The following is a 143178-nucleotide window of genomic DNA, read 5'->3' on the forward strand; positions in this document are numbered from 1 at the left end:
AAAGAGAACACGATATGACAGCCACCATTATCAAGTGCAAGTCCACATGTTGTGAATAGCTAGCTAGCCTCGCAGAATCTTTGTACAACCCTAAATATGTTGTCGGCATGTTGCAGCTGGCGGAACAATTGTATTTTAATATAAAAGAAAAAAATTTAGTTATTAATTAAATTGATAATTTAAATATTTATAAAAAAATTCAATAAAGTAAATAAATCGATAAAAAACAATGAAAAAAAAAACCACCTCCAAGCCTATTCGAATTATCAAATAACCTAATGCTAAACTAATTAAAGAAAAATCAAGAAAAAAAAGAGAGCCAAGCTTAAAAAAAAAAATAGAAAACATCAGCCTTAAAAAAAAAAAAGAAAAACCAAGCAAATTTAGGTGAATCTCCTAAACTTAGTCCAATCTAAATAAATATAACTTGTTAAATCATGGACTTGAGTTCAATTAAAAAGTATAAATATCTTCCAATTTAATTTTGAATGATTAAAATATTGAAAAAAATATTAATAAAAAAACTTGCAAAAGAAAACGAAACAACAAAAAAAACAGGGTTAAAATCTGAAAGGAAAAAATCTAATGAGGATGAAATCCAAAAACAATTATCGCAATTTACAATTAAAAGAATTGAGACCAAACTTGAAAGATTAAAAAATCATAAGGGGTGGAATTAAAAATTATTTGTAATTTAATAGATTATTTATAGATTAAAAAATGGTGGGGTGAAATAGAAAATAATTGTTGAGGGCTAAGCCAATATAATCAAACAAAAAAAATAAGAAAAAAAGTTACAAAAAGAGAATTAAAACAAAAAAATTAACAAAACAAAAGCAAAAAAAAAAAAGGATAAAAAACGAGACATTATCAATTTAGTAAAAGGGAAAAAAACAGGTAAACCTCTTAAACTTTGTTTAATTTTTAAAAGTTGTATCTTGCAAAATTTTTTATCTAGATTCAATCAAGAAGTATAATTCTCAACCAATTTAATTTTAAATGATGAGATCGGTAAAAAAATATTAATAAAAAAACTTGCAAAAACAACAAAAAGAACAAGGATAAAATTTGATAGGAAAAACCCAAGGAGGTTTCAATTTAATGAAGAAATAAAAAAATAATCTCAAATAAAATAAATATAAATTAAAAGAATAAGAATAAAATTTTAAAGATTGAAAAAATCATAATAGGTGAAATTAAAAATATTTGTAAAAACCAAGTAAACCCAGACAAATTCTAAACAATACCAAATCTTAAAAAGATTGCAACCTAGGAAATCCTGGATCTAGGTCCTATTAAGAAGTTTATTATAAGCTAATTTAAAAATATGCATTATAAAAACTTATCAAAGAAAACAAAGATAACAAAAAAGTCTCGAGCAAACCCGACAACTAACCCGGCAGCCAACCCGGGTCAACAAATCAAACACGTGAAATAGGGATGTCCCTATAAATAGAAAAAAAAAACATTAGCAAAAACAATATTAAAAAATACTTTAAAAACAGACAATAGTCGACTCAGGCTAATCTTTTAGATTTATTAACTAGGTTATGAGATTGTGGTGGCCCAATTAAAGGCAAACCTGAAAAAACAAAGAAGCAAGATTCTTAATCAAACAAACATTTAGGGATGAAATTGAGAGAGAAAAAAAACAATGCAAGAAAAAAATAGCAATTAAAAGAATTAGTACTAAATTTGACATAAAAATTAAATGAATTTAAATGTCTAGGAAAAACTCAAATGAATTAAATGTCCAGTGATGAAATTGTATAAAAATCCATTAAGAAAATGATTAAAAAAATAGCAATTAAAAGAATTAGGATTAAATTTGACTTAAAAATCAAATGAAAATAAATGCCTAGGAGTGGAATTGGAAAAAAAAAAATCAATCAAGAAAATGATTCAAAACAAATCAAATAGAAATTAAAAGAATGAGGACCAAATTTAAAAATAAATTAAAAAAGTCAATGATCAGGGATGAAATCAAAAATAAAATCCAATTAGAAACAATCAATGTAAATAAAACAATTGCAAATAAGAGAAGAGGGATTGAATCAAAAGAAAAAATAAATTGCAGGGCTGGTATGAATTTTTGCATTGCTAGCACGCAATCCGAGGAAGAAAAAGAAGGAAAAGAAAGAAAGAAAAGCAAAGCAATTTCGGGCTAAACCATGCCGAACCACCATACACGCATGACCCATAGAGGAAGAGGACGTCGAGACGAATCAAATGATGCGGCACAATCACTGTTACAATCACTGGAGTCAGCCGTACGCACCACCAATAGGTGGCGTGACAGTTGACGCAATGACGCGTGTGAGACATGTATCAACAACTTTTTCAAATTTTTTGGGTGCAAAAACCAAAAATGCCTTTAGGACTAAATAATATTAAAAAACAAACCATGGTGAAATTACAACCAAGCCCCTGAGGTCAAGGCTAAAAAAATCAAATTGTAAGTGTAATGTAGTAATTCAATTGTTCTATAAAAATTGAAAATACAAAAACATTCTTGTGTAGAAGGCATTGTATTATTTTATTAAAGGTTTACATTAGTAATTTTACTATGCATTTAAATTTCAATTACCAAAATAACCCCCGCACAACCCTTAAAAGACATTTATGCCATGGTGAAAAGACCATCTTACCCCTGAAGCCAAGGCTAATAATAAAATAACCAAGGGACAAAAATGTTATGACACTATTGTAATTAATAGTGTTCTGTGCCATGGAACATAGTAAAACCCGTAGGAGAATTATTGTTTTGGATAATTATAGATATATATATTTTGGATTTGTCTTTTACACCTGGGTACAATAGGAGGGCCTGTTTGAGAGTGTGTTAGAAGTTGTTGTTCAAAGTGTTTTTCACTTGAGAATGCATCAAAATAATATTTTTTCAATTTATTTTTGATATTAGCACATCAAAATAATCCAAAAACACTAAAAAAAATTAATTTGAAGCAAAAAAAATTTACAAATATCTTGGTAAATACTAAGATAAACATAGAATTAAGGGATTTAAGAGATCAAAACCACTAAAACAATTTTAGGGATGGAAGAGAAAATAGGTTGTAAGTGAGGGCTTTAGAAGAAATGAAAAGAGAAAAAAGAAAGTGAAGACAACTTAGTTTATCCTTGCATTTGTCTCTTGATTCATATTCCATTGAGGGTAAGAACTTCATCCAAGTTGCTTAGATTAAATAAAGATGTGTTATGAGATTATGAACATTAGTCGTGTGTTTTAATGTTGTTATAGTGGAATGGTATTATTTACTATGTGTAGTCATTAAATCATGGTTTGATTGAGAGAGTTTTTATCTATGTAAAATTCATGTTTAATGGAATTATAAAGGATATTAAAAGGAAATGGGTGCCTTGAATGATGAAGAGTTACATTAAAACACCTAGTTGCTTGTTAAAGTGATATGCTAAAAACATGATAGATTTATCACCAGATTTCCAACTATAATTTCACTCTGAAAATGATAAAATTTGAAATACCTATCTTCATGAAAGTTATAGGTATAGGTGTTAGATTTCAAATGCAACTGGTTTTGTGTAATTAAGAACTATAAAACTCCAGATATGGGCTAAAAACTGATAAAAGGTCTAACTTGAAACCTATTAGACAATCCCACACGTTACTATCATGAGAAATGTTCAATATATAAATGGCAGATCTGGGTTTGTCATCCTCATAAAAGTTGTAACCTTATATCTGAGCTTTCAAATGAAACAAACCACGCTTAAAACCGAGTTCTACAACTTCAGTTATGATTGAAATACAAAACAGTGTTCAGAGGGGCTTAGGCTGTAGTGACAAAAATAATTAATTGCTAACCTTTGTTGGGAACTCGGCACTATAGAAATCATGACAAATGAAACATTGTGTAAATGTGTGAAACTTTAAGGATTTGTCCTACTCAGTGAGTTAGAATTTGGATTGGATAAGAATTAAAATGACACTTTTGTTGTTCGTGGAACTTGTCAGCGATGTTTGTCTTTATTGGTACATGAGAGGCTGCACTAACAAGGTTTCGTATCTAGAGGTTGGACACCAGGTAGGTCTTTTTGCACCTTAGTCTTTTTAATTTTATACATTACTCTTGCAATTTCTTACACTTGATAAACCTTGGTAAATGTGACAAAAGTATATTGAAAAAAAGGTTTATGGAAAACCAATGGTTATGTTGCTTTCATTATTGAATGGAAGCCAATGTTTGTTGCTTCTATTATTGAAGGGATGCCAATGATTATGTTGATTTCATATTGAATAAAGCCAATATGTGGTTGTTTTCTTGGAAAAGAAAAAGGAAGAAGTTATTGTTATGTTGCTTTCATCGTTAGATGTAAGCCAATGTTTGTAGGTTCCATCATTGAATGGAAGTGAAATGTTGCTTACTTCTATTGATGAACGAGAGTCATTGTTATGTTGCTTTCATTATTGGATGGAAGTCAATGTTTGTAGCTTCCATTATTGAATGAAAGCCAATGATATGTTGCTTTTTTCCATTGATGAATGCGAGTCATTGTTATGTTGCTTTCATAACTGGATGAAAGCCAATGTCTGTAGTTTTCATTGTTGAGTGGAAGCCACTGCTTGTTGCTTTCATGGTTAAATGAAAGTCAATAATATATCGTTTTCATTGTTAAAAGAAAACAAATAAGATGAAGTGTTGTGAATAATGAATATGACTTTTGGGGTGGAAATGAGGTTATGATCGTAAAGCAATGAAAATTTTGGATTGAAAGCAAAAATATGTTATATTAAGGAAACGATAATTAGTGTGTCAAGAATTATCAAAATTTATTTAAATACTTGTGTGCACTTGTTAATTTCTTTATTAAATTGTTTATTATTTTGTTGTTGTCATTGGCAGGATTCTCGCACATTGCAGGGCAGAGTTGATATATAAGGGTTTTATTTTGTTGTGTTAGGTATGTTTTGTACTCACGCACATCTTATGTATAATTAGTAGAATCCTTAACTTTATTCCGTACATTAATCATTTTATAAACTCTTTAGATGTAGTACTATGTATTTACTTTTCTTGTTACATATTTTATATGTTTGTCTTTGATTTTTAAGCTTTATTATTCATATTTTATGGAAGAAGATTAATTGTATACCAATCTTGAGTTGCGTTGATGTGGGGTAAGGTCTAGAATGGTTATACCATAATTGTCGTGTTATTTGGGTTGTGATTGAAGATATTAATAACTTATTATCCTCCAAGTACATGGAAAACTCTATTGAAATCTTGGTAGGATTTTTAATACCGTAAGATTTTGCTTAACCACTTATATAGATGAATTATATATATAAAAAATTGACCATAATATTGCATATAAGCATATTATCCGGACACAACATGCGTTAAAAATTGAGATGTTACACAGGTAGACTCAAGGCATTTTGTATTTGGACTGCATATATTTTATAATTGATTTTCTTTTTTAATTTCATTCTTTAACATTGAGTTAGTTGAAAATTCAGCTTCATAATTTTTTTGATTTATTTTTTACATGATTATCCTGATTTTATGATTTAGATTGTAAATTTGATAAATTGATCCGAATTAATTTTTTTTTAATTGAATTATCTCTAAACACGGCGAGATAGGGAATCCACTTAGGTAGCCTGGTCCAATGTGAAAGCTTACATTTATGACTCAATATGCGTTATATTTTAAAAGGACACAAGTCAAAGATGCATGGCGTTTCATACAGAACACAAGTGCACTTCGCGTATCCGTTTACAACTTGGTAGCCCAACAAGCATGCAGTGTGGTGATTTCTTCCCATGCCATATCTTACTACTTCGAGCTAGTAGCATAGAAAATACCGAGTCTCTCTGTGTTTGTATAAGGAAATGGAAAGGTAGATAAGCTCTTCGATAGGAAATATTGCGTCCCCGTGCACTCTTTCTTACTGTAGTTACAATTATATATTGTTGGAGCAGCAGAAATTAACTTGTAGTACAAAGATAATGTATATTTAGTACACGAAGCTAGACTAGTTTTTATATTTGGTTGCGGAAATGCTTGAATGAATTTAACAAAAAAACAAAAAAGGTGGGAAAGCTTGTGAGTGGAAATATATAGGACCCCCACAAATACAGGAATGGTGCAGAAACCCTAAATTAAGAAGTGAGTGCCCACCTACCACCTTATAATAACTTGAACCCTTTTTTGACTATCTCAGTATACAGTACTAAAAAGAGCCTTTTGAACATTGGTTTTGGTTGGTTCTTCGAATGAGACTCATTGGTTCAGAATTGACATTTTGATGTGTGGGTTAGATTGTGTGTACATGTTCTAGTGCTATCATTATATATTTTATCGGTGTCTTGTAACATAAAAAAACAAATACAGAAAAATCAGAAATATATCCGATTAAAGGATATAGATACGAGGATATAAAATAAATTTATCTCTTCTTCGACACATGAAATACATAGAGACATATTCCTCGTACATAAACCAAGTATTAAAGGTCCGACATGACACATGTCCCATACATGCTTGCTGAAAATTCAAGTGGGGACAAGTTTGTGCTCTTCATTTTCAGCACATTATCAAAACTATGAAGGCTAAAGACCTCAAATATTGGACAACATATGGCACAAAGTGTTCTTCGCCCACATTTGGTGATGGATGAGCTTGGAGCTTTCACTATCTTAATGGGCTTAATTATGACGTTAGAAATATCTTATGTTCAGCTATAGAATCTTGTTAATGTTTGGATAGGATCTCGACACTAATGATGGAAAATGGAAAGGATCTCTCGTTCATCACAATTTGTTTCAAGTGAAAGATGACATCTGCTAGTTTATTAATTTTCCAAGCTTTAATTTATGCTCTTGGCAAGCTATATATAGTTATATATCGGCTATATATTTAATTTTATCACACAAACCCATACTCATTGCCAAAGGATCTGCCACCATTAATTGAAGATTACATGATCAGCTCCACCTTATTGGTACCCTAATGAAAGATTCTTGTCAGATTCAAATGTCGATTGTTTTTTAATTTTTTTTAATAATAAAAGGTTATTTAAGTACCCTAGTTGATTATATCATTTCCAAATTTCAAGTGCATAGCTCGTTAGTGATGTCATAATTACATGTGTGTATGTATACGTTAATAATTTAAATTTTTAAATTTAAATTATTCTTTCAATACTACATTTTTATAACCCTTTGAAGGTGGGCTCGAGTGGTTAAGATGCTTGTTCATCCTCGACGAGGTCTTGAGTTCGAATCATCTCCACTAGCGTTTGATGAGGTGATGTATCTACGTCCCAAAGCCCCGCTCGTGGAGATACTCTTAGCTTCGGCCTCGACATATAGGTGTGGTGTATGAGGCTGCTTAGATAAATTTTTATTAATCAAATAGTTACGGGTTCAAATAAAAAAAAATATAAAGGAGCAATAAAAAATTAGTTTTTTAAAAAATTAAACTAATAGTTTAAGTTTTTTTAATTAAGATGAGTTAGGCATGTGCCTTTTATATACATTATACATACATATTATTCTTTGATCAATAAAAAACTTTATACTATATCAAATAAAAATGTCTTTGATTTAACAAGTCTTGAACTGAGATAAATTTCATAGCCGATCAACAACTCCTCTCTCTCTCTCTATATATATACAGAGAGAGAACAAATTAATAATCCTTCAATATTGGATATAGGTTTCAGGTTGACTTGTGTCATAAGATAACAGTGTTTCGAGGGTACATGTTCTTCCTCCTGGCCATAGAAGATCGAAGAAAAGGGAAAGAAAAGTTGAACAATGGGGTTGTTCTGTGAGAGATTTTTGTTGTTGAATCCAAAATTTAGTCACAAAGACGTAAGTTTTATGTTTATGGGATCCAGTTAGGATTCAAATGCCTTGTCTCCACTTTGTCTCCCTCTTCGTCTTCTCAAAACTATACATGTACACAACAAAGATCGTGTTCCTTGTTTAGGTTGCTTTGCACTTTGCATATGTTGACTTCTTTTGCTGACCAACCAATTGGTAGCCGCCATGTGTTGAAAACGAAACATATCATCATGATTTTTTAATTGGTAATAATATAAATTTATTTGTTATTGTATGCAAATTTCCATTTCAAATGTTATCGTATTATATTTTTCATGCTTGAATTCTGTGATTGGATTCCAAAACTCAACCTAGCCTTGCTAGTTGACCTAACCCCTTGTCTAAGTAGGTCTTGACTTCTTTTAAAAAAAAATGATGTTGTTTTAATTTTTTAATTTTTTAAAATTAATCTATTTAATTTATAATCCGGATGTTGTACCAAGTCAACGTTTGATGTAAAACCTATGACTTGTTTATCGCATGATATGTGTTTGATAATTTGATGCAATGATGTTTTTTGAAAGTAATTTTTAATTAAACATACATTAAAATAATTTCTTTTATATTTTTTATATTAACTTATTAAATCATAAAAAATATCAATTTAATATAATTTTAAATAAAAAATATTTAAAAAAGTAACTCAAATCTCACAAATAATAAATCAAGATGCAAGTGGCCAATATACATGAGAGTGAGAGAGAGTAAGGTGCCCTTCTTTCTCCTTCTCATCCTCCCACCTCATCCCTCCACCTTCAACTTGCATAATGTCATATTTGTCTAGGTTTTTGGAGAACACATATACAACCATGAAGGAGATATTGTATAATATTATTTTCATATTCTAATAGATGATGCATTAATTATAATGTATTTGGCTTGCATGAAACGTCTGCTTGGTAACACGGTAAAATATTTTTAATTAAAAATATATTAAAATAAATTTTTAATTTTTATATTAGAACGTTAAAATCATAAAAAATACTTAAAAATATTAATTTAATATTTTTTTAAAATAAAAAAATACTTTAAAAAACAGGTTATAACCACATTACATTAAAACCCAACTATTGAAAGAAAAGACTTGATTAATCCAATGAAAACATAAATTAATTTGAGCCCCTCATGTCAAAAAGTTCAAAACCATTTCCTTTCGTTGCTCATTAGAACAGACAACCTTTTTGACTTGGTTTCCCTTTTTCCTGCTCCCTCCAACATTCATATTATAATAAAATAATTAGTATCATCAACAGTATGTTGCACCATGCAAAATTAATTCAAAGTTCCATAATTCTTAATCACTAATTAGCTAGAGGATTTGTAGCCTAATTACCTACCCCTTCACCACTTTCTCTGTCTCTTTCACTATGGTCGGCATAGCCTCGTTAAGTACTGTGTAGTTTGCAGGCCATTTAGTGAACATAATTTAAAATCTATTTTATTGGTTAATGTATAAATATCAGTACCATACATTCACTTTGTTGCATTGTTTCAAAACCTCTCTATAGGTAGATTCAGTATCAGAGTTATCTGGGATCTGGATTGATTCAAGTTGACTTCCAATCAAAATTTAATTACAAATCTGTTGATTTTTTTTCTTAAATATTTTTTATCAAAACACCATCATTTTAATTTTTCTAAAAAATAATTTGGATTGATCGTTCCAATTCCTGATCTAGATCTTGTCTCGGATCAGATTTTATTAAGGCATATTTCATTTCTTCTCAAAACATATATATTTTTTAAAATGGGAAAAGAAGGCAAATTAAATATGTGAATTAGTTAAACTTATTCTTATTTTATGTCTAGTTTTTAATATGTTTTTATTAAGTCAAGTCTTCATTTGCGAAAAACCTATTATAACTTTTTGTATAAAAAAAACTTGAAAATTATTAACTATAACTAAAACTTATTAATGTTTAACTGTAGCGCAGACTATTGTGCACTTTGAGTGTATTCACTGTGGATTGCACTGTAGCGACCCTATGAGTGCTTACACTGTGGACTGCGAGTGCTTTTACTATGGACTGCACTGTTTGGTTTCACTGTAGCGTGGACTACTATGCAATGTGAGTACTTTCATTGTAGATTGCACTGTTCTGCACTGTAGTGGCCATGTGAGTGCTTTCATTGTGGATTACATTGTTTGGTGGAGGCATGTGTGAGGCTGGAGCTAGCAGGCCCCAAGTGCCAGGCTGGAGGTGTGCCCGCCGGGGCTGCAGACACCTGGCGCTTGGCTACCATGCCTGGGCGCTGGGCAGGCCACACCCCAGGCTGCAGCCACCTGGCGCTCGATCTGCCCGACCTTGGGCTGCTGCTTGTGTGCTGAGCATACCCCAGAGCACATGTGGCGCTTGCACCCTAGTTTGGGACACCTAACGCTTGGGTCATAGCGTTGGACCTAAGGGAAATGGGTCCGGCGTCAGGACTCAAGATTAATGGGTCTTGCGTAAGGACCCAAGGTTCCTATGTCCTAAGATTCTAAATATTATTGTTTTTGTTTTTATAATTCAACGTATTAATATCAAAGATATTATTATTTGTGTTATAATATTATTATTTTTATAATAATTCAAAGTTTTAATATAAAAAATATTATTATTTGTGTTCTAAATATTCTTGGAATTAAAAATAGTATTATTTATGTTATGAATATTATTATTTTTACTATAAAAAAATTATTAATATTAAAAATATTATCTTTTGTGTTAAAAATATTATTATTTTTATAATAATGAATATTATTAATAAAATAATTATTAAATTAGAAAAAAATTATTAATAATATTAAAAAACAACCATAGATTTGATTTGAAAGGTAAAATTAAAAATCATCATCATCATCATCATTAAACAAATTTAAAAAATTGTTATCACTATAGAAAAAAAACCACGTAAGGACACATGACGCTTGGACTGTCTACCTGTGTGTCAGCAGACCAATTGCACAGGTGGCACTTGGGTTGCCTGCTATGTGCTGGGTAGACCTCAGTGCAAACATGACGCTTGAGTTGTGCCAAGACCCAATTGTTCTTGTTCTTGAGTCTTGCAGCTGCAGAACCCAAAATAGCATTGGGTCATTGACTATACATGACCCAAACTAGCCATGAATCCTGCTAGCGTCAAGATCCAAATTTTTTATGAAAATAAAAAGTGAGTTCGCGTTGTAGCATAGGCCACCTAACTAGCAATAATACTAATAATGACAGGAAAAAAAAAAGAACTCTGTTCCCTTCAAATAAGAAAAAAAAACTAAAAAAAATTAAATTAACCAAGGATAATATTTATTTTCCTAAAAGACTTTTCTTAATCACAAACCCACCTAATTTATTATATAAAAAAGGAAAATTTGAAAAAGAAAAGAATTCTCATATTCTGTTAAAAATTACTTTTTCATGGCTTTTTTTTTTAAAAAAAATAAATTAGATTATGTTTGAGCTTCTCACATGAGAGTATTTTTATCATTTTAAAGAAGAATAGATGACGTTAAGATAGATTGAAAAACAATCCAATATGTAAGAACAAGTTAAAAACCATTAAACTTATATAAAAATAGATTAAAAACTATATATAAAATATAAGAATAAGCTAACTATCGGTGTTATGTACTGTACACTGAGCATATGACCAAGAAATGGCAGCATCCATCACACTTTCTGTACAGTGTTGTTTTGCATCCTCCACTAATTTCGACAGGCCATGTTAGCATATACATTTGTATTCAGAAACATTTAATCTCTAGATTTTCCAAGGAGGCTTGCTTTAAGGTTTCTCTTCTTCTTTTCTCCTCGACAAGGAAGGTCTCTTGTAGTAGAATTAACCCAAACCTTGTCGAATAATTTAAGAAGCACAAAACAAAATTCAATTAAGATTTTTAAAATAGTGTGGTAGACAAATTAAATCATTAAACACAAAGCTAAATTCATTTAAAATTTAGACAATAATTTCTTTTTTTATATACATATGGAAGGCTGGAATATGAACAAACATCTATTATTGAATTACCCGACCTTGATAGTTGTTAAAAAATCCACCTCAATCTAAAAGTTTAAACTGTTAGATAAGGTTTTAAGATATAATTTATATTATTTTCTAACACATCTCATCGAGTGAAAGTCTTTTGAACTTGAAACTTGCACAATTCCACATTATCTTGTGCTTAATTTTTATCAAATAAATAGAGGTGGTGAGATTCGAACTCATGACTACTTGATCATCAAGACTGACACCATGTTAAAAAACTATCTCAACCTAAAAACTTAAGCTATTAAATAAAATTTCAATATACGATTTATATTATTCTTATTCACCGACAGGGCCACTTAATTGATAAGTTCATGGATCTTTAAAATGGATTGTGTAACAAAAGAATCCCAGTTTCATTAAAAAAGAAAAGAAAAGAAAAGTAAAACACATTCAACATGCTAATTTTATTTTATCTTGCTGCACTTAGTGGCAAAAAAACGTGAAGGAGGCAGGTGATATACAGGGAGGGACACTAAGTTTTCGATTAACGAGATCTAATGTGTTGATTCTTATGTTGTGATTGCATTAAAAAAATGAAAATGGATGGAAAAAAAGTATGAGGATAGATCAAGGAGAGTGAGAGAAAAATAAATAAATTAAAAAACTTAGAACTCTGTCCAACAACACAACACACTTTCTTACCATAAGATTAGTTAAAATAGAAGGTGGACCACCAAACATACATTAATGCAAGGCCAGAAGGCCACTCTTCTACTCTGTCCAACAACACAACACACTTTCTTCGAAGTTCCAAGTGCGCAAGCTAATCGAGTATTTGTCTAAGTGATTAAAATCACGTTTTACTGATAACAAAAATATATTAAATTGACGTTTTGACGACTTAGCCAGGCCAATAATCATACCAAGCAACACCACTTTTTTGGTTTTTTTTCCCTTCTTGGTAGAGGTGTTAACCACGTTTGTTAGGCTGCGTGTGGGTTTAGAAGTTTCAAGGAGGGCTTGAACCTTCTATATTTAGGACAATACTCCTGCCTCAGTTTCAGCATAGGAGTAAAGACAACACTTGTTTCTTACATTTTTCTGTCAGAGGAGAAAGAGCTAAGAGGTGCAAGAAAAATGGACATGGAGGCAAGGAGACATGATACCAAGGGAGAGAGCGTGTGTGTGGTGAGTGAAGAGGTTACAGTTGATTGGAGAGGCAAGCCCTCCAATCCCAACAAGCATGGTGGCATGAGAGCAGCGGCATTTGTTCTTGGTATGTCTTATTTCTTCCCCAGCAGATCTTGCTGTTTCATGGTTTCCCTTTTCTTGGATATTAACTTTGCCAAGTGAAAGCAATAAGTTTTTTTGGCATAAAGTAAGGATATGACTTGATTCTCTCTATGATAAGTCATGATATTGTCTACCCTTTTCTGCAAACACTTGATGTATTTTCTGGCATGGAATCTCAGGGCTTCAAGCATTTGAAATAATGGCAATAGCTGCTGTCGGGAACAACCTCATAACATATGTGATAAATGAGATGCACTTCTCTTTGTCAAAGTCTGCAAACATAGTGACAAACTTTGTTGGAACTATCTTTATCCTGGCCCTCCTTGGTGGTTACCTCTCAGACTCTTATCTTGGGTGCTTCTGGACCATGCTCATCTTTGGTTTCGTGGAACTTTCTGTAAGGGCTCCTTTTAAGCTTTGCATACGTATTCTCCCTTCTATAGTTTAGCACAAGACAAACTTGTATGTATGTATGCAAAGGACAAATGAAGAATTATGAGGAAGAAATTGTCTGTGTGTAAGTAATGAAGATTCCTTCTGATAAACACTCTCTCTTTTGTTCATTGAATTCGTAGGGTTTCATATTACTATCAGTTCAAGCTCATCTTCCCCAACTAAAGCCACCCCAGTGTAACATGTTAACTGGTGGAGAAAACTGTATAGAAGCTAAAGGATTCAAGACCTTGATCTTTTTTGTAGCCCTGTACATGGTGGCATTGGGGAGTGGGTGCGTTAAACCCAACATGATTGCTCATGGGGGTGATCAGTTCAATCAAAGTAATCCAAAGCAATCCAAGAAGCTCTCTACCTACTTCAATGCTGCCTATTTTGCTTTCTCCATGGGTGAACTTTTTGCTCTAACACTTCTAGTATGGGTTCAAACAAATTCTGGCATGGATGTTGGCTTCGGAGTCTCTGCAGCTGTCATGGCAATGGGATTGATCAGCTTGGTTTCCGGTACTCTATATTACAGGAACAAAGCCCCTCAAGGAAGCATTTTCACCCCCATAGCTCAGGTAATATACCTTAACCTTTTCTTTCGTGCATTATCTCTGGCTACATATTGCATGCAATTCAAATCCTAACTCCTCCTGCTTTGCAAGAGCACCAAAATGAGCTACCTTAGTTCGAAATGTATGCACTCTTTTAGATTAAAATCATGGTTTTCTCTCTAAATTCTAACAGAGAAAGAGAGACAGTGCACTTGCATATTGTTTAGTGCCTCTTTTGGTCTCCATCAAGAATTGGAAGTTAGTGGTTGTTCAGATTTTTTATGTTGTGGACTCAACTGTTTGATGTTGCTGCTTGTGTCCGCAATTTTGTCTTGCTTAATTATGCTATCAGATAAATAAATACATGAGTTGATGCTTTGGCTACACGGTCATCTTGGGATAGACAAAAATAGAAAACCAGAGCTACTTGCGGCTTAATTTCTTGCCTAACATAAGATTATATAGACAATAGCAGAAAGGGTGTCTGCTGACTCATGGTCATGGAAAAAGTTGTTCCAGCCATTTTTATCCTACTTTCTATAGAATAATTATGAAAGAATGCTGGACCTTTCATTTTTCTAATAGTCTAATTGGGCTCTATTTATGGTCTGTCTGGGGTTTCTCAGGTTTTTGTGGCTGCCATGTTCAAGAGAAAGCAAACCTGTCCCGCTAATCCGCAGATGCTTCATGGAAGCCAAAACAGCGTGCCGAGTAATGGCCTGGTAGACCCATCTTCTGACCCTTGCAGGCTAGTTCATACACAAAGGTTCAGGTAATTCAGAATTTTTCTGAATTAATTAAGCAGAAACAAGTGCCAAATTAACTTGTATTTTCGCTTCTTTTAATTAATCCTTTTAAATATTACATTAATCTCTCTTGAACTAAATTCCAGGTTCTTGGACAAGGCGTGCATCAAAGTTGAAGATGGAAGCAATAGGAAGGAGAGTCCATGGAGATTATGCAGTGTCACTCAAGTGGAGCAAGTGAAGATACTGATCTCAGCCATTCCCATTTTTGCTTGCACCATAGTTTTCAACACCATCTTAGCTCAACTCCAGACATTCTCAGTCCAACAAGGGAGTGCCATGGACACCCAACTTACCAAATCCTTCCACATCCCTCCAGCTTCACTTCAATCCATCCCTTACATCATACTCATCTTTGTAGTCCCTCTATATGAAACTTTCTTTGTACCTTTTGCAAGAAAAATCACTGGTCATGAATCAGGAATATCGCCTTTGCAAAGGATAGGAGCTGGCCTCTTTTTTGTTACCTTTTCCATGGTTTCTGCTGCCATTATGGAGAAGAAGAGAAGGGATGCGGCTGTAGATTCAAACAAGATATTGTCCATCTTTTGGATCACCCCACAGTTTCTAATATTTGGATTGTCAGAAATGCTCACTGCTGTTGGTCTCATCGAGTTCTTTTACAAACAGTCTTTAAAAGGGATGCAAGCATTCTTAACAGCTATCACATATTGCTCCTACTCGTTTGGTTTTTACTTGAGCTCCTTGCTAGTTTCTTTGGTGAACAAGGTCACCTCCTCAAGCTCTACAAATAAAGGCTGGCTTAGTGACAATGATCTCAACAAAGACAGGCTAGATCTTTTCTACTGGATGCTAGCAGTCCTTGGCTTCCTCAACTTCCTCAACTATCTATTCTGGGCTAGATGGTATTCTTACAGTCCAACATCTGTATCCATCACAACACAACAAGGTACCCATGGTGACGACTATGGCTTCACCAACTCTTCAAAACATGTTGGGGATGAGAGCATCCCTTAGCTGATTTTTATACCACTCCTTGATCAAAAGAATATGCTTTCATCGCACTACATATTATATAGGCTTGTAATATAGGCACAGGAATATAAAAATGTTAAGGGATCATCTCCCTTTATCATTAGCCCTTCTGTTTTTTACCTTCTCCTTTCTTTCCTTCCAGCCTCGCTGCAGGAAGTAGGCTCCCTCTAGAGGGAGTTTTGTAAAATGAAGTGAAAAAATAGGGAACCAATCTATAATTAGAATAATGCTATAAAGGCAGCTTGTGTTGAGCATCAAGCAATCCCAAGCTCAAATCAATTTTTAAGTTTCTAATGATATGGTCAATTAAGAAGCAAATTTCAAGGGTCCCAAAGAAGATCCATTGCATGCATCCTCCTCAATTTAGCACTTTCCTTGATCATGGGGAGCTCATCACTTAATTTGCTGGAGCTCTTGAAGAAGAGATCGAGGTGTTTCCTAGCTAGCAATCTAACTTCTATGAAGTGATGAGTGCATCAGGAACATAATCAAAGGCTCTATCAGGAAAGTCCACGGGCAAAAACCTGTTACAAAATGTAAAGGAGAAGCTGTTCCCATCAGGAAATGTCCGAAAAAAAACATGTCTCAGACATGTCTTGGTATTGGAGCTAGGTCCCTCCAAGCACAAACCTTTTTTCCCATCTGTTTTTATCTAAACACTAATACTCATCAAGATGTTGGCTAAAAACAGGCATAGACAGGGCCCCCCCTTCAAGAATATTGGAGCTCCTACCTTATGGTCAAGGATCATATAATAGCTGGCTTGACTACATAGAAGCCAAAAAAAATACAGTGATGGTAGATTGAAGAGATACATAGAAAAGACAAAATCATACTTGTAAAATCTGGGGTTAATCCCTATTTTAAAAAAAAAATCTAAGAGATATTTTAATTAAAAAAAATCAACACGTTAGGGTTGATTTTAACCGGCTTAACCATGCTTTTTCTTTTATTTTTTTTAATTCGGATCGGTTTAAATTTTTGTTGGCTAGTTTAAATTTTATGATAAAACATTAAAAAAATTGACTAAAATGTTAACATAAATCAGTTCCGTATTATAAAGGTCAATTATTTTAAATTACATTATAATAAAAAATATCTAAAAAAATATTTCTAATTAAAATTATATTTACTAATCTAACCTGTAAAAAAAATTAAAAAGTTTTCAAAAAAAGTACATTGTCTGAGTGACACGTGTCCTCAACGGTCAAAATCTATTTCGACACTAAATTGAAGAGGATGGTGGACAAAGGGATGGAAAAGGCCGCCAAAATCAAATACAGGGACTCAATTGTCTCTTATCAAACCACAGGCATGCATTGACCCAATTCCTAAACCATACCCTACGTGTGCAATTCAAGTTCCAATGAATCTCCTAACACATGACATGGGCATGGGGTATATCATTCGACAAATCACGGTATCTTGTGGATAAGATTTTAAATTAATTTTTAATATAAAAAAATATATAGATATCATAAACATGTTTTTTGATTTAATAAAATTTTTTAATTCAAAATTGAAAAGTTAATTAAGATATGTGTTAAATAAAATAAAATAAAAATTATATGAACCAATAAATTGTAAAAAAGCTAGGAATGTTAACTAAAAACCAAATTGCAAAGTTGAAAAATAGATATATATTAATAAATTTCATCTCGTGCCATTGGGCTAATTATATGACAATTAAATTAGATTTTTATAAGAAAAGTTATAATTTATATTTCGTTAAAAAAATGTAATTTTTATGTTTAAATTCTCCTTCTCTTAGTAATGTATTTTTTTAATAAAAAATATTTTTTTATCTATGTTCTTACTGCATAAAAACTTAAAGCAATTAAAATAAATATTCAAAAAGATTTTAGCAATAAAATAGGTATCTATTTAATCAAAACCCCTTTTCCTTTATTAATTAATGCCTCTTTTTTACAATTTTTTTATTAAAATATTATTTTTTAAATAAAAACTTATCATAATCTAAGTTTTGATAAATAAAAATAACGAATCAATAATTTTGACATAAATATATTAAAAAATAATAAACTTGAGAAAAATTATATAAAAAATTCAAAATAAAAAAGTGAAAAATAGATATTTCATCCGCATTGAGTATTCAAGGTTCATATATAATTATTTGAAAAGCAATTGTTAATATTACCATAAAATATGCTAATATTATTTGAAAATAATGGCATAATTAAATAATTATTTAAACATCATTTGAATAAATTTATTTTAAGAAAAATCTAATTATAAAAAAGCACTATGGTTTTGTGATAGGCCTTAGTTTATAGATTTTTCACTTCTCCATGTCACCAGAGTTGGCTTTTCTAATTGCTTGTTTGTGGGGATTGTACAAAAAATCACACAACCAGGTATCAGAATTTATCAAACAAAAATTAGATATGAAAATAAAATAAACAAGTTTACAATAATATACCATAAGTTGATTTAAACTTATCTAGTTGCACTATGGTTTTTCCACACTCTTTTGATAAGTGTTTCGTTGCTCTTGTCCTCCATAATTTTTTCTTAATTGATTTCATACATCAACTAGTTTTGAAAATTTTATAAAACTAGTAACTCTAATTAAAGATTATTTATTTAACTTTAAACTTTTCCCACCAAGCATTTACAATATACATCTATTCAGGATGCTTTTCAAATTGACTCTATTTAAACAATGATTCTTTAAATGACCATTTCATCATGAAGGTAATGGAACTAGCAGCTTCAATATAGATGAACTTGAAAATCAATTTAAGCAAGTTATTTTTATATAATTATAAAACTTAAAATAACTCAACACAAATAAATAATATCATGACATAAAATATTGATTACATAGATAGGTCGTCCTTGTATTCTATTATAATTTTATCTGAAATGAGCTCTATTGAAGAAAGGATGCCTTGCTTTGTTGTTCTCATTGATTGAACCTTGGTTAATAACTTCTATATTATATCTCTTCATAATTATCACCTAAATTCATGCCATAATCATTGACACAACTACTTGGACGTGTTTTTTCTTGAATGCATAATACCTAAAAGAAAACAATTAACATAATGATAATAAACCAGAAGATGACAAATACTTCTAGACATTCATAAAATTAGATTTTTTGCTTTGTATATTCAGCATATGTCTATTTCTTAAAGTCTATACTTGCACATGGCAAAGAAAAATAATATGATTTCACTATAATAATAATAAAGAAAAGATACAATAAAAAAAGCAACACTCAAACTTTGAACACAATTAACAAAAAAACAATACAAAGAATACCTAAATATCAAAATAGGATTACAAGAATCACAAGCTGATATTTTACTGATATTTTATAAAGAGAGAAACATTTAAAATTCTAAAAGACCAATAATATCTAAAGATATATTATAAAGCTTAAACAACAAAAGAGAACCACACTTTGGCATAACGACTTGCAATCCACAAACAAAAAATGAATATTAAAAATACTTAAAACACTTAAAAAATCCTATTACATGGAAAGATCCATCTCAAAATGAATACATCATTGCTATGAAACTCCTATATAAAACATATGGTTAACAACCTTAAATATTTTCCTTCAAATTATCTTAAGCTTAAAACAAAAAAAAAACTATTATTGTAAACCCTTGATCCAAAATTATAAACCAGTGTTAAATAAAATAATCTTTAATTAAAAAATAATAAATGTAAAAGGAAAAAATTACGATTAGAGGTGAAGGCCTATAGTAAATTATCTTAAATATTGGATGACATAAAATAATAAATTGCAAGACAAAATGTCAACCCATGATAAATCGTGTAAATCCCCAACTGGAAAATAAAAAAAAAGTTCAAATTAAAATTAAAATATAAATATAAATTTTGTGTCACTATTGGTGAAAATTCTTGGTTATTTAGCGAAAAACCTTGAATGCAATAAAGAATATTTTTTATGGAAAAACATTGACGGTCGATGTGAACCTCGTGCATAACAATGTATTTTCCAACAAAAAAAAAATTCAAGGTAAATTTTATTATGATAATTGATGGAAAATTTTGAGATAGCTATGATAAAATTGAATGAAATAATAAAAGATTTGATGCATGAAAAATACTGACGGGAGGGATTTGATGGGAAAAAAAAATACAAGGGAATTAAATAAGTGGCAATTTTTAAAATAAGGAAAAATTTTCCCTTCCCATTAAAGAGAGAAGGTGACGGGATTGAGGAGGAAAAAATTGCCATGAACAATCTTTCTTCTCTATTTTTCTTCATTTCTCAAAGATTAAAGCTAAGAAAAATTTTCTTGAGTGGATTTTTATCAAGGAGAGCAATTAAATTAGAAAACCTAGAGTGAGAGAGAGGGGTTTGAAGCTTGGGAAATAAAAGTGAGGAGTAAATTTTTGAAGAAAAAGGTTAATTAGTGGAAGAACTTACATGGAACTCATTAAATAGAGTTTAATTATTACTGGATAAGATGATTTTGTGAGTTTATTGCATTTAATTGAATTGTATTTGAAAGTAAAAGAAAACCCTCAAATTTGGTGTGTTATATTTTGTTGAATTTGCATGAATTAATTGTTATTGGTTAGAATTGTGGTGATTTAATATTTAAAATTATTGAATTAGGAAATAAATTGAAATTGAAGTAGAATTTTGGATTTCTAACCCTAAGAGAGTGGACGGACATGGTGAGGGTTTAAGGATAATTTAGGAATTTATGTTGAATTAAATGAGTTAATTTAGGAATTCTGAATAAGTGAACTTGATTCTTGGTTAAGTTATGTCTTTGTGATCATGTGAGATGTGTTTAGTTTGATATAAAATGCAATCTATCAACCTCAATAACTAAAGGATCCATGGAACTTTGTTCTGTTTATATATGTAATGCACTGCTTGATTTGAAGATGTTGAGCTGACCCTTTCCATTTCCTTTTAATTTAGAAAAGAAGAAACATGTGGCTTGATTTGTTTATGGTATATCTTATAACTTGGTGCAGTATTTTGTAACCCCATCAGAACTCGTTTATACTGCATGCATTTATGGACCTATTTTGTTCCTTTATCCGGGTTAATCTTTTTTATGAGATATAACCATGCCAAGAAATGAAAAGGACTCTGATTCCTTCTATTTAAGAACTTTGTATTTCGTGCTCTTTTATATCTTTCCTTCGCTTTTGCACATTCCTTCTATTTAAGAACTTATGTGCATTTATGCTTTCTTCTTATCTGGCTAACACCATTGAACTTCGATGCCTTGTTCAGATACCCAGGAAAATGATGCTGCAAATGTATAACCTTCTGCATACCATGCCAAGAAATGAAAAGGACTCTGATTCCTATCATCAGCATGGAATACATTGATTGGTTCAGTTATCTTTGTCTGTCCTACAAACGGGCTATTTATTGAGAAAACTGGGGTTGATGCTTCTCTTGTGTGTTCTCAGTATCACTAGGGTAGCAACACGATTTAGTCGGTCAGTGATAAAAGATAATGAATTTTAAGGACAAGCCCTTTTAGCTCGTTTCTCAATATGCAATTTGCAGATTAGGATCTCACAAAATGAAACTTGACTTCTGTCTAAGCATTTTGTGCTTGGATGAGGATATCTTCTTTGTTTATGCTAGAAAATTTAGATATTAAAGTTTTGTAATATGTTATGTTTGTTTTCGGTGGATTTAGAGTTTCTATGCCATGTCAATAATTGTGATAAAGTTATCCATGCAAAACTCAAAATGTCTAGTTTTGATTGAGTTAGGATTTTGCAAGAACCAAGGAATATAATTTGTAAGTTTAGCCAATATAATCACTCTTAGATCTGTTTAGCATGTTGGAGGCCAATAAGACAACCTGACACTTGTAATAACAGAAACGAACTCAGGGGTAACAAACTTTACCTTGAATTCAAAAGCTACCCATAATATTAAAAATGATAAGTTCAATAAACCTACTAAATCAGTTGTAGTACTAACAAAGCCACAATATGAATGGTCAAAGTGGTTCTAAATTGATTTTGAGCTTCATTTCTAGAGTTTTGGTCCCTACTTGCTCCTTTTAAAATAGACTTTCTATAATTGCATCACTCGCACTTTGTTTTAGATTTTGTTTGCCGAGCCACCATAAGCACATTAAAGTAATGTCAAATGATTTACCATCTCTTATGTATAGTGCTATGCTTTTATATGTTAAAATTTGAATGATTGCTTGTCTTAGAAATCAAGGACAACCATTTTTTTCCTCACCTGGTCAAGGTTTGATAACTACCGTGTAACTTTATGGATTACATGGCATATTATTTTCCCATTATAATCATCTCTTTATCATTGAAAATCCATGTTGACTGCTCTTATAAATAAAAGTGGATGAAGTTACTAGTCCCTTCAAATATACTAATAACTAGTACAATAAGAGATAGAACTGGAATTTCTTCAATGACATTTCAATTAACAACATCAAAAATAAACTAAGTTAAGATAATATTATTAACTACAAAATCAAAGGATGTAACTTAATAACAAAATATTCAATAACATTTTATTTGAATTTCTTCATAATTCAATCTTCATCTCTTAAAGATCTAAATTAAGATAGGGTGGAGGAGTCGATTATTTACATTCACCTATAAACCTTGTAATTAAATAAGAGCTTGCAGACTTGTAATTATGCAGCAACATACCGAAATCTATATAAATATCGGCATTTGTTTGTTTGAAATGTTCTTCTACAGCCTCACCTTGCTCTTTTAAGTATTCTAGTCTTCTAGTATATGAATGTAATGAGCAAGGTTGTTTTCTTTCATGATCAATTCAGGACATAGTTTTTCAAACCTGACCATCAAATCAAACAATTTTTTGTAAAATAAAATTGTAAATAAATACGGAATATAAAAATAAACATAATTAATTATAGAAATTACTTAATCGTAGAATCAAATTTTACAAAGTTAGTATCAATAAAAAAATTTAAAAATTCTAACGTAGAATGCATCACAAACAGTATAGAAATTCATTTTTTTTTTCAAACCCCATCTCCACTGCAAAATCTAATCCCATTTTCTCGACCATAACCTCAGCTTTTGATATGACATCTGTTTGTAGAATTTCTGACCTATTATAAGTTTTTCAAGTTTTCTCATTCTAGTACAGGATAAAAGCTCCTAATGCATATTTGATAGATACAACAGATAAATCAAATGCATTGGTAAACAATAACAAATCATAAGGATCTTTCCAGTTCTGGAGCGAAATGGGTTGTATTTTGTAAATAAGGTTGATTAGTCTGTGTTTGTAAGAAATATAATGTACTTTGATGTTTAAGAAAATCAACAACAGACTAATGCATATTTGATAGATAAAGCAGATAAACTAGATACATTGATGAACAGTAACAAATCATAAAGATCTTCCAGGTTTTGGGGCGAAAAGGGCTGTAGTTTGTAAATAAAACTGATTAGTCTGTGTTTGTAAGAAAAATAATGTACTTTGATGTTTTGATTTTTAAGAAAATCAACAATACTCTTCCAAATATGTAGGAGTTTGTTTTAAAATACCATACAAATCTACCTTGAAAATATTAAAACTTTTTTCATAGTTATAAAATATAGATGGTAACAAAATTTTTTTTATCTATATAACTATTAATCCTCTATTTAATCTGGAAAAAAAAACACAATAATTGATTATTTTAAAATGAAAAAATAAAACGATAAAACTCAAACACAAAATAAACTTAAAAACTCACTTGACCAGCTGTAAATTCATGGGATTTGTACTTAGATTTACTTTTGCTAAAATACCTAAGATATAATATGGGTTGTTTAAAACATAAAAATATTTTTTAAAATAATATGTTCATGGTTTTTTTTGTTTTCTAAAAATGAAAGAGATATTTTTGGAGAGGAAAACAAACTATAAGAAGAAAAACGAGCAAAGAATAGGAAACAAGTAAAGAAAGAAGTTGGTCTCTTTTAGTACAAATCATATTAGTTTACTGCTGATCAAGTGAGTTTTTAAGTTTATTTTGTGTTCAGGTGTGTTTTATCATTTTATTTTTTTATTGTAAAATAATTAACTATTGTGTTTTTTTTATAAATTAAACAAATAATTAATAGTTATATAGATAAAAGTTTTTTTTATACCACCTATATTTCACAACTACGAAAAAAATTATTATATTTCCAAAGTAAATTTGTATGGTATTATAAAACAAACTCCTACAAATTTAAAAGAGTCTGTTGTTGATTTTCTTAAAAACCAAAACATCAAAGTAGATTATCTTTCTTACAAACACAGACTAATCAACCATATTTACAAATTACAGCCCCCTTCACCTAGAACCTGAAAGATCCTTATGATTTGTTATTGTCCACTAGTGCATTTGGTTTATCTACTATATCTATCAAATATGTATTAGGATTTTTTATATAGATTTTTAAACGTTGCTGCATAATTACAAATCTGCAAGCGCTTATTTAGTTATGAAGTTTATAGGTAAACATAAAGAATCGACTCCTCCATCCTATCTTAATTTAGATCTTCAAGAGATGAAGATGAAAATTATGAAGAAATTCAAATAGAATATTATTGAATATTTTGTAATTAAGTTATATCCTTTGATTTTGTAATTAAAAATATTATCTTAACTTAGTTTACTTTTAATGTTGTTAATTGAAATTGAAATGTCATTGAAGAAATTCTAGTTCCATTTCTTAGTATACTTATCATAGTTACTAGTATCTTTAAAGGGACTAGCAAGCTCATTTACTTTTATTTAAATGAACAGCCAACATAAATTTTCAATGATAAATGATAAAGAGAAGATTATAATAGGAAAACAATATACCATGTAATCCATAGAATTATACAGTGGTTATCAAGCCTTGACCAGATGAGAAAAAGAATGGTTGTTCTTGATTTCTAAGACAACCAAACATTCAAATTTTAACATATAAAAGCAGAGTACTATAAGTAAGAGGTGGTAAACCATTTGACATTACTTTAATGTGCTCATGATGGCTCAACAAACAAAATCTAAAATAAAATGTGATTGATGCAATTACATAAAGTCTACTATAAAAGGAGTAAATAGGAGTCAAAACTCTCGAAATGAAACTCAAAATCAATTTGTAATCACTTTGATCATTCATATTGTGGCTTTATTAGTTATACAACTGACTTAATAGGTTTATTGAACTCATCATTTTCAATATCATGGGTAGCTTTGAATTTCAAATTCAAGATTCAAGGTAAAGATTGCTAGCCATGAGTTCTTTTCTGTTATTACAAGTGTTAGGTTGTCTTATTGGCCTCCAACATCCTAAGCAAATTCAAGAATGATCATATTAGTCAAACTTACAAATTATATTTCTTATTACTTGCTAAATCCTAACTCAATCAAAACTAGACATTTTAAGTTATGTATGGATAACTTTATCATAGTTATTGACATAAAAACTCTAAATCCACTAAAAGCAAACAGAACATGTTACAAAACTTTTATATCTAAATTTGGTTGTCATAAAGTTTCTTCAGTAGATAGAACAAAATCACAAATATGCATACACAATGTACTTTCAACTTTCAAGAAACTGGAGATGTTAAACCATCAAGATTATCAAATTTCCTTTGCAGTTCTAGCATAAACAGAGAAGATATCCCCATTTCCATTCCCATCCAAGCACAGCATGCTTAAATAGAAATCAAGTTTCATTCTACGAGATCCTAATCTGCAAATTGCATTGCATGTTGAGAAACGAAATGAAATGATTTACAGTAAAAACCAATCTCTTTTAGTTTTTTTTTTTTTTTTGTTAATAATTAATAATACATGTATTCAATGTCCTAAAACGAGGCTCCATATAACTAGTGGTAAAGACAATCAACACCAAACGAACCTGAGAGAAGATTTTAGACTGAAATTAATGCCAGAGCAGGGAAATCTGATAAGGGTAAGATCCATTACATTACAACAATTCATGGATACTCCTTTGAAAGATAAAAAAAAAAAAAGGAATTTGCTATTCCTCCGGGAAAAAACTTCTTCTAATAATTATGAACCTAATCTCAATGCATTCAGTACTTATGTGTTTACAAGCCAAAGTTTTAACACAGTCACTAAATTCTAGCTTCAATACAAATGAAGCATTTTGGTCTTATTTTTTTAGCCCATTTAAAAAAATACACGATGAAGAAATCAAAAGAATTAATTCAAATTAACCCCATATTTTATTGATATATTATCATATAAATATATTTTGATTTTCAATATTCCTATCTATGCTTGTGCTGTTGATTAAATGGCACCCAATTAACCTTCCATTTCACTTATAAAATTAAACGTCACCTGTTTAATCATTCAATCATGCAGTCTTCGCAGCCATTCCTTGGTATTATATTATCAGCAAGGCATCTTGTTGCAGAAGAAGAACAGAAGAAGTCCATTTTGGACCTCTGCCAAATTGCAACTGTTTGTTGCTTTGTAAAGGACTCAACTCTGCTGCGTTAACTGAGGACCATACCAGTTCAGGTATCTGAGAAAAAAAAAAAGAAGAAGCTTTTTGACTAGGAGAGACATTTGCTCAATCAAATGCTGCCTTTGAAAGCTTAGGATACGCATTTCCCTGGTAAGACAGCGTAAAACGAGCAACACGCAGTTGCGAAGAAAGTTTATACATACATACATATACATATACATTCATACATATATATATATATATATATATATATATATATATATATATATATGTATGTATGTATATGATTTATCATCCAGAATTGCAGGTGCAAATATATATTACTTGTTGTAAGGAATTATATATGTCGAGCATGAAAACAAGATACTATATATTGAATGTGTAATTTAGCATCCCTTCAACTTGACTGCCAGTCATTGCCATCTATCCCATCTGTGTATAGTGGAATTCTACTAGTTCAGAAAATAAAATCTATTTGGATCAGAAACAGTTGCAACCTCCATTCTAATTCAAAACTCGTATACTTTTAGGTTCACTTTGATGCACATGAGACTCGTCTAGGGCGCTAGCAAAACTACCAGGTTTAAAATAATGTATAAATCAACCCCTTTGGATGGTTAGCAGTTACTATACAAACACCAGAAAAGCCCCCAAATCAACCCCTTCTACCTTACGCAAAAAAGAAAAAAGAAAAAAAAACCCATTTTCTCTCGATATTTTAAAACCTTGCCCACTCATTGTGATCACCAAATATACAATCTAACTTCGAGACAGTCCTATATCATTCTTTATCTAAGGCCATGATGAATGGTAACAATAATAAAATTGCATTATTTCTTTTCTTGTAATTGATTTCCAAAACCATGAGACATAAAAAGAGAAGGGAATGATAACAATTTTTAATAATAATCATAATTTACATGAGGTTAATGAGATATTCCATGTAATTAATCAATTTCAGGCGTCTTATTTTCATCTGGAAATTTTTTTGTAGAACTCTGTGAATGGTTAAGCAAAAAGTAGCAATTACCGGGGAAAGAGTTGTAGGGTACTTTAAGTTGGATCAAACCCCTTCCTCGACATCTCATCCACCCACAGCCTACCCTGTACTTGTCTTCCATGCTTAAAATGGCCATGTGCCATGATGTCAAAAGTCCATCGATTAGGTTCAAATCCTTTGTCACGTAGTCTATTGAAGTACTTCTGAGCACGGTCCAAATCCCTCATGCATAGCATCCTCAACAACATGTTGCAAGTGTAGATGTCAGGGGGGAAGCACTGTTCAATCAGTCCTTCCAAGTATTCGAGGCTCACTTCAAGATGACCAGAAAATGCACTAATTAGGAGTCCAAGGTTTGAAAGATCAGAAGATGTATCATTCTGCACATCTCTTGATCGAACCCAAGACTCATATAGCTCATTACTCTTCAGGGAATGCAACAGAAGTACATTACCAATAAGGGATGTTAGCTTACGCTGGCATTTCTTCAAGTCATTAATAATTTTTACCACCATATCATAGTTTTTGGTTGAGCAAAGCAACCTTACAACAGCCTCGTAGCATTCCATGCTTGGAACCAATTCCTTACTCTGCATTGCCTTCAGAAAATCCAGAGCAAGATCGGTTCTTTTGACTTCACAGAGCCCAACAACCATGGCACGGTACAGCTTTTCATCCATCTTGCTATCATGCGTTGCTTTAAGGAAATTTAGAGCATCAGAAATTCTTCCATTCCTCAGAAAAGCCTTCAAGATAAAAACATGTGAGCCAACGTTGGGCTCGATTCCATTTCTCTGCATCATCTCAAATACTTCTCTGGCTAGTTCAGGTTTCTTGCTACGCCCAGCTTCATCAATGAAGAAGTTATAAACCTTAGTGTTGAATTTGTGACGGTACAATTGCATCTCCAGCAATTTGAAGAAATGCATTTCTGGATTTTCCATATCACATAGACAGCGAAAGACAGCTCTGAACATTTTCCGAGTTGGCTGGTGACCCTTATCCTGCATTTCAATAAGAAGCCTAGAAGCAACATGTCCCCTATTGGACTTGCTAAAACCATGAATCAACTGCCTGTAAGTAGCTACTGTAGCAACTCTATTCCTTCTGTTAAATTCCCCATGCATCACATAACCATCTTCAAACCTCCCAGCCCTGCACAATGCTGATATGACTCTTTCGTATGTGGAATCACTGAGCCTAAAATTCTTTGATAGAGCAAGAAGAACCAATTCCATCACCATGTCAAGCTTCCCTTGTCTACACAAAGCATCAGCAAGTACAGAAAATGCTCTTGTACTAGGGAAATAACCTTGTTTAATAGAATTCTTCAGTAGAGAATAAGCTTCACCAGAGGACCCTACTCCACATAGAGAATTGATAAGATAATTATACGCCATGGTATTAGGCGAGAATCCAAACTCCAACTTCGACTTGTACAACTTGTGTGCAACCTCTACCATTCCAACTTTGCAAAAGAAACACAATGCAGCGTTCATGGTGACGGTGTTAGCAGATATCTGATTCTCCTTCATCTCAATCAGCAAATCACAAGCATCCTCAAGACGGTTATCCTTCAAAAGCCTGAAAAGCAATGAATTACACCAAAAAATGTCTGGAACATACCCTTCTAAGGACTTCTTGCTCTTCATGAACTTGAAAGCTGCATCGATCTCTCCAGCATGGACAAGGTTCTTCAACCAAAGCCCATAAGCAGACTCCATTGGCACCAACTCCAACTTGCTAATTTCCTCAATCAACTCCCCGGCCTTGACAAACAAACCATTTTGACAAAACCCATCAACAAGAACACTCAAAGCATGTGCATATCCAAACATTTCACCTCTTCTACACTTGTCAACCTTACCCTCATTGACCAGCCCACGAAAATACGCCTCCGCCTCATCCAACAATTTCTGCTTACATAAATACTTCATCTTCAAAACCCGGGTCACCACACCCTCAAAACCCCTCAACGAAATCTGTTTAAAGATAGCCTCAAAACCCTCAAAAAAAAACCCTTCAATCAAAGAATTGAGAAGCACATGATAAGAGAAAGTATCCAAATCAAGACCTTGAAAGCGCATTCTACCAAGCATTTGGAGTGCAACATCAGGCTTGCCCGCAACAGCATAACCCATAACCAAAACGGTCTGGAATCTCATATTATGATGAACATAAACATCTCCTGTCCCTTTACAAACCTCTAAGAAATCAAGCATCACACTCATCCCTTTTGATTCTGTCAAGATCTTAAAAAAAGCATGAAAAGTAACACGAGTATGAAAGAAACCGCCTTTATGACCAGCCCAATCAAAGAATTTAACACAAGAATAAATCTCGTTTCTATTTTTACCATAAGCAAGCACATCCAACACAAATGACTCATTCAAAGGAAGACGCAATTGCGAAAGAGCAAGCCCAAGAGCTTCTTTGTCTTCACCATGTTTCTGAATTGTGACAAAAATTCGATTCAACAACTCGTTGTTTCCTTTCTTGAACCATTCTTTGAAGGATGTGGCTATGTCCTTTGCACTTGTAACTCTATCACGAGTGCCTCCTCCTCTTGCTGCTGCTGCTGCAGCAGCAGCAGCTACAGCTGTTGAGTAATCATAGTAAAAGCAACAGTACAGAGATGGGGATGTGGTGGAGATAAGAGGGTTGTTGTTCTTTAAGTTGAAGAGAAAAAGGGAAGAGAGGAAAACCCTTGAAGATTTTGCTACTTGTTTGGGTGCTAGCATTTCTTTTTGGATTTGGCCTTCTCCTTCCTTTTCTTCCTTCCAACCCAACACAACTCTTCCCAGCTTCAAGTCTTCGACCTGTTCGGTTTCGTTTATTAGTGAGCAAACCTCAAAACATACCCCCAAACTATTTTCCTAGAATCAATTTTGTCACCAAGTAGGTTTTTTTTTGTGTCAATCTTACGCTCAAACTCCGAGACAAGAATACGGGTGGTAAACCGACTCAAACAGTAGGAAATTATTAAACCCAATCAATCTCGAGTAAAGCTTGATGGCAAAATATCATGTTTTAGGTTGGGTATAGATATTAGTTTGTTTGGCCTTAGATAACCTTAAAATTTTAAAAAATTACATATATGATAAGTTAATTATATACAAGATGGTTCTAAATTATACCATTCGAATTTGGAGTTCTGGTTCAGTTCGAGTTATAAATATCTGATAAATATCTAAAAATAGATCAAGACAGATTAAGGTATAAAAAATTCATACATGTTCGGATTGAGTTTGAATTCTTTTTATAGGTTCATGTTTAGATATGAATAATACAAAACTCGATCCGTGAATATTCATTATTATTCATAATCATAAATTTTCATTTATTTAAAAAAAAAATCCCTGTTTTTATTTAAAATCTATGTCAATTGATAAAAAATCTTGAACTTAGTATTTTAAAAAAAATCTTAATAATATCACCTAGCTATATAGGTATTCTCAATATTATCACTAAATAATTTTCAATATCAATGCTATCATTAAACTCATAAAAACTCATAAAGTTTCAATTAAAAAGTTTTTTTAATTTTTAAAGCTTTGCATTCATATTTTTAACTAAATTATACTATTTTCTATACGAAATGACATCATTTTGTAAGGACTTGAATGTTTTTTAATTGATTTTAATAGAAATATTTAATTGAGAAATTAAAATAATTTAGTAGTAAAATTGATATAAAATATAATTTGTTTTTAGTTATGTGACTCTAGCAGAAATCATGGTTTTTTTGGTAAATTACAAACTGGTACTTCTTATCTGGGGCGAGTTTCAATTAGGCTCTTCCTTTTTCTATTTTATATTTTATGAACCAATAAACTTAAAAAGAAAAACAATTTTTATCACTAAAATGATTGGTACGTAAATTGTTCAAAACCCAATCAAATCCAAAGATACAGAAGTTTAGCTTTTAACTTTCTCTTGAAGCATTCGAGAATTTGGACACGTCAATTAATATATTGAAAAAAATAAAAAAAAAATTAACCTAAATTAAAGGGACATTTTTCAACTCTTTTTTTTTAAATTGAAATTTTAATATCCACTCAATCATGATATTAGCCTTGTAATTATTGTTTTTTTTTAAAAAAGGCAATGTAATGCGTTCATAATGCTTGCAAAAATACTTTACAATTAAAAATATATTAAAATAATATTTTATTTTATATATAATTTTTTAAAATTTTTATATTTACACATTAAAATTTAAAAAAAAAAACACACAAAATAACATCAAATTTAATTCTTTCACACAAAAAAGCAACTTCAAAAACATTTTAAAAAACAAACCCTAATCTTCCTCCAACAACCAGCCGAATCAACTAAGAAAATGTATATGCTTTTCTATTTTTGCATTCGGCAGCTGACGAGTTATAAATGATTCTTCTTTTCGTTTTCTGCACCCAATTGAAAAGGTTCTCAAGAACGACAGATACTTGCAAGAGGAAGAAAATGAAAGAGCAGGCACCCACCTAATCGGCGAAAAATAAATCCGTAGAAGAGGTTTTCTAAAAGCAAGACCTACAAGCACAGATACTAACAAGCTCACCACATCATCGAGACTCCTCGGCAGTACATTGCCTAAGCAGCAGTCCAGTATCTTGGCCACTGGATCAGTTTGTGCAAAAGCCTATAGAGTAAGGTTACAAGGTAGGAAAAAAAAAAAAAAACAATGTAACTGTAGCATCTAATGTGATGTAACTCTAATCTAATCATCGATCTCAACGCTTCCATCCTTGAGATGCAAGTGCTTTTCCCTCTTCTGGAACTCTGTCAAGCCCTTCCCACTTCCAGTCACACCAACCTTGCCATTGGGATCATCAGGAGATTTGAAAATGCTCTCTCTCTTGCGCCCTGAGAAGAAACCAACCTGAAAGAATAAACGAAAAGGGCATCTTATAAGTGCAGATGGTATAGTAGAAAGGCGAATTCTAAAAGTTACTTTTGTGATGTTTAGTCCCCCAGGGAAGAACCTGATGATAAGAATTTAGAATTCAACCTTGAAAATCCAGAGGTTCAATCCCATTGGGAGAGGGAAGTGGGGGTTTAATGGAATGGGGAAAGAGTGCCCTTTTATGTAGCTTGCAGTTTCCCAAGTATCAAATTACTACAAACATGTGCGTTCTCCATTTTGCAAGTATTTACCTTCTTAGTCTTGCCTTTAGTTGTCTGGAACTGCTGCCATGCATTCTGTCGCTTATTCTGTGCGACTTCAAGTTGCTCAAAACGCATCTTTGACTTGAAAGAATGTATCTTCTTACGCTTGGCAGCTTTCTGTAGAAAAAACAAAAATTAAATCAAAACGCTTGTGGAGGAAAAGTAATAAAATAGCAAAAACTTTGAGGTGGAAGAGGAATAAGAGATAGAGAAATGTCATATAAACCATTTTGCTTAGGAAAAAACTATCAATACACCAACACATGTTACACACGAAAGAGCAAGTTGCAGAAAAGCTAATCCTTGAAGGCTCAAATTAGAGATAGAAAGTATTTACAGGTGGCCCAGACATAGGTAACATTTTGAATCCAGCCAAGCCAGAACCAGGTATCCTCATTCATTTTTAAATGAAACTAACCAATACGGAAAGCAACTAAGATTTCAGAATGAGAAAAATGAGATTAATCAATGTCATTTTATTGCTACAGACACCAGTAACATGCATGCATTGTAAAAGTAGTATATGTAAGCACTACTTACCACATCCTCTGAGTCGTCAGGTTCTATCCGAAGCTTTGCTGGTAAAGTTCGTGATTGAAAGTCAACAGATGCCGCTTGGGCAATCTTTCTTTTGATAGCTTGTTTTGTAGCTTCAGCTACTTTTTCTGCTTCCAGTAAGGCATTGAATTCAACTGGCCTTACATTGTCAGGGTCCACCTGGGTTTAGCAACAGTCAGTCACGATCCACAATCCAATTAAGAAAAAAAAGAGAGAGACATCATAATTGAATGCGTAGGATGAGGCAAGCAAGGCACAAGAATGAGTAAGTAATACATAGCAAAGAGAAAACAATCCATGTAATAGTATGAAATAAGCCCACTGTTATGACAGAATAGTGAGACGGTTGCTTTTGTTCAAAATAACTACCAGAAAATAGTTAAGAAGAAAGAAAAAACAAGTGAATATTCTACAACTTTTCAAGATTTGACAGTAAAGATAGATGCAATATGGCTACAAGCCTAGATCAGAAGGATATGCATGCACAAAGTTATAGCCATGATGATGATGATGATGATGATGATGAATTTGAAAATTTTGAAAATGGGGCCACAGAAACCATACCTCTTCCCTGTTTCCCCATCCATCAAAGGTTACATAATATCCATTAGGAGTAAGATCCTCAACCGTTGCATCATACCTGACCATTTAACTAATCAAACACAGCAAAGATAAAAGACAAAACAAATGAAAAATACAAAATAAAGCAGAATGATAATTTTTGGAATCTCTTTGAGCTTATCACATACCATTCCCCATCTTCACTCCATACAGCTTGAACTTTTGAACCGATGGGGAACTTCTCATGTTGATCAGCCTCCTGTTTAGGGGAAAAGGAGGAGTTGTGTCAATGCCTCACATATATCTGTAAGATATCTGTAACTGTGTAATACTTAAATATGGTATTTATATATACTTTTTTTCCTCCATTCTAAAGCACAGCCTCCCTGCATGAAAGCATAGAACAAGCTTCCCAACAAATGCAAAATGAAAGCAAAGAAGTGTAATTTACTGTTCTATTCACCTGAGGTTCAGCGTAACCAGGAGATGCGCTAGCTCCTGTTCCAAGATGTGATCCAGAAATCTCATTCTGCTTTGCAGTTTCAAGGAGTTCTTCTGTCAGAGCAATGACCTGCATCTTGACTATGTTAGCCTAGTCTAATAATATACAAAAGAAATATATAACATCACAATACATAAATGGCTATCTTCATTAAAATTCAAACTTAATATCTCAGTGTGAACATCACAAATCAGGTGACGAAGGGAAGCAGGCTGGCCATCACGACACATAGCACACCTGCAAATGAACCAAGATAGAAGTGATGGGCATCTTGATGAAGTTCTAAGCTTTTAGAAAGAGCTCCAATATTTTAACTCCACACAGTTCCAATTTCCGGAGTGTCTGAACTAGAGTTAGCACAAAAACCACCTCACCTTTTTAACACTGAAATGAAAACAAATCTCCTCGAGAACCATTAGCTGCTAATAACTGTTGCTTGTTTTTAGCAACATGTTGATTCCTTCAAGAGAGATGCGGTAAAGACAAAGAAAGAAAGGCAACTGCATCAAAAACCTAGACGCTCAAATAGTAACACCCACCTAGACACCTAAATATTAACACCATCAACTGGTTTGTGACCCACAGTGACAGAGAAAAAGGTGTCCATTTCCTCAAGACAACTATACAAACCGTAACTACAGTACACAACGCAAAATGGGAAGATAAAACCATATAAACATTGTGCAATCATTTCCAAGGAAAACCTGCAAGAAAAGAGAGAACCAACTACAAACAAGCAATCATAAGAAAAGATCACCTCAATAAGCTCCTTCTCCATGTCTACATATTCAGAGTTTCCAGGATCATCAACCAAAAGCTGTCTGACCTGGTCCACAAGCACAAGAGAGGTCATAACATGCAGCAACACATGGAGACAAACCAAGAGAAAAACACTAGTGCTGACTTAGCAGATAATACAGCAAATGTCCAAACAGAAAATTATAATTCTATGATACAGATTACTCGTCTTTTATATTAGATTGTGATGGCAAAAAGTCCACTAAAACACAACACTTCTTGACACTATCAAAACCGCCTAATCACATGATCATAATAAGAAGCGGGCATTTATTAAGGGATATACACGTATATCATCAGAAATTAAGCTATATAACCAATATAAATCATGAAAAGAAAACCCATCTCTTTATCTACAGCGCAAACCCCTGTTATTTTATAACTGTTACATCACATGAGTTTGAAATTCAATCCGGCTATCACTTAGGGTAATAATAATCAACATTGAAATCAGAACCATAAAAAGGCATCAAGAGTATAATACTAACCAAGAGAAACCCTTAATTCCATAAAAAAGAAAGAAAGAAAAAAAGAGGAAACAAAAACCTTAATTCGATATAAAAATTCATTACAATCCAAGATTAAATGCAAAAAAAAATCCCAAAATTCAATCAAACTTCCAAGAGAATAATAACCTAAAATATGATTTAAACCTCAAAATTACTCTTAACTAACCCCAAATTGACAAATGAAACAAAAAAGAAATCCCTAATTCGAGGAACCAATTCACAATAATCTCGAAAATAAAGAAACAATAAAAAAGGTACCTGGTGAAGCTGTTCTTTGTAAGTGGAGAGATTAGAAGCGAGCTCCTCTATGCTTACTTCTTCTCCTTGCATTTTTATTTTTTGTTATTTCAATTTGATTTTATTTCTTATTAGGGTTTCGTTTTTATTATTTTGATTGAGAGAGAGCGAGAGAATATTTTGACTGAGAAAGAAAACACAGGCACGAACCTAGAGAGGAGTACTTGACGACTATCGATATATCTTTGCTTTTTTCAGTTGTAAATCCCGCACCGCCTCACGGCCAGGATAAATAAAAAAACAAAATAGCTGATACCATTAAAAAAAACAAATTGAGTTAACTCATTAATCAATTAAATTAAATTAATTTTAAATTTATGAAATTTTTTATTAAAATAATATTATTTTAATTTTTTTAAAAATAATTAATTAATTCTTTCAATTTATAACCTTAACTTCACGGAGTGAAAGCATTCAATTGTTTGCATAAAAGCCTCTATTTTTTCGCTTTTTATCTTCGGAGGACCAGTTTGCTACTAGAATTAATGCTAAAATTTTATAATACTACGAAAGCTTAATTATAAAATGTTTTTACCCTTTTTATTTTTAATTGAATTCTTGTGATAAATTATGTAAATTTTTTTTAGATAAATCAACAAGAATTAAGAATTTAAATTGAAGCAAAATGTAGATAATATATATATATATATATATATAGTTTAATTCATTTCAATCAATAAATAGCAAATCATATTATTTAGTTTGAGAATATTTGACAGTATGGTTGCGGTTGCTTTTCAAATAACTTTTCGTGCTGAAATACATATCAATGATGTTTTTTTATTTTTTTAAAAATTATTTTTAACATTAACGCATCAAAACGATTTAAAACATATTAAATTTAGAAAAAAAAATTGAAATTTTTTAGAAGCGCGATTTGCACCGCATTCCCAAACATATTCTAAATGTATAGGCTGGGATTGTACGTGTAATATTAAATACGTCCTAGCTTAAAAAAACAATCCAATTTGTTAATACCTACTAACATTAGGATCCAATGGTTATATATAAAAAAAAAATAGGATTTAAATTAAGCACTTTAAGTTCACGAGCATCCAATTAGATATCATTCTCAGTTAAATACAACAGAAATAATGCAACTGAAGATGATTATATTTTCTTAACACAATGTCTCAACAAAATTATTACACAGGTTGAATGTTATAATGGTTAAAGAAAATTCCTTATTTACAAATAAATAGACATCAAAATCAAATTACCTCATCAAAAAACATTGACAAACAATATGGCTCCAACAATGCATGCAATTTAAGAAAAAAACACGACCAAAGTCGTAAGACCTGAACAGACCCGGCAAGTTAAACTAGAGCCTGTACTAGATCAAGTTCGGAAAAAAAAAAAAATCAGACAACTTGATCAAAACTCAAACCTCAACCCATTGACTTACAACATTATTTTGATCATTTTAAAAAATTAAAAGTCAACTTTCTACCCTTGACATAGACACTCGCCTCGGTACAACCATGCATGCAATATCTTATATTTGCAATGAGACGTATGTTTAAAATTATATAGAAGTGCCGGTTTAAAATATTTAAAAATTATTATTAATATCAACATATTAAAACAAACAATCCAAAAACATTAAAAAATAAATTATTTTAAGAAAAAAAAAAAAAAACAGCATTACCTAACATGCTTAAACATGTAGAATCAATTATTCAAGTAAAAATTCATTTGCTCGAACGAAGACTGGCCAGGCAAAAACATCAAGTCTCCAATCCAAATATCGAGGTCAGATTCTATGAACCATATCACTTACATAGCACAACCAATTGTGTACTCATTGGCTTCAAATGGGAAAAGCAATATTTCCATTTTCTTTGCTCACAATTGGGCTAATTTTCAAGATGAGAGTGAAGTAATTTGACACCCTATACACGAAAACAGAGATTCTAAAAATGTTTTTTAGTATAATGGGGACACGAAAATGGGACTTCACATAATCCTACCAAAACTTAGGATTGGTAACCTCCATTATACATCCAACTCAGGCTATAACTTTTCACCATTTTCTTTTTACCCCAAAAGAGCTTGGACTGCAGCCGCAGTCATCAAATATTTTCTCACCCCCTAACAAGAACTTCAGAACGATGACTGGTTAGCATGGAATCAGCATGTTCATCATTCATTTCGGATGGAATAATACTTGTCCCAGAGGGTTGGAGATTTTGAAATTTCACTCATAAGGTTTTTGAATTTAAGGCTGCAATCTCCTCCGCTGCAAAATAAGAAAGCAATGATCAAGCACCAGCAGAAGAGGAAGTATTCCATTCATTCAGCTCATGTCGTGTTTCCGTTATGCAGTTAGAAATAAAAATCCGAAACAATTTTTATCCAATCAGAGTAGAAATATGTCTAACGTGTTTTCTACCTACAGATGAAAGCCATGCTGAAGCATTAAAGTCATACCATGGCACAATAAGGGAGGTTATCTATAATTTTGGCAGAAGAGCAAACAGCTTCAATTTAAACAGTATAAAATCCACAAACCTTATACGATTCAAGGATGCAATTGCTCGAAGAGCACTGCGAATCATGTCTTCATTACGATCCACTTCTTGCTTTACAGCAACTTGCTTAGGCTTAAAATTGATAGTTTTTTGGAGGGGGTCCACCAATGAGTCCAACACTGCAGTTCACAATTAACAGATCAGAAAATTTGTAGCACAGAGAAACCAGCAGATTAAAGTAGGTTGATTAACTCACTGACCTGCCAATACAGCAGATGGACACTTATCTGCCAGTTTTGAGAGGATAAGATGGCAAGGCATTTTAACATCATAATGATCTGGAACATCCAAAATAGTCAAGTCAGCCAACAGTTGATAAAATTAATGATAACCATCATGTATACTCCAATCTTCACAGACGTCATTTGCTAACTAGATCTAATTATTGATATTGAATAATCATTTGAAATTAATCTCACTATCATACAGAAAACCAATGAAACAAGTAGTCTTAGTGAAATTTAGATAGTTAAGAGAATAAAGAAATTAGAATTCTTCTCACAAATAGTCTTTTTGAAAAATAAGATTCATATATGTACATGGATTTTATCCCTTAGTGATGATGCAAATGTTGCAAATTGATCGGTTTCTTGTCCTAGTTAGAAAAAAACCAAACAAGTTTGAAATGTTGTAACCCAACGATGCAGATAAAGAAAGAAATTTAGTAATTAATTTCATTTATCTCTTAATTCTGAAAATTTTAGTTTTTCTAAAAAGATGAAAATAGGAAAATGAAATCATAACAAAGGAAAACTCCAGATTAATACTATTATTTATAGATAAATTTAATCCTGAACAGAATTAAAGATTGCTAAGATAGATTGAATCTTATATAAATAGGTTTTAAGAAAAATGAAGGAAAGAAAAGAAATCAGGCTTGAGAAATAAATTAATATAATTCCTAATTTCCTTATATTTCTTTTGTTTGGTTGCATCACTCAGCATCACTTTTCATGCATAAAACCAAACCAAATGAATCAAAAAATTAAAATAACCATACAAAAAATAAGTGGGCTTAGGGAGGAGGGTATGGAACACGAACCATCCAAGCCTGATTTGAGGTAAGGAACAATGAAAGATGAAGGGTTCACTTGATCAAGACAACTGTCCAGCAATGTGTCTACGCATTCAAAAGCTGCTTTCCTCAACTCAAGGCCATCATCCACAATATGCTTGAAAGGCCCAAGATCTACGGTTCGTATCAATTCTTGCTGCAGCAAACAGGAATTAAAAATCAGAAAATCTGACAGATATAATATGGGTGATTCATTATAAAATAGCCAGTATGGTAAAAATCAGAAAATCTGACAATTTGAAAAAACAGAATCATTGTGAATGACAAGAATATTACTCACAAAATCTGATACAGAAAAATGGTTTTTAAAAAGAAGTTACAATCACAGCCATGGTGCTGCAGACAGTCGCAGATGTTTCATAACTGTCACAATGATTTTGGGATTGTGGATGCAACTTGTTTGAAAACCAAATAATTTTGCATGTGGACAATCTATAATGCAAGCCTAAATATTGTAATACCAGTCTCCAATGTACACAGCAGAAACTAAGAGATTTTTAACAATGTGCTGCAAAAACAATGAAATAGCGGCTTTTTCAAGTCTAGCAGCTGAATTATTTTGCAATGTGACAGCCACAACATAATGTGATGTAGCAGCTGTATCAGAGCTGCCATTATTTGAAAACTTGGTTGCAGAACTCGTAAAAGGCACAGCTCAATGGTGTTTTTTTTTTTTTTTTTTTTTTTTGGGAGGGGGGGGGGGGGTGGGGGTTGTCGTGGAAAGGAAACAACATCCACAAAACAAAGCAAAACTGGCCACACAAAGGATACTGATACTCAATCATGGCAGTGCAAAATTACAAAAATTGATTTAAAGGAAAATTCCATCAGTTCAAGCCTTCCCCATGGTATCCTGCCCTAGCAACTGAGAATCCTTTCAGGTCAATTCACTTTTGCATCCCCTTATTCATTGTTTCCGATCAATAGCAGTATATATATTGGCTCAAGCTTTAATGCACTTAAACTTTTTTATTTTTTCGTGATCTTTCAATCAGCATTAATATAATCATATCATACATATATTGTTATAATAGCTTAAGCCACAAGGAATAAAACCACCAAATTTTTTAACGAGCATTATCTTGTAACTAAGCTCCTTGAAAAATATTTATAATAACTTGAATAACAAAGCAGACCTAAAAACAAAATTTCCAGAAGTCAAGAGAATATATGCCCTTATAAGCTGATCTAAGTTCATCTCAATCAATCATCCTATGAAATCCACTGGAGTTGCTATTTTTCATGCATACAAGAATGCATAATCCTAGGCTCAATGCAAAATGAACCAATGATTGTGCTCCCACATATGATGCCAGCATGGACATTACACAGACAGATTCAAATAACTAATTCAACATTTCATACAAAGACTAGCTAATACAAACTCTCGGCACTGCAATAAGCAAATTAGAAACAAAAAGATTAAACACAAATAATAGTTATAATATTACTAAAGCATTGAAATCATAAGCAGTGCATATGACCTCTCAGCACCATGCTAAAACAAATATAATGCAATGGGATAAAAAGATATCATTATAAAAGACAGGACAAGTTAAAAAGCTCAAGCAATAATCCACTATTTCCACTGTATTTAGACAAGCAGCGCATGAAACTCATCATTAGCTCAGAGAAGAAGTTTTCAATTACCTTAACAATTGTTTGATCATAGAGAAGTGGCAATAATTCAGGAAGGAGTCCCTTAATAAGGTTAGGTTTGTTGTGAGCAAATGTGCTCAAGGCCAAGATAGCTGCACGCCTGACATGCTGCATGCCATATTGAAGAATAATCATTAGGTTCAAAAACCATGCAGCCCACCAAAATAGAACACTGTGCTTATTCATTAGAGCAATATATAATTGCAACTTACCCGGTCATGATCCTTGATAAGCATAAGAAAAGATGAGATTTCAGGGTATATAATCTCATCAATCTTCTCAGGTCGCTCAACTATTGAGTATTTTACAGCAATTACTACTGTTGCTCTGGTGAAGGCAGCTGGACTCGTTGTTCTCACCTATAATGAATTTAGAGCACAAGTAAAACACAAGCCTTTGGAGCCACAAAAGCTAAGAACAAACTTAAATGAAACCCAGAATGCCATTTGATGTGTTAGATACCTTAAGCGCAGGAACAAGCTTTGCAGGTTCAACGAGTGCAATTTTACCGAGGCACTCAGCTACAACATTCCGGACGCCCTCTTCGTCACTTTCACAGTGATTAAATAGTAATTTAAGTATCTTCTCAACAATGGAATCCTGGAACTCTGCTTTATCTACCGACTGTCTTACTATAACCTGCATATTCAGGAGGTTAGAAAAGGAGACATGGTTTGAGGAAATAACCTTCAGTTTGATATAGATTTATGATATATATATAAAAGCATACCTCCTTCAGAGAATGAAGCAGGAGATACTGTTTCTTCTGTTGATTATCAATCTGGTCCAAGATAAATGGTAGGTACTTGGAAAGATTACTGACAGCAATATTGCCAAGAGCATAAGAAGCAGCAGACTTTATCTCTTCGAAAGGGGATTGGAATGACTCGATAATAATGGTTTCTATATTTGCATGCAAGCTCAGATCTTTCCTTCTCCCAATTTCTCCCAGGCATAACAGTGCAAGGTGCTGCTTAGCCTGAAAAACAGTTACAAAATGCAGAATTCAGATATTTTTATAGAGAAGGGTATCATCAATCCAAAGAGCACGTTACTTGATAGAAAATTTTGATAGTGGCAAACTTACTGAATTGGTGCTGCTGTCATCTTTAAGAATCTCAGTAAGCATGTCCACAGTAGATGAACATTTTAGATCGCCTGCAGCAAGGCAGAGAACAGCCACACATTGGGCTATTGAATGCAAAGCCTTTTTTGCAACACCTCCTGACTGTGGAGCTGGCTTGGCACTTGAAAGGAGCGAGTCCAGTAAAGTGTCGAAACTTGTATTTGCAGAATAGACTAAAGCAGCAAAAAAGTTTCGTAAAGCCTGAAATATCAAGCAGACAAAGTTTAAAACCAAGCATTAATTTGGACCAGATGTAATCTTTGGTATCGGAAGAGAGTGTTACCAACAGGGCTTGACCCTGTAGCAATGGGCTTTTAATTAATGTTAGTGCCTGAGGAAGAACTTTATTTCTAACAGCCAAACCAACATTCGGGCTTGATTTCCTGTCAGTCATTAAGGTGCAGCAAAGTTCCAGAGCAAGAGCTGCCATGTGCAAATCTGAATCACTGGCACACAGGCAAAACCAAGAGAATTAGCATTTCGAATGTAATCACAGTCAATAACCATTCCACGCTCCAAGAACCCACAAAAGCATAGCGTCAAAGGTGTGAAAAACCTTATCAGAGTAGAAAGTTCCACGATAATAACTTCATAAGCAGATGAACCAATTTGGTCACCATATGCTACAATTAGATAATTCAGTGTCCCCAAAGTTGCCTGCCTTAAAGCTCGATTAGCCTATGTTTCAAAACAATAATGCAGAGTTCAGAATTAATACACATACTCAAATGCAGATCAGCCTATCTACAAATCATCATCCAACATATTAGTATGTATATATTTTTAAGTAAGCAAACTTTCATACTTTCATACCTTCCGTAGGAATGCAGTCAGCTCTGCAATGACATTCTCCAGGACACATGACAGATCAATCCGAAGAGGAGAAGTCGCAATTACAGCAAAAGCCTGGATTCAGAAATTCAAAATGGCTTGAGTACTTGTGCATTATTGTGATCAAGAAAACACATTATAACTTCAGATGAGAAGGCCTAACTAAATTGTCACCACGACACCCATGACTGGTGCCAAAAAACCCATGGAATATAAACAATCATATGGCAATCTATGCAATACTGACCTTCACAGCAGTAAGTCGTGTTATCTCATTCCCCATACGATCAACAAGTACAGGGAGGCACACAGGTAATTCTGTTTTGAGATTATCGCCAAATGTTGAAATGACAAGCCCCATGCAAGATATTGCACACTCCTTAACCTCCTAGATAAGAAGAAATTTGCCGCTTTAGAAAAGAATACAAAGGTTAAAAGGATTCTCAGTATGAGAGAAGGCTGCAGAATCAACTCTACTGACCTGGTCTTGATCTTGGTTTGTCAAGCGTGACATTATGGCATTATATATTGGACGAACATAAGGTTTGAAGTCAAAACCAAAGCCCTACATCAGAACAACAATTAAGTTATCAGAAATGGACTTTCATAAAAAAATATATATATATAATCAGAAACGGTCAAACAAAATCTTGAAAAACATCAAAGTTAAAAAATAAATATCTAACCTGGATATTGGGACGGACAACACGAACAAGCTCCCCACATACTCTTAAGGCCTCTGCTGTGACCTTGTAGTATCTCTCACCAACAGCAGATAAAACAGGACTAGAAAGGGCCTGCAATTACAAGCAATATAAATAACAGTAATCTTATCATTACTCCCGAGTCATGATTGTTTTTCATTCATAGAGGCTGTTGTTGAAAATAATCAAACCACAAGAAAGTTTCCAATTCATAGCAATACAAATAGGAATGTATACAAAATTTGTACATGCATTCATAATGCAGACTAAGGGCAGCAATAAATAAGGGATCAAATTGGAAAATTTGCACACCTATAAAAAAATGAAAAAACACTATTTCCATTAACTATTAAAACTCATCTTGAAGATGATGAGTTGTTACATCAATCCTGATCATGTTGTTGTTTTCAGGGGGACCGATCATTATCCCAACGAATCCTATTAAAAGAAAAGATCTTCACAATGTAGCATTGACCAGCAAAGTTTTTCCAGACTTTAACCAGTTAACAAAAAATCATATATCCTCAAGCCATACACGAGAGAATTCTTCAAAAAAAAAAGGCTGAACATGTTATCTTTTGACATTTTAAGTTTATAGCCAATAGAACATTGCGTAAGAGAAAAATGCTAGCAAAAAGATTAGAAATGCACTTAAGGATACTTGATTATTATAAGAGGTTTCAAATTCCCGAATAAAACTATTAATTACCTTGATATAAGGGTGGAAAACAGGAGGTGAATGTGAAGCCAGAACCAATCTTGTAAAAGTAAGAGCCTCAATCTTCAAATTTGAGGTCGAAGATTTGTCCTGAGGAATGTTGTACAGGAAAAATTGCACCAATTAAAGATAGACAGTGTGAAAGGGAAAATCAAGCACCAGTGATACACATCTGACTCGATGAAAATTCACTTACATTTAATGCCTTCTCGATTCCTGGAATAAGTGACCCAATCTGTTCTGAAAGGCAATCTGGCAAGACAACCACAAGTTCTCTCAACACTGAAAATGCCCCAACCTGTAGGCAGACAAAGGTAATACATTTTATATATTTTCTGTAAGGTGTGGGTACAATTCATCTAAGAGATGGCATACAATTTTTTGAGCATGCAACCCTTAATCCATGACATGTATCAGCTCTTACCTTAGTCTTGATGGATTTCTCACGCAGTTGCCTATTTATAGATTTGACAATCTTTGGCACTTCTTGCTTCAGTAACCATCTTGGGCTGCATAACATTAATGCTTGCAAAATTAGTAAACTGGGAGACCACACTCCTGAAACAATAAGCTAATTACAGACAAAGCAATTTTGTGGACACTATTTTATCATCTAATTCCAAAGTATAGCCATTATGTAGGCCCATGAACCCAAGTTTTAACACTTGGCCAACTTGTTTTGCATTGTAGTTTACAACTTTCAGGAACTGTGATTTTGTCCCTTTTGGATGGTACAGAGTAACACCATTCATTAGGCTTATAAGAATAAAATAAAAAGAAAACTAAATAAAGAATCTCATCCTCTAGGGGACTAACCCTGATAAACCAGTCTCAATGGAATAGTGGCAGAGAAGGGCTGTGGTTATCAGAACACCCATTAATGTCAATGACACTCCACCTGGTTTCTATACAAGCTCTTAAAGTTGATTTAAAAGCAATGTCTCTGCCCTAAAAATGTTTCAAAACCAAGAAATTTACTCAAAAAAGAGAAGTGAAACACACGGTAAACAAAGAGAAAGAAAATACCTAGACATTTACCAGGAGAAATTCAAATAAATGATTTTAATATAAGGTAAACTTTCCATGCATAACAATACAGAAACTTGCCTTGATTCATTCATGTCAATCTTCCCTTTTGTAACGTTTCCAGTTTGACGTAGTAGCTCAATGAATGTATTGAAGACATCCATCTGAATCACAACAAACTCAGATGAGGATTCAGATGCAGTGCCCAAATTTCTCCAGTTAATTGATCAGGCCTTACCTTGACATTTTCTTCCCTTTCTTTAAATCTATCAATCAATTTAGGACAGGCCTGCACAAAAGAAAAACAGAAGCTTAACAAATTTGTTTTTGATACCGGGATGTTGAGCAAGTTGGAATATAAAGAAGTTGAAAACCAATTTCTTCGATAAATCAAAGCATGCCATATCACATGAAAAAAAAGAAGGAAAAAAACCATCCATGTCATCCACATAAAGGCTTAAATCCAAATTCAAACATAAACCAACCAACCAAAACTTTAGGCAGGTTCATACCAGACCACATTAAGAAATCACTTTACATGTGCCTCAATTATGGCAGCATACCTCCTCATACAGTTTTGCAAGAACTTCCGGACGAGAAACAATTAATGCTGCTAAGCATTTAGCGGCTGCCCTTCGAACTTTCCAGCTGACATCTTCATCATCGGTATATTCATTTTCACTCTCACTACAAACAACAACGGGATTGAAGAGATTAATAACAAGTTCAGGAAGCATATTGAAATGAATTACAAATATGCATTTTTTAAAAACATACTCATCCTCCTCCTCCTCATGACTCTCGTCATCAGTATCTTCTTCCATGTTATCAGTAAAGTTTGGATCATAACTTAGGTACTCCAGAGCAAGATGAAGAATTTCATCACAGTAAGAATAAATGTCTCTGGGACATCTGAGCAGAAAACTTTCCAGTGCCTGCAGCAAAAATTTTGAGTATGCAACCAGAAGCCATGATCAAAGACAAGCAAATGATTAGAACCACAAGAGTAATAAAATGGATGGAGACATTTACAGCACCTGCAAGCCATATTCACGAAGCTCCTCATCATTCTCTGATGCACTTGTGCAGTAATTAATTAGCACTGGCACCGTGTCTCCGAGATGGGGTCCAAATCGATATCCCACAGCACGGCTTAAACACCAAAGCATCACACAATTTGTAAGCATAAGAAAGTGTTAGCTTGTTAGGATGAGTAGACAGTGGGACATGTGTAATCTAAAGCTCAAAGAAGAAACTTTTTCAGTTCACACTTTGATACATTTAAAGTTCCAAGTCTACAAGTAGATATACATAAGCAGGCCACAGTTCACACATTCAGACTCCAAATCTTGTTATCAGACTGGCTCACATCTTGTAGTGCCAATGGTTTACCCTCAACAATACAAAGTTTGACCTGTCCTCCACAGTTATCAGAAAATTCTTTAAAAGTGAACCCAGGAAAGTGAAAGCACCATATGGTAAACAGATACAGCATACCATTACCTCAAAGCACCAATCATTTGAATGTTTGTTCGGATCATCTCAGGTTTTGTACCCTTAGTTCTCAATTTCCGAACAACCTCAACTGTCGCCTTCCCCAATAAATCATCTGACAAGCTTGAAGCAAGAGATGCTGAACATCAAAGAATAGTTTTAAGCCATATCAACAATCTTGAGGGTGGATGATTTTCACATCAAACTTATCAAAGTCGTAAATTAGCCAGAAATAAGGAAAAATCATAGAGACAGCAGGTTTGAAGGAATCTCCCATCTTAATTTGAAGTAAAAAGAACTTCCAATTTTTTTTATAAAAAAACACACCCACCCTTCTCAAGTACATATCTGGTTTTAGGTCTCGCTACACAACTGCTACCAAGTTACATGCATAAAAATCTCATTGTTACCCAGGAGTGAGCGAGGGAGGGAGAGATGAAAGAAGGGAAAGAGAGAGCAGAACACCTAATTTTAGCCATGCCTAATGGTTGAGGATGTGCCAAATTTCTGACTGCTCTGATATTTTGGTTAGGATCCAGGGCAAAAACCTTTCTGTTTCCCCCAAAGAGTGAATCAAGAATATCTACAATTAATTCAAAAATGGTATTGCAAGGGAAATCGATGACGAATATCAGTTCAGTCTTACCAATGCACGAAACTGTCCTCTTTCTAACGGTGGCTTGATTGGAATTCAATTGGGACAAAAGTGCATTTAAAAGCAACTCATGATCATTTGCCATCAAATTTCCAAATTTATGAAGAACATCACACAAAATATCAAGACATTCACATTTGATCTCCGTGCTCATTCCCTGTGGCAGAAAAGAATGCAAAAGGAAGTTATGGAGAAGAGGAGAAGAAACTTCCAGATGACAAGACCTTGACACATTGTATTTAGAACTCACCGGACTTGTTATTCCTTTTATCAACTGTGGAGATAGGGTGACAAGAATAGACTGAGCCAGAGATATTGCTGTGACTTCAGATGCAATAGTCTTCAAAGCAATGCTTGCGATGTCACGATGCTGATCTTTACCATGTAGCAATTTCTCACATAGTTTATTAGTCATCTCCACAACTCGAGCCTCACTGACCTTCTTCACCAATGGAGCAAGACTGCAACACCACGTTAATAAAAAGCATAAAAATCAAGCTTGCACCAACACTGATATTTAGCATCTCCTTCATCTTCTTTTCCCTCTTGTTGTTCACACTTGAAAGAGCGCATGTATATGGGGCATCCACAAGGCAACAACCATGCCAAGTTGAGTCCCTCAGAAGTCACAATGTCCATATTGCATAAATGAAGAAAAAACAAGTCCCAAATCAAAACACGAGAAACAGGAAGCAAGAGTTCCAGCGGTAACTTTTTAACACTATTGACACAAAGCATCCATAATTTGTCCACATGCAAGTTGGAATTTTAAATAGCAACTCTTTGATGCTAAATCAGTATTGTCACATAAAGCACATATATACGAGAGTGTGCACTACAATTTATGTAGTCTACACTCTAAAGGATATACAATACACGAGGACCAAAGTCTTAACGTGTGGAAATATACAGGAGTGAAATATCTCTCCTTATATCTCTCCCAAATTTCGAGGAAACATTCCTGGAAAATTTTGGATGGATTTGGCCAACACCAAATACACAAATGTCATAATGTTTATAGCAATCAGAGAGAGAGAGAGAGAGAGAGAGACATACCACTTCACAGCCAATCCAGAAACATCACCAGCTACATCATCAAGTTGCTGTAGAACAATATTTGACAACTTTATCTCCAAATCAGTATCAGCTTTAAATCCCTCCTTGTTTAACTCATTCAACAAATCAGATGTTGCCATGTATCTGTAATCTTTATCCTTACCCGTCATCTGCAAACAAAGCCAAGCAAATCAAAATATAAATACAATTAACTATCACCAGCTGAAACACCCGAATGAACCATCACAAAAAATCTCCAACACCATCTCCTACCAACACACAGTTCATCAACTGAAATCCCTGATAAAATAAAAACCATACCTTTTCCAGAATACCCGTCATTTGTAAATTCGCCATCTTTGCACGGCTAACGACCAAAAACACTCTTCTAATTAGAATCACACCCTAAGCACAACAATGAAAGCAAAAGATAAAGCAATTGCATAACCACACTACATAAAATTTCATGTGAAACAATACAAAAGCTAATGTTTTAAGGCATAAAAAGCACTATTTTTTCTTAAAAAACAATTAATCATACAATTTCTTGATTCAAAAATCCAACATAATTTGAAACAAAAATTTAAAAAAAAAAATTAAAGCAAAATTAAAATTTTAAAAGAGCAAAAAGGGAAAGTATCTAAAAGAAACAATGTAGCACACTAGTAAGCAAAACCCTAATCTAAGTTAACCAGCCAAGAACCAATTTTTTGTTTTCCTCCAATATATTAAAAGCCGAAACCCTAAATAGTTAAGTGTGATCAGTGTGATGCGGTAAAAACCCAAGAAATCGAGAGGGACACTCCCACCCTGCGCACTGAAATCGAAAGCAAAGAACAAACAATAATCAATCAAAGCTCAAAACTTACCCAATGAGAGAGCTTAGCAAAGAAGATTTTGATTTTGATTTTGATTTTGATTTTGATTTCGAAATTGATTTTTTTTTTCTTTTTATCGGACTCGGCTGGCTGGCTCCTCCTTTTTCCAGTTGTGGGCTCAGAACCTCTCCATATACTGCACAGTCCACGGCCCAGAGGGAATTAGAGATTGTCTATTATTAATGTCAATTAATAATTACAAAATAAAATAAAAGAATAATAGAGTCTTTTTATTAATTTTTATGAATAGTAAAAATACTAAAAATGTCTTTTGAGACAAATAATATATGCCTAGTCTGGGGGTAGTTTTGGTTCTTCATTTTTAATGAACATTTAGATTTCTTCAACGCCCTTCAACATAATATATATATATATATATATATATATATATATATATAGTTGGGGGTTATTTTTTTTTCTTAAGTTAGTTTTTTTTTATTTAAGGTTTTAACGAGGGCATTGTGGTCTTTCAATAAAAAAATTATTAAATTTTAAAGAGTTGTTACGCATGAGAAGTACTTGTGCACTTCATACAACACGTGCAATGTCTTCTAATATTGAAATTTATCATTCTATGGTGTCGTTCGATACACCACAGCGTTCTCTTTCTCCTGGTACAGCACGTGTAGGTATTGTTTTGGAAGGTTTGTCGTTAGTGAATCTTTCTTTTTTTATTTTCTCTCTCCTCTCTCTTAAATTGTACGTTGGTCTTCTTTGTTTTTTATACTTCTACTTTAATTCCTTTGCTTTTAATTTCTAGTTTTTGTCTTTGGTCATTTCATAAAAATTTTATTTCTTTTCAATTCAATACTTCAATTTTAATTTGCTATATATTATTGTTTTCAATTTGGTCTTTATTCTTTTTATTTCTATTTTTTTTCTTGGCTCTTTCATAAAAAAATTATTGGTTTTTAGTTTCACCCTTCAATCCAAGATTATGGTGTGTAATTTTTTTATTTATTCCTAATTCTTTTTTTTTTGGAGTTATTTTTATTTTAAATTTAACCCTCCAATACAAAATGTTTACCACTTTTCTTTTAATTTATTATTTTTTTCCTTGACACTTTTTTACAAGTTTTATATATTTTCAACAAGATATCAAATTTAATTTTTAGCAAGTCAATTGATTGAAATAGAAATAAAATTGCAAGAAAATCAAAGTTTTGGGATTAATTAGGGGGTTAAATTGAAGAAATTCGCAGTCAATGACCATTTTGCAAAAGGCATCGAATTATGGGACCCAATTGACAAAAATCAGGGGTGAAATTGAAGAAATTAAAATTTTAGTGATGAATTATGGTCTAAATTAAAGAAATCCGAGACTGAGGACCAAAATGAAAAAGGTGCTGAAATCAGGAGCTAAAATTGAAGTTTTTCCAGGGACCAAATTGCATAAACTTTAAAGTTTGAAGACGATCAGGTGTGTAGATGAGATAGATCAGAAATCGAATGAACAAAATGAATTTTACCAAAACGGTGCCATTTTGGTTGCTAGCCATCTTCTTCTTCAATTTTCTCTGAAATAACAGCTCAGGGAGGTTACTTTATAGGTGCATTTAATGCCTCTAACCTCCACTAAATTTGACAACACCTGAATAAAAATGGTCACCTGACATTTCTCTAATATCCAGTATGGTCCGCTTAGGCCAATTGACAACACAACGGTCGTGGCGTCGGCCTAAACAAGCCAACTTAGGCAGCATTCTACTGACAAATTTGACAGTTCATGGTACCTACTTTGAACTAACAATCGGGATCCTTCCTAGCCGAACGAAGGGCCAAGATGTGGCATCATTAAAAAAATATCTTTCACCCCCTATAAATAGGGGTGGATTTCATGGCCTGAGCATGAAGAAAATCGGGTCCAAAGTTGGCCAGAAGTCAGGTTTTTCTTCTTATTTTTTCTCTTCCAGCCGACATCTCTCTCTCTTCTTTCTCTTTTTGTCGCCTCTTCAACCACTACCACCGTGAGAAACCACAACTCAACCTTCTCCTCTAACCTATCCCCTCGTCGGTGACAAATGATTAACCCTTATTTTAGGCAAGATCCGTGCCAGCCCTTCCAAAAAAAAAAAGATCAGACTTATTAGGCCGAAATCGTCCCAACCCTTTTGGGGCCGATGCGACCCAACTAGGTTGGGCTCGTCCTAGATTGTCGAGTCTGGCCCATATTAAAAATAGAGGAAGGAAACAGATTTGTTGGGCTGAGATCAGCCCAACACCTTTGTAGACTAAGCTCAGCCATATAGTTAGGTCGACCCATCCCAATGTATTAAATAATTATAATGTTATTATAATAATATAATATTATATAATTAAAAAAAACAAAAAAATCCAAAAAACAATCCTTTCAAAAAAATTATGATTTTCTTGCATATTTTTCTATCAATTTTGCATAATATCGGGCTGTATATTTACACTATAAGATACAGATCCAGTATCTAAAAATACAGTTTTCTCAGAAATATTTATTAAAAAAATAAAAAATTTCAAAGAAATCTCAAAACTTTTAAATTAATTTCCCCTTTTAAAGAAATAAAAAAATATTTTGTTTTCATGCATATAGTCAGATCCTAAAAAGTTTTCCAAGCATATTTTCATAAAAAAAATGCAACTTTTTCATATTTTAAAATGCAATAAAATGGATAACTAGTTTATGTTTACCCGTTAGGATTTGATCAAAATGTCAAAAACTCTTTACCAATCATTTTGTTCATTTTATATTATCGTTTAGATGTAGACTTTAATATTTGGAGGTATAAAACTACACGGTAGAGTATGCCCTCAAGTATTAATGATACAAAGTGCAAAATGAACGTGTTGCTAAAATCCAGACTTTAGAATGGTTAAGATTAAACTTTATGAGGTAGAGACTTCCTCACGAACAGATATTTGCCTGGGACCTTAGATGAAACCAACAAATAAAAACTCGACTTAGAAAAACAATCAAACAACAATGCAACTTACCTTAGGTAGGGTACACTGGGGGTGATGCGTCTTTTCCTTGCACAACCAGTCCATTACTCGGACTCTCGCAGACCATTAGGTTTCCTAGTAACCTTAATACTAGGTGGCGACTTCTGAATCTTAATCATAATTTTATGATTGAATCCAAAACTCTTTTTCTTCCCAACAACAATACCTCTCAGGAGGCACAATAGCTCGCCAGCCCGACGTCGCCCCCGCGACAACGTGGATGGCCATTCAGTTGAGATTTGATAATGATGGTATTGAATTATTCCAATTAGGTTGTTATGAGACATTAATATAATACATAAATTTGTGTCATTTTTTTTAGATCTAGGTATGGATCCAGAATTTATGTAATAATGGCAATGTGATGATCATGTTTAACAGGGGATATTATCGCAGGTCTGAGGTACAAGATTGATATACTAGACCAGTAGGTATCTTACATCATGGTATATCTAAATTGTTTCACTTAAATTGTGTTAGTTACAATTTCATTTTGGAATACGATTTATGAACAATAAATGGAAAAATAATAAGGTGTGAGAAAAGAAGGAATTGTGAACTTGATTAGTTGTCCAAGATAAATTGAAAATTGATGATACTCTGATATTGACATTTACTCAAATAAAAACTTGATTAGCCATTCCAGGATACAGATGCTAATGATCTTAATATAATTATATTGACATCAGCATGTTACCAAAAGTATGGAAAGGAAAATGTTGAACGAAACTTGATTAGCCTTCTAGGTCATGAAGGTTAATGATAACAACATGATTATATTGGTATTGACAATTACATGGACTTGATTAGTCATTCCAGATCATGGAGGCTAATGATGTTAATAGGGTTGCACTGGCATCAACATCATTTGAAAACTTGATTAGTTATCCATGAAGTAGAAGCTAATGATACCAAAAGAAATGATATCAACATAACCTTGATTTGTAACCAGTGAGATAATGACTAATGATATCGATCTAGAATTGATATTGACATTGATTTGGTTAACCTGAGTTATGGATGCTAGAGGACATAAGGGTGTTTGATAATGGAAATTTCTTTCGCATATGTAATGCAATGAAAAGAAAAAGATTCACCACATTGGATTATTAAAATACAATGATTTACATTCTTATCATTAATGTTAAGTAAGCAACCTGAGATTTATAAACTTTAATGTGTCTATATTTACTTACAGGTTCATTAATGGAAAAACTAATGTACTTATAATTAATGTAATGTATGAAATATTTTACGCTGTTAATGTAAATTTATGTGCAAGTATCTTTATTTGGGGCCATTTCATATTAATGTCTAGTTAGCATCTATTATTTGGGGTCATTTCATAAGTCAATAACATGAAATGTCATTATTATAAGAGAAATTTTGCTGAAATTTTAAATAAAAAAAATTCCAATATATTTTTTGATATGAAAATATGTACTTTAGTATCGGAAAATTGGGACCATTACAGTTTTTGTTTGATGTTGTTACAATGATGTGATTGTTGAATTGATGCATCAACAATGCCTATATCATGTTATATTTCGTGTTTGACAATATACTTGTTCAATTCTTTGAGTTGGTAAATGTCATTCATCTATATTATATATGGCTAACTATTTATTAAGACTATAAACTTTAAATAAATTATCTTCTTTTTATGTGTTTGATTTACTTTATTTTTATTTTTTAGGTAGCAAAGTAAAGGCTCGGATGGTGGAGGTATTAAGCATATTGAGGTCTCTGATATTTTAAATTATATTGTTTTTATTTAACATTTTATACATTATTTGGATTGCTATTTGTATATAATTTCATTCACTATTTGAAAGTCTTTGATGAAACGAAAAAAAAAAAGCCACAAGCTTTCTCCTCCCTTTCGTTTTCTCTTCTCCAACTCTTTTTCTTTCTCTCCTCTTTTCTTCATGTGTATTTCTTATTATAGTACAAGATGCTATTAAAAATATGTTTTATTTAAAAATACATTAAAATATATATTTTTTTATATCAACACACCAAAATCATAAAAACACACTAAAAAAAAAACATCAATTTAATATTTTTTCAACCAAACACAAAAACAAACAGTGCTGAATCATCTTCTTTTTCCCGAGGTTTCTCTCATCCCAGTTACCAGAATGTATAATTTTCATTTTGGGTGGGGTGCATCTCGCTTTAAGAGAAGAACATGAAACAAGAGCTTGAGAAAAAATCCATTTGCCCTAGTGAGTGTAATGTTTACATATTGGCGTTATGTACACATGGTAAATTAGTTAATGACATGCTCAAGGCCCTTGAGCAAGGTTCTGGTTCACCCTGCATTTCTCCATAGGCAACCCCACCACCTCTTCCTGCAAGGAAAAGTTTAATTTGGAAGTAATTCAACACACCAGGAAGTGCTCCTGGATGGCATTTTAAAAAAGGACTAACATAATTATGAAGCTGAAAGTATCATCAGCATAACAGATTCATCACTGTATATAGCTCAACAACACCGACGTAGATTCGAGTCTGTTTGGCATGACTTTTGACATAAAAATGAGTTAAATTTGAAGTATGTTAGGTAGAAAATGATTCGATGTAACTATTATGAAGGAAAAAAGCTAGTATAAGTTAGAATACATGTATCAAAAGTTTAAAATTTAACTTTTGATTAAATCAAAATTTTGAGTCAATTTTGTAACGAACTTCTAATTTAAGTCAAATTATTTCTAACCAAACATGATTCCCACTTTTCTTTTAGTCAAAAGTTAAAAACTAACTCAAAATTGAAATCCAAAAGTCATGCCAAACATAACCTAACATAATCTTGATAAAGAACTTTTGCATCAGATCCTCTCTCTCATTTTCTTTCCATTAGTTCAAACCACCCAAAAAATTGAGGAGAAATTAGGATCTTTCATCATATTCCCTTTTCTTTCCCTCCCTATTCTCCCCTCTCAAACAGTCAGTGTAGAAGCTTGTTCTTTTATTTACTGACAGCAGCCATATTGATGAACACTAAGGCCTGATCTCAAAGGAGAAAAAAAATCCAGTCTCCAAATAATGACATCAAGGGTAGAAGAAAACCTAGTTTGGCATAAAGAGCATGCCAAACTGAGGAAGATATTGAAAAACAGACAACGAGGTTAGAAGAAAAGCCTAGGTTGACAAAATAGGTGGGGCAGGAGAATTGTGTTTTAAACTCCTTTACCTTTCTCTCCTGCAATTTATGCTCCAGTGCACTGTCTCCATGGACAATTTTTGCTCCGCACCCCGGTGTATCCATCAAGCCAACAGCCTCTTCATCGACCAAAACAGCAGTTATGCAATTAGATTGTGACTTGTTTTCTGGAGTCTGTGCACCAAGAGGATAAGTGTCAAGAATAGAAGTTCGTACCTTAATTTTGTTTCCCTATGTCTACTTTTCCTACTTTAAATTGGTAGCTTAACCAGTTTCATCAAAATGTCACTCCCATAACTCATTGCAAATACTGATATGTTGTCAATCACAACTTTCAGAAAAAATAGAACCTAGCACTGCCAAGCATTTCACCTTCCATATCAAGGACACGAGGTCTATTAACTCTCTTTCACAGAGAAAGTATGTAAACTCAACTTTGTGAAGCATCAATAATTGACATCCAAGGAAATGCAATAAAAATAAAAGGTGAATCAAACTTTGACCATATACTCAGATCTATCAATGTATACCTCAAACATTGCTTCTGTCAGGATGTTTTCCAATATGGCTCTTAAACCTCGGGCCCCAGTGTTCTTTGCCATTGCTTTCTTTGCAATCAATCTCAATGCATTTCCCGTAAAATGTAAATTCACCTGAATTATTATAGGTATAACAAGTTAATACTATTTTGGTAAATTACCAAGTTACTATTGACAAGGCTTGTCTCGTCAACATCAGTCTCTAGGAAAGAAGGGACGCAAACTTACATTGTTCATATTGAAAATCTTCTTATACTGTTTACCAAGAGCATTTTTTGGCTCCATGAGGACCTGTAGCACAAAAACCATGCACATCCTTGTAATTGACAAAATGACAACATAAGGTAGACAGTGAAATAGAATCATCAGTTTCAACGTTCCAAGTCTTCTTTTGTTTGTTGCATGGTAAATAAAATACTATCATGAGGAAACAAAAGAAAGTTCAAAGGAAATTTGAGTACTCCTTTATATCTCTGCATGCTAACAAAGCAGATTCATTTTCTCAACAAGAATACCAGAACACCAAACAAGAATCAAAAGAATAACAAATGTCATCAGAAAGACAGAACACACCTGAACAAGTTGGTCCTCATTTAAAGCTAATAAGCTTGCTAAAACAGGAAATCGTCCAACAAATTCAGGAATGAGGCCATACGCAACAAGATCACCACTTTCTACCTGCAAGTCCAACAAAACTTGAGGCTTCCTACTCAAACAATTGAAGACCATGGATCTAGTGCATATTTGTAATAGAATAACTCATAATAACATCAAGCCAGGAAATAGAAAGTATAACACCATAAAAGAATACATCTGTTTCTTTAAAGCATTTTGGGTTTTGGTTCTCACAGATTCCAGCAGTGACGATGTCACCATTGCATTAGTTATTGCACCAGCCCTCATGTTTGCACGAACTGGTGCTCCAAAGCCAATAGAAGCATCTTGTCGTCTGGGAAAGAAAAGACAATTCTGATCTATCAAACTAAGCAAACTTTGGCAAACAAATTCTATTAACATACATCACCTAGAAAATGAAATTTACCGTTCTGAAATGGTTTTCTCCAAATTTACAAATGCCCCACCACATATGAAAAGGATGTCTTTTGTATCTACCTGCCACCATAAAAACTGAGTTATAAGATGCACAAGATAGCGATATTAACGACCAGGAAAACAAAAGCAGAAACAAGGAATGGTCCTCAGGTTGGTATGCAGGAAAAAAAAAGACAAGAAAACAATGAAGTATTAGTTGATTGACATTCTTAGAGCTTCTTCAGCATTGGGCATAGGCCTCACTTTTGTCTGCAAGAAAAGCCATTACGAATCCTGATAACTTGAGGAATCGGTCAAAGAAAAAGAAGAGGAAAGCAAGCATTAAGGACCTCCATGATGACATAAGACAAGAAGTACACTCAGAATAAAATCACCAAGTTACGTTTTCTCCTCTTAGTCCTTTAGCTTGGAAGAAAGAAGCAGTAGCTATATATTTACTCGTTCTCCTTTTTTATTCTTTAGCCTGGGAGAATCACCCCACTCCCATCACAATATTTTCAAATTTAATTTAACAATAAGGTACAAAGTATTCATCCCAAGCAGCATATCAAACAAAGGGAAAGCATATACCAAACCAAAATGAATTTTTCAGGTTTTCATTCAGACTAGAGCAACAAAAGCGGTAATTTTACTAAACCACCTGTGCTAGATATTTGACATTTTGAATGTTAAAATGCCTAATTGTATATAAAATACCAATATTCCTCAATAAATAAGAAATATCAAACAAAATTATGCTTCCCAGACATGATCAACACTGAGCATGTCAGCGAAGATAAGTTTCTATTCAACAACTTGCCAAGCAAAATCAAGCACAATTTGGAAGTTGCATACACATGCACAGAAACAGAAGGATGCCTGGGCCAACACAACCAAATAGCTTTAGGCCTAGTATACCTGGATTGTATCACCACGAGGATGCTTCCCAGGTCCTTTATCAGGAACTGGAACATTTACTGCCTGGAAAAGGAAATATTAGATCATATAAAACCAGATAAAATTAAAATCAAATTTTTCAAACAAGAAATCTCCAGTGGAACATATTCAATAATACAAATACCTAAGACAGATAATTTGGTAATTATCAGTAAGCTAACTAACACTATGCTGTCTCTTCCACAAATTTTTAGTATCACAATGCTGTAATACCTAAGACAAACTAAGCCAAGTGCAACAACAATGCAAACAGTGGGAAAATAGCTATTGCAAAAACTTTGAGAAAAAAATTCCCCCCATGTTGAACATATTCTAAGATTTTAAATTTCAATTGTGCTTGCATATTAAATTAGGGATAAAACATCCAATAATACAAATTTCACTTTCTTCCCAAGCTCAATTCATCTAAAACTAAGAGGTGCAAAATCAAAGAAAGAAATTAGTAGATTAACTGTGAACAGCATAATTCTACAAGTTCAACCAGATAGCATAGCTAATAAGAGTCAGAATTCTTTAACTGAGAAGTAAATGGTTCACTCACGGTTCCTTCCAACATTTTCAACAATGCCTGTTGAACACCCTCTCCAGACACATCTCTTCCAATGCTGGAACTCCCGGCCTGCACACAACTTGAGCAGTTATCATACACCGTGAATCAAATTATAGATAAAGGCAGAATCCACTTGTCAACAAATCATAGACCTTCATGGTTATTTTGTCAACTTCGTCAATGTAAACAATCCCTCGTTGAGCTGCTTCTACATTGAATTCAGCTACCTAGATTGCCAGCTAGAAAAAAGGTTATCCAAGATGAACACAGGCAAAAAGATGTAGCCAAAAGCTGGCAAACCATACCACTAGTAGCTTATATAATATTGATTCCACATCTTCTCCAACATAACCTGCCTGGAGTGAGAAATGGGGAGTCAGAATTTAAAAGTAGAATTTAGCCAAGTAACTGGATAAAGCTTTCACAAACAGCATCAACATCCTTTTAATATATATGGTGTAGTACACTGAGTAGAAATTCCATCCCTTTTCTTTGTTTATTTTTTGCAGAGAAGAAGTTCAGAAAAGTAACACTAAGCCCACAAATCATATGCTCCATGTTCATATCATAAACAAATATGAGCAATGCCCAGTTCATTTAAGATTTTTCTAACCTAACATAGCTCCAACTTATAGGAATTACTTTGATTTCAAGATGGAAAAGGAATCTGAATATACAACTTACCAAGTATTAGAGTGGAAGCAAAGGAAAGGAAAGCAATTTAGACAAGGGTATGTAAACAAACAGCACCAGAAATGACATTAAAATGTGGAGAATGTGAAGATACAGAACTGTGCAACAAAATAAACTTGCCTGTGTTAGCGTTGTTGCATCGGCAATGACGAAGGGTACATTCACAATACGAGCTAGTGTTTTTGCCAGTAATGTCTTCCCTATCCTTAGAATCAAGTTAAAATTACATGAATAAGACAGCAGTCAATCTAGGTAATAGGTTTGCAATTGTGCCTTCAGAAGAATAATGATTTAGCTATGTGCAATAACCAAATCATAAAAGCATGAACAGCATTTGTCGTACCTGAGCCAGTGGGACCCATCAACAGTACATTGCTCTTATCTAGCTCAATAAACTCGTTCTCATCATTCTCACCATCACTGTGACTCCAGGGTGCATGTGACCTAGGATAGCAAAGTATGTGTTAGGTAAAGAAGCATCAAATAGACAAACATCTGACTTTGATAATCACAACAGCCTAATCATAACTGTCAATTAACATTAAGAATGATATTGAAAAGAGCATTCAATGTGATATCAGAATAGATGATCGAGTAAAAAGCAATAAAGACCCCAAACCAATTCCAATAGAAAGAACATGAAAAACTAACTTTTTCTGCTTGGAGGCATGATATATCCTCTTGTAGTGGTTGTAAACTGCCACAGAAAGCACCTGATATATTATAATAGGTGTCAAAACAAACACCAAATGTGGAGAAACTAATATATCTGTAATACACAACTAGATTCAGATCCATCAAAATAAACTTTCACTCCTTTTTCATTTAGTTGCAAAGAAACAGTAAAAAAAATCAATATTTAAAAGTGCAAAAACTTTAGAGCTTTCATTTACTTGATTCCAGAAATAAACAATCATAAATGAACTCAGATTGACTAACAAATTCACAATAAGATTGATGTATGGGAAATTCACCATGAGCTATGATATCAGGTGGAGAAAAGAGCTTGAGGAAGATGAAAAAGTGAATAAACGGGGTTGAACAATCACTCTAAGCTAGGAAAACAACCATGCCTACATTTCTACATCTAGACACAAAATTCAAACTAGCAGACGATATGATCTACATGGTGGCAGGTTTTCTACCAGGGCTGCCAGCATGTGATTTCTATCCCTCGTGCTAAATAATGATTTTATTGAAGCAAACTCAGACCACATGACGTAGGGAGAAAAGATAAGATAGCTAACACACCCAAAGGCTGGTTATCTGGGCTGAACAACCAAGAAAGGAGAACAAACTCTAGTTATCTGGGCTGAATAGCAAGGAAAACAGAACAAACTCCTTATAAAATTATCAAAATATCAAAGTTGGTGTTTATTACAACAGTAGCAGCCCTTAAATACTAGTTAAAACCCTAGATCCTTGTAGGAAAAGGATTCCTAGTCTTATTCCACAAGTAAAACTACTTATCTTATAAAGGAAATACTTTAAAACGTCGCATGCTAATCACATGACCCTAGATTAATTAACCCTGAAATAATAAATATTCTAAAGAAAGCTCATGCGTCATTCTCCTTAGGGTGGAAGAAACCCGTCCTCAAGTTGAAACCATTCTCGCTTCGATCTCATGGATATTCAATCAAAACTCTCCGACCCATTTTCTTTTTTCTTTCTTTTTCCTGTTCAGATGTATAACAATTCTAGATATAAGCTTTAGTCTCTTCATGTTAAATTTTGAATAAGAAACATCAATTGACAACTTATTTCTTTTTCACTGACTTCTACAGTAATGAAATGAAAACCTCAAACTTGCTTTGCAACATGTGTTGTATTCATATCATCCCTGAACAAATTTGCCATTGTGATAATAGCAAACTTGTAATCAAAAGTTTCAACGTAGCCTAAATCAAAAATTTTCTTTTGTTGAGCAGCTTTCATGTTCTCTTTGCACTTAACCTCTAGCTTACTAATGAGGATATCATTGATGACATTATCGCTACTATTACTTTCATTATTAATGACATAATTAACATCATAATTGTCATCAAAAAAAAAATCATATATTGGTGGAGAATCCCAATCACAATTTATCTCGTCATAGAATGGTGAAGAACTCCACTCTTTCTCAACAAATAGTGCTTATTGCTCTTCAACTCTCTTCCTCCACTAAAGTGCAGTGTATTTTCCCTCTTCCAATCCACCTCACGCCATATGATTTATGGCTCCAGTATCATGAAAAGAGTCTTGATCTTTATGACTACCTTTCGGTATGTCTAAGGGATTATGATCACCTTCCAAAGTCTAATTTCAAACAGGGTTAATACCTCTTGCTTGAGTTAGTTTAGCATCCTTCGCAACTCCAACATCTCTTGGTTTTGGTTGAACCTAGGCACTCTCACTCACTTGGATGCCATCACCAAAATCAGGATTGATTTTAGGCATTTATATCAACTGACGTAGGGAGAAAAGACAAAAGATAGCTAGAGATAGCTAACACAGCTAAAGGCTAGTTTTCTTGGGCTGAACAACCAGAAAAGAGAACAAACTCTTTATAAAGTTATCAAAATATCAAGGTGGTTGTTTATTACTGCAGTAGAAACCCTTAAATACTAATTAAAACCCTAGATCCTTGTAGGAAAAGGATTCCTCGTCTTGGTCCGCAGTAAAACTACTTGACTTATAAAGGAAATGCTTTAAAAAGTCAAGCTAATCACAGGACCCTAGATTAATCAAGTAACCCTGATATCATAAATATTCTAAAAAAAGTCACCACTTATTGACTACACAAGCATTCATGTGATCTTTGGCATGATTGTCGAAGTTCCATGAGCTGGTTGTTGACCAAGAAGGCAAAATTACGCAATTTAAATTCAATGTTAGGGAGAGATTTCGTATTTCCTGACAAGCAGCACACTTGGGAGTAAAATTGTTACAACTCCCTCTAAAGAGCTCCGATACTCGCACCATTTGAAGCATTGGAAACTAGGCACGCGTACCTTTCTAGTCATGGATAGATTGCCTAGTGTTTTCTGTAGAATTAATACAGTTTTTCCTTTAAATTAATCCTAAAATTTGGGCCTTTTACGTGAGTTTTCAGCTGTCCTAAACCTTGTTTGGCACCATTTATCCCAACTTCATTTTTCTATGTAAATTTTTCATTTACAGGAATGCTCCTCTATCAAGCTATAAAATTAGCAATTCAACAACACTATGATGTTAATAACTGAAACAAGTTTTACAATCACAAGAAAAACCACACATGTAAAGGCAATTCGCAAAACATCAATAAAAACTCCATTAATTTCAACTGTAAAAACAAATTCGATCATTGAAAACCCTTTTATACAAGTTACCACTAAGTACACAAATTCAACACGAAAGAGAAGAAAAAAAGGCAAACCTTTTTGGCTTTGTCCTGACCAATAACAAACTCATCGAGCCCTTTACAAATCTCTTTAGGCGTAGGCAACTCTCTCTCCAACCCCCCACCGCCACCTCCACCACTAACTTCCTCCGCGTTTCTCCCACTTTTACCACATTCTTTCTCAATAATCCCCTCTACATCCTTACAGTTATTATTATTATTATTATTATACAAACCCTTAACCCTACCAAGCTCAATGAAGTTCCCCTGTAGAGGCTCCAACTTAAACGGCCTAAAATAAAACGCTGTTTTGCAAGCAGGACAGAAATTGACCGCTTGATAGATACCGGTTTCTCGTCCGGTAATTGATAAAGGCCGGTTCGAGAATAGGACCGGCATATGAGAGGTGCATCGAGGACAGTTAACGTCAGCCTTGATGTAGTCGTAGTCTGCTGTAGTCTTGTCGCTTAATCGCCGAATAAACCCTAAACCTAGGGTTTTTGTCGATGTTTGTGAGAGAATTAGGGGTTTTGTTGGCGGCGAAGTGAAAGTTTTGGTGGTTAGGTGTTTGAGTGCGGTGTTTGCGATGGCTTTGGAGTGTTTGAGAAGCGAAAGCATGATGGTTAAAGTGGTGGTCGTGGTGGAGCTGACAGAAGCTAAGGAAACAGGCTCCAGTTCTACTTTTAATGCTTTTCTTTGTTTTTTTTATTTTATTTTTAGAGAAATTTTTCTTATTTTATTTTTATTTTTAAGTTAATTGAAACTTTTTCGAAACAAGAATTCAAAATAAAATAAAAAGAATACGAATGAAAGTTTGTCGGTAATAATAAAATTGCTTCTTATTCATTAAATCTTTGAAGTACATATTGAGACAACATAGTTTCATCATTTAATTAAAACAATAACAATTTTAACTATCCATTCTATCGAACGGCCGACCAAATTAATTAATATACCCACTTGGTCAACCGATTGAAAACAAAATCAAGCATTTTTATTAGTTATCATTTATTTATTTATTAACTTTTAGTGAAGCATTTATCATTATTTATTTTCATGAATAAACGAAATTTCTACCAAATATTTGATAGATTTCCCTTATTTTTTGATATATCAAATTATGAGGAACTTTTTTTTATCACAATTCACATCATAGTCATAGACTCATATTCCAACTATCCTAGATTTTATCTCATATCATTATATCTCGTGATTCAAAAATTTTATAAATAATAAACAAATACATAATATTATATAGATTCATTAAGAAACATTATAAATTAGATTCATGCATTCTAAATTATAATGTACTAAATGAAATTCATAATATTGTAATTGTCTAATAAGTAATTTTTTTCAAAAATGATATATATATCATACATCTTAACATTATTTATATGCCAAAACTTATATTATAAAAGAATTAATATTTTAAAATTACATCTTCATTAATTAAACAAATAAATCCTAATGTCTATCATTATACACGAGGCTCTGTAGTACCTAAAATACATTTAACATTAAAGATGTGTTTGTTTCTCGAAAAGTGATTTCTGAAAAACCACTTTTCAAACTTCCCCGTGTTTGTTTATCATTAAAAAAGTAGGTCAACGAAAAACATTTTTCTGTCAAAAGAAAATTTAGCTTGATTTTCAGGAAAGTGTTTTCATTTAATTTTGGACAGGAAACACTTTTCAGAAATTGTGGAAAAAATTAGAAATATCATATTATTTGTTGATTATGTAAAATTTGATCCTCAAACTTTTGATTGCTATATATTTTGTTTGAATCTTTTTTTTTTTAATTTCATCCCTTAAAATTTGATTTAATTTGATTTTTATATTAAATTTGGTCCTTATTTTTATTATTGTTATTTACTTTTCTCTTATTATTTTTTAATTAAATTTTTTTATCTATCAAATTTGATTCTCATTCTTTTGATTGCTACTTATTTTATTTAAAATAATTTATGAAATTGTAATTATTATTATTTGAATTTCATCATCTTTCAATTTTTTTATCTATTAGATTTGATCTCTATTATTTTTATTATTATTTATTTTATTTGAGATAATTTATTAAATTAGATTTTTTTTTTTAATTTTATTCTCATTCAACTTTTTAATTTGTAAGATTTGTTCCTTATTATTTTAATAAACTTAAAAAAAAAACATTAATAAATTTTTTTTCACTTTATTGAAAATTACTTTGTTGGAAACTTTCAACCCCTTCCTTCTTACATGCAACCAGCCCTCTCCTCTCTTTCCCTCACAATTTTTTCACTTTATTTCTTGTTAATTCATTTGTTAAATGATATTTTCTCTACCTAGTAATCTAAAACTTGTGTGGACTTAACAATTTTAGTGTTTTTCTCTCAATTCTGATGAAAGAAAATTTGAAATCCTCCCTGTCCTATTTGTCTCAATGTTGCTGGCCATATAGAGGAGAGAATAGGGTATTTATAGTCTCATTCTTTTTTAATTATACTTTGGCTCATTCTTTTTTTTTTTACAATTTGATTTGTACCTCTTTACATCTTTTAAAATCCCCTCTAGCAATGGAATTTATTTAATTTTCTATACATTTAACCCCACCTTTTTTTTACCATAAAGTTAATTTTAAGTTTTTTTTTTTTTGTAAAAGTTTATTTTTGGGGTTTGCACTTCTCCTCTCCCTATTTTGATTTTTCAGGGAATATTTATAGGATTTTAAATTAGAATTTTGATTAAGGTTCGATCATGGTTGATCAATGCTTGACCATCTGATTCAAAATAGTAGGGTTTGTTTTTACGGTTGTGAGCTTCGTACCTCGATATAATTTTTTAAATTTTTCGATCCCAATCAATTAAGCAATCTTCTTCACTGTTTAAGTCAATATCATCAATTTCTATTTCATTTCAGTTAATATCATAACTTTTAATCATAATTTTCACCTTTCTCGTTTAGTTATACTAGAAAAAATATATGCATCACGTCACAAACCGACCTAAAATTTTTTCAATATAAAAAACAATGTTTAGGCGACGCAAGCATTCATAGAAAAGCAGGTCATTGACTTGGTTGTGTTTAATAAGCTCGACTAATTTAGATAATATGAACAAAAAAAGACAACAATAATAAATGAACTTACAAAAAAATGACAAAGTAAAAAAGGCCAAACAACTTAACTCGAGTCCAACTGGGATAGCATGCCAAATATGCGACCTACTTGTGACATCGGATAACCCTATCAAACGCAAACTGAATAGAACTATGAAGTTCAATTATTAAACAATTCAATGTTAAAGGGCATAACTAAAAAAGTAATTAAAAATATCATTATACCCCAACACTAATACCATTGATTTTTTGTTGAGAAAGCAAAACGGTAATATACTATTGTGGTGAATAATAATTCATGTCTAGTTGAACAATGAATTTTCATGCATTTTAAAGTTTTATTTCTTTTTAATTCATGAATTGGATTATATATGCAGAGGTTACCAGATAAATATTTATTTGCTAGCTTTCACTTGCATAACAATGAAACTCTAGTTATTATAGCGAATCTTATTTTTATATGAATGAAAAAATAACATTATCGAAACACATGTTAAAAAAAATCACCAAAGCAGCTAGAAAATAAAAAAAACATTGATCAAAGTCAATTTGCATGATCAAAAACACTTATTAAAGTCAATTTGCATGATCAAAAATTTCTTTGGTAGTGTAATAATAATAATTTTTTAAAATATATATTTTTAAAATAGATTGAAATAATATTTTTTTTATTTTAAAATTTTATTTTGGATTTAAACACATTAAAATAATATAAAAATAAAAATAAATTGAATTTTTTTTTATATAAAAACACTTTCCAATAACTAATTTGATATAACAGGACAAGATTAACCTATTTTTTTCAATTAATAATAAATGATTGATCGTCCTTTACTTCCTCCGACAGGTTCATTGTCTCGCATCTCTTGCTTTGATTTCATCGAAAAAGTAGATTAATTTGTCGCGTTGCACATCCACGTGCGCAAAATGGAAGGAAGCTCGGATACCATGGACAGGACAGTTTTTTTGTGAAACCGAGTTGCTTTTAACACGTGGACTGATCTTGAATCAGAGAGACGTCAGATGCAGTGTTCCACGTGTCTACTATATCCAATCCCTGTAACCCCAGCCGTTCCCACGTCAGCAGGAGCAAGATGCTCTTTGTTTACAGCTGTGTGGCTCTCTTGTTTACCGGGGACCGTTTGTTTTTGCTGTATATTTTTGTGATAGAATTCATTATTTTTTAAATTTTTTTATTTGAAATTGTATTTTTTTAATTTTTTTATATACTAATATTAAAAATATTTTTTTAAAAAATAAAAATATATATATTATTTTCATGTATTTTTAAGTAAAAAATATTTTAAAAAGTAATTATTACCATACTTTCAAACACTATTTTTAAGAGAAACAAATAAAAAATTAGTTTGGTATTCATCTAAAAATAATAAAAGAACCCTTTTTCTTTCAAGTTTCAACCATATTTTTTGTATTTAATTTCTTTTTAAATGGTAGAATTGGAGAAATAATTAAAATTAAAAAAATATAACCAAGGAGTTAGTTATATTGTTAATTTAATTTTTTTTACTAAGTTAATTATTAATTAATTTATTAAGTTAAAGAATCATATTTAAATCGATTACAGCTAGCCTATTTGGTCCCCATTATATTAATTGATATTTGTTTTTATCAATTTGATTTAGAAATTGAGTTTCTTAATTAAATTCAAGTCTAGAATTTCATAGGTTGTGTTTATGAAAAATTAATCGAGTTCTAGAAAATTCACCCGGGTTTGCTCATTTTTTCCATGTTTTTAAGTTTTTTTTCTAGTTTTATCCCTTAATATTTTTTTAATTGGTGATTGAACTCCTTTATTTTTTTATTTTTTTCTATAGGATTTTCTACTAATTTCAATGATGACCTTAGTTATCTTGGGTCTTTTTATTTATTATGTCCCTGTTAAATTTACCTTTTTAAAAAAATATTATTTTTCAATTATATTAAATTAATTGATTGAATATAAACATGAGATGTTCTTCTCATGATATTTTATTTAGTTTGCTTTTTAGATCATTATTTTGATATCGTCATAGAACCTTTCGTAATGAAGCTTGAACTGTTCCAAAAAGTTCTTTCTAATGATTGAGCGGTGTTCACGGCAAAACAACGGTAATTCTCTAACTTTTCATCTTGAGTATGATATTAACAAAATATTTTTTTATACTTAACTATTGTTTTTGTTGTTGTTCGTGTTGTTTATGATGTATTTATTAAATTATATTATTAAATTATCTTTGCTTGTTTAACCATGTTAAGTTAATAATCTAGATTTTATATTTTATTGTTTCTTTAAAAATACTGGAATCACCTTAATATTTTTTTTACACTAGAATTTTTTTTTACCGGGCTCGTGACCATTTCTTGGTGTTAAAGATTAATTTCTAAGGCTAGTGGCATCCTTCGTAGAGGCCATCTGTTTAAGCTATTCTTCTTCCTTTTGGTTGAAAAGCTTTATTTTATTTAGTTTGTGATTGTATCATGGTAGTTTTTAAGTTTTTAAAATATTATAAATTATAGTATTTTCTTAATTAAAATTTTAAAAAAGATTTTTTAGTAAGATAAATATAAATAATTATTAATTAACCAAATACTTTTAAATACATAATTAAATCAAAACACGGTTAGACTACATTACTAAAGCTTAATAAATACTATTTTTTAAAAATATTATTTTTATTTAAATATATATTTAAATATATTTTATTTAAATATTTTATTTAATTTTTAATATTAACATATCAAAATTATAAAAAAATCAATTCAATACTTTATAACCATCTTACTCTTGAAAGTAGTAAATTTTGATGATGTTTATTTTTGTAGTTAAAACTATGTTTTATGATTTTTTTACTTGAATAATTTTTATATATTTTTCAATCGTTTTAATATGTTAATATTAAAAATAAAAAATATTATTTTTATATATTTTTAAAATAAAAAAATATTTTAAGAAATAACCGATATTTTCTAACAGTAACTTCACGACAATCCCGAACACGCACTTCAGTTTTCCCCTTGGTGGTTGCCAATCGTAATCTTCTTCCGTGTAGGGACAGGCCACCTGCCTATGTTAAATGGCACCCGTTTCCTCTCTCCTTTTCCCGTTAATTCCAAAGCCCTCTCCTCTCAATAAAATCCCACTCACTTCCCATCTCCACGCCCCCACAACACAAAACGACACCATATCTTCAATGCCTCCGATCAAAATGAAGCAATCGCCGAACCACACGGCGCAAAGCCTAACCACGTCTACCACTTCCTCACAAGAAGCGCGTCGTCTTGTCCGTGAAACGCTGCGTATAAGCGCTAACTTGGCTTCTTCTCCCTCTCCTTCTCCTCCTGCCAATCCACCCACACTCTCTCAATCGGCTCTTCTAGAAGACGAATTTCTCGGTTCCACCTTGAGATTGATTTGTTGTGAGGAAATTGATGGCCGGAGATGGAAGTATGTCGCTGAGAGAGACGCCTCTGGACGGTTCAAGAAGAATTCTATTCGCGCCGTTGGATTGCAGACTCCGCAAGCTCCCGTTGAGGTTTCTGGATTTTATTTGATGAATTATTTATTATTGTTAAAGAAATTGTGGATTTTTATCATGAAGTGATTTAATGGTGCAGGAATTGATGGGATTCATTAGATCCTATGTAGTCCCTGAAGGTTTTCCTGATAGTGTTATTCCATCCTATGTGCCATACATGACTTGGAGAGCTTTGAAGGTATGCGTGCGTTTGTTTCGAGGCTGGGGTTAGGGCTGGCTTGGCTTTTAGGGGGAGGGGCAATATACTTAACTACTTTTTTGCTCTGCTTTTATTGCAGCATTTCTTTGGCGGAGCGATGGGAGTTTTCACAACGAAAACCCTTTTGAATTCAGTTGGAGTCTCTAAGAGCCAAGCTATTCCTGGGGCTGTCGCTATCAATTGGATTCTCAAGGTAAGGGTTATAGTTATACATTTCGCAAAAAGCAAGTTTTTTTTTATGTCATTTTGCTTTTGTTTTTTTGTTTGTCATTTATTAGTTATGTATGACAAGGTTTCACACACTAAATTTATATTTTTGACACTTGCTTTTAGTTGCAATTAGAGATTTGTTGTGGCAGACTAACTGGTTGTATGCCTTAATAGTAACAGGGATTGCCAATTGCGCCTTATTGTTTCTTAATAAAATGGACTTATTCATAAAGATGTCTTTTTGAATTTTGATGTTCGATGGGGCCTATGCACAGACTCATGATTTTCAAAACAATTTAAAAATGCTCAATTATCTTACCAAGCAGCAATTTCTAAGGTGCATGAATGGCCGACAATGCATGCCAAGCCTAGATTTACCTTGTAGAATTGCTTCATCCACGGGAATTATAAATGAGTGGTAGAAAGTGGCTATCCACTACTACATTCTTCAAAGATGTAGTAATTGTAATAGTGCTTGATAGGGCATGGGATTAAAGAAAAACAAATTAGGGACGAGAAGTTACAACTAATATTATCACTATAAGCTCATGTTACTAATCTTATCACCGTAAGATTAAAACCTAAGCAAGCTGTCAAAGTGTAGAAGTCATCTTCACATTGAATTTAGAAACTACAAGATTAAAGTCCCCTTTCCTGCGTCAAAATCTACACAGCTGATACTATCACTATAAGCCCATGTGATTGATTTTCCAAATAAAGCTAAAATAGGCCCCACCTGATCAAACAACAAAATCCAGAGACAATAAAAAAACTGAAAGAATCACTGAAACCAGAAGCTAAATCTCAACATCAACATCAACACAAGATGGGATTAGAGAAGGATTAGAAAACTTGGTGAGGCAAGAGAGAGATCATGTATAGGGTGCCAACATTGGGAGTGCCAAGTCGGCAGCGGCAGAGGGGGTGGTGGGGAGTTAAAGAAAGGACGTGGTGTTTCTTGGATTGATTAGGTGTTTGTAATGATTTAGGGATTCTTTGTTTTTTTCATGGAAGGGATAGGGTAATCTATGGATTAAGGAGAGACACAAAGAGAAAGATCAGTGATTTGAGGTTATTGTAGATATTGCAGAGAGAGAGAATCCAGTTGTAGAAAAAAAAGCAGGTTTTTTTTTTGTTTTTTACATTCTAATTAGATTTAGGTTTTATTTTTTAATTAAATCATGTTTTTATTTGTGATCAAGTTAAAAAAAATTGATTTTTTTAGTTTTCTCATGTAATTGTTTTTTGTGAGGGACTATATCAGGTCAAACTTGGTTACAATGGCAGATTTCACACATTTACTGTGTCATTCATCACCTACTCGCGATGTCTCAAATGGAATGTCCTGATTGTAAAAGGAATAAAACATAGTGTGACTTATGCACAAAATTTTTATTCGAGGAACTCAACTAATCAAATTGATCAAGTACAAGGATGGGGTGTGTATCAAGCCCCACATCTGCATAAATAGTTATGCTTCTGGTTCAATTACTTTCTAGAGTTTCATGCTGCTACCATCTAAAAGATTTTCTCTTGCATCCAGAAGCAATTGCAAAAGAAAATGTCTTAAGTGCTCACATTGTTCTTGAGTCTCGAGTCCCACATGCAAGCATGCATCCATCCACCCATTTACAAAAATATACAAACATGTTGTGTTTGTGTGTCTGTGTCACAAAAAAGCCTTATACACAAATCAGTTGGGTTTCCGCTTTATGGATTTTTGCACTATCCATGCGATCATAAACCAAACAAGCCTTTATACCAATGTAGCATATAAATTGTGGGTGTAAATTCATCATGTTATCTAATATTTGCAGGATGGTGCTGGTCGTGTTGGAAAAATGCTTTATGCACGACAAGGAAAGAAATTTGATTATGATCTAAAACAGGTACAGTTGATCAATTTTCAGTTAATTGCACAGGCAGTTCTTACAGGGTGGTAGCTGACTTAACAATGCATTATAGTTGCGATTTGCGGGGGACCTTCTCATGGAATTGGGTGCTGCGGTGGAGTTGGCAACTGCAGCAGTCCCACACCTTTTTCTTCCTTTGGCTTGTGCTGCTAATGTGGCAAAGGTTTGATAGTCACTTGTTTGCAAAATGTATACCTGTTTGAATTGGTTCTACAGTTTCATATTCTTCATTACTTCTTATAGAATGTTGCTGCTGTAACATCAACATCCACTCGTACACCAATTTACAAAGCCTTTGCCAAAGGAGAAAACATAGGGGATGTCACTGCCAAGGGAGAATGTGTTGGCAACGTGGCTGATTTGGTATGGTATTCAAATCCTACTCAAATTTATGAAGTGCAGAGACTCTGATTTATAAATCAATTTTTAACCAATTGCGAATCTCTGAAAAAAAATGCCACAATATTGGATCAGTTTTATTAATATAATAAAGATTGCCAAAACAGTATTTGTAAATTGATTTTTGTATGGCGGCATTGCATTGTTTTTATCAACTGCTTTAATGCAATTACTTAAAAAGTATTGAATAGGTATTGCAATTTGGATGCTTTGAAGTTCATATAGAATATCTTCTTTGTATAACAAATGAACCATGCGAGTATTTGTCTCGCTTGGATGTTAATTTATGGGAACTTGTGTCTTTTGAAGCTGGGAACTGGGCTGAGCATAATGATCTCAAAAAGAAATCCATCCCTGGTTACCACATTTGCATTACTTTCATGTGGGTACGTCCTCAGCTCTTACCAGGAGGTATGATTATGAAGAGAGAGCATTGGTGTTATATTGGCACACTTCTAATTTTCTTTTTATGTGATAATGGAAGTTGAGTTAATTGTCCTGACTGCCAGCATGTGCTTTTTTATAGGTTAAATCTGTAGTTTTGCACACCTTGAACGGGGCCAGATTCAGTGTGGCTGTGGAGTCTTTTCTTAAGACAGGTTATATGTGCTCTGCATGAAACAAGATTATTGTATTTATTTCTTCAATCTGGTGGCTGCATGATATTACTAAATTAAGTTGAGTTCCTTGGTTAAGCAGGATTTTGTTTTTTCTCACGCACATTGTGTTTTATATTCATCTGCAGGGCAAGTTCCCTCATTGCACGAGGGGAATGTGAAGGAAAATATATTCAATTTTCCGTGGTTGAAAGATAGGTCTATCTCTCTAGGTATGCTTATAAAATTAGGATTGTTTCTCTTGCAAGCATACAAGCATACAATCACACATACATGAATCATCTGTCCCTGATTTTATATGAGGTTTGTTCCCACTGTTTGGCAGGACCAAGGTTTAAAGATGCGTTTCAAGATCCAAGAGCATATCTTGCCATCGAGCCTCTCTTCGAGGTAATGCCCCTATCTGATAGGAAGCATATTTGAGTGTGGTTAATCTATCTTTACCACTATGGATCGAGTACTTCTTTTGCATTGATTGCCCATTTATATTTCTTACATCTGTTGAATGTGTGTCACTGAACGATGACAGAGAGAGAGATATATAGTGACTTATAACCCATCAAAGGATAAAGTGTATGCATTGCTCAAGGATCAAGCAAAGCCGGATGACATAGTAAAAGCAGCATTCCACGTGAGAGATATTTGACTGCTTTGAATTCTATACTTGTTACATTAGGAAGAAAGAATTTGCCTATTTATACACATTATTTGTACTACAGGCCCATGTGCTTATGCATTTCATACATTCATCAAACAACAATTGCTCTTCACCCAGCAAGCAGCAGGAATATGGTCATTCAAACTTTATCCTCTCAGCTGCTGATCTTGAGTCTCATATTGCTGAGTCGTGCAAGATGGTCTCAACCTTGTATGCTCCTTTCAAAAGTAAAGCTGCAGAACAAGTAAGTAGAAGTCGATTGATCTTGTTTATGACCATTATATCTGCTAGCAAACAACTGTTCACTGTAGAAAGGGAAAGATCTTAGATGTGCCGTGCACTGCACTTGCTTGCTTTACAGATTGTTGGCTTTTGTGATGATTTCCTTTCTTGAGAAATATTTTAAGTGCCAACAAATAGGAAGACTAGACATGTACTTGTATACAGTAGAATGTTTGGCAACTAGATCACATTTACAATTGCAGTTCTTTTAAGAAGTAGAAGAGATGAGATCGGTTGACATCCCCTTTTAAATTGATGTACAATCAGTGGTTCAAGTGCCCAACTGCCCAACATCAGGCTTCTAGAAATATTAATATTAACTAACTCAAACTTGGTGTTTGAAAACACCCAAAAGTGCCTTTTGGTGCAACATTGCCCAGGGGTTGCTATTGGAAAGCATTTCGGTTTTTAGCCCGAGCTAGCGCCATCTTTGAACATCTCCGCTCTGTTGCAAATGAACCCAAGAATGAAATCAAATTCCGCAATGTGATTGGGTGTTCTGGACATTGATGCTTGATGTCTGATATGGTTATGATACTCATGTTGACATGCATGCTTTCTTTTTTCTTTTTTTCTCTTAGGGTTGGAGAATGTCAGAATCGCATCTTAATCCCGGCAGAGCTAGGCTCGTGTTAAATAGCTAAACGGGACAATTTACCCTCAAAACTTCCATTTTTGTAAAGTCAGGTGCTCAGACAACATTCGATACTGCGGACAGGTCAACCGCCAAATCATGGAAAACATGCACCTAAAGAGCTGACAATAGATGGCAGGGCCATGGTGAACATGGGCACATCAAGCTGGTCAGTTTTTTCCATTAAGCACCCTCAATGCAGTTTACAGTGCTGCTTAGAGATAAAGTTGGATATGCCAAGGCGTGGCTTTGAGTTGTATATTCAAGTCATTGCATTTTATAGAATGAAGCTGTATCGTAATACATATACGAGAAAAGTTTTGGGTTTTCTTTTTGTATATTTTTGCTTTTTATTTATTTATTTAGGTTCTTTCTTTGTTGTTTGTCTTTGTTCTTCTTGTAGACAGTCTGCATTGCCTCAATGTTCTGTAAGAACCCATTGAAATGCATTTTAAGATCAAAGCTTTTCACGTTTGCTCAAATGTTAGAAGAGATTAAAGAATGATGTGCTATTTTCTTTTCTGCGACCATTCTCTGTACACAGTAACTTCCAAGTCACGAGCACCATTATTTTTAACAGTGCAGGTCATAATAGAACTGCTTTTCAGCAGCATATTCAACTTCAATCACATCTGCTACCTGTCTGCTGCCTGTATCTCTTGGCATCCTGTGTATGACTGGTTAGCTTTTGCTTTTTCTGGGGATAGAAGTGACGAGACATTGATTTTTTGGTACTTGGATAGCAGATTTATTTTGTTTTCGCTGTCGTTTTAATTTTAACCAAGTGTGAAGTGAAAACTGCCATGCTTATGCATTTACGGTATACACAAACGCACACAAATATTCTCACATACATGAAATGAAGTATGCTCTCCTGATTGATTGGCTTGTCGAGGAAAATATATCTCAGTGGCAAACAAAAGCCATGTTGTTTTAAAAATTTATATATTATTCTTCAAGAAGTTGCCGTTATTTTTATATTTCTCTTCCAGGAATCCTGATTTGTGGGCCCAATTCTTGTGAACATAATCCATTCAAACGGCTAGCAATGTATGGGTGGTAGATTGGCCATACGTCCCAGCACTTTTCACCAGAGTTTCACACAAGTTTTTATTAGAATAGGTCAACGGGGATGTCATCTCATAAAATATTTCCTCAATAATATTAAATACTGGCCCAGAAGATCATGCGGACTCTTTAACGAGGATGACTTCGTTTTTTTTGGTTTCACTCTCGTTATCCTCAAGGTTTATTTTTCAAGTTGAATCAGAAAAAAATAAAGATAAGAAAAATAAAATAGAACAAGCTAGAAATGAAGATGAAATTATGTTTGGTAATAGTATATAAGATATAATAATATATTTTATTTTAGTCTTCTGCCATCAAAGTTAACTCAAAATTTTCTTTATTTTTATGTTATGATCTTCAACCAAATAAGTTTATATTTTTATTGTCTTTATTTTTTATTTCTAAATAATAACCAAACACTACCTTAACTATTTACAATACCATATACACACACTATCATTTATGCACAATATCATTTCAGAAGAGACAGAAATATATATAGGTGATCTATGTTGAAATTTCCACTGCATAATGAATCTGCATCTTGGGATGCCAATTGAGAAGAATGTAAAGTTGCTTGCTTTTTAATTTTATATTCCTCCACTAATGTTGTAGAAATTTATTATTTCTGTAGAAACTGAGAAAGATGCATTTGAACCACTAGTATTAAACTCGGTTAGGCCTAATGGGTCAACCCGGAATATGGTTAACCTTTCTCTTGCCCAGGCTGGGTCTAAAAAAAGTAACTTGGAGTTGATTCATTTGACTTGGCTAGTCAATTTGTGACTCGATTAACCGGTCAAATTCAATTGATTTTTTTTCTTTCAAAATAACATTGTTTTTATTTTTTTTAAGAAAAGAATTAGGTTAAAAAGATTCGGGTTAACTTGTTTAATTTATTACCTGAATCTTGTGTCAGAACAATCCCGAGTTGGGTTATTTGACCTAAAACTTCAAATGGAAAATCTCAAGGTTTAACCACCAACAGGGGTGGAGCCTAAAACTTGAAATATAGGCCGTGGATGGCTTTGGTTTGATTTATGTGTTTCAATTAACGACACAAGTCAAGTCGAAAAAACAAAACAGAATTAATGACACAAAGTGATGCATGTGAAACCATGCAGAAATTAATGTTGATCGAGTGGGCAGCTGCTCTTTTAACCATCAATACCTACTTATTGAAATTAACATGCCAGACAAAGTCCTCCTCCAATTACATGAATTGATTTAGGATTATAGTTTTCATGCCCTCGATTAGGAAAGAGATCTGGATTCCTTAAATCATTCAAAAGGATATAACTTTTTATTTTCCAGGTGTTTACATAGCCGAATTTAAACCAAGTCATTAAAAACTCAGCTAGATAAACTAGATTTTATTATACTATTTAATTAAAAATTTATTTAGATTTTTTAAATCAACCTGTTGAATCAGCCCGAGATTAATAATTATATAAAAAATAACCAATCCAACCCTGATTTCGCTCTCTCTAGATCTTTATTCTCTTACTGCTATTGCTATTGTTATTTGAGATTGAAAATGGCCATTTACTCTCATTTAGGGTTATATTAAATTAAATGAGAAACTATATATTATAACCTGTATACCAACTGAGATACCCGTTTAACCAATCTTAAGTTAACAAATATATAGTTACAAAAATCTTGAATAAATCTCAACACCAGATTATGTGCAATATATATGGATGATATGCTCAACATGCTAAGTAATTAATTGGAATATGCACGTACGATATATTATAAAATATGGATGCGAATTAATTGATGCATAATTATGTTATGGTTGTATTATAATAGTACCATAATTAAACTATGGATTAATTAATTATGATGAATATATATCATTAAATAGATGATGAGTACTAATTTAAACTCAAGCATTGCGCGCATAATCAATCCACTTCTATGTACTAAAAATGGATTAATGGACAAAAACACCACCCGAAGACTGAAATCTCCAATGATTAATTAAACCCCAATTTTCCTAAATACTAGAAACAGGTCCGAAAGAAAAAAAGAAAAAAAAGATAGTGTAAAAAAGTAGTAGTAGAGTAATTACTTTTCACTGACAAGTAGGGTTAAACCAAATCTGGCTACTTAAGAGAGAGATAGAGAGATGATAATGTGCTGGGTTAATTAATCTTCTTAACTGTTTGAAGTGGTTGTGGTGGTGGAAGGGTTCTTTTTAGCAAGACTGTGCTTGTTGTTGTGCATCCAAACCTTGAGTACTCTTCTCTTGACACCAATCTCCTGGCAGAACTGCTGCACTACTGTTTCTTCTTGCTTTTGTAGCTTCCACCCAACTTTCTCTGCAAAGTTGAGCATTTTCTCCTTCTGTTCCTGTGAGAACTTTGTCCTAAACCTTTTCTTCATCAGCTGTGCAGGCCTGGCCATCAGTACCCCACCTCCATCTTCCTGCTCATCAGATTCTGAAGGAAGAGACCCCATGTTGTAGGACATTATCATCTGGTGGTGGGGTGCTGATGCTCTTGAGGGTATAAGAGTACCAGTAGCTGTAGGGTAGCCTAAAGCCTCAGGGGCTAGAATGCTCTTGTGGTGACCTAAAATAACTTTCCTTCCAAGCCTGTTGAAATGTACTGGGCTGTTATGGTAGCAATGATCTCCGGTACATGAGGTGTGTTCACCTTCAATTTCTTTCCTGTGGAAGTTTCTGTGACAATTGCAGGCTGAGCAAGTGAGAGCTTCTATGCTACCCTCTTCACCACTGGGCATGAACTCACCACACCCATCAGTGGCATTCCCTCCCATGGAAGCTGCATGGTTCTTGAGGCATTCCCTGTACCTAACCATTTTCTTGTAAGGCACATGATTGTCGTCTATACTTGCTGTTGTTATGGAAGTGCCATTGTTGGAGCTGGGGATTTGTGGTGCTGTGGAAGAGATGATATTGTTGTGGTTGTGGGGCACTGCAGGATGATCATGATGGATCAAGTGGCCATGTCCATGCCCATGAGCCCCCCCAAATGTACTGTTCAGTGGGATGGGGATCCCCGCCTCATGACTTGAAAGTTCCATTTCCTTCCTCTCCACTTTTTGGACAAATATTTTACTTGTTTCTTGTTTGTTTGTTTGGAGACCAAAAGAGAAAGAACCAGACAGGAAGCACAATTAAGAGGCTTAATGATTAGAATTAAAAAAGTGGGCTGTTTTCTTAAAATCCCAGGCCTTTTCCTTTTTAATAATGGCAATGGTCTACTTTTCTTGAAGCAACACAACACACTTGGAGACTATAGAACCTAGCTTTGAACGCTTGACACCATATTTATCGATCTTAGAAACTCTTCTACACCCTCGAAAACTAAAAGGAGACAAAAGCAAAAACAAAAGACCTAATCTTAGGAATCACAGGAGCTTTGGACTTTGCTAGCTTAAGGTGATCGAGTAGCAGAAAGAAAGAGATCGAGTTGCTATATGATGAAGACAGACAAGGGTGGTCAATCTTTTGATAAAAAAAACTCAATTAAAGCAAAAAAAGTTTCAGCAACTACCTAGACCTTCATGAACACCCATCTTAATTCTTACTTCAACGGTCAACTTAGAAGAAAAGGAAAGAAGCAGGAGACTCAGTAGCGGTGTAGACTCAGGAGCTGTCAATACCAAGATGTATGATCAAAAGAACCACTTTGTCTCTCCAGACATTTCCATTTCTTGAAAGAGAGTCAGAGAGATCGGGGGGGAGGGGAAGAGAGAGTCAACCCTCAAACACTAGACCCTACATATATAAAATACAAGTAAGAAAACGATGGAGCATGGGAGCTAGCTAGTTGGGAAAAATGGATAGAAAGAAAGAAAGAAGTGGCTTAAAGAATAGGAAGACAAGATATATACCATCAACAATGAACTCGTCTAATTTGATGACACCGAGCTTAAACACTTTCCGCAATGGTTGTAAGAGAAAACAAGAAGGTTTTGGCTAAGAGGGGGGAGGATTTGAAGAGAAAAAAGAGTGTAACAAATGGGCGGTGAAGGAGAAGAGATAAGAGAGAGAAGAGAGATGGGAGAGAGTTTGAGAGGAGGTGGGTTTTGCTGGGGAAGCAAGCACTAAACAAGGAGCTTATAGAAGTGTTGAGGGCCACAAAGAAGAGAGAGGAGAGAGAGAAAAGCAGTTTTTTTTACTGACAAAGAGGAAGACAGTGTGTTTTAGTGAAGGGCATTAAAAAAGAAGAAGAAGAAGAAGGTGGGGGTGCTTCCTTTGCTTTGCTTGCACTATCAGGCATCAAGGGTTTACGCCATGTAGAGAGCAGTGTGTCAGAGAGTGGAGAGGACAAATGAGAGAGAACCACAAAAAGAATTATGAAAAGAAATGTTCTTCGAAAAGAAATTGGACCCTAAATCTCTCCCTCCCTCTAGAACTCAAAATTAATAAGTTAAGAGGCTTATAATCCCATCAATTCTGCTTGGAGGAGCCATGGTTATATGCCTTGCTAGCAAGAAGACCCCGCCTGCCATATCTTGATAGGTTAATTTGATGATGATGAGCCGTCGAAGAGGGCCTGGTCTGACCAAGTCGATCTGTGATTCAAAATTAATGATGCTCATATTAATTTATAATCTCACTAGCTAGCTATAGTGCCTTAATGCAGCAACTGTCCCATTAATTTGAACTATATACAGTGTCATGCAACCCATGTGAATGGTTTATATTCCAGACCATAATGGCATCAATTACACCAATATTTATCTTCGCAAGCAATTTTGTTAATTTGATCGAAAACAGAGAAGAAAAAAACACAAAATATTGTTCAAAGAAGTAGTATAATAGCGAGTTGTTAAACTCGGCTGATTAGGAGGTTGATTTAGAACAGTACTCTCATCTAAAACTTAACTTGCCCAGGTTTTAAGTTAAACTGATAATCAAGTTAATTGATCCATGATATTCCTGTTGACTGAGCAAACTTATTCAATTCCTTTCAAGTTAAATCTAAAGATTTTTTTTTAAAAATTGAAACAACATTATTTTAAATAAAAATAATCCCGATAATATAATAACCAAACCCTTTTCCAAATCAAATCAAGGCAGATTAATATAAAAAATTTGACAAGAGACCCTTTAACATATATATAAGAGAAAAAAATAATCAGGCTCTATATTTAATTTAATAGCTAGGTATTTAAATTGTGAGATCACCTTGGATATTTACATGTAATTTCTGATACACTATTTTGAGGGAATATTTCCTGGTTTTTAAAATTGACAGAAACTCACATTAAAACCATCATAAAAATATATTTATTTTATGTTTTTATCTTTATTTTTTTTAACTAAACATGTTTATATCTTTTCTATATACCCTACTAAAATACTAACTAAAGACAATCCGGTGGATTGATTTCCCAGAACTACAACGAAAAATGAAAGTAAATCAAGCTTGTAATATACCTTTTATGTTTCTATTTCGAATGGTAAATTGCTCCCCACAAGGAATTGTCAAAAGCAAGATGTAAAGCTAGCTAGGTTTAGAGGTCACGATTGAATGGAACTTAATTTGGGCTTAAGAAAAAAAAAAATACTTTACTATATAGTTCTTGTAATTTTGATGTAATATTATTGCTTCCCTTTCCACATTTTACACTAGAGAGAGAAAAAAATAAAAAATTTAGCCCCACCTTTATTAAATGTGATTATCCAAATCACTTTATTCTTCATTATCCCTGCCTTTATTCTACAATCCACACCACATTTAGAGACTTTATCCCTCTTTAGTTTTTTTGTTCTCATCTTTGTTGTCCCTTCCCTTCTTCTAGTAATTCCTCATGACCACTATTACTATTACTTTATCTTTTTCAACCTTTTTTTTATTCTACTATCATTTTCCTAGTATATATATATATATGAATTATTGTTTTACAAATAGAGAGTTACTTTTTCATTTTCAAAATATCTTGCTTGGCATATAATTAATATTCGATTCAACTCCATTTAAATTATAATTATTTCTTAAGAAAAAAACAATGACATATTACTAGGCTATCAGTAAAAATAAAGCTTAATTTGAATTACACGTAGGACATCATGTTCATCTGCTAAATTATACCGAATTTTATAAGTAAAATATCTATTATGTTTGTTTTTACATTTTAAAAGTGATTTTAAAAAAATAATTTTGTTTTTTTAAGTTAATGTTTTTGTGATGTTTTCAGATTGTTTTGATATACTGATATTAAAATTAATTTTAAAAAATAAAAATAATTATTTTAATATATATTTAAAAACAAAACTAAAAAAAACAACGTTACAACAGTACAAAAAAACCATTAATCCTTGCAAATCATGCACTGAAACTGGGAGAGAGGGGAGAGGATGGTTAATTATGGTAAAGGGTCCACAAGAATAAATGGTGGTGATGACAGAACCTTGATCACAGTTTTCAAGATGTTCAGAGCCAAAATTTCTTGCTTTCAGAGGGAGGAACACGCATATCCATCAATCTCCATCACTGCCAGCCCAAATTCTCTGTACTGCTTTCAGACCCTCCCTCTCTTCAGCCTTTCCAAGCTTTAGTAATTTCTAGATAAGTTAGTAAGTAACGTGTGTAATTCTAATCGACCGTAAACTGTGTCAAAATAAAAGATACATGATGATAGTAAAGATGATAGAGGGAATATTTTGAAAAGATAAAAAAAATAATTAAAATTTATTCAAAAATTATATCTATTCTAAGATTTTCTTTTTGTCTCCATCCATCAAGTTAACAAGGATATCTTCAAATATTATCCCAACACAATCGGTGTCATGATATAAGAATTAATAAGGATATATATATATATATATATATATATATATTTTAAAAAAAGTAATATGAAAAATAATAAATTAAGGATCTATATATCCTCTCTCTTTATATATATAAACTCAAAAAAACTTGCCTTCTATATATGTAATGTCAAAAAGCTTGAAGATTTGGCCAAGCTTTTTTGGTTGGCTCAATCATGCAGATCGAATCGTGGGTATATATCATCTTTTTTTTCTTTTTATTCTAAGGTAATATATACTTGTTTTTTGGGGCCAGGGATCTTATGATGGGCGTGGACCATTTTATCAACTATTCTAAATATTATTATTTCTACTTGAGAGAAAAAACATCAAATTAAATATGTTTTTGTAAGCCATTTCTTAATTTATCTTCATGAATCATGACGAGTTTTACTTGGAAAAAAAATTAAAATCAAGCACCGAAATTGTCGAGTGTACGCCGGCTGATGCAAATTAAAATGTTTTTTACAATTTTACTTTTTAGTAATTACAAATCAATAAATGAATCCCTTATAAAAAAAATAAAAATTAATGACCCAATTTAAATCTCATGCCAATTTCCTGTCATTAACTTATTGTAGATAAATAAATAAATTATATTGTCTTTTCCAACTAATTCTAGAGTAAAAAGTAAAAAAAAAAAAAAAAAACAATGATATAATATTAATTAGGTACTTCACAACATCAAATCCATCAGTCAGAATCTTGTTATCTTATTTTATTTAATAAAAAAGCTACTAATCATTATCAATTGTTGATTAATTAAATGTAAGCACAGACATAGCTTTCCCATATGAATATACCTTTCATATCTTATCCAACAAAACCTTTAGAATGTCGATGTGCTCTATCTATCTAACCCTATTTCCTCTCTCTCTCTTTCTTTCTCCAACTTTATTTCCAATATATAGATATAATCGTGTTGAATGCTTTGATATTAAGTATATTAAATTAGTATATATATGCCACAAGAAAATTATTAATTAATTAAATGCTCTCCATATTATGTATCCTTTTTCCCCATCCTATTCCACCTACTAACCTTTGATATTTTATGAGTGTGTGTCTATATATATATATATATATATATATATATGGGGTCAGTTAATAATTATAAGATGGGTCCAAAAATGTATGATGATTTGCCTGCTTCAAACCAAGTCGCAGTCTCATCGATGGGAGCATTGATTGTATAAACTAACTAATTTCCTTGATGCTTTTGCTGCCTTTTGTTCTTCGTAACGCGATCTTTAAATTAATATATATATATATATATATATATATATATATATATATATATGAAAATCCTTATGAATCTATAATTATATCAATATGAATAATGTGTATTTTATAAAAATAATTTTGTTAGTTCGATGCATGCGTAAATTGACTTAAAAATACTCTCTTGTCATGTTGTCGAATAGAAAAACATAAGAATTTGGGTTAATTTTTCTTATTACATATTTCTCATATGAAAATAAAGCTTGATGATATATATAATGCCATGCACAATATATATTTCCCTTGCCTTGCAAGAAAACGAGGAACATGAATAATTTGAGTGTAGGGCTATTTTTCTCACAATGTGCGACTAAAGCAATTCGTTGCTTGGTTGGGAAAAGGCAGAACAAGCATCCATACAATTTTAAATAGAAATTCATTAATTATTAATTATTTTTACACAGTCATATTGTAAAGAGGATTTGTTAATATTTTAACTAATTAAAGAGTACTGCCTTCTCTTAGATATTTATTAGTTAATTAATGACACGAAATTTATTACTATGGTCGACTTGCGAGCTAGCTAGCTAGCTAGCGTAGGGTTACCCTAAAATTAATCAAAAAGATATCCCCTTACATATTACTTTTAGATACCAACTTTTTTTGTTTTTTTGCCTTTCTAATTTTATTGGTGCCTTGTCTTAGGAAACAAAGCTTTCCTTAAAGATGCCAATCATTCTCCATTTTCAAATGAAACTATGTAAATCTCATTTTCTGGTTGTGCTTTGGTTAGCTTAGGGCATGCTACCAACTAGACAACACGACTAGCCATTATTATATTGATTTAGGGTTACTTTATGCATGCGATAACAACAAGACTTAGTTGTGATCCTATGTTTTGATTGATAAAAGGAGTTGCTTATCTATGGAAACCTTTTTATCCTTTGTTTGACAACTACTCAAGAATCCTCCTAGCTTTACACATCAACCCGATAACTTATTGAACTGGTTATTAGTCTAGGTCGGGTTTTAAAAAGAATTAAATCAAAATTATTTTAGTTTTACTTGGTCAATGTAGCGAATCAACCTATAACCTAATTGATCATGTCAAAACTCGATTTGCCTTCTAAAAAAAATCTTAAAAATAATATTTTTTAAATTTTTTTTTTTTTAAATATCATTTTAGATTGACTTGAGTTAATTCCGTCAATCTACAATTCATATCTTAAACTAGATCATAAATCGTAACAAGTTTAATAACATTATCAACAAACAATCTATATTGTCTCTTAATTTGTTCTAGATTCAGGAATATGAAATATTGCAAGATCGTGACCACCACATAACAATAGGCATCATTAATTCTTGCTAACTTCACACTCATGTCTCCACACTTTCTCTCTCTCTCTCTCTCTCATGTTCTGAAACATATGTGTGAATTGTTGACGATCGTTTTCATTCTCCCAAAAAGAAGAACATCTCTTCAAGATGTTTTTAGCTGGCTTGAGCTTGAAATGTTCAAGGCATATGTAGAAAGCAATTTCTTTTCTTACACTGTTAGGATTCGAAGCTGCCAAGCTATCATTCTACCTCATTTTGCACTCATGTTGTTTAAATGATTAACCTGTTTCTACACGAATCTCCACTTGCATTGCCATGCATTTTCTCTCTTCTTTTTTTTTAACACCCCACCTTAAATGTGTAAGTTCTTTTTCTTAAAAGAAAAGAAAAGCATATCCAGGCTATGATAACTTGAATCAACTCGAGATATTTTAATTAACATGTGACTTAAAATATGAGATCAGGATAACTCTGTAGAAAAAAAATAATCATAAATCTCAAGATTCAATAATCTAATGTTAAAAGATGAAACTGATTTTTTTTTTAAAAATGTCAAACAAAAAAACCCGAGTCAACTTAGATTAATTTGACTAACCTACTACACATAATGAGACTTGGATGAAAAATATTAAAATAAAAAATGATATAGAAAAAATACCAAAGTTAAATCAATAAAAAAAAACTGAAAAAAATCTTGAGTCTACCCGGGTTAACTTGACTAACCCGAACTTGGAATAACTTCATATAAAAAAAAAATGAAAGAATCACAAAACTCAAGGAATAATAATTTAATACCAAAACTGAAAATTTAAAAAAATATCAAGAAAAAAAAACTCGTGTAAATTAGAGTATCAAACTGAATGCATGCACTAGTTCTTTTGTGAGACCTACAATAACTCTTTCATTTTTATTCTCCTTTTTCTATTGAGATGAAAATCAAATGATTAAAAAAAATTAATTAAGAAAAATAACTAAATTAACCTAGCTAACTAAAATAAACGAATTTTCTTGTTTCTTGTTTTTATTTTCTTATTTCTATAATTATATAATTTAAAAAACGAGAAAACAAAACTATAATTAGTATATATTGGTGTGAACTAACAACGTTGCGACAAAGAAATCTTTACAGATTCAAAAGAGTAAGAGATTTCAATAAGAAAAAAAGAAGTATACGAGGACTAAATATGGGTAAAAAACATTTTTAAATGAAAGTTATGAATTCATAATAAATTAGAAAGATGGGTATTAAGACGGTACTTTGTACGTATAGAAAAAAGACTTTTTTTTTTTAAAAATGTAATTAAGGTGAGTATTATGTTGAAAAAAAATGTAAGAAACTAATCTTTTCATTCGTGCATAAAAACGTGTGAGGAAAAAAAACACTAATCAACATGATAATATATACAATATCATTAAAAGAAATATATAATTTTACCCAAATTTTCTCCATATATATATATATATATATATATATATGTCTCAGTTTTGTTTTTCCAAATTGACCCCATATTTAAACCAGTGGTATTGTATATAAAGACTTGTGTGGTTCGAAACAACATGATAAAAACAAGAGAGAGTATAGGCTAAGTAGGGTGTCCTTGTGGTCCAAATTACGCATCGAGTAGGGGTGTAAATGCAATGAATTATCCTAAACATTTAAGAGCTATGTATGGTGGTGAAATGCATACAAAAAAATAAAAATAAAAAACACGAGGGACCATAATAAATACCCGGTCCCATTCAATTTGTAATTTTAAATGTTGACTACAAAAGAAAAAAAAAAAAAACACCCTTGAGAACCAATATATAGACCAAAGAGGAAATTAATTCGCCCTTGATGATTTTTTTTTTTTTGGTAGCGTATGTATATTTTCACATTGGTAATGTTTTAATTTAGGCATAGGGCAGGCAGGAAATGTTGCTTTCTGTTTTTTGGACCGTCGCATTATAATATATACAGCAGAATCTACAATTGTTTTTTGTTTTATTCTTTTAATTTCTTTTAAAAGAACAAAGGGTAAAGGGCAAAGACTAGCCGTTGGGAATATTCCCACAACTTTTTGATTTTGTCTTGACTTAGGCTTAAAGGCCACGTATTAATTAGGGCATAACAACATAACATTCTCGATCCAAGGTGTGGCATGAGATTCAAAGCAAGGAAACAACAAGAAAGAAAAAAGATCATATATATGCTTTTACTTTTACACAATCCATAAATATCCTCTTCTTATGTTCCAACAAACAAATTAATAAACCCAACTTGATTCATAATCCGGTATAAAAATCATATTAAGTGGGGAGAGAGTTGATATGATCAATTAAAATAATATGATTTTCTTTTAAATTTATTTTAAAAACTTTAAGTCATTAATTTTTTTTAAAATCAAACCTGATTTTAACCGAGTTAATTGAAGTCAATTTTAAATTGATTTTTTTTACACCCAACCCAAATCAAGAAACAAATTGATCTGTTAAATAAATTTGCCCACAACCACCTTGTAATTTTTGGTTGGAATATAAAAAAATAAAGAAGCTAGGACAAATTAAAGCATTTTGCCTTGGATCGATTACCTTTATTATAGTTTTGTATATTCCTTATATTAATCGTTTATTTTCATTGGCTCCCTATAACTTTATTTTATTGTATGAATATTCCTCGATCGTCTTCTTTTCTTTAATTTTTTTGGGGCTTGTTCTAACATAAAGAATCAAGCCTGTAAAATCCATGCATGATATATGTGAACGGTTGAAGCTTTTTTAATTCTAGCTAGGTTGCTTTTCTTGGCGTTTGGGCATGAGATTAATTATCCCTGATCTCTCAGGATTTTTCCATAGTTTCTATTCACAAACTGATCATCTAAGAGCTAGCTAGGGGCTTGAATTTGAAGTTCGGATCATAGAAAAGAAAACTGAATACTACGAACATGATGAATTGCAAATAAAATAGCAGCTTAAATTAATTAATGACAATAGTAGAAGGAGTGTATATTAATTTCTGATTTGAATTCTATCATTTACATTTTAAAATTCAGATGTAAATGTAAATATTATAGGATAAAAAATGCTACCTCTAATTATTTTACTAAATAAAAGATATGGTAACTTAAATCTCGAAATAGGTGCAATATGGACATGATTAATTTGTGAAACAAATTCCTGAAAATGCTTAAAAGTGAATCTTGATAGTGAATTTTTATAAGATCTCATAATTAGTTTTCAGATTAAGTTTACAAGTCCTAATCAGACATCTAAATCAAAAGATATGGTTTATAATTAAAGCTATAATATACTTGTTAATATGGATAATAATGTTATACTGCAATTATAATTGTCATGACCTGATTTTAACCTTTTTTTAAAAAAAAAAAAAATTATTCTTTCTAAGCATATTTTTGAATTTTAAATTTTTAAAAAACATTGAAAATCATGAAAATGATGTGGATACATCAACAATACACACACACACATATAGATTTTAAAACACATTTAAAATTGTAAAATATGCGCACGCATAACTGAAAACATATTTTTTAGATTTTTAATATTGTTATCTTTTTAGACTTTTGAAAAATATTATAAAAAAAATAGAGTTAAAATCGGGTTACGACAATAATAAGAATAGATTAAAAAAATATTGTGAGCAATCCAAATAACATGATCAATATGGATGGTAGTTATACATATATTGATGAATTATGCCAATCTAATATTGAATATCTTCCAAATTTTGTTATCTATGTTCTTGTTATTTGTTCTCTTGAAATAGCCTTATTGGATCGATGCAAAATGTACAGCGAGAGTTCCTTGAGGTTAAAGATTAGAATATGGGCATGCATGATATATGCTGCTCAAAAACCCTAAAAACAAAATGCTATCATTAATTTTTTTTACTTGATAAATGACATTAGTTCTCCAAATCCAACAAGTTACACTGATGTGTTAAACATTCGTCACTGTTTAAGATTGTGATAGCTTTTGTTTTTACATGTAATTTAAAAATGTGTTTTATTAAAAAAATCAAATTAATATTTTTTAAGTATTTTAATGTGTTAATATTAAAAATTAAAAAAAAATATTTTAATACACTTTCAAATAAAAAATATTTTTTAAAAAAAACCTTTCCATTCTCTCTTATTTCCCTCATAAATGACATTAGTTCTTTCCATTACTCTCATCCATTTTATTTATTCTCTCTTTAGGTTTACCTCCCGATCGATGGCCACGTTTAAAGAGAAATAAATAAAGGGTAAAGCATTATATCTTTAGGGCAGTCAACCCTTTGATTTTCCCTCCCATTTCTTTTTAAAATATATATTGCTTTCTCTGTCCAATCATTATTGATCCTTCATAAAAAAAACCATAAATATTTTTTTAAAAAGTCAATAATTTATTACTTAGTGTTGACTTTCGTATTTTATTGTTGTTGTTTTCCTTTTATGCATCCTTGAATTGTAAGCTTAAATTGTATTTAAAAATATAATAAAAAATTTAGTGTTCGTAAAACTTTGACTTTTAGATGAAATAAAATGGAACAATTAAAAAAAAAAAAGAATACCAATTAAAAAAAAAGACAAAAGCAATAATGATTAAAAGAATAGTACTGAGAGAGAGAGAGAGAGAGAGAGATGAAATGGAAGGGCAGTCCATTTACGTGATCCCATAAAGACTCTTGTCTCTGTAAAAAGAGAGAACGCATGCTTAATGCCTCATGATCCCAAAGAAGAGAGAGAGGGACAGAGAAGGAGAGAGACAGACAGACAGAGAGAGGAAGAGAGAGAGAGGAAGAAGCTTACAAAAGCTTTCGGGTCTCCCTCCTCATGCAATTCAATCTTTCATCCATTGTGTTTAATACTTGTTGACGCAGTAAAAACCTGATATTCAACCTATTAACTATTTTTTATTCAACATAAAAATTCATCCTTTTGATTCATGAGCTCGAAATTTTATTAGTTTGCTAACGTGGTTAGTTAAAATCTGATCATCAACCTATTAATTTCTTTTTAATGCAATCATCTTCTATATATATTAATCTAATTAAGAGAGAGTTATGGGAATATGTGATATTTCTCTCTAAATTAATACAATTAGAATAGACGTAATTAATTAGTTTTAGTGTATGAAAACTAATCAAAGAATAATATATATAACAATAATTCAAAAAATTTAGTTTTTGCTTATATACGAAGATCGATGAGATTTGAACTTGAAAATATATATATTTTTTTAAAATATTCATATAAATGAAATAGCCGATAATGATTGGTGTTCGATATTTATTTTATTTTTAACTTTATAATAAGCAACTTGAGTAATTTGCAATCAAAACCTTCATATGCAAATTAGAAAACTACATGTAAAATTTGGGATTTGAAGCCAACGAGCAGGCCATCACCAAAACATATATTTGCATTTTGATCAGACATGCAGTATGTCTCCATAAATTGTTGACATTCTTGTCTTTCTACGGCAACGGCAACAACAACAAAAGAAAAAAAGGACAGCCATTACAGCAGCGGGTAGGTTGTGGTGGCATGCAGTGCTCCTTCCCCATGGCTGATGCAAACTCCACCCATCTCTTCGTGGGTAATCACTTTCAACAGACTGCAATAAAAGCTCTTCAACTAATCATACAAAGCACATGAAACCAAAGCCACAAGTCATTATTGGTTTCCAATGCAGTCATCCTTTTTCCCTTCTCTTTACACTTTCCTTTTTGTCTCTTCTATTCTTTTTTTCTTTGGTTATGATGCAGCAGAGCTTGGAGGATTGAGTTGTCACATACTACCTCGCCATCGGACCATGTGACATAATAGCTTTCAGACTTTTTTTACCTCCTTGTGTGAGAATATTAACATCCTGACTAGGGTTTCTCGAGCTCTTCTGGTTTTGCCGTCTTCCTAATTATTATTTTTTTGCCCCTTTCACTCTTGAGTAATCAAGTTTCTGTGTGGAAAGGCAAGGTTGAAGCGAGTAAGAAGAACCCATTGAGCGAATTTTTGGGTTCTGGTAGTGCCGTAGGAGTACAGTTGCATACCACCATAGCAGGATCAGTACGCAAATTGAGAAGTCCATGCATGTTTATGGGCGGTAATGGCTTTTCAGCACTGTATTTCTCAGAGAAGTTATGAGGGTTAGCTGCTGTAGGTGAGAGATTCTGACACCATCTGGGATCCCAATTATTTATGTGGTCACGATCCACCCCCACACTCTGCACCTACAAAGGCTTTGCGTTGGTGTTTGTTTTGGCATTGAAAATGAAAAGTTGTCACCAGCAGTCTGCGTCTGCTGAAGCCATGACCAATAATGGGGACTGTACAACAATTATAGAGAGAGTCTAGAGAAGAGGAATATATTTCCATCTCATTACATATTTTGGTTTCGCCTATTTGGGCATGAACAGCTTGTACAGATGCTTCTCTTTTTGAGAAATGGTTTCTGTTCTTGTTACCTTACACCTGATTCCGTTCAGATTTGATTCAGCGTGGCATAGGTCGATTGGAAGGTTATGTGCTTCTATGAAATATATAGAAACAACGGTTTTTTCTTCCATATAACCATTTCCATAATCATAAAACCCGGTTCAGACAACATAACAAACATCGTTTTCAAAATAAAACCCGATCCGAACCCAGCAGACTCAGACTGGGTAAGTGAGCATGTCAGACCTGGTTTTATAACTTTAACCATAACTCAGGTGAGTTTTATTTAACTAAATTACGTAAACAGATGCTTTTCTCCGTAACAAAAGAGAGAGGTAAGCAGTCACAGCAATAATTTAAGAATAACTTCTGTTCTCTTATCCATAGGAAGTTGCCCTTTCCATTGCCACTCATGGCTAGCCTGTTCCGGGGCTAAATTATCCATGAGATTACATGTGAATTTTGAGCCCATGATGAAGCTGACTCTTTTGAACGAATACCTTTGTTGCCTGTTTGATAATACAAGAAACAAAATCATACCGGACCCAGCTCGAGTTTTAACTGAAAATATGGTCACTGGGGATGGCAGAATTAGGGCAACGTGGCGGGTAGGGTTGCGACTTGAAAATACACTAAAATCGCAATGCATGAACCTAAGAAGATGATCTCATCAAAATCATTGGCTAAAAGCAAGATCATCAGCCCATGCCTGTTTTAGCATAAAACAGTGCTCTCTTGTGCCCCGCAATTGTTCTGCAGGATTTTCATCAGCAAATATTACATGAACTTCTAAGATAGTGATATATATAGGAGAACACCACGTTTGGTCATGAAAAACTATCGTACTTTTGGCAGGTTCTGCTTTCTTCAAAAGACAGGTCTACATAGGGGGCCTTCGTTTATGCTTCAGCTTGGCCAGACAATTTTGAAGTATTCCTAGAGCCTCTACTCTATTCAAATGATACATTTTAATCAGTACGAACAGCAAACATGAAACAGCTCTAACACCAATCCCAAAACGAAAACCGTGATCATTATCTGATATATATCAAATCAGTTGCACCCAACATGCATATCCCCAGCAAGTCGATGCTATATACCAGAATGACTAGTTTAGCAAACTCGGAAGATTTGTTTCCTCAAGTGGCTAGTTAGTACAGTTACTTCATCCTAAAACAAGTACTAAATTCTTGCCACTGTATGCCAAAAACATTTGAAGAGACAACTTCCTCATGACCAAGAACTTTTAGCAAGGGTCTGTAGAGGGTCATACCTCATTCTTTAATGAACATTTTTCTGAACTCATCATTCGACTTTGGTTTCTCATCTCCTTCTTCCACTGTTTTCGACTTGTTTGCAGACAACCCAAGTGTCCTAACATTTCTTGGCACTGCGAATATGTTCTTCCCCTTGAACTGGATGTTGTCATCTGACTTGAGAGTAGCAGTCTGAGGAGCCTCCTGTGATCCTGATGCATTGTGTGTATCGACATACTCTTTGGATGCAGATTCCCAATTGTGCCTTCTTCGGTCACTAGCAAAAGCTGCAGATTAAGTTCATACGTTATTGTTCAAAGCAAACAAATAATCAAAGTAAAAGAATCAACATCAGAAAATGGAATGTGCACTTGCACACATGCAGGCACGAGTAGTGGAGGTCATTACCATCCCACTCAAGAGACACAGGGAGCAATTATTATTCAACTGATGTGACTTCAATTTTTTTAAGTGACTCTTGAGCAGAAGGCTAGTGGCTGATCCCTATAACTTTTTTCTAGGGTCTTCTATGCATGTTTAAGGCCTATTTCTGATGGTACAGATTTAGAAATTTAGAAAAGGAAGGATGCTGCCACACTCTCTCCCTGTTTGCCCTCTTTTCCCCTTTGGATCTCTCTTTTGTTCCATCCATTCTTTCTATTACTACTGAAGCTCTTCTTTCCAGTTTCTTCTCTACCATTTCCAGGCATCTCTCCATTTTAATTGGTTGTACTTCAAGGCTATCTGTGGCTGGACTGTCACGCAGTTCTTATACCAGGTAGTAGTCAGATTTCACACAGAGATGCCACCATGTTCTATTCTTTACCAAACTTCGGTTTCATAGAACTCCTACACTAGCAATTATAGTCCGTGTCAAACTCAGAATGCTTATGTTTATATCTCAACTTCCTTGATCAGGTTGCATGAAATTATAATTTTTTAAAAAACATATGTGGTTTAATTTGAGCTTCAATAGTAATAAAGCTTGCTCTTTAGACTATTCCAAGGTTGTAATGTTGGGCTGGATTTAAATAAATACCATTTGACAGTCGCTTTAAGCAATATGCAAATCTATAAATATTTGCTTCTTGTTTTTTATAGTTTAATTTTGGTTCAGTATTTATAAAGATTACTCTTTATAGTTTATACTATTCCAAGTTTGTAGTGTTGAAAAGGATACAACACCATTTGACAGTTTGCTTTGAGCATATGCAATTTATACATAATTGCTTATTGTTGCAGGTTGCCAGTTTATAACCCCAAGTTCTCCAGTATAATCTAATAACCTTAGGACAGCATGACCTTGAGTATAAAGTGTTCAGTAACTTCAGAAACTAACTACAGAACTCCCTCTAAGCTTAATAACTTGCTGTAGTGGATATGCACCCAAAGAGAGTAATAGATGTTACGCAAAATGTACCTTGTTCCCTGGGAACTCTACGACCATCTCTTCGGTTCTGTTTGGGATCTGACCGGGCAATGCTCAGCCTCTTCCCAAATAACAGCTGTTTGTTCTTTGTTATAGCTGCAGCAAGGTGTTCGTCATCCACAAAATCCACATAAGCCAGTCCCTTCACAAAGTCAACATAGGATATTGAGCATCCGAATGCAATTGTCAATAAAATGATGCAAAATATACCATCATGACTATCACATGATGACTTTTCACTAAACCTTCTGCTTCATGCATATGATCTACTACATATACTTTGTGCCTGATGTATGGAGCATTTCCAGTGTATGGAATACCTAAATTCTGGAATTTTTTTTAAAAAGAAAGAAAATAAAAGAATCCTCTTTTCCTAGCTAAACAGTATAGAAATATGCCTAGATAAAAGTTTGGCTAAGTTCAAAAATGAAAAAAAAACATAGGTATTTCCACCAACTGGCAATCACATGATAAGGCACACATTAACATCAACTGACTCAGATTTTCAGCCTGTGATCTGTAGTGCCTAACCAGACTTGTGCCTTCCACAAAAGTCACCATGAGACCCCTGAATGTTCCAATAAGAGAATTGATAAGCTATGTGAAAGCAAAAAGGAGAACAATAAAACCTTTCAAAAGCTTGAAAAGAATGTAATGCCATTAACAGTAGGTTGCTATGAGAAACAAAGTTGATCTCCTTGTATTAGGCCACATTCTAGGGTGCACTTTTTTTCTATTTTTCTATAGTTCAATTGAACAAGAAGCGCAGACAATCCAAGTCTTAACTAAGATCTTTGATATGGAACATTCAACTGAATTACCAAAGTGCACTTTCCATAACAGCTGAAGTGGCCAGTATCTTATATATCTCTGAAAGCACATAAAGGAAGTCCAGGGCAAAAGGAAAAGCAGAAATGACAAGGGGGAAAGATGTATGCCTCCTTTGCTTGCGTGTGTGTGTGTTAGAGAGAGAGAGAGAGAGAGAGAGAGACCCTTGATTTTCCAGTATTTCTATCATGCAAAATTCTAATAGAGGCCACCCCTCCAACATCACTGAAGAATTTCCGTATATCTTCAGAATTTGCCTGCAAAAGTTGTCAACATTGAAATTATAAGTTCCCATCCCCGCATGTCAAAAACAAAATAAGGTCCTCCTTATTCAGGGCACTGGTAGGAGGGGAGGAGGTAGTTTACTTGCCTTGAAATGGATATTAGAGATAAACAATGTGCACTGGTCTGTATAGCCTTTTGTTCTTACAACGTCAGAACCTTTCATTTGTTTTTCATCAGGGGCACTGTCTGTCTTTTCAAGATCAATTTTGGCCTCCTGGGCCTCATTTACTTCATATTTCTGCAACTGATCTTTATCCTCATACCCCTTCTTTTGAGTTTGGGCTGTTTGTTTTTGCCGCTTTGCTGGAGACTCTTTGTCAGTAGCTGTTGAACCACCCTTTCTCTTTTCACGAGCAATTTTCTTCCCAGATACCTCACTCTGATCTGTTGATGCTTTTGTTTCCTGTTGTATCCTATACAACTTCAGCTCTTCTAGACGAGGAGTAACCTGAGAAAGGAGAGAGGCAAAAAATTTATCTTGTAAAAAACTGTTAAAACAAAAATGCTTCCAGGCAAGAGATGCAAGTTAAGATTGCATCAAGTTACATAGGGCACAACATTTTTTATTCACTTCTGAATTCAAGTGCAACAACCATTCCCAATTACTCAGTAGTATGAAATGGCTATTAACTGCCATGCTAGTGCTCTGAAGTTTAGCTGTTGTGAAGTCCCTCAAGCCATCCAATCCAGCTACTCCATGGCCAATATAAGACATGTATTTGGTCATTTATTGGTATTTGGTAGGATAGTAAATAATTTCAAAATACACCAAACTATCTGCAACCCGTGAACTCTAGGAATCTACAAAAATTAAAGCCTTATGCATGAAAAGATAGAACCAAAAAGAAAACAAGAATGAAGAAGGTAAAAAATGAAGCTCATTCAAAAATTTAAATAAGGTTCCAGGAAAGTTATGGACAGGAAGCATTCAGCAACTAAGATAAGTTTCTCAACGTCATGGATTTCTCCATGACCACAATGTTTCACTCCATCAAAGGCTTGCTATTCCTTCCAATCCTCCTCTTAGACTTAACAGTCAAACAGCATCTGGTAATGATTTAACCTTGAGTTACTTGGTTGCCAATACAACACATTCTCCCCAGTCCAGAATCGCACCACAACTCCTTGAATCATGTCTTGCTGGCTAGACAAATTATCAACAATAGTGCCTGCCATTATTGCATACAGTGGATAAAATGCACGACAATAGCTTGTCACTCAACATAATCACAACAGCTCCCATTTATGTAACAACATTATAATCATGAAATTTCTTTATGGGGAGTTCCTCACACAAGATATCCAAACTTAACAATACTCATCTCCAACCTCCAATCTTATATACAATATGTGGAGCAAAATAAGCACACATATTTGCTTTCATACCCATCTGTTATGTCTTGCCATATGTCATAACTATCACTTTTTCCCAAGAAAGTCTCTGAATAACAAATTTCCAAAGCCATTTTCAGTGAAAAACAACCCAAGTCTTGTCAACCTCAACCACCAACATCAGTAGGAGAGGATGCTTTACCTGAAGTACCAAGTCAAATTGTTGGAAAACTAGTTAATGCTCCATTCTATTTGAAGAAAGATCTGTGCTTTACTCATTTATCACCTATCAAAATTGGGGCGTGAAAAGGTGACACGGAATGGAGAGACAAGACAAAATTTTCTCAGAAATAATATTTTGGCTTTCACCCTCCTCTCTGTTCTAACTCCAAAAGATCCCAGGATGAATATGGTTGCTCAACCTAATGGAAGAACATCAATTGGAAAGATCCATTTTTATAAAAAATGCACTACATATGCACATTAAGTATATTAAACATTAAATTTCATCATATATATCAAAAGAAATGTGTACCTTCTGTATAGCATGGTCAAAAGCTTCTAGTGTACCAAACTCCTCTTCAAATCGCAACCAAGAATGGCAAATGTCCTGAATGATTCTGTTAATTAGGAAAGGAAAGTATCATCTAATCCAAAATGCAGTATACAGATATTGAGCAAAACATCAGAAGTCAGAGATCCAAAACAACATTGTCAACCAACAGAATATGAATATCCTAGGTGCCACCATGTTAGATTTACAATAAAACATAGCTAATTGAAAAATGTTAAGCAACACAATTGGTCTTATCTTTTATGCCTTAAATTGTGTGTGCAAGGCTTAACATTTTCTCACTCGCATGCAGAGTTTCAATACAAGGTCCTTTGGCCTATACTACAAAGTAAGCCCTTGAAAATGATACTCCTTGTTTCAAACCCAAAATCACAACACTTCTCGCAAAAGGGTTCCATATGGCTAACAGGCAATTTCTTTCGGAGTCCTGACTCAAGAAATATATGTATCAGCATCTTTTTTAAGTGATTAGAATTTGTAACTTTTCAAGAAATGCTATTGCCTAATGCGATTCTTTATTAAGGAGCATGGCATTAACAACAAATGTAATAAGATTTTAGGAAAACAGAGAACATGACAATCAGATACAACCGTGTGCAGCACTTCCATTTAAATTTATAATATAACTCACTGCAGTTAACCTTAACAACCACTTCCTTATGAGGAGACCATGATTTATTTCCCTTCAGAATATTATACAGCATAATTAGTCTTACCAGAATTTCATTATTTGTACTTTTCAACCAGCAAGCAATTATCCAATTCCATGATTCCATTTCACAGATGATGGCAAATAGATAGGCCAATGTTTGGATACAATATGAGCTAAAACCATCTAGCCTTCTCTTGATTTGATGAAGCCAAGAAAGAAATTAGTGGTTTCTTTTTCATGGTTTCAACGCATCAACTATAGATTTTGGTTTACTCGATCTTTTATATGGCATTTAGTGGCTGCTAAGGCAAGACATGCAATGTTTTATTGGTAGGCCTAGTTAAACTAGGGTTAATTTAATTGTCAATTTATGTCTTCTTTCATCAAAATTCAAGGGTATATTGCCTAATTGTCAAGTCTAGATTCTCCTAGGAAACGAGTTAGCTGAAGGTCTGAGTACTCTTATATATTTTCCAACATGGAATCTTAATCTCTTCCAGATGAAGAAAAGTCAAACAGATTTCACTAAGAGTATGAATCATTTTTTATTTCAACATTAACTTTGCTTGTGATTGCATTCTGCTCCTCCATGTGCAATGGAGAAAAGATAATACAATAGGCTTCATTGTTTCTATGAATTGCATCTTCACTGTTGTTTAGAAAATAAACAAGCAAACTATTAATGCTAACGAATATGTATGTTTACGAAACAAAAAAAATATCACAGCACAAAAGAAAATAAAGAAAAAACCAATATACCTCTGAACCTGTTCCAGGAAATCTTTTGCTAAAGCATCGCTTGTATATGGACCTAGCTTCACTTATGTGACCCGATTCAGTTTCCATTGCTATAAAACCCTGCCAAGCTTCCAACGTTGAGCCACTGGAAAAGGAATTAAGAAGCATTACATTAAATTAAAGAATATGGAAGACAACTAGTACTAAATAAAACAACTTTGGTAAAACTAGATGAATAGAATATATGGTGTGCCTGATCTTAAGCAAGCTCTCCCAAACTCGGCGAGCTGCAACTAAATCTTTTCCCAAATTCATCTCTAGACGAGCCCAGTAGGCATACAGACGCAGCAAACCATCTGTGTTCTTCAGGTGTGGTGACAGGTAATCTGAGGCATGCTGGATGGAAAATAATTCAGTATTAGGATTAAAATTGAATGAATGCAACTATATAACTACTTGATCCAAAATGTATAAAGAATACAAAATATAGAGAATTCATCACCACCACACACATTATCTACTTGTACACAAATCATCCCAGAATGTACTGTTAAAAATTAGAATAAAGATCTCTGTAAATCTTGAAGCATCAAAATCAATCTTTTTTTATGGTTTGGAGGGAGGCAGATTGAACTTGGGCATGCTAACGGTCAGGACCTCAGGCTTGAGTCTTCTACTATTTGACCAATGCCTCAAGAGCTAAAACAATCCAAAGTAATTGACTTGAGAGTACTATGGAAGCTCATATAAGCACCGCCTGCATCTTTGATTCTGGAAACAACAGTGGATACCCTCCAAGAAAAAAGCAGGCGTGCTAAGAAAAACAATGAACAGGTCAAGCAATCTTATGATGGTTAGGGGTAGGGAGATTGAACTTGGGCATGCTAACACCCAGGACCTCAGGCTTGATTGTTCTACTATCTGACCAATGCCTCAACAGCTAAACCAATTCAAATCAACTGTCTTAAGAGAATCTTACTGAAGCTCATATAAGCAACACTTGGATATCTAATTCTTGAAAGAACAATATGTACCTACCATCCACAGAAAATGCATTGAAACTAGGCGTGTAAAAAAAAACAATGAACGGAAAAATTGAACCAGTGCTAGTAAAAATAAAAAACTGAACCAAGAAAAGAAAAATAAAAAAGGTTAAAAACTGGTTAGTTCCATTCTTTACTCTAATTTCTACTTCTTGGTAGGTTACAAAAACCAAATTGGTAGCCCCGAAAACCATATGTTAATGCAAAAAAATAATAATTTATTAATTTTTAAAAGCATATTTTAATTTCTGGGCTTTATTTATGTTAACCGAAAAAGTTTATCCTCAAAAAGTGATGCAAGCTTTCTTTACTCACTTTGACATGATTCACATATATTTTATTTTTGAATGTTAAGTCCATGTTGTATTAAATTAATGGTTAGGATTCAAGCATGAAATGAATTATGATTCACGTACATTTAATTTACAAATCATTAAGTCCATGTGGTATTATATTAAGGGTTATGATTTGAGAGAAAAATGAATTCAAATCTCCTTCATGTGTATACAGTGAGCATACAGAAGTTGCCAAGCTTAAAAAGAAAAGGAAAGCATACACAAACAGCTCAATAGCATCAATACCTAGCTCGCTAGTATAAGGAACAGAGAGAAGTCTCTTTTCAGATCAAGTTACAGGATGACACTTAGACCCCACTACATCCAACCGTAATGCAGCCACAGACAATTCAAGGTAACAAGTTACAGGATGACGCTTAGACCCCACTAGCATCAATATTCTTGGTGAGTCAAAACATTTCTCCAATGTCTTACTGATGTAGCAGACCAAGGTAAGAATATGAATAGAACAAATATGTAGCTCGGCCAAATATATAGAATAAAAAAGACACTGATGCAATCTTTAAATTCTGCACCTAATAACAAAATTTTACAAGTTATTTTCGGTAAGGTGGGTTAGAAGCTTGGAGAATAGTTTATACATTAGGCTAGGTTATGATTTTTTAAAAGTTATAGCTTTCCTACTAAGCAATTCTATAAAAAGGAAAAGAAAAGGAGGAGTAAAAGCATAATAAACAACACGTTTATACAAACCTGAAAAGTTTCCCGTATTAATGAATAATCCAAGACACCATTCACTTCACCACCACATTCGATCCTCCTCCTCAAACCATGTACTCGTGTTAGAAACAAATCCAAGTACTGAAACAAATAAAAGTCACTGAATAAACAAAGAAAACCGATGCAAACAGGAAACAATGACACTAAGACGTTAAAAAAAAAGGAATTAGATCAACTTGTCCTTTTATTTTTTCCCCAGTCTGCAATATATTCTTACAAGTCTAATTATTCCAAATTTTTCCCGTGATATAAAGCTATTCTCCAATCTATCATTTTATCAAATATTCTCATTAAAACTAACTTAACTGCTGTCACATGAGAAATTCAAATTTCACTCCATTTATTATATAAAAAATGAAAAAAGAAAAGAATTTTTAATATCACACAAAAAAAAAATTAAAAAAAAATTAGTAAATCAAGTCGAGTTTGTATTTCTCATGTTAGGGCATTTTTTAGGTTTGCATGAAAATATTTACCAGAAGTATAGATTGGAGAATAACCTACAATACAAGGACAAATTGGGAGCAACTAGACTTGTAGGGATAGATTGGAAACCACACCCACATTATGAGGAGCTTTTCATAAATGTACCTCTTCAATTGTTGAAAAAGTGCATTGCAGGGACTTTTCAAAAACCTGAAATCATGGAAGAAATCAAATGAGTAACTTAAAGAACATATTTTAATACTGCATATTTATAATATGCGCAGAAAAGAATCAACAGGCAACAAATTGCTAGAATTTTATTGTCATTAGATACAGATGGAAAGAGACATCATCTGTCATGTGAAGCTAAAGGGATTGGGGGAGACAAATGATTTGGCTGGCAACACTTGTACTAAAAACACAAAGCATAAAAATGAACTCCATTCAAAAAGTATATGGTTGTAACTAAGGGTGATAAGAAAAGCATACAGAAGATATCTCCTTTTCAGGAGCACGGCCACGTTCCAAGGAAAGCATATACTGAACCCAAAGCTCTCCTATCCAGGGACAATTTTTTGTTGCCCTGGAATAAACATCCCTCAGAACATTTCCTACCTGGAAAAGGGACAGTGTGTAAATAATCTACAGAATTGGAAGATGGAAAAACTTGAGAATAGAGAAATTCAAGGACAACCTTCAAGGTCCTGTCCAGATAGCGAGTATAATCAAGCCATAGATCAATTGATATAGGAAAGTCAGCCATTGCACGCTCATATAAAACTTGAACCCGTGCTGGATCGCCCACAGACTTTTCAAATTTTAAGTAGTTCTGCAAAACAATAAAAACATGAACTTCCTTTGGAAAATAAAAAATACCACAATAAAAACAGGGGACCTTAATAAATTGAGGCTCTAAGGAAAAGCAGGCAAAAAGGAAAAAATCTTGCTATAACCAGAATGACCAAACTGCAGTTAAAAGTAAATGAACTTCAAATTGAAGGAATAATGCAAGAAAAAATTTGGATAAAAAATGAAGCAAAAGGAAAAGTACAAGTAGGATGTCCCCAATGAGCTATTAATTATCAAAAGCTCTATTAAATTATAACAGTTGTCCTACATACCATGAAATTTTGAATTTTTTCTGTATCAGATATATTCTGCATAGAAATCTGTTCTTCATGCTGAGCACGAGCATTATAAGCTTCCATGGCCTTTTGGTATGCTGAGGCAAGATGAGAAGATATACCATCAACTTCACTAGATTGGGCATCAAGAACAATCCCTTGTTCCACCTCCCAAGCCTTGTACGCAAGGAGTGTTGACCTCAAGTTAACAAGTGGAACAGACAATTGGCGGTGGAAAATATTTCGAATGCGTTGGACCTGTACTTCCTTTGCCTACAAACAAGAATTTGAACTCTTAAATGTATGTTAGAAGACTCATAAGGCTAATTACTTAACATAAGATACCACTACTTCCATAAAACTAACTTGAAAAATGTCTCTCTGTAAACCTGCTTCAGGAGATATAAAGCAAATTTAGAAACTTGAGAATTTGGATTTATTTAGAATTCATCTGTTGGCAGTATCTGGACTTAGAAATTGTATCTGCTGGGTCCAAGGTAAAGGCTCTTTCATGCTATGAGGCAACATGAGTTAAGCATTAACACTATCATCGGGTTGAAAATACATCAGCTATATCAACTATCAAGTTCCATCAATTAATTCCAATCTTTGCAGTTTTCTTGTGATCTCATGCAGACCTGTACCATGTTCTTGACTAGGTCTTCAGAGCTCCAATAAGATAGAGGAATGTTGTGTTGAAGTGGTTGATTCAAACAAGGTGAGGAGCAAGAAGACATATCAACGAACTCTTTTCACAAGCAATTCTTATCAGGCTTGGTCATATTTATCAGGTTAGCCGCAAGAACAGCTTCTCAGGTCATGTTACAGTAGAAAATAGAGGTTCAAAGGGTTTACTCAAAAATCTTGATGGGGATTAATTTGCTCAGGCGGGTTAAGACATGCCTAATCAGCACCTTTTTTTTCTTCTTTTTTCCCATGTATCACAGTTGTTTAGAGAAGTTAATAAAAAAAATCTACGATGCACAATTCCAAGCTCCAAGATGAATGTTGTCCAACTTAAACACAATACATCTATGCTCTTAGACTAAGCAAACAGAAAGGACATATAATGAATTATACAAAAGAAGAAAAAAAAGATCCAGAGAATACAAATGAAAATTTTGGCAGCTAAGGATATGGGCACTTTAGATATCACATGCAAGCAAAACAAACAGGAAACTGGATATAGACAGTTAATTCCAACCTTAATGTCATTCTCATCAATGGTGTGCAGTACCGCCTGTTCAAATTCCCTGTACAATTCCCAAATTTTGTTTCCTTCAGCAACATGCAAACCAGCAGCAGTAAGAGCACGCTCAAAGAGATTTCGGGCCTTTGAAATGCCATCAGGAGAACATTCTCGCACTGAAGGATCATGTACTTGTATGAAATTCAAATAGTCACACCAAAGAGAAACAGACTGCATTGAAAAATGGTACAGTCAACTACCTCAACTTTTGAAGCAACAAGCTTCAGAACACATGCCATTAGTTAATATGTAAAGACAATCACACAACGAATTAAAACCATGAAACCATCAGCTTCAATTTTCTTAAATTAATAATACTGGAATTTATTTTTATATTTTCTTCTTTTAGCTGAGAAAGCCACACAAAAATGACATAAGTTGAATAAACACAAGGTCTATTTATCTTATAAAAGCTTGCCAATGAAAATAAGCAGGGATATCCAAACAAATCATAGATAATTCTATAAAACTAAATTATCTGCAAACAACACAACAACATAATTGTCCTGATTCCTGAGAGCATAGCATTCCTTTTTTTCAAAATTTAACTATTATCCTATGTGTTTCTTCCATTATCAAACAATAGTCGTTCTATGAATGCACACTATATATAGTAGTACAGCATCAGAGCACCAAAAGTCCTGAAAACATTTAAAAAACAAAATGACACCCTAAAGTATTACTAAAAGAGTTTAACAAGAACACACCAGATAATCAAACACTCCACGGTCATAAATCTTCTCAACCCCCGCGAAACCCTCTGGCCTGAAAAAAATAAATCAATCAATGAATCAACTCAACAACCACCAGCAACAATCAATAAAGCATAACAAAATAGTCATTGAAAATACAAAAAAAAAAAAAATATTACCCAGAAATAGAAGCTTCATCTTTAGCCCAATCACGCCACATGTCAGGGCTTAGTGGAAACACAGTGTTCATGGCTTCTCTTGCTTGTTTAAGCTTATCTATCTCTCCCATTTTTCTCAACAGTTTTATGTACTAAAAAAACAGCAAGCAAGCAGCATCAATGCATACAATAAAATTATTTACTTTACAAATAGAAGCTCAGAAAGAAAGAGGGATTAGCGTTAATTACTTGAGCATGAGAGTCATAATTGGCGGGGTTACTGGAGAGCTCAGTTTCTAGGGTTTTAAGCTCTTGATTTTGCTGCGATTCGTCTTCTGAGTCGGAATCGGAATCAGAGTCTGACCGGAGTTTGGGGTTCTGAAGTTGGTCTCCGTTGTCGTTGTTATTATTGTCTTCGTCGTCTAGTTCTTCTTCTAGGGTTTTATCTTCGCTGTCGATCTCCATGGCTGTTTTGAGAGTGGAAATGAGGGAGGAGTGGAGTAGCTTATAATGCTGTCTTGATTTTTAAGTTTAAATATGCAGCAGTAAAAGACTAAGGATTATATTATTAGGACTCGTTTGTTTCCGAAAATGTGAAAAAAAAAAAAAAATTTGAATTTCGTGGAAAATAATTTTTTTATTTGTTTGTGCCATAAGAAATTAGTGAGAAATCATTTTAGAAAATGAGAATTTTTTTTTAAGAATTATTACTTTTTCTTATAATGATACTAGTTTACAATCTATCATTATTCTACTGGTCATCTTAAAAAATTAATTAAGTTATTGAAAACTATTTAATATTATTATTAAATTCAATTTTAATAATTCAATTCAGGATATCAATTTTAAAATCTTTCAATTCAACTTATTATCTAATCTTAACTTAAAAATCAAATAAGGTAAGAATTATTACGACCTAATTCAATCAACTTATCCAATCCAAAAACATCACACTCGACTGATAAAAAAATTAAGAAAAACAAATGAAATTGACATAAAAAAACCTCATTAACCAACTTCTTCTTCTTGTCTAGCCCTGTTTAAAAATCAAATAATATGGAAGTTATCTTGATATGATCTAATTATGATAGTCAATCCAAAAATAATCTGACTGACTGGTAAAAAAAACTATATAGATTAAATGAAAAAAAAATAAAGAAATTGACAAGAAAAAAACATCTTGACTCGACTCCTTAATTAGCTTAGGTTTAAAATTAAAACTCGTGAGAGTTGTCTCAACAAGATATAATCAACTTAATCGGTACAAAAATAATTCAAACGACTTTTAACAAAAATATAATAATGAAATTGAGAAAAAAAATAACAAAATCAAAATAAAAATAGGGGTTGGATTTTTTTTTTTAAAAAAAAAGAGCTTTATGTTTGAACATTGAAGGTCCATAATGATTCTAGAATATAAGTAAACTAGTTATTTGACTCGTACTTCGTCACGAGTAGGATATTTTTTTTCAACAAAAAAACTGAAAATGCATGCTTTTACAACATATTTTTTTTTACATAGTAAATTGAAAATTTTATGCACTTTTAATTAAATAAATTGAGAATCATTTATGTCAATAAATTAAAAAAAAAGTCATTAACGATAATAAAATACATATCTGAAAAAATTATGAGATAAATGTAAATCAAGATATTTTATTTCGTAACATGATCCATTCACTCGATTGTATTCAATAACTGTGTTTATTAAAATTAATTTTTTATTTAATCAAATGATAGTAGAAATTGATACACATAAAATTGATTGAATAAAATCAAAGGGAAAAAAACTCATAAGGTTACACTTGTTAGAAATAATATCCAAAAATAAATATTTTTAATCTTTAAGAATAAAGTTCAATTATATAAAATATAAAAAAAATCATATATTAATTAGAATAATACTTGATAGGTTGTTCGCGCGTTGTTGTGAGCTACTTCTAAAAACGTGGGTTGTTTTTAATTGTGAGACAATTGAAAGAAAAAAATGTTTTTCTAAGCTTGTAATCAAGAGCCGGTAGCATTAAAATGCATATAATTTGGCTTTTAAGCAAAGATAATTAACATGCAAAAAACTTGCTTAAACTGTCTCAAATTTCATATAAAAATCAAATTATAAAACGTAAAGGAACATCAATCTAACATAGGCATTGTTTGAGCAATTTAAAATAAAAAATGGCATAATAAACAAAAAGAGTATTGAGCCCAACTTTTGAGTGAGAAGTGAAGTCTCAGCAACTGTTAGCAAATAAAAAGTAACAAATGTTTGTCAACTCCTTGTTATTACAAGAACCTGAATAACCTAGTTAAATATCTGCAAAAATATTTTATATATCCATCTATGTATCTGGACCCAATGTATAAAATGAGTATGGTACATACTTCAAACACTCGTCTTAAAAGATAAATAATTCCTCTAAGAGAAAGCAACCTAAGAGCATCTAAAGCTTTTAAACTTTCTTAGGCAAGCATTAGTTGAATAGTTTCCTCCATCGGATTCTATATATATATATAAAACTCCTAGATGTAAATCGAAAAACTTATGCACACATCCAATTAAACAACTCAATAACCATTGTGTAAAGTAATGAAAAAAAATTCATCAATAATAAACAAAAATGAAATTGAGAAAACCAAGTGAAAAATGAAGATCAAGATATCTAAAATCGCAACACGGGTAATTTACCTGGTTATGTTTAATGAATTCCTCTATCAAAATAAATTTGTAATAGAAAAATATATAAAATTTGTAATAGAAACCAACACACACATATAATTTATTGAACAATAAGTAAAAAAAAAAATGCAAGGTTGCACATATGAAAAATCTTATAAAAAATCAATATTAAAAAAATAATCTATATAAAATTAAGAAAAAACCACAGATGAATCATACATACCTCTCTAAAAATTAAACACATCAAATATCATTTAAAAATAATCACAATCTAATTAAAATATAAACCCAGAATTTATTCAAAAAAATATACACAAATAATGCATTATTTTTTAAAAAACTAAAAAGGAAGAAGAAGGAATCAGGTCAGGCGTTGCTGGGCGTCTGGCCCAATAAAGCATCGGCCCACATGCGGGTCCGCAACACCAAGTACAAGTGCGGGCCTTTATTTTTTAAAAAAGTTTGAATACACCCAAAATATATTTTTTAAAAAATGATGCGTCCCCTAGGAAACTCAAAACTCAACCACTGTGGTGGCCGGAAAAATCGAGTTCTTTGTTTTTTTACCCAAAATCTCATTTTCAACTCATTTTGACCCTAAAAGACCTTGTTAAACTAATTCATGACCACTAAAAAAACTACCTCAAAACCTGAAATCCGCCCGAAACAAAAATTATTTTCGAGCACACATTTGTTGTTTTAAAGGTAAAAAAAAAGCACCTAAACATAACCCCCCTCATTATATGGAACATTTTGACACAAAAACAAACAGTTTTTGTGGTCGGAATCTTTCCCTAGCAACTACTTTCTCTCTCTGGGTCGGAATCCAGCAACTCTCCCTCTCTTCTCCCAATAGTAAATGACTGAAAAAAGAGAAAAATGAAGTTAAGTACCCAAATATATTGTCTTGAAATTCAGGAGACTGATCACCTAATATCCAAAAAATATAGGGGATTAAAATGAATATTTCAATGAAACTTTTAACTCGCCCCCCCATGTTACCCAATATTTTCATTTCAATCCCTTAGCTTTCAATTCAACCCTCCCTCCTAAAAAACAATGCAATTGAGGGCCAATTTAGGCTCAAAAAAGTCAAATCACACAAAATAAAAGTTCGAGTATTAAAGTAAAAATTTTCAAAAAAAATACACTACTCCAATTCATAGTGAGTTGTGAGAGAGTGAATAGTATTTTCATGCATAATAAAAAGTTGATGCCTTTTAGTTTTTGTTGTAATCTTCAAAAATTAAATACATACAAAATAATTAAAAAACAACCACTATTTAAAATTGCTAAAAATAAAAAATAAAAAATCAGAGAGAAAGAGTATTAATTTAAAAAACACATTTATAAATGGCCTTGCAAGCCACACTAGTGTCTGGTCCATTTCAAAAGGGCTCACGCGAGGGGCCTTTTTTTAAAATATATCCGCCCCAATATGTTTTGAAAAAAAGAATTCAGTGATGTGTCACTTGGTATTCCCTATATTCTGGTCATTGTGGTGATTGAAAAAAACTGCGTCTATAATTTTTTAACCTAAAAACTATCTTTTATTTAAAATATATTTATAATAAAATATGAAAAGATAAATAATACACATGTACATGGTGTTTACACCACACGGTGTTTGTTAATTATCTTGGTGGATGTTGAAGATAATTTTTTCTTTTCTTTATATTATTTAATATATATGATAATTTTACAATACTAGTCATATGTACTATTGCTAGGTAGGTGGTTATAATTTATGTAATATATATATTGATTTTTTTTAAAAAAAATTATTGTGATGATATACAAAAATTATGATTTAACCCTACCCTCCTCAAATATATTTTATATATATATATATATATATATATATATATATATATATATATATTTATTTATCCAAGAGTGTTGAGTGAAACATTGCGCGGTAAAACTCAATCCACCTTGGATTGCTGCCTTCAATACAATGATGTTTTTTTGTCCTTTACAATGCTAGTCAAAGAAATGCAAATTAGAGTGCGAAATACTTTTTCACAGGGTTCAATTAATATTATCAAATTAAACAGAGGTAAATTGGTTTTTTTTATAATAAAATTATTAATTTACCTTTTAAATAAAAAAAATATGCAAATTTTTTGTACTTTTTTTTTTCACAATATAATTACTTAACTACTCATAACATTTCATTTCATTGAACTTGTTTTCAGAAATATTTTCTTCATTTTATTAGACTTTTTATAATTATTAAATAGACTCAAGGACAATTAAATCTTTTAACATATATAAAATATATTTTAAACAAAAAAATGATCCACATGTGTAACGCAAGCTCCAACACATGGAGGGAGCTTTGCCTCTTTTAGGCGACTCCTGCGAGATCTTTAACCGGACAAACATCACTATAAAAAGCAGTGTTATAAATAGATCGGAGGCTTGCCAAAGGTGGGGCATGTGTTTTGGCGGCGGACCAGTGGCGCTGGCGAACTTTTTCTTCTCCTCCTCATTTTCTCTCCCTTCTCCTAGGTAAAATATAAAAGTTTCATTTTATTTATTTTGTATATACAATTTATTCCTCGTTTTTTTTCTACTTGTTTTGTTTTCTATCTCTTGTAGATTATATTTTTCTTTAATTTCATACCTCATCAATTTTATTTAATTCTTATATCAAATTTGATCATTATTCTTTTAATTGCTAATTATTTTTTTTATCCATTTTCTAATTGAATTTTATTTTCAATTTCATCTCTCAACATTTAATTTTAACTTATTTTTATGTTAAATTTGATCATTTTTTCTTTTTATTAGTATTTCATTTTTTTAGATATTTTTTTGTTGTCTTTCCCCCTAATTTCCCAATATTTTTCTATGATTTAGAATTTTACTTTATTATTTTTTTGAATTTGTCTTTCTACGAGGTTTCTTCTATGCTCAAGACTAGGGTCATGAGTTTTGAATATTAACATGGGTTAACTTTGGTCTTAGTTTTAGATTCTTCATTAAATTTATTTTTTTTAATCTTATTTTTCAATGTTTGATTTATTGAAAATTAATCTCCATGTTTTTTTTCACTTTCTTTTCTACATCAATGATTACAGGGTTAACATGTTAACCCAAGTTAACATGTTAACCCAAGTTAACATGAATCTTTTCCCTCAGTTATTTTTTTTAAATAACTCTTATATTATTAAAATTATACAAGTTTATATTATTTTTTTGTTTGTTTTTTTAAAATGTTTGCATTGCTCTGGCATTTTCAAAAAAACCCGGATCGGTCCACGATGTAACCAGACCATCTATCTAGTGTCTAATTAAAATATTATTGTCTAAAAAAAAAAAAAAAAAAAAAAAAAAAAATTATTGTCTTGTTTTATTTTAGAGGTTATACTATCAGAGGATAAATCCTATGGAATCAACTGGCGGGAAAATATATGATCCCAAGTGCTCCTTGTTTGGTGCATATTTGTACCTTTTGTATTATAGAAGTTGTTTTTATCGTTTTACATGCCATTTTTTAAGATTCTCCAAAGAGAAAGTAAGATTCAACTGATGATCCGAGAATAGTTTTATTATTGAAGGAAAAAAACTAGAACAAAAAAAAGAGACGATATCAAATAGTGTATTAGAGAAGAGAAAATGCTGGAATGTGAGAATAGTTTTCTACCATATAGCAAACTTCAGAATGAGATCTATACGTTCGTTCTAATATTGAGAAGGTGCGGAGCGAGAACACCATTTCATTTATGGCCACTTGGAGAAGGTTCGCAACAAAAAGAAGATGTACCATTGTAACAAGTAAAATGTATTCAGGAGACATGGGTTCATATCATTTTGAAAGGAAGGGCAGAGGAAAGACCTCATCTGTCGAAACACTTGAAGGAGTATGGAGTCTCATCATCAGGGACACCTAAGTCGCGAAATGCTGAATCAAAATAAGAAAATGGATCACTTCAGTTGTTGATGACATCCTGAAATTTGTTGATGCAATCCAATGCTCGCTCGAAGTCGCTTTCTTCCAAGGCTAGTGTGAAGCGGCAGTAGCCTGGAATTCCAGTCCATAAGCCACTGTTGATACATAAACCTGTGGATTTGACCATGGCTTCCCTGAAGACCGAGTCATCGAGCTTCACTTCGTAGGTACTTGTAGCTTTCCCGTCTTCTTTGGGCGAGTCCCTGATCTTGATAACCTTGTTGAGATAGGCAGTGGGCTTGGCCACCATGGAAATACCACCTTGAGGCTCGAGCACATCCCACCCACATTTCTCTAGTGTCTAATGCAAAGAAGAGTATTAGAATAAATTCTAATTATTTATCAGCTATGTAAGACATTTAAGAACAGTTAAGGCAGAGCACGCTGCAGGATTGAGATGATTTTTTGCCGCAGGATTTGAGATAAAATACAAAACATGAACTGTCAATTATGCTGCACTTTCAAAGAAATGTATGCTTATTTTGTAACATTTAGAACAACAAAGAAAAGGTATTTGGATCTCATGGTTTTTTTTTAACATAGAAATGGTGTAATTAATCAGCAAAGATCTTTCAGACCAATGCAAGAGAGAGATAGTGAGTGAGGGATAGTTACTACGTTAACTTTTGACATTGTCTCAACTCTCAACTCCAAAGCAAGATTGGCAAGCATTAAATCATCAACGCTGAGGTAAGCATAGAGTTGTCTAGCATGAGAGACTATGACACTGGCACAAGAAAAACACAGCAACTCTCTCTTTTGCAGGCAGCACCCTAGGAAAAACTCTACAATCCCACTTAGTTCATGCTTAGGTTTCATAGTTACTAGTCAAAAAACATCTAGTACCTATTCAAGGCCTCATCAAAGCAAAATTTTGGGAACAAAAACTCAAAGATAGTCATGTCCTTAAGTATTATTTACACATCTTAGGCTTCAAGCCTAAAGCTTGCTTATGTCTCGCGCCAATTACACCAGGCAATGGCCCATTTCACATTTAAAAAATATAAACCCAACTTCCTACCTCTTGGCTGCAGGTTCAGAACTCTTAGCATCACCCTAGAAAATGGATATTTGACATATAACAAACACATTCTGAAAAAACTAATTATTTAATGCCAAATAAAGAGTCTCCAGCACGAGATATAATTACCTCCTTTAGGCGCTGGCACCTCGATTGCAAATTTCTTGATTGTTCTGCAACAGCATCAGTTAGTTCTGATTTCTGCTCATTCAAACCCAGCAACTTCTTTATGGCATATCGAACAGTGCTATGAGGTTTGCTTAATCCTGGAAAGCTATGAAGTGTATCAACCAGCAGAGGATTATTCAAAGCCAGAAACCCAAATTTCAGTGCTCCACTAAGGATCTTCAGAGACAATCCTCCCAGTAAAGACACGCAAAAAGATTGGTTGTGAGAGGAATTCAGCTTTGACAATGTAGGCTCCAAATCCCACCCACCCCAACCTTCAGTATCAAATTCCAATCCAGAGACTGAAGTATCAATGACAACTCTCGCCCCAAATTTTGAACACGTAGTTAATATGGTCTCCATCTCTTTGCTGCTGTAAAGCAAGCCTGTAGGGTTGATTGTGGGACCAGAAATGTAAACCCATGGCTTATTAACAGTCTGAAGTACTCCATTGAGTAGGCTGCCTGTCAGCTTAAAGCCCGCTCCAGGGTCAGTAGGGATAATCATAATGTTTGCTTTTAAAAATTTTGCAGCAGAAACATAGTTTCCATTTGATCCAGCTGGGAAGCACAATGTTCCACCTTCATTAATGCAGCAAAGGATCAGCCTATTAAACAGAGCTTGTGTGCTGTCTGCGTACACAAATTCTGTGCTGCTATCTGTTGGAAACCCGTAATTGCTTTTAATAAATTGCTTCATGCCAGGGGTGACATCAATTTCCGATTCAGCCAAGTTCTGTCTTGCAAAACCTTCAAAGATTGCAGCCTTTACAGGAGATCGAGTGGGCAAGAAGCTTTGATCAACATCCATGTGAATCAAGGTAGATATTTCTGCCCCACTAATTGACAACTCAGAATAATCAAGGACTGAGATAGCTGAACTAGAAAACCCAATCAACTTATCTGATTTGGCCTTCTCGGACTCCCTCTGTAGATAAGTATTGAAAATCAACTTCGTGAGCAAGCTTCCCTCCAGGAAACAGAAGAATGTTTACAGAGAAACAACATCATTAACAAATAAAACTGTGGACCGGTACTATAAACTTTTTAAATCATTCAAAAAACAGGAAATCAAAAAAACATTTGACTGAACATCAGTTCTAGACCATGAAGCATGGTAAATCCAGTAAAGGTCATGGTGCAGCACAACATACATAATTCTACATACTTCCCAGCCAGAGTCACTTCCTTCTCTTCCAAGGACAGCAGAATCACTTGAGATGTCATAAATGCAAATGGAAATAAGATATACCAGCCTAAACAAGATATCAAAGCCGACCTTCTTCTGTAGCCTCGTTCCAATACTTTTAGTTTAGATATAATGATCAGACCTATTTCAATATAAGTATGATAAAAAAGGACAGAACAATAACTAGCATGTATCTAGTATAATTTGGAGTGTTGCAAAGTGTAGATTTGCATCTATTACAAATTAAACAAAATGTATTCAAATGCATCATGGAGAAAAGGATTGTCTATTTCCAAAATAATGATAATGATAAAAAGAAAAAGACTAGCAAACCTCAACTAGTGGATGTCGGTTTGCAAGCTGAAAAGCTAGGAGCTCATGAAAAAGACAACCATAATAATGTTCCCTAATTGGTGTGGTATTTCCTTCTAGAACTTCCACAGTTTTGGACAAAGCCTTGAGGATGGCCTCTTCTTCTGAAATAACAAAAGCTACTTCTAAATCTGCATAGACCTGCAAAGGATGTTATGGTCATTAACATAGAGAACATCGACAAGGTAAAAGAACTGAGGTTACGGGAAATCCTAGACTCCATGCCTGGATCAATTAATAAAGCAGTCACCTAAGTTAATTTATCTAGATAAAAAAAAAAAAATACCTGGTTTTTTACAAGGCCACAAACGATTGCAGCGTGTGAGGGAAGAGAAGTTCCAGCAAGATATTTTAGGACCCCATTGGAACTTGGAAGGCTGGATAACTCAAAATGATCAGATATGTCTAAGAAAAGACGAGATCCAATTTCTCTGGTAACCTCTAAAAGGTGCGCAAAGGCTGAACTAGTGACAGCCTCATAATGAGCCATTCCAGTAATCACCACTTGTGGCTTCAGCTTCTTTATCAGCTCTACCATTAAATCAGACTGTCTAGGTGCTTCAATGACTGTAATCACATCCTTTGACGGGTCATCACTTTCTGCACTCTACAATGTGCAGAAAATGTTAGTAGATATGCAGCAACTGAAGTCACATCTTAGCAAAGTGGGTTAGGATTACTGTAGCACAACACTGCTCCATTAGTTTTTTACATAGTTTCACAAGACAGAAGCTGCTAATGCAAAAGGAAGCTAACCAATGATATACCTTGAAAAACCGTTGACAAGTCCTACACATTTCATTGATAAAACCATTTTAACTGCTTCTCAAAGTAAGATGGCCATACTCCAATTACTATGGGCACAACAATTGACTTCTTAATGGTGAGATATTTGTACCACTAACGCGGTAAATGATATACTAAATGCCCATTTAGCATTGCATTAGCTTATGGTATTCAAAGTACTTTTCAAATTGCTTTTCACCTAAAAAAACATTAAATTAATGTTTTTTTATGGTTTTGATTCGCTGATGTCAGAAAAGAAAAATTCTGAAAATTTTTAATGCATTTTCAATTGAAATACACTTTTGAAAAGTACCATGCACCACATTACCAAATGGGCACTAACAACACATGCAATAAGAATCATTGGAACATGAAAAGATCGATTAAGTGATTTATTGTGTCTGCATTGTTACATAACCAAATTGTCAATAAAAGGAGCTTCTCTACTTGACAAGTAATATGCCTATCAAAGGAGAATCATAAGATGATTGTAGCACTGTATTTGAAATATAATAAACAATTAAAAGCTTAACAGTTACCAAGAGAATATGGGCATCATTTCTTTATGGACAAAAAGAAACATGTAACAAAGCATAAATATACAGTAAAATTTCAGAGTTCTATTCACCGTTTTGCGAGCATTCCTGATTATGATTGCATTGTCAGCAGAAAAATCATAACTGTTTAATTCCCTGTTGACTACACATCCTAAGAAATCACATAGGCCTCGGAAGACACCAAGAATAAAACCATTAACTAAATGCCCTAATTTTCAGAATGGCTATTTGAAAGATACAAGTATTTCACAAGCCACATTGCACTTGCCTGTATGGTTCTGGAATATTCAAAGCTATCCAAGTTATGACATCATGAGAAATATTTGATGATGAACTACAACAAGAATGACACAACATACCTCGATGGCTAGAGATGTTAACCATTTTCGGGGTAAGTGTTGAGTTAGATGTTCATCAACGATTGCAAGACGAGGTGAGAACAAGTGAAGAACGTTCTCAATTGCCACAGCCCTTGAAGGAAAGACAACAACATTCTTGTGCAAGAATTGCAAAAAGTTAAACACAAGTCAGCACTGAGGATATGTAAGTACAATTACGCAAATACAAGGGCCTTGCAATTTAGTTCAATGCCCTGTACTTGCTGAATAAATTTTATATGAGGGTTCTAGCACTGTTCAGATAATTCTATTAACAAGGAGAGCACAACAAATGCATGGAAAAATACGAGCAGTTATTGATTAAGCAGGAATTTATTCTTACATCTGAATTGAGTGGAATATGGTGATATGTTTTCAGAAAGCTTGCTATGAGATTACGGAAATGTATGCTTCCAGCTGGCGGCTCATATGGGAAACATGAATTCTCCTTCAATTGATCAGCAAGAGAAGCTAGGAATGGAATTTTCTCATCAGCAACTGAGTCATCTTCAAAAAATAAATCCAAAGAACTGCTGACATCGTGGAAGCCATTCTTAAGAAATTCAAATATTTTCTTCACCTGGCAAAAGGAATCAATTTATTGAGATAGCAACTCCTCTTATAAAACATTTGAATCAATAAACAATAGCTTGGTAGAATAAAAACTCAAATCAAGTGCAGACCTGGTTTGGTTGGCGAAGCTGACAACTGTAAACGGATAAAGCATGTGCAATTCGACCACCAGCTTGCCCATAAGCCCATGCTGTACGAGCACAGATGGGTTGATCTCCAGTGAGACCCATGAAAAACTCAAAGCGGTGTGGGCTGTTTTTCTCAATTTCAACCAAGGCTGAAATATCTGTATCAGCAGCCTGTAAAAATGCATTTTGAGCACTAGCTCACTTTGGAAGGAAAAATGGCTTTCAACTGAGAAGTTTGTTCTTGCCTGAATAATTTTAGTCTGCCAAAGCTTGTTGACATGAAAACCACGACGTTCAAACAAGTGTTTACAAACAGCTTGTCCTGGACGACCGCCCATATTAAAGATCATAATCCCCATAGGTTTGATGACAGCTATTCCTTCCTCAACAGCCCTAGCAATGAGACCTAAGCCAAACTGATCCTCAACAAACCCCTACATAAAATAAAATTAACAAATCAAACTCAATATATGCTACCGAGTCTCAAGATATTCTCAAAGCATAAATGAGATTCGAAGTCTAAAATTTTGAAATTGTATTCAGCTAGAAAATTAAGCAGGAATTTAAGGCCGCAAACAACTGAAAAAGGAATTGTCCACTCGTATTCTAGCAGACTCCTAAAACAAGTTCATCAAATGAAAATAAAATTGGGGGAGAATAAACATATTTGAACAATACAGCCCCAATTGTTTCTATCTTTTTTTTTATTCAGCTGTAAAAAAGTCGATGCACTTAAATTCTGTTTACCAACAACTTTAAACTGTAGGTTGTTGCTAAATTATTATAGACCCACCCATACCTGAAGTGCACAGTAGTTACTCAATGAATGCAGAAACTCCTCGCTTGCATTTTCTGTGATCATTTTAGACATCGCATCTGGATTTGGATTAAGTATCTGTGGCAGTTGAACAAGGGAATGAGTAAAAGTAACAGTCAAATAACTAGCATGAAAATACAAATATTCAATTAGCCACTGGATAAACTAGCTAAATCCAGTATGATTTATTAGCACCTACAAATCATCAGTTGGAATAATACCTGAGGTATGCATCCAACAATTCTTTCAAGTTCAATGTTGTGATCTCTAATATAAGACAATAAATCAGACTCGTAAAACTCCACCCTGTCCAGTAAAGTTTTCTTCTCTGCATCATAGATGACTTGACCTTTCTCATCAAAAGCATTTAAGTATAAGTTTATCCAGGAAACCTTTACTGCTCTAGGATTGATATCAAGGCCATACACCTGCAAGGATTATTTACTACCAAAAGGTCACTTGGCGAAGGCCTATTAAGTAGAGAGGAGTAAAGAAACTCAGGGAAAACAACAAACCTTTGATGGCAACCATTTCTCGGCAAGAGCAATGGATATCCATCCATTTCCGCAACCAAGCTCAGCAACCGTCTTGTCTTTAAAAATAGAATCTGGATGTCTATTTAGGCCTTCGTAAAAAGTGAAGGACCAGTTTTCTGGCATAAAAATGCTTGGGATCACCATCATGGTCAATTTCTTTCTCCCTCGGTAGCCCATACCTGGCAAAGAACATTGTCCACATAAAATCAAGCAGTGAAAATATCAACATGTCCTTCTGTGATTCTAGAATTCAAATAGATAAAAACTAACAATAAATTATATAAAGCAACAAATAAATACCTCCTCTATATCAAAACAAGCAGAAATAACATAGCTAAACAGCTTACTAGGAATCAAACCGCAAGTGTGTGTATTCTAGAAAACCAATGAATGGTTGATTAGCTCATTTGTAAGGGAGATGATTTGGATGGATTCAACATTTTCAAAAAAAGACCTGAATTAGCAATCACCCTGTTATCCTTTAGGCAAAACTCAACAAAAATCAGGGAGTTTTCTATTGTAAAATAGTGAAAGCCGCAAAATGATTACATGATAAGATCTCGGAAGTGCTGTAGCATTAATCTGGAACAGTGGCCTTGAACTGATAAAAAGTTCTATAAACTCAGTTTGAAAATTGTTCGGATTTTGAAACAAATGACAATTGCATAATTAGTGTACGGTTTACTTACTACATATAGAAATGCTACACATTTAGAACAACTCTCTGTTCTTTCTTTTTTTAATATGGAGCAAACATATCTTTGAAATTAAAATCAGCACCCTCTCTGCTTTTCTTCTTCTTTTTGAGATTAATTAAAATCCATCTTTGCTTGAATTATTTTAATTTTAAGATCTGAGTCAGTGATTTGATAGACTTACAGTTAGATTACCCTAAAGGAAATAAGTATTGCTGGTAGTTAAGGGGAAAAAAAAAAGTTCCAACCGAATTACGTTATCCTATGCTGCCCTTTACCAAATCATAAGATAGCATATTCCACATTAAAAAGCTAAAAAGACAACAACAAAGTACAAACAAACCAAAAGTAAAACACACCAAATATTGTCAAGTTGTTGGGTTTTGCAGGGATAACGACAGATTCCAAATAATCCAAGTCTTCAAAGCTTCGAGTCTCTTCATTATTACTATTATTGTTTGGCTCTGCAAGATGGAGTCGTTTTCGATGACTAGTGGAGTATTATTATTGTTATTATTATCATTGAGAAATCCCTTGTTTTCTGTTTTCTTGGAAACCACAACTTCGAAAAGGGGCACGAAACTCACTAGCTGCTCATGAAAACCACACGCAAACTTCCAAAACAAGTAGTCGTATAAGTTCCAAGAAAAACACTAACAAATCAAATGAAACAAATTCACAAAATCATAAACTGTGAATTATTATTTCCTAAATCCAAAAAATAAATTACTAAATCAGAAAGTACCATTCTCATTGGCTTAGCCATATTTTATTTTAGAAAATCTCATCGCCAAATCATCCAACGGACGAGATTTATTTAGAAGTCAATTATAGCGTTTTCCAGAGACAAAACGGCGTCACTTTCATTCCTTTTCAAAGACTTGAAAGTTTCTCAGCAACCAAACAGTCGGAAAACTGAAACATAAATCAACTCAATAAAACTCGAAATTCAACTCTTGATTGCCGTTTCTTTCTATTTTCTCAGCGACCAAACACACACATTGTTTGTTTGTCTTCGGTAAGAGAAATGACTAGTACTACCACTACTACGTACCTTGGTATTGATCCAAGAAGATATCTTGGATCCGGAAATGGTACTGTTCAAGGCACTGATCGGAGTCGCCGACGCGTTTATAGAGATCTGAGAGGAAGATCCGAGCTGCAGTTCGGGAATTCGGATCCTCCAGTCTCTCCAAAACCGAACGAAACGCACCGTACGCTGCATCCCCTGACTTCTGGCACTCTTTCAAGAACTCCTCGACCGATAATGCACTGCCTGCCATTGCTTTCACACTGCAAATTATGAGTTGCTTTGTGAGCCAGTGAGCGAGTTTGATTGTTATAGAGCGAGGAAGCGTGTGTAGTAAGAGTAGTTATGGAGAGAGAGATGGGAAGCTATAGAGAGGGAAGGATGGGAGAAAGCTTGTTCCTGTTTTTTAGCTATAAGGGAGTGGGATTTTATTATTTATTTTAATTTGACTTGGGAAAATGATTTGGGTCTTTCTTTGAAATTAAGGTATTTGACGCATAAGTTTATACACAAAATTGTTATAAAAACACACTTTCCTATGATCTTACATTACCCGTAAAATAAATAATAACACAGTTAAACCCCTTTTTAAATTTATATTTACTCGAAAAAATATTAAATTAATATTTTTATATATTATTTTATAATTTAATGTAAATATAAATAAGAAAATATTTTTTATAAAATATTCTTCACCTCATTATCAAATATACATAAAAACAAAAATATAAAATAAATCTATGTTTAAAAAAAATTTAGAGTTCAAAGGACATGATTTCTTAATAAGTTAAATTTATATACTTCCAAAATAAAAATAAAAAGAAAAAGAAAAAGAAGAATAAAATTTTTCATGTACTTATTATTTTTGTTTTTATTTATTTTAATATATCATGGTCTTAAAACTTAATTAAATATTAAAGGCCAGTTTGAGAATATAATTACAATTATTTTTTAAAATATTTTTCATGTCGAAATATATTAAAATAATATTTTTTTATTTTTTACATATCAAAACGATTCAAAACATATAAAAAATATTAATTTTTAATAAAAAAAATAAAATTTTTTAAAAACATAAATTGATCCACGTTTCGAACGAATGTATAACTTAAGGTTTGTTTGGCAGTGTGGTTGCGGTTGCTTTTCAAATAGCTTTTCGTGCTAAAATGCATGTCAATGATGTTTTTTTTATTTTTTAAAAATCATTTTTGACATCAGCACATCAAAATGATTTGAAAACACTAAAAACATATTAATTTCAAGTTAATAAAAAAATAAAAAAATTTCAAATTTTATCAAAAACACTTTTAAAACGCAGAAACAAACAGGGCCTTTAGAGTAAAATTTGGGTTACGCGTTAAGATGATTAATTTATTTAAATAAAATAAAATCAGTGGATTTTTTTATTAAATTTTAATTAAATCAGAAGTCAAGTTAAATTTGTAATCAGTCAAATCATATCAATTCTTTTTTAATTTTACCTGAATCGGTCAAGATTCGGATCAGCTGAGTGCCAACAGCAGGGCCACAGAGTTGAGTTCGATATTTTGTATGGAGCAAGGCAAAGAGATGGGTGCCCATCCAAATATTGTGTGTTCAATTTTATACGTCTGTGCACAGTGATGTGATCCATGATGTCAGAGTATCCAGCTAGCTAGTTAAGTTGGTATTTAGTATTATAATCGAATTATATTTTTTTCAATTTAAATTTTTTTTATTGTTTCGACATGATAATATTAAAAAATAAAATTTTAAAAATAAAAAAATATTTTAATATATTTACTAAAAAAATATCGTTGTCAAACAAACATGCAGCGAATGAATCAAGGCAACTTTAGTGATTCATATAATAAACTTTGAACGTCGGTGGGGGGATTATAAAAGGATCAAGCGGAAGACCATTCAAGCACATTTTTTTTTAATTAAAGCAGCTAATAAAATGAAAAAAGCATGAACAAAATATAAGGTAGAGTAAAAGTAGCTTGCCGGCAGGTTGCTTTACTACTAAATATAAAAAAGAAAGGCAAGCATGTGTTTAGTGATTTGGTGTGAATTGCCTTTTGGATTCAAGGAAACTCATTCTCCATAAACGTATTTTGTGGGCTCAAATGAGCGAGTAAAACTCCGGCTGTCCCAAGCTCTTATAATAGATACACGTCCTGATTCAAACTCGAGACTTGCTGTGCAGATCTCAAACCCTTTGCCATCACGCTACGCCCCTCGGGGACTTTTTTGGATTCGAGGAAACTTCATCCTCCAGAAAGCGCACTTTATAGGTTCAGATGAGTGAATAAAACCCTGGCTGTCACATGCTCTTACAAGAGATGCACGCTCTGACTCGAACTCAAGACCTGCTGTGCAGATCTCAAGCCCTTTGCCATCACGCTACGCCCCTTGGATTTGGTGTGAGTGCTTTTATAAAACAAATATTTTTTAATCACAAATATTTTTGGATTAAAAAAAGTAATGTTCTCTTAGGTTTTTTTAATATTTTTTAAATTAATATGTTAAAACCATCCAAATATATATATATATATATATATATATATATATATATATCAAATTTAAACTTAAAAACACTTTTAAATGCAGGGTAAATGCGTTATTGAGCATAGTTTAAAGTTTTGAAAAACTATATATCTATAAAATCATCCAAACATGGTCTAAAGTTTTGACAAAATAAATGTACATGCATAGTATCATTTGGTATAATCTCTGAACAGACAAAAATCTAAACTTAGCTGTACACATGGAGCAGGAGGGAGATTGCATCAATCGAGATTAAGTTTTTCTTTAAATAATTTAAAGGGCGCATTCCCCACGCAAACCTGGAAGCACGTGTTAATTAAGGTTTAGTTTGTGTTTAATATTATAATAATTTTTATAGTTGTGATTTGAAAAATATATTTAAAAAATCTATAATTTATAGTTTTTCTTTTCTTAACCAAGACTTCAAGGAAAAGTTCAAAGAAAAAAATACGGTGTGAGTTAATTGATTAAATATTTTTAAATTTATAATTGAGATGAAACATAGCATCATATCACACCACATAAACAAACAAAACTTTAAATCTCTTTCTAAATAATTTTAATGTTTGTTTGGTGTTGCATCAACATCTTCTTATTTAGAAAAAATATTAAGTTGATTTATTTTGTATTTTTTTATTTTAATATACTGATAATAAAAATATATTTTAATATCTTGTTAAATAAAAAACAATTTTAAAAAATAATATTAACCATGATAACACAAACACCCATGTAATAATACATTCCTCACACCAACCTCGTAAAATGTGTGCTAACTTTAAGATTTGTTAAATAATTGAATTTAAGTACAATAATGAAAAGTCAAGAGGCATTGATATTTTATTAAAGCATATTCTGTCAAAACTCCTGATATTTTTAGAAGCGTTTGTTTGTTTTTTGAAAATATTTTTTAAAAAAATGATGTTTTTTTTTAAATTAAAAATATTTTTAGTATTTTTAAATTATTTTGATATATTAATATTAAAATTAATTTTTTAAAAATAAAAAAATATTATTTTAATACATTTTCAAGAGAAAAAATACATTAAAAAATAACCGCTAGCATATTCTCAAACACCCCCTTAATAAAGAGCACGAATACTTATAAGTTTAATAATCAATGTTTTTTAGTATTATAAAAAATATATCTCACTTAAAAATATCAAATTGACAACCGCTAACATATTTTCAAATACCTCTTAATAAAGAGCACGAGTGCTTATAAGTCTAGTAATCTATGTTTTTTAGTATTTAAAAAAATATATATCTTACTTGAAAATATCAAATTAATTTTTTTTAGTTTTTTATTGATTTTAATATATTAATATTAAAAAAAACTAATAAAATTTATTTTAATATATTATCAAATAAAAATTACTTTTAAAAATAATCACTAAAAATTTCAAAATAACAAACACCACAAATCTACCCATCCATCATGGGGCATGTGGCTCCTAAAGGATGGCAAACAGTGGCCATTCTTTTAGTGCTTCCACTACTGGTTTGATCATTAGAGAGCAACGAGGCCTCCATACTTTAGTATTATTTTATTTTTTATTTTTTTGTAGTTTAATGTGGGTGTTCGGGCAGCTTGCGCGCACCTCGACTAATCCCACGGGCCCTGAAGTTAACGACCATGTAAACCTCTAGTGGCCATCATATGAGCAACCACAGAGCTCGAACCTGAGACCACAAAAAAAACAAACCTCTTAATTCCAAGCTCTTGATTTATTATTATTATTACGAGTTGTTGCGCCGATGCTAGGGCCTCGATCATTCATTGCTTGCTGTTCTTGCTTTCTAGGGCCACGAATATTTTTATCATCCTGCTGCTGGTGACTTTGAAAAAGCCTCAACTTTGGGTGCATTATTTCAAATCAAGAAACGAATATTCTCTTTGGTTTCTTCGAGATGCTTTCATGTCTCGGAGAATATAATTACGATCCTTACAATCCAATTCCATTTTTGACTATACTCACCGTTTTCCATGCTCTGAGTTGAAAGTTGTAGGTATAATTCAGGATAATTTCATAACATGCATTCCACACAATTCACACAGTATTTTTAACATTACAAGGCCATTGTTAAAGGAAAATCAAAAGAAGATTTTAAAGACTTATTTTAAAGATTTTAACATGCGTTCCCACAATTCACACAATTCTGGGTCTGGGAATGCATTATCCTGCACCAAGGCAAATTCAAAACTTGGATTTGACTATTTCACCCAAAAAGCAAATCAATTCTTTGAACACAGCTCTTAAGGCAAATCAATTCTTTCAATTTCTATTTTCATCCTTTCAAAACTAACAATTAATGTTTAAACAATAACTTTTCATAAATTTGTAAATAACAAAATTTTAAGAGGTAGGGGTGGGTTCTTACCTTTAGTTCCTGGGACGCATGCTGCCGGGAGCATTGCCTCCGCTCCGAACAAACCTTCTAACAATACCAATGTTTCAACTAGTCAAATTCCCACTTTGCCCACCAGACTTTTCCATGTATTAAACATTTATTTAAATACATATATGTATACTTGTCATGTATATATATATATTTCACATTGTTCTCTCTCACATTACAACCAAAACATTAGTACCAAATTCACTCAGTGTAGTAAGTTCTTCTTAACAATTTCTTAACCCACCATTTCTTTACCCATGGTTGGCCTCTAGCAAACTACTAATGACTTTTATAATATTAGAGAAATCATGACATGTTGTTAGAAGGTGCACCTGATCTTCAAATATAAATTAATCAATTGATAATAAATTAAATTGTTTAATTTATTTAATTCTATTTAATTAGAATTAGAATTTATATTTGGACCAATATATTAGGAACCTAATGGGTCATACATGTTAAGAATCATTAGTCGGAAATAAAACTTGGGTGATTTATTTAAGTATGACTTAAAAATATATTTTAGTAATTAAGGACTATAATATAATTAATACATATATTATATTTCCAGATCTAGAAAAATCAAGTAAGGACTTAATTGAGTTAATTTCTAAAATTATCCTGAATTAATATATGAATATTATTCAAGAGGCAAATTGGTATTTTGTCAATTTATTTTTTTAGATTTTCCTATAAATAAAAAATTATACCTTTTATTTTTGTGTGGTTGTCTGTTAGACAGAAAAACTACGTTAGACACATAATAGAGAGTTGATACTCTAGGTATAACAATCTTTCTCTCTCCTAAATAGAAATTTAGAAGATTTCTCACTGGATTACTGTTGGAGGCTAGACAATATAAAAAATTTAGAGATTTTCAATTCATATAAAAAATTTACAACATAAATTAAATTAAAGCAAGAAAAATACTCTACCACCACTAATTACTCATTTCACTCTCCAAATCACTCTTTCTCTCTCTAACTATACATCCCACGTCTTTCTCTCTCTTTTGACTCATTTGAACTGTTTAAATCCTTAGCTAAACCCTTTCCTAAACCAATGAGGATGTTTATGAGTGTGGTAGTAGTTGCTTTTCAAAGTATTTTTCATTTCAAAACATATTAAAAAAATATTTTTTTATTTTTAAAAATTATTTTTGACATCAGCACATTAAAATGATCCGAAAACATAAAAAACATATTAATTTAAAATAAAAAAAAATTTCAAATTTTTTCAAAAACATTTCCCAAACACAATGTGAAACATTTAAATTTGAAAAAACAAGAAAAGATGGAAATGAAGAAATTTCTTTCCTTTTCTCCATATACTCGACCGGCATGTTCTTTAAAAGAAAGAGGGGTTGTTTTTGTTCTATTTAAAAAAAATACCCCTTTTTTTCTTATTTATTTGCGATTTAGTCCAGATAAATTTTTAATCGCGAGTATTTTTACATACTATTTTTCATTATCATTCCTCTGCGTTTGTTTGCAATGTATATCAGGATTCCCACACCTTACTCAAATTTTATTTTTAAATTCATAGATTTAAATCTTTAGACCGGTGTTTATAGTTTAGTTTTTGTCTAGGATAAAAGATATGGAGACAATGAGTTCGTATATAGAATAAAATACAAAACAAGGGACAAGGATGAAGTTATGATAATGGTGTACAATATAGATAAATTGTCTTTTATCTTGTTTGATTAATATTGAATAAATTCTTGTTGTAGAGGGATGTAAGGTCCATATTGCAAAAGAAAAGACGATAGCACATTAATAAATTAAATTGACGAGGAGTTAAATTAACAAATTCAAATAACAATAACAAAGGGATGCCCTACGAGTAATTTAACTAACAAACTTTATTGTCTCGCAACTATTACTGACATCATGCTGTCAGCCAATTTTTCCCCATATACCATCTTGAATAAATTATAATTTAGTCCCTATGTTTTTGATAATTTTGTAATTTGGTTTCTTTGTTTTTTAAAATCATAAATTAAATCCTTCATCAAGATTAATTGCTATTTTTTTTTTTAAATTCCTAAATTATTCTTTCTTAAATGCACTTTTATTATTGTATGAATAAAGAATATTTTAGCAAAAAATAAAATAAAAATTCAATTGCTTTGAAAAACCAATAAAAAACATTGTTTTTAAATTCGAACTGATTTGGTAAGTTCACCTTAAACTTGAAGCTCGTACTTGTTTGAGTTGGAAAAAACAAAACAAAAAAAAAAACAGAGTAATTATTTCATTTGAATTATTATTATTCCAGAAGGTTAATTTGCAAGCAGATAAATTGAGTATTTAGGGCATATCGTATCAGATCAGGGAGTACATGCTGACCCCAGCAAGGTGGAGTCAATGATCAAGTGGCCTAGACCAAACACACTCAAATCATTAAGGGGTTTTTTAGGGTTGATAGGCTACTACCGTAGATTCATCCGGGGTTATGGGGTGATTGTTGGTCCCTTAACTAGACTATTGAAGAAAAGGGCCTTCAAATGGGATTCGGAAGCAGATCAAGCCTTTGAAAAATTAAAACAGGCCGTATCAACCCCCCCAGTCCTAGCACTACCAGATTTCAACCAAAGTTTTGTAGTAGAGTGTGATGCCTCAGGTATAGGACTCGGTGCTGTGCTAATGCAAGGAGGCAGACCCATTTCTTATTTCAGCAAGAGTCTGAAGGGAAGGGAACTATCACTATCCACCTATGAGAAGGAGTTTTTGGCACTAATCACTGCGATTCAGAAGTAGAGGCCTTACCTTTTGGGCCAAGCCTTTAAAGTTAAGACGGATCAACAGAGCCTCAAGTATTTATTGGAGCAGCGGGTTAGAACACCCACACAGCAGAAATGGTTATCCAAATTGATTGGATATGACTTCGTGGTCGAGTTTCGAGCAGGAAAGGAGAACCTAGTAGCTGACGCACTCTCTAGGTAGGAGGACACCACAGAAAAAGGTACACTATGGGCTATCTCTACTCCAATTGTTAACTGGGCTGATCAATTAAAAGATAGCTATAAAACTGATCCGAAAATTCAAGCTATTATACAACAACTAGACCAGGAAACTATAGGCTCCTTGAAATACCATTTTAGGGGAGGGATACTATACTACAAACAGAGAGTCTACATAAGTCAATCCAGCCCTATAAAAACAGCCATCCTAAATTATATACATGATAGCTCATCATCGGGACACACGAGCTTTGAGAGAACACTAAAAAGGGCAAGGAGAGATTTCTTTTGGGTAGGAATGAAATCAGATATACAAACTTATATCAAACAGTGTGAGGTCTGCCAGAGAGCAAAAGGAGAAAACACAAAACCCTCAGGACTCTTACAGCCTTTACCTATACCCACCAGACCATGGTCATCCATATCTATGATTTTTATAGAGGGGCTACCAAAATCTAATCAATACTCAGTAATTATGGTAGTTGTGGATAGGTTTACCAAATATGTCCATTTTATCCCTGTGTCCCACCCCTACAGGGCGACAAAAATCGCCAATCTGTTCTCACAGAATGTAATGAAACTGCACAACATTGTCATCTTGAAGTAGTTACGGATTTAACGAGTGAAATTGTTATTAAAACAGTTAGTGACAGTTATTAGCTGTTAGTGGAAGTTCATTAGTTAGTTAGACAGTTAGAATTGGAAGGGAATTTGGTGTCTAAGAGGGATGATTTCTGTAATGTGTTTTTCAAAAAATAACAACTATGAAAATCTGCTACTGTAGTTTCATCTCTCCCTCTTCTTCTATTCCTCCCCCTCAGTTCTTTCAATCTCTTTGTTAATAAGAGTTCTTCACAGATTTCAGGGAAAGAAGGACAAGGATTTCGGTTAGCAGGTCTTCGCTGTTGACAACTGTTTCCATTGACAAAGAGAATAATGGTGGTGGTGTTTTGCTTCCTACCGCGTAAAGCATGGTGAATCGTGAAGAGTTACAAAACTGAGAGACAAAGCAGTGTATCTATGCAAAAACCCTAGTTCTGAAATAATAATAATTATTTAATCCTTGTGCTTTTTAATGGAATAATAATTTAATCCTTTTATTTGAAAAGAAAAACTAATATTAAGTTCTGGATTTTCATATTTGACTATTTTCACATTTGACTATTCCACAAAGCTCGTTAACGCGGTACAACCTAAATTCTCAAAAACAAAAAGCAACAGATATTTTGCATTTGCTCCTCAATTAACTGAAATCCAATCTTTTATAAATTGGAGACCCTCATGAGATCCTAGCGTTAAGAAGACAAGAAAAGTTGGAAGAATGGTCACTCTATTAGATTGTTTCAAGGAAGCAATGGAGAAACCACAGAACAAACAAACAAAACAAAAGAAGAATAGAGAAGGATGAAATCTTATTCAAGACAAGATGCATGTAAGACCTTAATGTCTTATCCCGTGGTTGGATTGCCAACATGATCATACAGCAAACAAACATCTACAATGGTCTATGTTCCAAAAACTGGACATACAAAGTAAAATTACCAGACCCCAAGTCTCAATGTGAAACAAAGCTTATTGAACCAAATTACTGAGGAGATGGAATTAAAACAAGAGGCAATCCAAGCTTCGGGATCCCGGCAAACATCCATCTGCAAAACCAGTCATCGATTAAAAATCAACTTGCCAAAAACAACTGAAGTTCCAAAGATTAGACAAAAGAAGAGGGCTTTCGGATCATAATTAGTCTTCATGCATTAGCCTTAGCAGGTCTTCCATCAAAACATGTTACCATTTCAATGCGATATAAACAGTGATTTACACAGGTTGAATTAGCAATCCCTCCAAGAATACATCAAGGAAAACCATTTCTACCATGGTGCCAGCTTGTTTTAGTAGGTATTCGGTCAACCATGGGAACTACAACAAGGTGATTATGCAAGACTGTAAACTAACACAGAAACATCTGTCTTTCAATTAGTATATCTTAATCATTTCAAGACATTAAAATAACTCATCCTTGTATTTGTGCAATATTAGCTGCAGTATATTGTAGAGAAGAATGCATAACAGAGGTGTGATTTGTAGAAAAAACAAGCAGCCAACCAGTTTACTCATTTCCACATTTTGTTCAGTGAACCATCATTATATGCTTCAAAATTCAAATACTTTGAACGGTAACTCTCTATCCACTCCTTTCTCGTGTTCTTTTAAAGCCATCTTAATAACCACACTTCAAGTCTGCTGATTTCATTAATACATAAAATGTTTAGTGCCTAGCTCATTATTTTTAGAGTATAATCAATTTAATCATGGGTTTATTAAACTACCTTTCAGTTTAACAATAACTTTACAATCATTTAACACCCCAGTTGCACATTCCCTGTTTTAACTATCTTATTTTAATTCCATGTATAACATCTTCCACAACACGCTCCTCCATTTGTACTTCAAATCCACATCACAACAACATCACACAAGGAAAGGGGGCAATAAATAAAGCAGGCATCCTAAAACATACTCAATTCAGTAAAACTGAAAATGATTAAAGAAACCTTAGCATTTCAAAGAAATGCATAATTCTCAGAAAAGCAGCAAGCCACCACAGCCAATGTTTAGTGAATATAATAGATAATCCGTCGTATAATTGAGGGTAAAGGAACCTGGATGTGGCACAACAAGAAAAGAACAATTTCAACTGCCACAAATACAGATTCCAAATTTTGGTTCAGTAATTGTATATTAGCGCATTATAACTTGTTGATTTTACATTCTACAGTCTACACAAGGAATTGAAAATCTATTAGCCTTGACGACCAAAAGATTCATCGAGGGATTCACTGTTTTATCAAAGAGCACTACCTCCCATTGCAGCTCAAAATAGGAAAGCACTCTCATGCAAACTACAAACAACCTAATTCCTGTAACAAACTACAAGGATCCTTTTTCTCACTTATGTTAAGTTTGGGAACAAAGTTCCTATTAGCTACCATGACGCCAAATCCTTTTCTTGTACGTCTTCCCATTCCATTTCTGACCTCTTTCAACCCTTCGCCCCTACTACTTTAAACTAATCACTCTTACAGTACCATGTATTTATAAATTTAACACCGTAATGGTAAAAAGTCTGAAAGAAAAATTTTCCCTCAACAGGCCCTTCTGAATCCGGTTTTGCAGCATTCATCCTCTTCCAGTGAAATAAATTATAATAAATCCTAACACATCTTTACATTCATCTTGATATCCTCATTTCAACTCTGCCTCTATCATAAATTTTTTTTTGTTCATGTCAAGCAGTCACAGCCAAATTGTTCATGATAATTAATTAAAGGTAGACAATGATGCAGCACTCCAGTTGCACTTCTCAGTTTTAATCATCCTATTCTGGTTCTATGGCTAAGATCTTTGTTAATGGCCCCTCCTTGTTTACAACAGAGCCTAGGAACCGAAAATGATCATCATGAGCACCTGTCCAACAGCGCTCCCTTCTTGATTCCTCAGGTTTCCAACATTAATGTGATATACTCCCAAAAAAAAACAACATAAGACCCCAAAAATTTTGAGGAAAAAAAGGCAACGCAGGCAAGTGAAAAAATATGAAACCTCTTCAAAGAAAAGTAAAAATAATTTAAATGAACCTTAAAATTACACAAAAATTCACAATTTCATAAACAAGATACTTCAATCATCATAGAAACTACAAGAACAAGAAAACACACTCATGTCACCAAACCAAAATCACAAGTCAAACCCTAATAGTTCATATAATTATTAACTACAAATATATCCAAATCAGAACAACCTTCAATTTCCAATTAACAGCAACAAAAATCTCTGGTAAATCAAACAATTAAGAGACTGCATCACCATAATCAATCACATTACATAAAAAGATCCAAACTTTTTTCACAGAAATTAAAAAACAAGAAAACCCATTTGCCAACTACCCATAATTTCAAATCCAAACCAAAAAAATCAGTCAAATAAACATCAAAACAGATATGAATCACAGAACCCACCATTAATTTTTTTTTTAAATATAACCCATCTTACCTCAAGGAAAAAGACACACAAACCAACATCCTCTAAATCAGTGGGAGTGAGAAGAGGAGTGGTCAGAGGAAGGAGCATAAATCTTGTTATAGACTTGCTCTCCAACAAGATAGACGCCAAAGGCTACAAGAGCGATGCCGAGGCCAGGAGTGGCGTGGCGGAATTGGTTGGTGAGCATGGGATGCTTCCTCCATTCGTCTCTTCTCCTGAAGAACTCTCCTGTTGATCCCAAAGGTTTCCCCATTTTCTTCTCTGTTTTTTCACTTTCTTTTTTCCTTGCTGATTTGCAGTTACTGGGTTTACTTAGGTTTGTTTGTTTGTTTTATGAGCTGAGCTCTTTTGTTTTTTCAACCTAATGTCCTAAAATGTATCTTCCCTAAAAAACAAATTTCAAATTTTATTATTTTATTAAAAAAAATTAAATTGATATTTTTTTCAATTATATTTAATTTTATATGAATAATATACTTCAATATTATAATTTAAAACTCAATCTTCGATCGAGATAAAATAAGATCACAGATTAAAAGAATTGATTTTATAATTGTGTTAAAAAATAAAAACAATATTATTTTAATAAAAAATTAATAATTAAATTTTAATTAGATTACAGGGTCAATAATTTTTTTTTATTGAGTTAATTATGCTCGAGTTATCTTGTTAAGCTAGTTCCAAGTCCATCTTAAAACAATGGTAAATATAATTAAAAAGTGTATATATTGATATAATATTTATTTATTTTTTTAATTGACAAAAAAATAAATAATACTAGGTATATGAAATGAAAAAAAATAAGTTTATTTTATTTTTGTTCCAAAGATGTGCTTGTTACGAGAGACACGGAATGTGAGAATGGATGAGAAGGGAAGGATAAGGTGTTTTAAATATTTTTTATAAAATGTTTTTGAATGTGCTTGTGAATTATTAAATTGATTTTTTAAAATATATTTTTTTATAATTTTGATATATTAATATTAAAAATAAAAAAAATATTTTTTTATATATTTTTAATTAAAAAGTATTTTTATAAAAACATTTGGAATGCATTACCAAAAAGGCATTAGTTACTTTCATCGAAGATTCACATTATTATTTTCATGAAAAATTTCATTAAATAAAGTACATAAATTATGAAAAACTTTTCAAACAAAGTAATCAAGATAATATTAGGAAGAAAATCTACACAAATTACTTTAAATTTATATTGAAATAATTATAGCTATAATAAATTATTTATATATATAAAATTGAGTGTGGAGGTTCAATTAGATCGAAGGATTTTCTATCCACTTCTATGCCCAAATAATTCAGATAATATTAAAAAAGTTTTCACTCTACTTCATGCACTGATATTTTTCTGAACTCCCAAGAAATTCTATTGACGCTCAGAACACATTCGTGGGTGTCTGATAAGCGCTGTAAATTATATATTTTAAAATTTTAAAATTTTTTTTGTTTAAAATAATATTTTTTTAATATTTTTAGATGGTGATGCTAAAAATAATTTTAAAATAATAACAAATTTTATTTTAATATATTTCTGAAAAAAAATAATCTCACCCTGCATCTTCTTCGCTAAGTTAAACATTCAATCCTCTGGACCCAATCAAGAGCTTTGAAAATAACTTGATCCTCGTTAGCAATTGGTTGGATTGGTCAAGCCCAAACTCCATTGGCCTACAGTAATATGTTAGATTGATATTATGATAGTTTTTATAATAGTATTATTATAGTTTTTTCCGTTTAAAAATAGTAGTTTTAAAAAATCTATAAGTAATAGTTTTTTCTTAATTAGATTTTTAAGATTGAGTTTTTAGTAGAATTCAGCTCTGGTATATATTAATTATCTAAAATCTTCTTAAATTTATATATTTAGAACAAAATCTATAATTTATAGTTTTTGCAGTTGTAGATTTTAAAAAATCTATAAGTTATAGTTTGTTCTTAATCAAATTTTTTAGATCGAGTTTTTAGTATGATGCATGTAAAATTATGATATATATTAATTAACTAAAAACTTTTCAAATATATATAGTTAGAACAGAATTTATAACTTATAGTTTTTTCTTAGTCAGATTTTTAAGATTGAGTTTTTAATGGTACCATGTAAAGTTGTGATATGTATTAATTAACTAAATTTTTTTCAAATATATATAGTTCGATCGTGTTAGCTAAAGGAATAATATAAATTATATATATTTTAGAATTTTATTTAATAGTTTAAACTATTAGATTAAATTGGTTTTTAATATAATATCAGAGTTTTAATTACTAAATAATCATGAATTTAAATCTTGTCATCTTAATTAATCACGGTTTGAATTTTATCATTTCTATACTTTTTTTTAATTAAAATTTAATTAATATCACAAAGTATTACTGTGGCACGTATGAATTTCAAGGAAACCTCGTCAACCACCTTGAGATGATTCTTCTCAGTAGACCGTTGTATGCTGCACTGCAATGCCAGTCAACATCTGCTGCTACCTCGAAACTTCAATGAAAACGCGTGAGGAGCATTCCTAGAAATATGACAAATACAAAAGACAATTAAGCATCGACAAGCTTCAATATATGGTTTTACTTTTAAGATAACCAAATAGTTTTCATATCCTTCTCTCCTAATTCTTTCTGTTAAAGAATAATTCTCGCGAGCCCTTTGAGAGTTTTTCTTGTATTGATCGATGGCTTTTACGTCGTATACTTACCAGGTGTTCTTGAGTTTTAGAGGCGAAGACACCCGCAAGAATTTCACCGATCACCTTTACTCGACGTTGTCCAAGGCAGGGATTGTCACGTTCAGAGACGATAATAGCATCCAGAGAGGAGAAAACATCGAGTTAGAAATAGAGAAGGCAATCCAAGAATCGCAAATGTCAGTTGTTGTGCTCTCTAAAGATTATGCTTCTTCGACATGGTGCCTAGACGAACTTGTGATGATCATGGATCGTAAGAGGACTGCTGGACATATTGTTCTACCTGTTTTCTACGATGTGGATCCATCTCAAGTTGGGGAGCAGACAGGGAATTATGCTGAAGCCTTTGCTAAACACCAAGATCATTTCCAGGATGACATGGAGAGGGTAGAGAAATGGAAGGCAACACTCAAAGAAGTTGCATACCTGGGAGGGATGGTTCTACAGGATAGGTATGATCAAATTATACGCATCCCATTCACTACTTGATCTCGTATATATATATATATATATATATATATATATATATATATAGTCGAAAAGACAGATAAAAAAAATCTTTTTAGTATAGTTTTGAGGTGAATTTCAGTAGTGGAGACATGTCCCTTCTCTTATCATCTATCGAGACAGTAATAAAAAGCAATCTTAAAATGATGAATTGATCATTTAGGAAAAATATACTTTGCATATGGAGAGGTACGTAGAATCTTAGGCTTTAAACATTTTATAATGATGCAAAGAAAACTGAAGCAGATGAGCTTTCCAAGGAAAGATAAAAAGAGGGGCTGTGCAGAAAAGCATAAACAATTAATATATTGCTTTTCCTATTTAATCCTGCACAAAAGATTTCGATATGGTTAGAGATCCTGCACGAACTAACCTGTCTCATTCGATAAATTTCTTTGTTCTAGGAAAACTGTAACTTTTTTTAACATCTTGAATAGAGTTTCGCCGTTTTGTTTTTTATTTGGTTTTGAGTTGCAGGCACGAGTCACAATTCATTGGAGACATAGTTGAAGAGGTAGGAAAGAGACTGGACTCCACTGTACTGCTTGCTCCTTATATTGCCTGGCATAGATACCGGCTGCTCGTGAAGAAGACGAAGATGATTGTATACATACTCTATATCATATGTATTTCGATTTTTGTTGGTTTGTTTCTCTACAAATTTATCTGCACTTGGATATTCCTACAATCAGAGTTTGACCGCCATCTCAAAGGCGACCAATATGATCGAGTAATTTGGAAAATAGGAAATGGACCCAATAGAGCTGGGACCGAGCAAGATTTTGTTAGGGAATTACTCCGCAGCACTGGGACCAAGAAAAATATTGATATGGGAATCAAAATCATGTGTTCGTTGGTGCTAGCATTCTGTCTATCATAATATTTGATACGATCTTTCAAGATTATGATTAATGTCAGAACTTCTCCAGATCTCTCGAGATTACGATTTATGTAGCAAAAATCTGTTGATTGTTATTCCTATAGACATGTATAAATGAACAATACTGTTCTTGCACATTTCAAGATGTAGCCCTTCATGATTTATGTTCTTCGATGAAATTGTTGAGTTGTAATATCTGTAGGGTTGTTGGTGAAGATGTGGTTGGAAGCAAATGATGCATTCCAGCTAGAAAAATGGATATAAAAGGAGTTGAAGAGAGGAAATACTTGAGCAGGCAGTGTACCAGGTGCACTAAAAGGATTTTCATGTGAAGTCCGTTATTGGAGGCTCAATTTAAAAACGTGGTTGAAATTGTTTTTTAATTAAAAATTAATTTAATTTTTTAAATAGTTTTAGATTGTTTTGATATCTGATTTAAAAAATATTTTTTAAAAAATAAAAAAAATATTATTTTGATATATTTTTATATAAAAAACATTTTAAATCGTAACCTCTACCACAATTTCAAACAAACCTAAAAAAAAAACATATCAAGTTTAATTTTAGATCATGTTTGTTTATATTTTATACAGCGTATTTCAAAATTAAAAAATATAAAATTGATATTTTTTAATCTTAAATGGTTTATAAATTTAAAAAGTATTAAATTAATATTTTTTTAATCTTGAATACATAATATATTAAGATTAAAAAAATATTAAATTGATAACTTTTTACCTTAAAATATTAAGAACTTAAAAGTTACAGTCGTTGACGCCATATTGATCCTTCCAGGCCACACTCTCCCATCACTTTTCATTGCCACCTATTTATGAGTAAAAGACCTTGCTTGCATCCAAGGATCCCATAGAAGTTCAAGATGGTGTGTTTATTTTTGTAGTTTAATAGAAAAATATTATGTATAATATTTAAAAAATAATATTTAAAATCAGTATTAAAAACCAATGTGATTGGCCAACGTGGATATTACTATTTAAGCAGTGTCGTGTCATACTGAAAGCATTTGTATAGTGGCATCCATGCATATATTTTTTACTAATCTCTTAAAATCATGAATTTAACAATTGTCATAACTCATTTTTAGATTCTTTTCAATTACATTTTCTTTTCTATAAAAAAAACACTGAAACAGTGTTGTTTTGAACGACATTGTTCTCCTTTTCCCCTACGCATACAGAGGCAGGAAAGAAGAAGATTTTAAATTTTTTTTCCACGCTCTGTCTCTTCCTCTTGACCATTCACCCGACACAACCCATACCTCTACATGCCTTGCCACCACGTCGAAGAAAAGACAGAGGTGTCATGCCTTGCAAACGGGTGGCCACCTTACCCTGTAGAGGTAAGGCAACCCTGCTCCCCCCTGCACCACGATGGGACAGAGCAGGGGGGCTCCCTCTCCTCCTACTTATAAATAGAAGGGGTGGAGATAGAACAAGTTAGGGGCAAAAAACAAAGAGGGACGTTTGTTTTGAGAATTGAAAAACAAGGGGGGATAGAGAGAAAGAAGAGAGGAGAAGAACGAAAAATAGGGGGCATTTTTTAAGAAAAAGGGAAAGCAAACGAGAGATTGGAGGGGGGAAAAGAAAGAAAGAAAAAGAACATAATATAGAGAAGGGGACTAAAAAAGAAAAAAGGAAGAGAAAACCAGGGGAACGAAGATACAGAGAGAGAGAGCCAGACGCAGAGAGAGAGAGAGAGAGAGAGAGAGAGAGAGAGAGAGAGAGAGAGAGAGCAATAAGAACCAGAGAAATCTTGCTCAGACGTTGTCACTCCAGGCCTCCATCTTTAGCAAGCACCAACACCAGGGGAACTAGAAGACAGAGGAGGGTTGGAGTTGACGAGAAAATAGAAGGAAAGACTAGAAAAACAAAAGAACAGAGGAGAATAACAATAATCTCTCTCTCTTCATCGTTGGAAGTAGCGCCACCGTCATTCTGCCCAGTCACCAGTAGCACCGCCAACAACAAAAATACCATTGTCAGAGGGAAGAACACTGCCAACAACACAGAGTGGAACAAAGAGAAAACAAGAGAAGAACAAAGGAAGAATATACAGGGAGAAGTAGAAGATAAAAGAAGAACAAGCCACCGTAACGCCACCGTCTACAACTGCAACGCCACAGGCAGCACCACCAGGAGGAATCGCCCAGTCTGTTTCCCCCTGCCCCTCTCTTCTTCCTTCTTCATCTGCTCCCCATCTCCACTGCTCACGTTGCATGTGAACAATGGAAAGTGCTCCACTCCGGCCCGGCTCAGTCTAAAAAAAATCCAAAAAATATTTTTAAAAACTTGAAATTTTCTCGCGTGTTTTTCTATCCATTTTGATTAATGTCGGTTTGTATTTTTATATCATAAAGATATGAATCTGGTATTAAAATATCTGGTTTTCGTCAAAACCTTACACAAATTATAAAACAAAAAAAAGAGTCTTATTTTCATGCATACGACCAAATCTCTCAAAAAAATCATATCGTATTTTCATGCAAAGAAAAGTTTTAAAAAATATGTTTTAGCATGTATTTTGGCTTTAATAACCAGTTTATTAAAGTCATGAGAACTAGACCAATATTTCAAAAAACTCAAAAAAGTATTTTGTTTTGTTTTAATATCAGGGATTATGAATTTATACGTAAAACGTATTTCCGGTATTAAAAATATAGTTTTTTTTTATAGATATTAGAATAATTAGGTTTTTACTCGATAAAATAATGATCTCCTTACCGAGAATGACTTTTCTTAAACCACAGACCAACAATTAGACCTTAGCATATATCATATAATTAAATAATGCAGTTTACTTTAGGTAGGACGTATTTGGGATGCGAATACCATTCCTTTATGCAACTAGTTTTCATACCCGATCTCTAAAACCAGCTAGGGTTCCTAATGATCAAAATATTAGGTGTTGACTTTTATTCCTGCTTTTTATTGATAAAAAATAAAAATTCCTTGTCTCTTGATGTTTGTCAGACAAATACCCTTACCTAAGGATAAATGATTATTGCGATGCTACGTACATATAATAACAATTATGTAAACTTTTAATGATATTAAAATTTATATAACTCAAAATAATAATCTTTAAAAAACAAACCTAAAACCTCAATCGATTAAATTAAAGAAGCATCACACTTGCAATGAGGAGGTTGGTGAATCACTCAATGGAGTTTGGTACTTTCTTTAATAACCCAATTATGATTCACAGAGCTGAAGCAGTGGAGCACAATTAGCATGCACTGGTTTATATGGGGTCAGTTTAGTTCTATTTGTGTATAAATATATAGATAGAACTCTCACTGTAACGAAGTAGCACAAGGACGACAGCCCTTGAGCTGCTTACTGCTTAACAATGGGTGAAGGTGATGGTAAACCCTTGATGTTTGTGGCAAAACCACCCCATTTTTTCAAGGTAATTCTCGAGGATTCTCTTCGTGAAGGAAAGCTGGTGAGCCATTTTTTATTTTATTTTATTTTTTATTTCCCCATGTATTATGCATCTTTAAGACTATTCACCTCATGACAAGTCTATGGCATTGACATGCTTGATTCTGCTTTTGGTAGATCATCAGCTTAACTAGCTCTCTTTTTCTCCATGATTCTGTTCTGTTTCCAGTAGCTTTTGCATGTAGAGTACTATTTGGTACTTGTTAAAAAAAACCATGTCAGGAATCAAAATATTGGGTTTGGGTTGATGATGCTGTAGTGGGTTAAAGATCATTCTCCAACTCCTCTCTCTGGAGGATAACAAGCCAAGAATCCAATTGAAGGGTAGAATTACACAACATTGGTGTATGTGTATTTGTCATTTTTCTTCTTTGGTATTTGTTTCAGATGCTTCCACAAAAGTTTGTGACGAGATATGGGATGGATCTCACAAATCTGGCACGCCTTAAGGTCCTTGGTGAGGCTTGGGAAATTGAGTTGAAAAGGTGTGATGGTAAAGTTTGGCTGCAAAAGGGTTGGAAGGAATTTGCAGAGTATTACTCTGTAGCCTGCGGCCACTTCCTTGTTTTTGAATATGAAAGAAATTGTGATTTCCATGTCCTCATATTTGACAATAGTGCCACAGAGATAGATTATCCACTTAAGAACAACCGCAGTGAGGTGCCTGGTCGTGGACTGCTCAAAGAGTGCACGAAGGATAGAGGGAAAGAAAATAACTCGGTTGAAATCCTGGATCACTTTTCACCATCGCGAAGAACAAGAAAGAAATCACCATTACCATGTCCTCGGCCTCACAAGATGGTGAGAACCTATTCAACTTATGAAACTGGGACCTGTTCAAAGCTAAGCACTTCGGTGGAGGTTCCGCCTACAGGCACTTGGTCTAGGGGGATGAAACTAGAGAGTTCCAAGACGAAGGCAAAGTTGCGTTGTTCTGTCAGGGGACTTGATGGTATGCAGATTGAAATATGATATTATTTAATGTCTTTTCGATTGGAAAACAAGCTGGTGTCATATGCTTTTCTCATAATTTTACTTCATTTCCAGAGGAAGATTCCATCAGAGGTGGTCGAGGCATGTTAATGGCTAGGGGTCAAAGATTATCGTATGCTGGGGCTCTTGCAAATATGCGATCACTGACATGCTATGAAAAAGCTAAAGCTCTATGCAGAACTAGTGCTTTCAAATCTGAAAATCCCTTCTTCAAGGTTGCCATGAGCCCATCATATGTTCATACTGGATATAAATTGGTAATCTTTCAAGTTTAAATTGAAAACCTGAGGGACTATACTTTGTTTGATCCAACTTGCGTATGCAGTATTTTTCAGATAGGAAGAAGCACACAGATGACTGAACTTTTGTTCTCTTGATTGAAACTAAGATTATCTTTCTGATGTCTGTCCAACATTTTTGAACTTTTGTAGAGTGTACCAAGCAGCTTTGCTCGGAAGTATTTCACCAAAAACAAAGGAAATGTCACCCTTTGTGTTACAGATGGTAGAACCTGGCCGGTTAAGTACTGCAATCGCACAAAATCTGGAGTCATATTCTGTCATGGGTGGAAGGCATTTGCCAAGGACAATAAGCTGGCTGTTGGTGACTTTTGTGTCTTTGAACTGATTAATGTTACTGAAATGTCATTGAAAGTTGTGTTTTTCCGCCTGAAGGATGTAGAGAGTCTCCTGTCATCAGGTGAGTAAAGAACCTCCTCCCTCTCTTCTTCTTTGATGTATAGATTGAGTGATATACTTTCTTTTTGGATAAGAAATGCTCCGTTCATCTGACTCTGCTTTTGGATTTCTGCTTTGTATCAGAAGATATGGGAGGAGCCAATCAAGTTGAACCAAATAAAAGCCTGGTAGCTAAACCTCAATCTGATTGGAATAGCAGAGATGGAGCTGGAATTTCTAACCCTGATGATGAACATAAACCTGGAGAATTTGAGCATTCTGAATCAAGATTTGAAGTTGAACCCGGTAAGGGCTGATAACTTCTCATCTATTTAGTTAAGAGAAATGACTTCTTGTTCATCGTTTGACTGTTAAAATTTACTTAGACAAGTTTGGGAAACCTGAGCTAAAAAATAGTTCTTCTGTGCTGGTGACTCGAGGTTCCAAAACTGAGAGCAAATTCATCTCAACACATCCATTCTTCAAAGTTGTTCTACGGTCATATTATCTCAACAGATGCTTCGTGGTAGGTTTGTCAACATATTCTAGCATGCATGTTTTTAAGAATCATGCTATCATAGTATATCTTTGGAACAGTCTCCATAAGCGTTCTAGTAATGCTAGAGAGGAGAAGCACTCCTACTTTGCGCCAAGATTGTATACAAGTACTTTAAATTCATATATACCTTGTGCAGTCCGTGCCGATGAGCTTCGTTGAGAGGTACTTTAAGCACAAAAGTCAGATTGTTATGCTTCAAGTTGCAGATAGATCATGGCCTGTGAAGTTGATCATCCGTTGGTCTCAAAGACAAGCTATATTATCTGCCGGCTGGGCAAGATTTGCAAGAGAAAATTCTCTGCAGGTGGGACATGTTTGTGCCTTTGAGATTGTCAAGAATGGCATGCTGAAAGTTTCAATTTCCAGAAGTGATCGCTAAACTTGCCCCACGAATCTCTTTCTAGCAAGCATTTTGTTATGGTCACATGGATGCATTAAGAACGAAGAAATGTTCTTAAGAATTCCTCTTTTGCCTCTTTTGTCTCTTAAATGGACCACTGTGCAGCTTTCTTTAGCTGAATGACCCAGCTCTGTTGAACCCTATTGTAAGAACTCGACCATGTTTAACGTCCATTATGGGTGGGGATTTCTTGACTGATTATCTGCCATGCATTTGGTTTTTTTGAAGACTTCAGGTTAAAGTTGGTGATGTTGCCCTCCTGCATTAATTTGAACTTGGTTGTTCAGATATTCCAGTCCAGAAAACTACACCATATGTACAAATTTTAGAATCTTAGGATTGTGTTTGGTGTCTCATGATAGAAGAAACAAATACAGTAGAGACAGAAAGACACGGCTTTGTTAACAGAGACATATAGATATAAAATAAATCCGTCTCTATAATAGTTTTAAAATCATTTTCTATACTTTTAAAATACCAAGGAAAGAGATATATCCCCTCTATTCCAACTCTCTGTCTTTATGTCCCAAGACAATAACAGAAGATTTGGAAACAATTAGGATAGAGGGACGTATCTTCATATTCTTTTATATTTTAAGAAGACAGAAATTCACTCTGGAATTGTCTAAAAGATACAGATTTATCTTTATGTTCCCGTCTTCGTACTTCAAGCAAAAGACGTTTCTATCCTTTCTTTCTGTATTTGTCTCTACTGCCATAGAATATTAACCAGCGCTAAGAATCACAAGACACCACAGGTCCAGGGTACGATTGCTACTCCCTCCCCCATACCGAAAATTCAGAGGGTTAATTGAATACTTTGTTTGGTAAGTTGATTAAATCATTAACACTACCAATACAAAAGCTGCTTGTACTAGCTGAAAGCAGAATTAAGTTGAGCAAAGCAGCTCTATAAATATCACTAGCCATATGGGGTCGGTATTATCTGTTCATAAACAGATAAAAGTTTCATGAAAAAGGGAGTTGCAGAAGGGCAATAATATTTGAACTGGTTAACAATGGGAGATGGTAAGACCTTGATGTTTGTGGAAAAACCACCTCATTTTTCAAGATAATTCTTGAGGATTCTCTTCATCAATGATAGCTCTTTTTTCTATGTAATTCTGTCCCAGTAGGCTTTGCATGTTAAATATTTGGTACTTGCAGTAAAAAGGATAAAAAAGAAGCATAGCAGGAATCACAATTCTGGGTTTTGGTTAGTAATTAATGCTGAAGGTTTCCATTTTAACTTCCTTTTGTCCTCTCAAGTCTTCTCATTTCCTGCGAAACTACATCGTGTGTATTCATACTTCAGAACCTTTAGTGAATCGTAAGGTACCATAGATAATATAATTGCTCATCTCAAAGAGAAGCATGCCAGGCTCTTAGGCTACTACTTCCTCTATATATCAGACTTTCAAAACAATTCAGAGAGTTAAGTAAATTGACTTTTTGATTTATGTAATGCAGGGAAGTTGGGGATTTCTCTGCTAAAAACTGTTCTGCTTAGCTGGTTTCTCAGATTCATCTCAACATATCCATTCTTCAAATTAGCTAGTTAGTTCTGCACGGTAGGTTTGTGAACACATGCAAGCAGGCATCTCTTAAGAAACTAATGCAAGAGGAGATCTGAATAGTCGGATACGGATTTGTTGTCATTGTTGTTAGAATTTCCTCTACTCTGATCTGTCCTCTTAAATGGATCATTGATGGTAATGGCCACCTTCGGAATTAATCCATCAGGAGTTTAGCACTCGACCATGTTTACTTTTATAAGCTAAATTCCTCAATATTCAATTGTTCATTACTGGTTGGGACCTCTTGGCTGATTATCTGCAACGCAAATGAAATCTTTGATCCACTTTGGCATTAATATTCAAGTTGCTGAGCTACTTGCTGTCATGTTGTTGTTGATGATCTTGGTTCACATTTTCTATCACTGAAGCTCTTGTGATTCATGGATGCCACAGATAAAGTTTGCTTGGTTGTATTCACTCTCGCTTAACCTTGGCTTGTTTTGTCCATGAGGCTCCAAGTAAGAAAGGAATTTTTTTTCCTATACAGTATGTAACCTGCAAGAGCGACATTTTTTCAAGATAATGCT

General features: G+C 32.9%; 12 protein-coding genes across 25 annotated transcripts; 4 read left to right on the plus strand and 8 right to left on the minus strand.

Annotated features, from left to right (window-relative positions):
- The first annotated feature begins 12857 nt into the window (after window positions 1-12857).
- Window positions 12858-16184, plus strand: LOC18098368 (protein NRT1/ PTR FAMILY 4.3). Its single transcript, XM_006385027.3, has 5 exons — window positions 12858-13115; window positions 13312-13529; window positions 13708-14148; window positions 14751-14896; window positions 15017-16184. The coding sequence occupies exons 1-5, from the start codon at window positions 12977-12979 to the stop codon at window positions 15906-15908; spliced, it is 1836 nt and encodes a 611-aa protein (XP_006385089.2). The 5' UTR covers window positions 12858-12976; the 3' UTR covers window positions 15909-16184.
- Window positions 16185-25707: 9523 nt separating this feature from the next.
- On the minus strand, window positions 25708-30362 carry LOC18098369 (pentatricopeptide repeat-containing protein At1g71210, mitochondrial). 5 transcript variants are annotated; one of them, XR_008059090.1, is made up of 3 exons: window positions 27424-30362; window positions 26264-26450; window positions 25708-25814 (listed from the first exon to the last, which is right to left on the minus strand). XR_008059090.1 is itself a non-coding variant. In XM_024600166.2 (2 exons), the coding sequence occupies exon 1, from the start codon at window positions 30132-30134 to the stop codon at window positions 27447-27449; it is 2688 nt and encodes an 895-aa protein (XP_024455934.2). In that variant the 5' UTR covers window positions 30135-30362; the 3' UTR covers window positions 25816-26450; window positions 27424-27446. The 5 variants fall into 5 exon arrangements, 3 of the variants coding, with proteins under 3 accessions (XP_024455934.2, XP_052308454.1, XP_052308455.1); XR_008059089.1 differs by lacking the exon at window positions 25708-25814 and adding an exon at window positions 25816-26232; XM_024600166.2 differs by lacking the exon at window positions 25708-25814 and having other exon boundaries at window positions 25816-26450.
- Window positions 30363-31854: 1492 nt separating this feature from the next.
- LOC18098370 (uncharacterized) lies at window positions 31855-36002 on the minus strand. The gene is made up of 8 exons (XM_006385029.3): window positions 35749-36002; window positions 34941-35009; window positions 34145-34252; window positions 33870-33940; window positions 33685-33760; window positions 33103-33279; window positions 32551-32679; window positions 31855-32275 (listed from the first exon to the last, which is right to left on the minus strand). Exons 1-8 carry the CDS (start codon window positions 35818-35820, stop codon window positions 32114-32116), a joined length of 864 nt encoding a protein of 287 aa, XP_006385091.1. The 5' UTR covers window positions 35821-36002; the 3' UTR covers window positions 31855-32113.
- Window positions 36003-37465: 1463 nt separating this feature from the next.
- On the minus strand, window positions 37466-49668 carry LOC18098371 (cullin-associated NEDD8-dissociated protein 1). Of its 2 annotated transcripts, none has more exons than XM_024599461.2 (29): window positions 49535-49668; window positions 48987-49070; window positions 48666-48835; window positions 47860-48070; window positions 47601-47766; window positions 46964-47093; window positions 46498-46612; window positions 46238-46395; window positions 46024-46147; window positions 45699-45749; window positions 45542-45624; window positions 44859-44943; window positions 44631-44732; window positions 44426-44524; window positions 43699-43809; window positions 43494-43577; window positions 43260-43400; window positions 42995-43087; window positions 42738-42859; window positions 42465-42627; window positions 42143-42382; window positions 41786-42034; window positions 41518-41694; window positions 41268-41414; window positions 41047-41163; window positions 39364-39532; window positions 38522-38599; window positions 38302-38440; window positions 37466-38029 (listed from the first exon to the last, which is right to left on the minus strand). In XM_024599461.2, the coding sequence occupies exons 2-29, from the start codon at window positions 49020-49022 to the stop codon at window positions 37933-37935; spliced, it is 3657 nt and encodes a 1218-aa protein (XP_024455229.2). In that variant the 5' UTR covers window positions 49023-49070; window positions 49535-49668; the 3' UTR covers window positions 37466-37932. The 2 variants fall into 2 exon arrangements, with proteins under 2 accessions (XP_024455229.2, XP_024455230.2); XM_024599462.2 differs by having other exon boundaries at window positions 48987-49032; window positions 49535-49645.
- A 4891-nt stretch (window positions 49669-54559) lies between these two features.
- LOC18098372 (CLP protease regulatory subunit CLPX3, mitochondrial) lies at window positions 54560-63509 on the minus strand. 3 transcript variants are annotated; one of them, XM_052452631.1, is made up of 15 exons: window positions 62857-63509; window positions 60108-60169; window positions 59800-59900; window positions 59573-59656; window positions 59069-59115; window positions 58916-58990; window positions 58755-58832; window positions 58175-58237; window positions 57267-57337; window positions 57074-57173; window positions 56798-56902; window positions 56453-56515; window positions 56216-56338; window positions 55716-55859; window positions 54560-54873 (listed from the first exon to the last, which is right to left on the minus strand). In XM_052452631.1, the coding sequence occupies exons 1-15, from the start codon at window positions 63436-63438 to the stop codon at window positions 54808-54810; spliced, it is 1764 nt and encodes a 587-aa protein (XP_052308591.1). In that variant the 5' UTR covers window positions 63439-63509; the 3' UTR covers window positions 54560-54807. The 3 variants fall into 3 exon arrangements, with proteins under 3 accessions (XP_052308591.1, XP_052308593.1, XP_052308592.1); XM_052452633.1 differs by having other exon boundaries at window positions 60108-60153; window positions 62857-62993; XM_052452632.1 differs by lacking the exon at window positions 60108-60169 and having other exon boundaries at window positions 62857-63025.
- A 5494-nt stretch (window positions 63510-69003) lies between these two features.
- Window positions 69004-74849, plus strand: LOC18098373 (protein root UVB sensitive 6). The gene is made up of 13 exons (XM_006385032.3): window positions 69004-69452; window positions 69535-69633; window positions 69734-69847; window positions 71682-71753; window positions 71830-71940; window positions 72021-72140; window positions 72486-72587; window positions 72703-72775; window positions 72922-73005; window positions 73119-73183; window positions 73323-73424; window positions 73513-73695; window positions 74315-74849. The coding sequence occupies exons 1-13, from the start codon at window positions 69111-69113 to the stop codon at window positions 74375-74377; spliced, it is 1530 nt and encodes a 509-aa protein (XP_006385094.2). The 5' UTR covers window positions 69004-69110; the 3' UTR covers window positions 74378-74849.
- Window positions 74850-77333: 2484 nt separating this feature from the next.
- LOC18098374 (zinc-finger homeodomain protein 4) lies at window positions 77334-79818 on the minus strand. The gene is made up of 2 exons (XM_024599680.2): window positions 79303-79818; window positions 77334-79186 (listed from the first exon to the last, which is right to left on the minus strand). Exon 2 carries the CDS (start codon window positions 78487-78489, stop codon window positions 77599-77601), a length of 891 nt encoding a protein of 296 aa, XP_024455448.1. The 5' UTR covers window positions 78490-79186; window positions 79303-79818; the 3' UTR covers window positions 77334-77598.
- A 12406-nt stretch (window positions 79819-92224) lies between these two features.
- Window positions 92225-104607, minus strand: LOC18098375 (uncharacterized). The gene is made up of 16 exons (XM_052452033.1): window positions 104321-104607; window positions 104093-104223; window positions 103929-103986; window positions 103177-103392; window positions 101970-102245; window positions 101543-101677; window positions 101338-101463; window positions 101014-101058; window positions 100396-100503; window positions 98557-98699; window positions 98325-98448; window positions 96875-96949; window positions 95093-95455; window positions 94887-94979; window positions 93886-94036; window positions 92225-92752 (listed from the first exon to the last, which is right to left on the minus strand). Exons 1-16 carry the CDS (start codon window positions 104534-104536, stop codon window positions 92484-92486), a joined length of 2529 nt encoding a protein of 842 aa, XP_052307993.1. The 5' UTR covers window positions 104537-104607; the 3' UTR covers window positions 92225-92483.
- A 5722-nt stretch (window positions 104608-110329) lies between these two features.
- Window positions 110330-119364, minus strand: LOC18098376 (methionine S-methyltransferase). 2 transcript variants are annotated; one of them, XM_024598833.2, is made up of 12 exons: window positions 118979-119364; window positions 117209-117408; window positions 116915-117121; window positions 116676-116771; window positions 116122-116310; window positions 115859-116047; window positions 115519-115755; window positions 115158-115292; window positions 113742-114062; window positions 113417-113596; window positions 111857-112822; window positions 110330-111007 (listed from the first exon to the last, which is right to left on the minus strand). In XM_024598833.2, exons 1-12 carry the CDS (start codon window positions 119205-119207, stop codon window positions 110687-110689), a joined length of 3270 nt encoding a protein of 1089 aa, XP_024454601.2. In that variant the 5' UTR covers window positions 119208-119364; the 3' UTR covers window positions 110330-110686. The 2 variants fall into 2 exon arrangements, with proteins under 2 accessions (XP_024454601.2, XP_024454602.2); XM_024598834.2 differs by lacking the exon at window positions 118979-119364 and adding an exon at window positions 118284-118480.
- Window positions 119365-128243: 8879 nt separating this feature from the next.
- On the minus strand, window positions 128244-131230 carry LOC18098377 (NADH dehydrogenase [ubiquinone] 1 beta subcomplex subunit 3-B). Its single transcript, XM_006385036.3, has 2 exons — window positions 130899-131230; window positions 128244-128497 (listed from the first exon to the last, which is right to left on the minus strand). The coding sequence occupies exon 1, from the start codon at window positions 131140-131142 to the stop codon at window positions 130936-130938; it is 207 nt and encodes a 68-aa protein (XP_006385098.1). The 5' UTR covers window positions 131143-131230; the 3' UTR covers window positions 128244-128497; window positions 130899-130935.
- Window positions 131231-133453: 2223 nt separating this feature from the next.
- LOC18098378 (disease resistance protein RUN1) lies at window positions 133454-135174 on the plus strand. Its single transcript, XM_006385037.3, has 2 exons — window positions 133454-134046; window positions 134579-135174. The coding sequence occupies exons 1-2, from the start codon at window positions 133583-133585 to the stop codon at window positions 134979-134981; spliced, it is 867 nt and encodes a 288-aa protein (XP_006385099.2). The 5' UTR covers window positions 133454-133582; the 3' UTR covers window positions 134982-135174.
- Window positions 135175-138115: 2941 nt separating this feature from the next.
- LOC18098379 (B3 domain-containing transcription factor VRN1) lies at window positions 138116-141275 on the plus strand. Of its 6 annotated transcripts, none has more exons than XM_024599122.2 (7): window positions 138116-138446; window positions 138833-139397; window positions 139493-139653; window positions 139870-140137; window positions 140260-140421; window positions 140502-140641; window positions 140811-141275. In XM_024599122.2, exons 1-7 carry the CDS (start codon window positions 138351-138353, stop codon window positions 141051-141053), a joined length of 1635 nt encoding a protein of 544 aa, XP_024454890.1. In that variant the 5' UTR covers window positions 138116-138350; the 3' UTR covers window positions 141054-141275. The 6 variants fall into 6 exon arrangements, with proteins under 6 accessions (XP_024454890.1, XP_024454889.1, XP_006385100.1 ...); XM_024599121.2 differs by having other exon boundaries at window positions 138118-138410; window positions 139493-139695; XM_006385038.3 differs by having other exon boundaries at window positions 138119-138446; window positions 139493-139695.
- Window positions 141276-143178: the final 1903 nt, after the last annotated feature.

Source organism: Populus trichocarpa, chromosome 4 (assembly GCF_000002775.5).
Source record: "Populus trichocarpa isolate Nisqually-1 chromosome 4, P.trichocarpa_v4.1, whole genome shotgun sequence".
In the NCBI taxonomy this organism is placed as follows: domain Eukaryota; kingdom Viridiplantae; phylum Streptophyta; class Magnoliopsida; order Malpighiales; family Salicaceae; genus Populus; species Populus trichocarpa.

Excerpts from the sequence above, each read along its gene's own strand:
- LOC18098368 (XM_006385027.3), top strand. The coding sequence starts at position 12,977 with ATGGACATGGAGGCAAGGAGACATGATACCAAGGGAGAGAGCGTGTGT. Across the intron at positions 13,116-13,311 it reads AGCAGCGGCATTTGTTCTTG|GGCTTCAAGCATTTGAAATA; the intron begins GTATGTCTTATT and ends ATGGAATCTCAG. Across the intron at positions 14,149-14,750 it reads TTTTCACCCCCATAGCTCAG|GTTTTTGTGGCTGCCATGTT; the intron begins GTAATATACCTT and ends GGGGTTTCTCAG.
- LOC18098369 (XM_024600166.2), bottom strand. The coding sequence starts at position 30,134 with ATGCTAGCACCCAAACAAGTAGCAAAATCTTCAAGGGTTTTCCTCTCT.
- LOC18098370 (XM_006385029.3), bottom strand. The coding sequence starts at position 35,820 with ATGCAAGGAGAAGAAGTAAGCATAGAGGAGCTCGCTTCTAATCTCTCC. Across the intron at positions 33,941-34,144 it reads CTGGTTACGCTGAACCTCAG|GAGGCTGATCAACATGAGAA; the intron begins GTGAATAGAACA and ends TCCCCTAAACAG. Across the intron at positions 32,276-32,550 it reads CTAAAGGCAAGACTAAGAAG|GTTGGTTTCTTCTCAGGGCG; the intron begins GTAAATACTTGC and ends TTATTCTTTCAG.
- LOC18098371 (XM_024599461.2), bottom strand. The coding sequence starts at position 49,022 with ATGGCGAATTTACAAATGACGGGTATTCTGGAAAAG. Across the intron at positions 41,695-41,785 it reads TGCTTCATTCTCTGAAGGAG|GTTATAGTAAGACAGTCGGT; the intron begins GTATGCTTTTAT and ends CTGAATATGCAG. Across the intron at positions 41,164-41,267 it reads TTATCAAGGATCATGACCGG|CATGTCAGGCGTGCAGCTAT; the intron begins GTAAGTTGCAAT and ends TATGGCATGCAG.
- LOC18098372 (XM_052452631.1), bottom strand. The coding sequence starts at position 63,438 with ATGCTTTCGCTTCTCAAACACTCCAAAGCCATCGCAAACACCGCACTC. Across the intron at positions 56,516-56,797 it reads ATGAGGACCAACTTGTTCAG|GTCCTCATGGAGCCAAAAAA; the intron begins GTGTGTTCTGTC and ends TTTGTGCTACAG. Across the intron at positions 54,874-55,715 it reads ATAAATTGCAGGAGAGAAAG|GAAGAGGTGGTGGGGTTGCC; the intron begins GTAAAGGAGTTT and ends TTTTCCTTGCAG.
- LOC18098373 (XM_006385032.3), top strand. The coding sequence starts at position 69,111 with ATGCCTCCGATCAAAATGAAGCAATCGCCGAACCACACGGCGCAAAGC. Across the intron at positions 71,754-71,829 it reads TTGATTATGATCTAAAACAG|TTGCGATTTGCGGGGGACCT; the intron begins GTACAGTTGATC and ends AATGCATTATAG. Across the intron at positions 72,776-72,921 it reads GGAGTCTTTTCTTAAGACAG|GGCAAGTTCCCTCATTGCAC; the intron begins GTTATATGTGCT and ends ATTCATCTGCAG.
- LOC18098374 (XM_024599680.2), bottom strand. The coding sequence starts at position 78,489 with ATGGAACTTTCAAGTCATGAGGCGGGGATCCCCATCCCACTGAACAGT.
- LOC18098375 (XM_052452033.1), bottom strand. The coding sequence starts at position 104,536 with ATGGAGATCGACAGCGAAGATAAAACCCTAGAAGAAGAACTAGACGAC. Across the intron at positions 98,700-100,395 it reads TAATACGGGAAACTTTTCAG|CATGCCTCAGATTACCTGTC; the intron begins GTTTGTATAAAC and ends TTTTCCATCCAG. Across the intron at positions 98,449-98,556 it reads GAGAGCTTGCTTAAGATCAG|TGGCTCAACGTTGGAAGCTT; the intron begins GCACACCATATA and ends TTCCTTTTCCAG.
- LOC18098376 (XM_024598833.2), bottom strand. The coding sequence starts at position 119,207 with ATGGCAGGCAGTGCATTATCGGTCGAGGAGTTCTTGAAAGAGTGCCAG. Across the intron at positions 116,772-116,914 it reads TTGTTGGATGCATACCTCAG|ATACTTAATCCAAATCCAGA; the intron begins GTATTATTCCAA and ends CAACTGCCACAG. Across the intron at positions 116,048-116,121 it reads GGCAGACTAAAATTATTCAG|GCTGCTGATACAGATATTTC; the intron begins GCAAGAACAAAC and ends GCATTTTTACAG.
- LOC18098377 (XM_006385036.3), bottom strand. The coding sequence starts at position 131,142 with ATGGGGAAACCTTTGGGATCAACAGGAGAGTTCTTCAGGAGAAGAGAC.
- LOC18098378 (XM_006385037.3), top strand. The coding sequence starts at position 133,583 with ATGGCTTTTACGTCGTATACTTACCAGGTGTTCTTGAGTTTTAGAGGC. Across the intron at positions 134,047-134,578 it reads GGGATGGTTCTACAGGATAG|GCACGAGTCACAATTCATTG; the intron begins GTATGATCAAAT and ends TTTGAGTTGCAG.
- LOC18098379 (XM_006385038.3), top strand. The coding sequence starts at position 138,351 with ATGGGTGAAGGTGATGGTAAACCCTTGATGTTTGTGGCAAAACCACCC. Across the intron at positions 138,447-138,832 it reads CTCTTCGTGAAGGAAAGCTG|ATGCTTCCACAAAAGTTTGT; the intron begins GTGAGCCATTTT and ends TATTTGTTTCAG. Across the intron at positions 140,642-140,810 it reads ATCTCAACAGATGCTTCGTG|TCCGTGCCGATGAGCTTCGT; the intron begins GTAGGTTTGTCA and ends TACCTTGTGCAG.